General features: G+C 32.9%; 6 protein-coding genes across 9 annotated transcripts; 3 read left to right on the top strand and 3 right to left on the bottom strand.

Moving 5' to 3' along the window:
- Positions 1 to 3,927: 3,927 nt before the first annotated feature.
- LOC133185389 (protein downstream neighbor of son homolog) lies at positions 3,928 to 24,126 on the bottom strand. The gene is made up of 10 exons (XM_061320560.1): positions 23,790 to 24,126; positions 13,474 to 13,623; positions 13,110 to 13,295; positions 12,207 to 12,319; positions 9,986 to 10,042; positions 9,520 to 9,698; positions 9,153 to 9,231; positions 6,915 to 7,055; positions 4,859 to 5,054; positions 3,928 to 4,456 (listed from the first exon to the last, which is right to left on the bottom strand). The coding sequence occupies exons 1-10, from the start codon at positions 24,084 to 24,086 to the stop codon at positions 4,115 to 4,117; spliced, it is 1,740 nt and encodes a 579-aa protein (XP_061176544.1). The 5' UTR covers positions 24,087 to 24,126; the 3' UTR covers positions 3,928 to 4,114.
- On the top strand, positions 21,499 to 27,082 carry LOC133185390 (glutathione S-transferase 3, mitochondrial-like). 2 transcript variants are annotated; one of them, XM_061320563.1, is made up of 6 exons: positions 21,499 to 21,515; positions 24,275 to 24,507; positions 24,869 to 24,930; positions 25,016 to 25,073; positions 25,187 to 25,259; positions 26,706 to 27,082. In XM_061320563.1, the coding sequence occupies exons 2-6, from the start codon at positions 24,376 to 24,378 to the stop codon at positions 26,810 to 26,812; spliced, it is 432 nt and encodes a 143-aa protein (XP_061176547.1). In that variant the 5' UTR covers positions 21,499 to 21,515; positions 24,275 to 24,375; the 3' UTR covers positions 26,813 to 27,082. The 2 variants fall into 2 exon arrangements, with proteins under 2 accessions (XP_061176547.1, XP_061176546.1); XM_061320562.1 differs by lacking the exon at positions 21,499 to 21,515 and having other exon boundaries at positions 24,179 to 24,507.
- A 3,928-nt stretch (positions 27,083 to 31,010) lies between these two features.
- Positions 31,011 to 36,139, top strand: LOC133185391 (glutathione S-transferase 3, mitochondrial-like). Its single transcript, XM_061320564.1, has 5 exons — positions 31,011 to 31,260; positions 31,523 to 31,584; positions 31,923 to 31,980; positions 33,421 to 33,493; positions 35,967 to 36,139. Exons 1-5 carry the CDS (start codon positions 31,135 to 31,137, stop codon positions 36,071 to 36,073), a joined length of 426 nt encoding a protein of 141 aa, XP_061176548.1. The 5' UTR covers positions 31,011 to 31,134; the 3' UTR covers positions 36,074 to 36,139.
- A 3,291-nt stretch (positions 36,140 to 39,430) lies between these two features.
- On the top strand, positions 39,431 to 66,881 carry LOC133185388 (glycoprotein 3-alpha-L-fucosyltransferase A-like). Of its 3 annotated transcripts, none has more exons than XM_061320558.1 (2): positions 39,431 to 39,600; positions 65,441 to 66,881. In XM_061320558.1, the coding sequence occupies exon 2, from the start codon at positions 65,478 to 65,480 to the stop codon at positions 66,654 to 66,656; it is 1,179 nt and encodes a 392-aa protein (XP_061176542.1). In that variant the 5' UTR covers positions 39,431 to 39,600; positions 65,441 to 65,477; the 3' UTR covers positions 66,657 to 66,881. The 3 variants fall into 3 exon arrangements, with proteins under 3 accessions (XP_061176542.1, XP_061176543.1, XP_061176541.1); XM_061320559.1 differs by lacking the exons at positions 39,431 to 39,600; positions 65,441 to 66,881 and adding exons at positions 49,685 to 50,040; positions 58,328 to 59,828; XM_061320557.1 differs by lacking the exon at positions 39,431 to 39,600 and adding an exon at positions 49,698 to 50,040.
- A 7,569-nt stretch (positions 66,882 to 74,450) lies between these two features.
- Positions 74,451 to 81,014, bottom strand: LOC133185970 (pre-mRNA-splicing factor SYF2-like). The gene is made up of 7 exons (XM_061321255.1): positions 80,988 to 81,014; positions 80,472 to 80,552; positions 78,485 to 78,610; positions 77,374 to 77,491; positions 77,046 to 77,136; positions 75,781 to 75,879; positions 74,451 to 75,521 (listed from the first exon to the last, which is right to left on the bottom strand). The coding sequence occupies exons 1-7, from the start codon at positions 80,997 to 80,999 to the stop codon at positions 75,356 to 75,358; spliced, it is 693 nt and encodes a 230-aa protein (XP_061177239.1). The 5' UTR covers positions 81,000 to 81,014; the 3' UTR covers positions 74,451 to 75,355.
- A 17,788-nt stretch (positions 81,015 to 98,802) lies between these two features.
- LOC133185969 (uncharacterized) lies at positions 98,803 to 100,256 on the bottom strand. Its single transcript, XM_061321254.1, has one exon. The coding sequence runs from the start codon at positions 100,233 to 100,235 to the stop codon at positions 99,123 to 99,125; it is 1,113 nt and encodes a 370-aa protein (XP_061177238.1). The 5' UTR covers positions 100,236 to 100,256; the 3' UTR covers positions 98,803 to 99,122.
- Positions 100,257 to 123,506: the final 23,250 nt, after the last annotated feature.

The raw sequence follows: 123,506 nt of genomic DNA, 5'->3' as shown, positions 1-123,506 counted from the left end.
TATTAAGTTGCTTAAATAACCGGTACTCAAGACTTTATTTCCCACTAGCCCCAACTCTAATTCATGTTGCTACATGGATTACATGTATTCAGAAAACAGGGAGTGACTAAGGAAGAAAAGATGGAGGATCTTTCATTGTGTCCTCCTGAATCAGAAGAGGAAGATCAATAATTTCAGAGAAGCCGTTTGATTCTCAAAGGGAAATATCTTAGCTCAAGAGAAAAAATCTACAACAAATTGATATACACAGAAGATCGTATAAAAATTACAAGAGGCTCCAAAGTACTATAGAATCACTCTTCTGATAAATTGTACAACCCTGTCCTTCTATTCTAAGCCTCTTAGTATCTTAAATATTTAGATAAAAGTATTGAAATTCCAAAAGTAGGTCACAGTGACCTACTTTTTGATTGACACACTTTGAGAACCCAAAATGCATCAACTGAAAAATTTTGATGATTCTAAGCCTCTTATTACTATAGTATCTGAAATATTTAGATATACCCATGAAAATTTCAAAGTAGGTGATCATGACCTACTTTTTTGGTTGTACTCTGTTGATCAAGGAGTCAACAAAGTTTGATTATTCTAGGCCTCTTAGTACCGGTATCCTAAATATCGAGATACAAGTATGAAACTCCAAAAGTAATATCCTGTGACATAGTTATCAGTTGACACACTCTCTTCACCCAAAACGCATCGACTGACCAAAGAAGATGGGCGAACGATGCGAGCAAAATGCCTATGGTTCAACAAACGAGAAAGTAAAAATAATAAATATCAATTATAACAAGATTTTCTTCGATATTTTATTTAACTTTAACATTATTCTTTTTGTAAAATCTCTAAAATTTGCAACAATCTCACAAAGATTGAAATTATTCGTCTATGAAATAGCTTACACACACGTAAGAGGGCGAAAATTGATCATTTCCTCATAATACATTTATAACACAATTTTTCCATGTTAGTGGATCTTCGTTCCATTTTTTTTTCTTTTGAAAGTTTATCCTCAATGTATGCGTTAAACATGCATTTTTTCGGTTAACAAAAAACGTGGTATAAATCCCACATTTCAAAAATACACTTTTATGACACAATATTTGTACATGTATCTTTCCGAGAAATATTTAAGTCCATCTAGTCAAGTAGTGGCAAGCATGTTAGTCTCGAAGGAAAAATTGATACTCTGGATTTTTATTGCTTGGTTTCGAACAGCAAATCACATTAAAAATATCAAAGACTATATTATTCATAATAAAGGTGGAGATAATTAAGCTTTTCCCACTTTTTTCGCAAAACGCACGACATTAATGAACTACTTAGCATCCATTTTGATAAAAGTTACGTTGTTGAATGAAGTCGACCAGCCCCTTTTCTAACCCTTCCTGCGCTAATGCGTAACACATTAATATCGACAGCTCTACGCCCTATTGATAAATCATGATACCCTTTTTTCAGCTTGCAACCTTCCTACAAAATTGAAGTCAAGTAGTTCAGATTTGTTATAGCTTTAGCACATTTGATCGGGCGAGGACCCCCCCCCCCCCCCCCGGGAGAAAAAATAGTAAAATTTTATTTAAACAGTTTCAATGGATGAGCGATGTCAATCATATTTTATTCATAACATTTTCAGGAGTGAAATACTGTGATTTATTTAATGAAAAAAGTGCTATTCTCTCACAGTGTTGAAGGATATCAAAGTAAGTAAAAAATAATTCCTGGCCTGTAATAAGATATAGTAACTAAATCATCTTGATAGAGACTGAAACTGCCAATTTCTTCCCAAATATGTTGCTAGAATCCATGTTACAATGTTTTCAATCTCGCAACTGCTGAGCTATGATGTCTCAGCTGCTCAACTATGACGTCGACGTCACAGCCTACGACACTGTGTTGAGAAAAGACAGAGGCAATGGGAAAATCAAAGAAAATGTAATAAACAGAAAATTCAATGTTTTGTAGTTGGATATGGAATTTATTTCACTCCCGAGGCAGGAATTTTTTTTTATAATTTAATTTCGTTTGTATTCTAGCCTCTGATTGGTTAATATCCAAAAACGAACACAAATTATTTCTGTATAACCTGGTTTGGTATGGGGACACCCCCCCCCCCCCCTGACAACCAGCTGAATCATCTGTATCCATACAATCCTCTCATTTCCAGTCCTTGGGATTCATGGAAAATTCCAGATTTAATAAATGTACCTTTAACTTCAAACAATAATTCGATCTTACCACATGTAAACAAACAACAAGGCTGCTAGGCCTATGTATCAGTTTTTACCTCCCCTCGCTTCCCATCACTTCCGTTACTATGGTTGTATTACTGAGCGGCAAATTTGAACTAATAAAAAGCAACGAAATTTTACACCCATAGTTATTTAATGATTTGAAAATTAAATTATAAGGAATGACTCTAATTCTTGGCCAAATTATTCAAGTATAACCTGGTTTGGGTCAGTTTACGCTGTTTTATAATCCGCTTCGCGGATTATAAAGCGTAAACTGACCCAAACCAGGTTATACTCGAATAATTTGGCCAAGAATTAGAGTCATTCCTAAAATATTTTCACTAGTGCTTTGCACTTTTTCACTATATGTGAAAGAAAATCAAATTGATATTTTGTAACACTATGAAATGAAAGAATATCAGAAGTGCAACAAAACTTGAGATTCCTTTCTTTCACACAGAGTTTTGTAAAAATACTCCCTGGCTTGCTACAATGATGTGCATTGAAGTGGTAAATTTTTCCGTTTGAATGGTGCGTTTTGAGCTTTCATTAGAACTTTGATTGTCATATAATGACCCGCCTATTTCTTTAGAAAGGAAAAAAGCGGTCCAATGCTTCATTCGAATACATGTAGAACAGACATTTCATAAATACTACAGCCAATCAAATTGACAGTCTACATACACACCGAGTAAACACGTGTTCGACCGACACATTCATGTGGTTACTCCAATAAACATGATAGATTTAAAATTATATACATATTCGTTGCAATACGTGTTTTACAAAAGGGGGGAGTCTCTAACTCTCTCTCCTAACTTTATAAAATCTCCATTCCAGTGTAACTAATGTTGCTAGTCGCAGAGAGTGGGAACTTTCCATTCAAACGAAAAATTTTACCACTTCAAAGGGCTTCATTGTATAACACAGAGTAAATGGAGAGAATAAATAAAGCATCCTGACAGAGACTAAAATTTCCAAAGTTTCTCCAAATATGTTGTTGATATCTATGTTTACTACGTTTTCAATCTCACAATCATTAAGCTGTGACATCTCAACCACTCAACTATGGTGTCTGAGCCAATGACACTGTGTTACAAAAAGACAGAGGCAAAGGCAAAGTTAAAGAAAAGGGTCTATGAATTTCAGAAGAGGCACCCTTACTCAGTATAACTACCAGTATAAATGTACACTTAATTTGTTTAACTTAATACCCAGGAACAAAGAAGACTTTCAAATAATTAATGCCTTTTCCTATATAATTAATAAAGCCTTGCCCTAACATCAGAACCCCTGACCCTGGGACCATGAATTTCACAATTTCCGAAAAGGCACCTTTGCTTATAATAACCTTGCACTTACTTCATCTGCTAAATACCTCGGGGAAGATAAAGATTTTCAAAGAAATGATGCATATTCACTATACCCACCCTAACACTGAAACCCTGACCTACATGTAGGGCCCTGGGCTATAAATTTCACAATTTTGCAAGAAGCACCCTTGCTCATCCTAACCATGCAAATAAGTTGTCTGCTAAATACCCAGGAGCAGACTCTTTGAAGAATTAATGCACTTTCCCATTATAATCAATAGATCCCTGCCCTTACACCAGCACTCTCCTGGATTTTACATTTGTCAAGTGATAAAAAATAAATTTTCACGTTAATAATAAAAAAAGCTTATAAGAGCTAGTCATGTTTTCAACATATTTTCATTTTATCCACAACAGGTAAAATTGTTTATAAAATCAATAAAATGATTTGACAATAAATATAGACAAAACATCGCCTTGCATGATGCAAATTTTTGATATACATGCAAATTTAAAAATCTAATTTTAAACATAAAAATAAAAATCAAATTTCCCTACATCATAAAATCATGTTGCCCAGTTGTACTCATAATCTTTACAATACAGTTCTCGTATACAAGTTAATCTGTCATCAATTTCACAGACATCAAAAAAGGAGTCAAATTTATCTCCCCTCATTTTCATTCTCTCCCTTTCTGGATTACAGTCAGTAACAGAGAGCTTAGCATTAAATGGAACTGTTGGTTCATGAGTATTAAAAGTGAGAGTGAACTCCCCTTTCTGGGTCCGCTCCAGGACCTTTCTGATGTGATGTACATGGTGAGGTAGGACAGCCCCTGAGATTTCTAAAATATGGACATGGTTTATACTTCCATCTGTCTCTGTCTGTTTTACCAGTGAATGTTTCACCTGTAATTTAAAGCAAGAAATTAAAGTGAAAGTAAGAAGACATAAGAAAACAGTGGTGCTTGTTTTTTTTTTTTTTTTACTCTTTTTTGAATGCAAAAATTTACTATTAGAACACTGAATGGCAAGTCAACTTCTATAGTTTGCATACAAGATAAAGTAAGATTTTATCATTTTATTTTCCAAATGACACGGACCACAATAAGTGATGCTCCAAGATAAATCACATCAAACTGCAATAATTCAACACTCTATCACTATCGATAAATTCCACAGTCTATTATGTTATTATATCATCTCCAAATTGAATTTTATAGAAATTATTACTGGTACATTTCAAAATGTTTTTCATTGTGTTAGCATAAAAACACCATATACAATGGTCAATAATCCAAAAGTTAATACCTTTTGGGTCTGCACTGAAGCTCCCCTGAATGGTGAGGGGGACAGAATTGTTGGTGCAACCCCCACTTGGGGCCCACTGGAGGCCACACAACTGCGGCAATTTAACAGGAAATTAAACAGTGCCTGGACATCTGCACCTTGTACATATATTAAAGACTCTGGTCTATTGTCAATCACCCGGAAACCCTCCCTCTGTCTAGTAATGTTAAAGAAATATAGTCAGCACTGCAGAATTCAATTTGTATTAAGTTTTACACATACTATATGTTTTTGTATTTCAGCATACTCAAAATTTAATGCAAGTACAAGTCAAAGGCTACTATATATTTAGTGCAATCATGAATTAGTAAAATCTGACAGTATTTATTTCATCTATGTATGAGAAGCGATCAAAAAGTTTGCAAACTAGTTGAATAACTTTTAATACATATAAGAATTCATATTGCGTTTCAGTGTTTATCATTTTTTAAATTAGGTCCCTCCAGATTTGACACACATCTGCCACTGTTCTGCTCATCCAAGAAACACATGCTCCAAGCTGTCATGTGACATACATCAGCCCAGATTTACTTGGGTCTCATTGTTCTTTCCAAGGAGGCTCTCTTTCAAAACTTCAAATAGCCAAAGTCACAAATTGTCAAATTTGGACTAGAGAATGGGTGTACTTAGATTTCTATACCAAGTGTTAGCATGGTGTCCAGTTTTGAAACTAACAGCAAAATAAGCTAGACATGCAGGGCTGACTGCTAATAAAAGTTGTCAGCCCTGCCAAAGATCTGATAGCCCAAGAACATGATTTTTATTTTCAAAAAAATCATTTGTAGCAATTACGTGACTAGGACCCAGTTACCATAACTTCAACCTGATTAAAAAAAATTGATGAATTCTTTCCCTAGGTATATTACAAATTGCTACTAGGGTTTGACACTAAGGCACTTCCGACCGACCCAGTCTAGTAAGAGTGGTCCAGTCGTGTTAAATGTTCGTGAACTAGGCCGACTGGTCGTGTGGATGAAATAAATGTTAACCCTCATTGCAGTCTTCCAAATAAATGTTCTAAAAACTTTTTAAAGAAATTTTCTTAATTTTATGATTGTAAACACAGCAATCGCTCTGAAAAAGAAAACTTAATGGCATGACACAATCGCTGTTTTTAGCCCGGCTGTAATAGACAACTCGCGATCGAAACTAGCCAAGTTATCGAATAATATATTCTCTAATTTATTTATACATGTATTTACGGTAATATTTTTTAAAATTTCTTTGAATGTTCTTTAAAGCCTATAATATTTGCATGTTCCGCATAACCCAACTCAATGGGCTGCGACCTATGGAAAGTGTAAACACGTGCTAGAGATAGTATGGTTTCAAACTTTTTTCATTGAAATACCAGGTTATAAAAAGAAAATTTTCAAGTTTAGTCGGGGCTAGTGATTTTATGGTCAGGGCTAGTAAAAACTATGGGAAGTAGCCTGACTGGTCTAGTACTCATAAAATTTAATGTCAAACCCTGGCTACCAGTATGAAATCTTAGTCGTTTTTGGACAGATTTAACAATTTTAATTTTAATTAGTGGAAACTTTAACCTGTCCAACAGGACATCCATACAAATAAATTTGTTTGCCCACTGCAAAATTTCTGCATCTCAGGCATAACGGGAGGTAAGCTATTGTATAACACATGCCATTTTCAGCACATACGTTTACCTACATGTTTGCAAAAATTCATTCTTCTCTCAACCATGGTTATGTAGATACAGAGACTGTTTGTAAACTCTTTGATCACCACTTGTATATACATGTAACATCATATTTTTGGAGTAATCTTAAAATAGTGTACAAAGGATTGCACCCAAAACATGAATCCTGCTGAAAAAAGTATTTATAAAGTACTTCATAATATATTCAATCATTAATTTTCAATGTATCTTCAAGATAATCCAGTTCTTCAAGTTTACACGAAAAATGAAACAAATGTTTAATCTGATGAATCACAATGAAAGAAAAACACATTATTCCACCTTGTCATACATTGAAATGTTTGACTAGAAGGATACATTTTAACTTTGTTAGGGTCGAGTGATGGGAATTGTTTTTTGTCCAGTCCGATACTCTCCAGCCAGACGGAAGCTCCCTCGTCAGTGTCCAGAAACTCGTCTTCTTCATCCTCATCCTCCGCTGGATGGGTTGATTGGTTTCTGGAATTACTCAAAAATGTTAAAAAGGTACTTCTAATACAGAATTGAACACACACATTTATTACTGTACCAATTCCATTTAAAGTTCTTTCCATCAAATTAAAAGTTAATGAGGCCCATGGGCCACAATGCTCACCGACGTTACCTTGCTGTTCTTCATTGGAAGATTTTTTCCCTCTTTATCTTAATTTCATGAATTTTTTTTTAGTTTGACTCTATATTGTGGTCCGAGCCTAGGTGACATGACAAGCAAACTAGAATACACACAACATTTGCTCCAATTTCACAATTTTGGTAACCTGGCCTAGATTTTCTGAAGAAGACTTATTTTCCTGTTTACAAGTGTTACATGTAAAATTTGATTGCAAATTACCAAAGAGTCCATAATCTGAAGTAAAAGAAATTGAATCCATAGAACAATTTCTCATTTCTGTAGAAATGAATTTAGCAGTGTTACATTCTACTTGTTTTGGTTAAAACTTCAAATTTGGTTCTTATTGATTTACGGTTTTTATTTTACTTCATAAAAGCCAATTTGATCAGAATGTGTCTATAAATACATGTATTTTATATAGTACTGGGTACGAATTCAACAAAATCTGAATGAGTGTTTTAAATTCCGAATCATAGATCATTGAATTTCAGCATGTAGGACAATCAGTAAAATGGATGGATTACAAAGGTTGGGAGGTTTGTCTAAACAAATCATGAAAAAAGAACCTTCATATATAGTTGATTTTTTTTTTTTGGGGGGGGGGGGTTAAACGTACCATCTTTTTAAAACATAGTTATGTATCATTTACATGCCGAGTCATTCTTATCAAGACTGTCACTTATAATGAAACAAATGTCCCAAGATTTTCACATTAAGTTTCCATATTTACTCTAAACTACATTTAAAAGAAACACTTCTCCCCTTTTTTCCCACGTTACAATTATTTCTCACCTTTCACATGACCTAAATATAAGGGATGTCAATAATTCATATTCGAATATTCAATGAAAGTATTTGACTATTCGATAAAATAAATAAATCTGTTTTATTTTAAATATGCATCATCCTACTCTCATGAAAGGTTTAGCGTAGGTATACTTATATTGGAAGTAAAATTGTATGAAGACATTTGTAGGTGTACAATAAGAAATTCCATTTGATATTTGTCAATGTTTGAAATAAAAATTTGATTTAGATGTAGAAAAGTATAATTGTAACAAATGAAACGTGTATTTATAGTAGCTTCAACTGAGGAACCAGTCGTCTTACAAAAGGCAAGATAGTCGTTACAGTATACTGTTCAGATTTCAACACGTCTAATAAATTACAATTATCTGCCTAATAAGAGATATGATTATAATCTTTGATACAATGTAAACAAATATTTCCATAGACAATTTTCCTAGGTAATTAACTAATTTCCCGATAATGAATATAAAATTCAGGATTATGTACAACCCGAGATAATCAAGTAATTTACACATTTATTTTGAAATTAAGCCCTTTACAATATTAATTACAGATTAATTCTATCGGACATTCATTCAATGATCAATTAATTTTATTTTGATAAGTATACTCTTTACGCCTTTTAGACATTCTTAGATTTCATTTTTGTCCTCGATTCTAGATCCGAACGTATCTAACTAATAAAAACTATGAAAGTACATTTTGTATTATACATAAAGCATTTTTGTACAATTCTTTATATTTTGTATTTAAACATATTTTATTGAAACATAATCAATAGGATTGGACACATGCTTTACCAACTTAGAATTGTCCTCTCCAAAATTCTTTAACACCTTACTCAAAACAAAATACATGTAATTTAGTAAATCTATAAGATAAGAAAGTAGTGAAAGAAATCAGGCGATCGAAATTGATCGCTAGTAAACTAAACAGGGATAATCCCAGCACTGTTCTAAATAAAATTTATTAACCATAGTATTTCTTTTTATGAAATCTGAAAAACACGGAATATTCGAATCTTAAATTCATATTCGAATATCAACTCATCGAATGAATATTCAAATGTTCGAGTATTCGTTGCCATCCCTACTAAATATACTTCAAGTTTTGGACATACATAGACTACTTACTCGGAATCTTTGCTTTGTGATTTTTCTGCACTAGATGACTCTCTTTTTCTCTCTAACACTGGCATACTAAACTCAATACCTGTTAGAGTATTTAATCAAGTATCAGTAAGTACACTTTTGATCTATAATTCATGTAATTCTGTTATAGAAAGCAAAAGAGACACTGTTTGCCATATATCTTATCATGGACATTTGCTATGTTTGTACATCATTGATTTTTTTGGTAGTTTGGCAGTAATCAGAGATATTTTATACCCTTATGATAAATTGAACATAAAAACACTTTATTCATGCACAATGTAGACAAATTATTTTAAAATAAACAGGATTTTATATTTTTGAATTTTCTACTTTAATGAGCTCAAACCTTCATTTTTGAGTGCCTCCCTGAGTCCCCGTGTGGTGGGGGTAAGGAATGCGTTCTGACTTGACTGACCAGCTACCCCAGCAGCCCTGAAGAGAACTGTGAACTGATGTGTACAGAAATAGAAATACGGACAATGCTGGGACCGAAGCTGATGGAATGCTGATGTAAAGCTCTCTGTCCTGTAATTGACAAATGAAATCCATTGTTCTATAATTATATTGATTTACTGTGAAATTATTAATTTTGCTGGGGATTTAATTTTCATTGTTTTTGGAAGAGATCCATGAAATCATGTTCCCATGAAATTTAAAATTATAAATATATAACAACTCAGGACTTTCTCAACCACAAAATCAAATCCCCACAAACCAATATTTTTCCTTAAACCATAAAAATAAGACCCCACAAATATATGTGCTTTTAAAGTATTCCTGAATGCATGAAAAGCTTAGTGTATGGCCTTTACCAGTCCTCCAGTAGCGATTTTTGAATGTCTTCACCGAGTAAGCCATTGGAAGAAGATCTGCAAAAACAAAACTGATGTTGAACAACAGATTTCAATATGACAACTACGACTTAATTTTTATCAATAGGGGATGAAGCGTGGAACAATGCATGATTGTACTACTGTATAGCAGGAAGTTTTAGTGGGGTGCTAACTTTGGCTTATTTTAGTGCTTTTGAAATACGCTGCTCAAATTTTAATTGCTAAATTTGCACCCTTGTGTTAAAGTACTGAAGAGAAGAAAGATAACTTTGATCAGTCTGTTGTTAAACAATTTACCTTTTATCTGGTATTGGTTTTTACTCAAAATTTTGTCTAAATCTGTATTCAACCGTATATTAAACATAGAGAAAACTCATGTAGAAGATGAATTTCCTCTCTTTTTCAACTTCATAGTACTCTGTGTCCGCCAAAAAAAGTTCTGCCAAAATTATTGGCATACCTTTGAGCAAGCAAAAGGCCAAATTTTACACTCACTAAAGAAACTCGCTATATGGTATTAATGTTATATGGTACTAATTTAAGACTTTTAACAGAAAAAAAAAATTAACTTTCAGTAGTTAATAGTTAATAAATTCTGGACGTCTTACTCATTCATCATTTTCAAGATAAAGTAAATGTACTTGTCTTCAAGACATAAATGACTTTTCACATCAGTAATACTGTATGTCAAAAATTGAGGTGCTATGCTCCACCCATAACCAACTAGAACTGTCCAAAAGGGACAAATACCCCCTGCTAGGTTTTTCAGAGAAGGTAACAAATCACTAATGTTTTCTAGATGTGAGAGGTATTCACAATTTGCTTAATCATTTAGAGTGAAAATTTAATTACTCATTATATTTTTTAATGAATGAAACTAAGGTGCAGCCTAATAAAACATCAATACTAATAATTACAGTGTTTTTTATTACATTGAAAAAATAGTTTGCAACTATCTGTCATCTTTGTGAGACATGGCACTCTGCAAATTGATTGCTGAAAAAAAAATTATCATAATGAATTATACAAAATCAAATTGATCTTAATATCTTTATATCAAACTCATCTTGAAATATAAAAGGCTGGTTCCAGTAACTATGTATTTTGACAGACATAAATTACAATTAAGAGACTTAGACAAGAGATCTTTATTTCTTTCTGTCCAATTCCCAGGAGATATAGAAAAGACCTGCTTGATCAGAGATGCCCTAACAGCTTCCCACACTGAACTCATTAATTAATCTTTAACTGGATACATGTCCACTCATTACTCCCAAGGGACAAATGGATTTACGTGTAATGTAAAAACTGTTTTTAATACGTTGTGATTTTTTTTTTTGGTTCTAATGAGTTGTTTTAAGGACATACGCAACGTACCTTACCTACTGATAATTTTTCTAGATATTCTTAATTTAAGATTATAGTGTCATCAGATGTTCGTAGACAAAAAACCAGCATGCATTACCAGGGGTTTTGAAAAGATATCAATTGATGAAAATTCTTGTATAATTCATAAAAAATATATTAAAATTACTAAACATATATTCTACATGTTTTGTTTATCCAAACTTGTTTTAGAAGAAGTGTACAACAGCATATATAGACATTAAAATGTAGCAATCACAGTTCCTTTAAGTATTGGAACTCTTCAACTCCATTGGAAAAGACAATAAAGTTCAAACTATGTTGTGTATGTCCTTAAGTTGTAGTTCACATTTTGGTACATATGTTCTAGATTCTATGTCTCAAACCTTAGACATGAACCCGAAATGACTAAGTCAATAAAAATGAAAAAAAAAAACCCACTGTAAAATGCAGAAAAATTATCAAATAATGTTGAAAATACCAGGTGCACATCTTCATATGGTAAATAATCAGAGTACAAATTTTCATACAAATCTATACAATAGTCTCTGGGAACAGATCCGGACAAAACCACATAATAAAAATGAAAAAACACCTGTAAAATGCAAAAAAAAAACTATCCAATCATGATGAAAATATCAGGTGCACACCTTCATATGGCGAATAATAAGTGTACAAATTTTCAGACAAATCCTTGCAACAGTTTCTAGAAATGGTCCGGACAAAATCTCGTCTACAGACAGACGGACAAGCTGATTCCAATATACTCTCCCTAAACTTCGTTTGCAGGGGGTATAAAAAGAGCCATGATGATGATGAGGTATGTCAAATATACCTTATTTTGCTGTCTGGAACTATTCTAGGAAATAATCGTAGCCATGGCAGATTGGGATAAATCCAATACAAACAACAGCTATAAAAGTCTGACTTGTCTTCCACTGCATCAACCTGTGATGTCAAGCAATACATAATGAGATTTACAGTGAGACCAAATTTCACGGATTCATTAAATTTAAGATCATGACAATACAGCAATAAATCGGTTAATGCATTAAAACAATTCATTCAGAATTAAATACCATTTTCAAGTATAATACTGAAGCAATTTATGGCTGTAAAACATTATTTGTTGGATCTACCATATTTTTAAATTGTATGGACCATACATTTGCACATATATATACATGTACATGTATGTATGTGGCTTCAAGCTATATTTTCTCTGACACTGAGAAACTTAGCTCTAAGCATAATGGAAAAATACAAAAAGAAGAAATAGGAAAATGTCAAGTACTACATGTTGATGTCTGCAAAGATTGTTTATGTTTAAATGTACCTGGTATGTGTTGAGGTCTGTCATCCTTTTGTTCACTTACATATAAAATTTTACTTTAACACTAATGATGAATGAAGAAAACTAATTTATACAGAACTTACACAACTTCAGCCATACCTTGTGGGACAAAATTTGACAGGAATGGCCTTATAATTTAACAATTTTATAGAGGAATAATAGTCATACATGTCAGTGAAAGTTATCTCTCTAATCAGAAGTTCAATGAGCCTTAACTTTCAATTCATACGATACAGGGGGTTGGGGGAGGGGGAGTAGAATAAATTCATCCAGCTTGCTTTCTATACATGCCTGACTTCAACTGTTCTCTTTTTATACAGTGTAACTACCCTAACTAGTACCTGACTGCTCTGTCTTTATCAATGTAACTACCCTAACTATTACCTGACTGCACCCCGAGACAAAGTCCGTCACTCCCTTAGCCTCCTCTGCAGTTTTGATTTGTGTGCACCAGAGTAATGACGACTTTGAAACAACCCTTAACTTGACCTTCAATGACCAGTCCACAGGCACAGGTTTACAGGAAGTGGGCTGGGCTTTCTCTGTTTTTAGAGGTTTTGGAGACTTATCCTACAAATAATGTTAATATCCATCAGATATTACAATGCAATGTCTTTCTGCACCACAAACAGCATATTTTCTGAAATCATATTGCACAATTTTTCTAAACACTAAATAGAAAGACAAATACCACTACTGAAAAATTTACATTCAAAACTTTTAGAGCTTACTTGAAATTGTAAAATACCTTGAGTTTTTGTGTTTGTGCTGCTTTGAAAAACTTTTCAATGAAATCAAACTGGGACTTTTCCTCGTCATCATCCACCAGGAATTCCCTTGTTATAGGTCCATTCTCTGTAGCTTTCTCCACCTTAATACTAGGACTATCCCCTTCTTTCTGTGCAATGAACAAATAATTCATATCAAACAGTTCTAGTAATGAAAGATAAATTAATCAAATTAGCTCTTATACTCATTTATACTGAAAAAAGAGAAACATTAATTCTGGTACTAAAGTTAGCAATTACTACTGGGTACTTTATAGTACTATAAATAAAAATGAATACAAACATAAGTAATTACAAAGGTTCGACACATCCACAAGAAATAGGATCTGAAGGAAGAATAAAGTACAAAGATCTCTAGATAAAAGTGTAACATTATCTATCCAAGATTGGTTCAGGTATATTTATTATAGCTTATAAATTAATTGGGAATGGAAATGCTACTCTACTTAATGCCTGTTCACTCATCCAGAAAATATAGATCAAATGCAGCATACAAAGCAGGATTGGTCAGAAATCTTCCCTGGATGCATAAATAGAGCTTTATATTTAAAAAAAACAACAAAAGACATAAATCAAAAAGACAAAAACAAAAACACAACACAATACTGTATGTACCAAGCACACTTTTTAGCATCTATCTAATTCTGGCATTACTAGGCTAAAAAATGTGTTTTCAGTTACCAGACCAACCCTAATTTAAATGTTAATCAGGATATTTTTCATAACAGTTACTGAAATGGGAATTTTGATAATTTTTTTACCATAGGGGAAAGGTAATGTTTAGCAGTAGTTAAAACAGCATTAATAAATTTCTGAACTGCCTGGCCAATACATATTGGAATAGGCCTTAAAGGATTTAAAAAATTGCAATTTAAAAAAAACAAGAGGCCCAAGGGCCTTAACGGTCACCTGAGTATAATACAACAATTTAGAAGTTAAATACACTGATAGATGAAGCATTGTTGCCCTAGCCCCCCCCCCCCCCCCCTCCTCAAGAACCCCAAAAACTGAGGCCATATATTTAAAAATTTTGGAAGAGGCATCCTTGTCTATCATAATCATGCACTTAGTTTGTTTAAATAATCTCCAGTAGCAGAGAAGAAGTTTTTCAAAGAATCAATGCATTTTCACTATATAATCAGCAGAGCCCCCCCCTAACACCAGAACCCCTGACCCTGGGGCCATGAAATTCACAATTTTTGAAAAGGCATCCCTATGTGTTTAAATAGTCTCCAGTTGCAGAGAAGAAGATTTTCAAAGAATCAATGCATTTTCACTATATAATCAATACAGCCCCACCCTAACACCAGAACCCCTGACCCTGGGGCCATGAAATTCACAATTTTTGAAAAGGCATCCTTATGCATCATAACCATGCACTAAGTTTGTTTAAATAATACCCAGGAGCAGAGAAGAAGATTTTCACTATATAATCAATAGAGTCCCGCCCTAACACCAGAACCCCTGACCCAGGGCCATGGCTTTCACAATTCTGGAAGAGGCCCACCTCCTCATCATAACTACGTACTTAGTTACTTTATTAAATACCCAGGAGCAAAGAAGAAGATTTTCAAAGAATTAATGCACTTTCACTATATAATTTATAGAGCCCCGCCCTAACACCAGAACCCCTGACCCTGGGGCCATGAATTTCACAATTTTGGAAGAGGCACTCTTGCTCATCATAACTATGTACTTAGTTCCTTTATTTAATACCCAGGAGCAGAGAAAAAGATTTTCAAAGAATTAATGCATTTTCACTATATAATCAATACAGCCCCGCCCTAACACCAGAACCCCTGACCCTGGGGCCATGAATTTCACAATTTTGGAAGAGGCACTTTTGCTCATCATAACTATGTACTTGGTAACTTTATTTAATACCCAGGAGCAGAGAAGAAGATTTTCAAAGAATTAATGCACTTTCACTATATGATCTATATAGCCCCACCCTGGGGCCAGAACCCCTGACCCTGGGGCCATGAATTTCACAATTTTGGAAGAGGCACTCTTGCTCATCATAACTATATACTTAGTTACTTTATTTAATACCCAGAAGCAGAGAAGAAGATTTTCAAAGAATTTATGCACTTTCACTATATGATCTATATAGCCCCACCCTGGGGCCAGAACCCCTGACCCTGGGGCCATGAATTTCACAATTTTGGAAGAGGCACTCTTGCTCATCATAACTATGTACTTAGTTCCTTTATTTAATACCCAGGAGCAGAGAAGAAGATTTTCAAAGAATTAATGCATTTTCACTATATAATCAATACAGCCCCGCCCTAACACCAGAACCCCTGACCCTGGGGCCATGAATTTCACAATTTTGGAAGAGACAGTCTTGCTCATCATAACTATGTACTTAGTAACTTTATTTAATACCCAGGAGCAGAGAAGAGGATTTTCAAAGAATTTATGCACTTTCACTATATGATCTATATAGCCCCACCCTGGGGCCAGAACCCCTGACCCTGGGGCCATGAATTTCACAATTTTGGTAGAGGGCTCAATGCTTATTACAATGATGCCAACAGTTTGACTGCTTCATGTCCGGGAGTAAAGAAGAAGATTTTTAAAGATTGCATTATTTTTGGTGGTTTTAGCCCCACCCCTCAGGCCCCGGGGGGCAGGGACCATGAAATTCACAATTTTTGTTCCCCTTCACCCATAGATGCTATATACCAAATTTGGTTGAAATTGGTTGAGCGGTTCTAGAGAAGAAGTAAAAAATGTTAAAAAGTTAACGCAGGACGGACGACGCACGACGACAGACAAAAACAGATAGCAATAGGTCACCTGAGTGACTCAGGTGACCTAAAAATCTTATCTACAAACTTGTTTATTAAAATACTTAAGACAATAAAAATTGTTGTAAGTATATTTTAAGCAAAATTTAGATTTGAAATTCAAATACGGCGATATGCATATTTCAATTGGATTTTGGCGCCATACTGCTGTGAGGACATATGCGACAAATCAGTGATAGAGAGATGAAAAACTGCATAATCAATGACAAATGGAAATAATCAGGAAAATCCTGAAAAGAATTCTTACATGCTTTTCAATTACAATAGAATTTTGAACTTGTTCTAATTTAAGTATAAACATTTATTAAACAAGAGGCCCAAGGGCCTTAACGGTCACCTGAGTATAATACAACAATTTAGAAGTTAAATACACTGATAGATGAAGCATTGTTGCCCTAGCCCCTCCCCCCCCCGCTCCCCTCCTCAAGAACCCCCAAAACTGAGGCCATATATTTAAAAATTTTGGAAGAGGCATCCTTGTCTATCATAATCATGCACTTAGTTTGTTTAAATAATCTCCAGTAGCAGAGAAGAAGTTTTTCAAAGAATCAATGCATTTTCACTATATAATCAATAGAGCCCCGCCCTAACACCAGAACCCCTGACCCTGGGGCCATGAAATTCACAATTTTTGAAAAGGCATCCCTATGCATTTAAATAGTCTCCAGTAGCAGAGAAGAAGATTTTCAAAGAATCAATGCATTTTCACTATATAATCAATACAGCCCCACCCTAACACCAGAACCCCTGACCCTGGGGCCATGAAATTCACAATTTTTGAAAAGGCACCCTTATGCATCATAACCTTGCACTTAGTTTGTTTAAATAATACCCAGGAGCAGAGAAGAAGATTTTCAAAAAATTAAAGCATTTTCACTATATAATCAATAGAGCCCCGCCCTAACACCAGAACCCCTGACCCAGGGGCCATGGCTTTCACAATTCTGGAAGAGGCCCACCTCCTCATCATAACTACGTACTTAGTTACTTTATTAAATACCCAGGAGCAAAGAAGAAGATTTTCAAAGAATTAATGCTTTTTCACTATATAATTTATAGAGCCCCGCCCTAACACCAGAACCCCTGACCCTGGGGCCATGAATTTCACAATTTTGGAAGAGGCACTCTTGCTCATCATAACTATGTACTTAGTTCCTTTATTTAATACCCAGGAGCAGAGAAGAAGATTTTCAAAGAATTATTGCATTTTCACTATATAATTAATACAGCCCCGCCCTAACACCAGAACCCCTGACCCTGGGGCCATGAATTTCACAATTTTGGAAGAGGCACTCTTGCTCATCATAACTATGTACTTAGTAACTTTATTTAATACCCAGGAGCAGAGAAGAAGATTTTCAAAGAATTTATGCACTTTCACTATATGATCTATATAGCCCCACCCTGGGGCCAGAACCCCTGACCCTGGGGCCATGAATTTCACAATTTTGGAAGAGGCACTCTTGCTCATCATAACTGTGTACTTAGTTCCTTTATTTAATACCCAGGAGCAGAGAAGAAGATTTTCAAAGAATTAATGCATTTTCACTATATAATCAATACAGCCCCGCCCTAACACAAGAACCCCTGACCCTGGGACCATGAATTTCACAATTTTGGAAGAGGCACTCTTGCTCATCATAACTATGTACTTAGTAACTTTATTTAATACCCAGGAGCAGAGAAGAAGATTTTCAAAGAATTTATGCACTTTCACTATATGATCTATATAGCCCCACCCTGGGGCCAGAACCCCTGACCCTGGGGCCATGAATTTCACAATTTTGGTAGAGGGCTCAATGCTTATTACAATGATGCCAACAGTTTGACTGCTTCATGTCCGGGAGTAAAGAAGAAGATTTTTAAAGATTGCATTATTTTTGGTGGTTTTAGCCCCACCCCTCAGGCCCCGGGGGGGCAGGAACCATGAAATTCACAATTTTTGTTCCCCTTCACCCATAGATGCTATATACCAAATTTGGTTGAAATTGGTTGAGCGGTTCTAGAGAAGAAGTTAAAAATGTTCAAAAGTTAACGCACGACGGACGACGCACGACGACGGACAAAAACAGATAGCAATAGGTCACCTGAGTGCCTCAGGTGACCTAAAAATGTAGTTATTAATACATGTATTTAATTATTGGACTATGGTGTGGGTGTACATGTTGTAATCATGTTAGTATATGGCCTAAAAATAAAATAGAAATTGTAATGCACTAAGAAACTTGCTGATTTATAGTGGAGCATGTCAATTTTAATCACAATTTATGATTATAGTAGAAAAAGTAATTAATAAAGATCCCATCCCCTTTTCAAACTACAGGTTACTGGTATTATTCTTATTACCCCGACCCAGTCGTCTTCCGATTTCAAAGATGAATCAGTCACTCATTTACATTATGAATTGATTTAAGATTATTAAATTTAATAAAATAATGAAGAAAGTTCTGCAATTTTAAACTTAGGAATAAAATAGGTCAATACATGTGATAAAATGACAAATGAAATAATTATCATTGATTTTTCTACATTTTTTAAAAGGGGTCTGGGCCTCTACAATTGGGAAAAATCATCGACATTTGTGCCAACTTGGGAATTATTGCTTACAAAATACCAAATTCGACACAGTTCTACATTGAATTTTATAACTTTCTTATTTTTATAATCTTTAAAAGTTGTCAATGATTGTCTTTATATTTTTCATCATGGTTTTATTTTGGGAAAAAAGCAACTTAAATTGGGAAAAACTTGGTAATTTTTGACAGGGGAAAGGGCCGATATTCGGACCTAATTTGGTGTAGAAAAATCACTGTTATATAATGAGGGCGAGTTTCGTCTTCACAGTCTCCCTTGCTATCATAACTGTTTATAACAGGTTAATTTACCACGTTCTCAGATTTTTTTCTCGCTGACAGTTCAAACACTTAAGGTTGAATATTCAACCTCATACAGACAAATTCAGTAATTTGGTCATCCATAATGTAGAAACATAGGTAATCAAAGATTACGAAGCTCGCCTCAACAAATGTTATCTTTAAGTAAGGCAAATTTCACATCATATTCTTTTTTTTTAGTTAGTGTACATCCCAAAATCAATATCCATGCAAGTTTGGTTTAAATACGACTTATAGTAGGGCTGTCACAGTTACCCGAAATAACCGAGAACCGCAGTCCAAGTTGTTCGGTTCGGTTCCATTTTTCCGGATTTCGGTTCGGGTCTGGTTTATATATTAGAGTCTATTCAATACAAAAAATGGCGTCAAAATCAAAGGAATGATGACGATAACAGTGATAAATAAACAACACAACTGAAATCTACTTCATTCCATGACAAAACACTTGTCACGGAAGTACATGTATTGGATAATTATCAAAACGAGCAGGAATTGTCAGGTTGTGTCTAATACTAGGCCAAGTAGTTCTACACACCGATGTCTAGACGTTCGCATGGTTAAGACTTGTTTTCAATGTAAATTTAATGTAACAAATAAAGATTTTTCAAGTTAAATTCATGAAATTAAGGTTTAAAATAGATGTATATAATCGAACCCAAAAACCCGAAACTGAACCGAAAATTTACAGAACCCACCCGACCCGAAAATTTTTGGAACCGTGACAGCCCTAACTTATAGTTACTTGGAAATAGACCTGTTCAAAAAACGTTTATCCTGCTTACTAATCAAGAAAATTTTGGTCAGTTCCAACATCCAAAGTAAGTCTGGAAGTTTTCATCCTTAGATGCACCATCTATGCAAGTTTAATCACAACAGGCAATAATGTTATATAGCTACTCCAAAAAAAATTATCCTTGTTACTCATCTGGAAAATGTAGGTCAGATTCAGAATCCAAAGCAAGTCTGGAAGTGACCATCCCTAGCTACATCATCCATACTAATTTGGTTAAAATATGGCTAAAATTCACTCATGTGGAAAATCTAGGTTGAATCCAGCATCCGAATCAGGTTGGTTAGGGTACATCCCAAGATACATCATCCATGCAAGTTTGGTCAAGGTAGGGCTTATAGTTACTTGGGAATGAACCTGCTCCAAAAACTTTAACCTGGTCATTCATCTGGAATATCTAGCTCTAAAACTTAGACTTGGTGATTGGTGTTTGTGTCCATTTTGTCAGAAAGATAATAAAATCATAATATTTAAAAACGGAACAAGAGGAATTAATAAAATACAAGGGGATAGGAAATTACGTGTACAGAAAAATAAACTCTGAAGATCTTGATAATCAGGTGATTGACTCTCAATATTGTCACGCTTCACGATATACAGATACATGTATATTCACCGATCAACGTCCGTGTTTGTTTAGCACAATCTGCTTTCTCTCGAGGTATATGCCAGTCGAAGTATAAACACAATTAACTACTCAGGTCATAAAAAATTAAGTGTCAATACTGAAATGCAATAATAATTTAATCATGGCAGTCACCGATTTTAACCATGGTGCAGCTCTTTTAACCATGGCGGGCCACCATGGTAAAACCCCTTGTGGAGAACCCTGCTGTCTGTAGGTGCAGCTTTACTTTGCTAGTGGACCAAACACCATTATCGAGCCTGCATACCTTCACATAAATATAAACCAAGCCCCAAGTACCTGTGGGTGCTTCCTACGAATGTCAGACACCTCGGCCCATTGACATCTCGGCCCAATGACACCTTGGCCTTGACTGGTTGGCCCAAAATTTAAGACACCTCGGTCCATACATAAGACATCTCAGCCCAAGCAAACTTTTATTAGAAAGTATTAGATATTTCCAATCTGCGATGTCAATAAAATTTTGACCGAAAAAAGTAAACAATCAAGATTATTTTTAGTACTGAAAAGACCTTCCACAAGCTACATGATTGACATTGCTTATATGATTTATTTGTATTGCAGATTTTTATTCCAAACTTGTTTCTCAGTATGTATATTATATGATTAAAATTGGCGTGAAGAATAACAAATTATTTTTTTTCGATCTCAATGTATTCTTTTATAGATAATTTTCTGAATTTGCATAGTGAATATTTTTTTCTGATGAGAAAAAGGAACTAAAACTACTTAGGGTGAATACAATTTTGGAGAATGGAAAACTGGAGATCATCATCCGTTGCCTAAGAACCTGAATTTTAATACACACAACCAGAAGAGCTAGACTGTTTAACTTGGTTAGAATATCATATGAAATTTAGTGAGTGATACCCCGGCAGCTCAGGACTGTCTAGTTACAAGAATATTTAATGAATTAGTCCTTTACAGGCCAAAACTGGAAAATTTCTTCATTTGGTTACAGACCTGTTTACCCAAATTGTTGTCTCTCAGTATTTTTCATTAGATTTGTCAGTGAGATTTGGCATTTGCCCGTAAGATTTCACTTTTCATCGACTGTACATATATTAATAGAAAACAACCACATTTCTGATTACCAGAACATGGTTTAACAACAAAGCAAAACGTCATACACTGCTCTCTTTTGAGTGATTTCTGTCATCTTTTAAACCACCGCGTTTTGGCAACTTAAATGTTTCAAAATTTTCTCTTCTTTAGCGATTAAAAAGCGTCAAACTGAGACAGATAACGAAAACTAATTGCTAAAATCCATATGAACGGATTTCCGTATTTTCGTTATAGCAAAACGTAAGACGTATTTTGGACTGAAAATCCGTACAAAATACGGTGAAATCGTAAGAGTAAACAGGTCTGTGGTTAAAACTCTGAATATTAATGAAAGTAAACTTGTAACATTTACAACTGGATTTATTAGTGTAATACATATATATCCCATACCCAGACAACAAATAACATTTTTAGTCTTTTTGCATTATATTTATTTATGAATTTGTTTGTTTTGTTTTTAAAAAAGAATGTAAAGTATGACCTGGCCCTTTTTAAATAATGTTTCAAAATTTTACTCCTAAAAAATATTTCATTTCATTAAGCGATAATGTATGGTTTTTTCCCTATTTCAAGGACCCCCCCCCTCTTTCCCGCCACCAATTTTATTGGATTTTAGTTAACATGCAGGTTTTATTATCTGTTGCATGGAATAAACATGTTAAAGCGTATAAGTGTTTAGGTTGAACGTGTCAATAAATAAAACATGAAATGTTTAAAAACTAAAACACGCAGTGTTTATTAAGTAAACTCTTTGTGTTTATTCAGTGTTTAATCTTTAAACATTTTGTGTTTTTGAAGTGTTTAGTATTTAAACAGAAAGAGAAAGAAGTATTTAAATATTAAACCTAGGGGTGAAACGATACACCTCCTTCACGGTTCGATACGTATTGTATAATTTTGTCTTGGTTCGGTTATTTTCGATACGATACATTTTGATAAAAGGAAACAAATTCAACATTGTTTTATGCTTTCTTTTTCTAAATCTAGTCACATATTTTACGAATTTTATTTGCAAATTGACTAGAAGAAATTAATTAAAATTATTTAACTGTCAAAAATTATTTTACAAGCTATCAGTCATCAAAAATTTACGTTTTCTATACTTATTTATACAGAGTATCGTGTTTTACCTTATGCCAAACCCGACTGAATAACGATCCCGACGGAAAACCGAAAATTAAAGATTTTGCACCGTGTATCAAACCGAGAAAAAATACCGCGGTGAATCTATACCGCGGTGAACCGTTTCACTCCTAATTAAACCTCATGTGTTTAGAATTTAAACATTCTAATGTGTTTATTTCTTAAACACTTCACGAGGTGTTTAAATTTTAAACGTGTTGAAGTGTTTTTTATCTGTGGCAATTTGGTGTCTATTTTTAAAACACTTATTTTTTCAGTGTACTTAAACTATTATTTTATACGATTATTTATACTGACATAAGTATAAACAATAAAATGTCCTTCCTTTTTTTTTTTTTTTTTTAATGCAAGATTAACGACCGCAACCATATAGCAGAAATTCTCGCATTTACAAAAAAGTTACCGTTTAAATGAAGTCCATATATATCTTTTCACGAATTATCAACCCATCTCAGATGTTTCAGATCGTCAGAGAAGTAATGCAAAATGAAACGATAAAATTCCGGCAATTCTTATAGAAAGTCAAGATCACAAGAATGTTGATATATATATCATAGTTTCAATAAGTGTATATATTGGGGATTTTCCACAAGAGATAGATCTACGTTAGTTAACGTGCTGATCTGATTTGCTTAGGGAAGTGAACCAATTTTCTTTTATAGATCCCCCCCCCCCCTTGACTTTTATTTTAAAAAATCATTTAACTGTCAAAAAGAATAATTACATCGATAATAATAACAATTCAGACAATGGATTAATTTTTTCCATCATAAAATTTCGCTTGGGCCGAGGTGTCTTTTATATGGGCCGACGTGTCAATAATCTTGGGCCGACCTGTCAGGGCCGAGGTGTCAGACGTCTCGGGCCGAGGTGTCGTTGGGCCGAGATGTCTGTCTAACCTTCCTACGCCCCAACTGTTCATTACCTTGTTAGCCTTTTCTAAAATAGCAAAAAAAGCCTGGGTATTTTCATTAAAACTCGGAATTTTTTCGTTCCCATCAGATTTTTTACGTTTGTATGGTGCATCAGGATTATCGTTACTGGAAAATGGATTCTTTCTCTTCGAGCTGCTGTTAAGAAAAACATTCGTACTGTCGTGTAAGATTCCAGATGTATTTGACTTTTCCTCAGAGAAAGAACGGCTCTGTGAAAGTCTTTTCCGTTTTCTATGAATTTTCATTACATCTGAAGGTCTTTTCCATTTTGGCGAACTCTCAGACATTATAAACAATCCACTGTCAGTAATCAAACGATGAAATTCGCGCGTAATTTGCACAGGAAGTAAATAACTGACGACTAAAATCAAAACCAACGCGGTGTATTTTATTAGTGTGTTAGGAGTACACAGATCTTTGCACTTTGTTGTCATAAAATTTGAACTTTGGATGTTGCAATATATTTTGTACTTAGGTGAGATAAAACTGACGTGTCAGCCGTAGGAAGTGCCAGGCATTATACAGGTACATTAGTCTGCAAAAACCACCTGAAAAAGTTGTCTTCTGACAGAGTACATGATGGACGCTTCTACTTTCGTTTTAAGTGGAGATTTCGGATATGTCATACTTGTTATGATATTCTCTATTTTCATGATATTTTGGATGGGATTCCAAGTTGGAGCAGCAAGAAAGAAGTATGAAGTCCCTGTAAGTCAATACTAATCTCAGCGAGATTCGTAGGGACTAAAAATTTTGGTCGGGAAACCAGACCAAAATTTTTAGTCCCTACGAATCTCGCTGAGATTAAGTCAATGCCATTTCCATTTACAACTGGATCATAGTTGCAAATAATAATGCCATTTCCATGCTTCGTTTTAATATGATTTTTTTTTGTTTCTTAAATAATTTTGTGCATTGAAAATACAACAAAATTTTATATAAAAAGTATTTTTCAGATGATTATATATTTATTAACTTGTAAAGTAGTTGTAGGTCACGTATTTATTGCAATGATGCATGGTAATTTTAAAACAAAAGATTATATTATCCACATTTAATTTCTTTTTAGTACCCAACAATGTATAGCAATGATGACCGATTTAACTGTGTCCAAAGAGCTCACCAAAACACGTAAGTATTGTGTTTAGTGTATGAATTGAGTTCGTATGTAAAAACAGCTTTTTTTACAACCCATTTCTGTGTTGCCTTCTTGCAGGCTTGAGGGATACCCAATGTATTTACTGTTGCAAGTTCTGAGTGGCCTTTATTGTCCAGTAAGTATTATAAATACCCAGGCATGAGAATACACCAAAATATTGTGAGTACAAACATTTGCTTGATTTGTGAATACAATTTTACAGATGATATTTGCATCCTTGATTTTCAGAAACTTGCAGCATTGTCTGGCGTTATTTGGTGTGTTGGTAGAATTTTTTATGCAAAGGGATATTACACTGGAGGTAGGAATCCACTGTACGAGTGGTGATCAAAAAGTTCGTGAACTATCTCTATATTTACAAAACCGCAATTCAGATCAGAATGAAACTTGGCAAACATTTAGTCATAAACATGTTTTATAAATAGCAGATGTTAATTAATGTTTTGCTCCTTTTTTATGACGTCACAATGAGAAAATGACGTCGATATATAGATGACTTGTGACAAAAAATGGTTGACTCAGTTGTACTAGAGCAAAGAACAGCTGTAAAGTTTAACGTATATCTTGGAAATACCTTTGCAGTAGCATATAATAATTTGTATAATGTTAATGAAGACAATGGACTTGCTAGAAGATCAATCATTAATTGGATTGATTGTTTTAGTGGAGGAAGGGAGATGGTTAAAAATGACGTTCGTTCTGGTGCTCAGTGAAATAAGCTGGGAAAGAGTAGTGTCCTTAGTTGAGCAATTTGTTATGAAAGATCGCCAAGTTACAGTAAGAAAAATGGTTGATATATCCTAACAAAAAAATAATTATAGAATCCCTAAAATACCATTTACCTGGTACTTTAGACTTTAAACATAAATGATAAGAAGAAGGCACCCATACTTTATCCACATTGGATAAACTATGCATCCAAGACAGAGGAGTTCGGTTGTGATGGTCACCATGCTCATTCTGGGAAAGGATTTCCTTATCCACACATCTTTTTACCAAGCTTTGGCCATTTGTGACAAAATTGGCTATTCTTGTTATAAAAAATATTGTGACATTGAAAGAAATGTAAGACTCGGAAAAATCTGTTAGCTTCTGTGAACAGTAGGCTATGGAGCATGTCATGTGACCGCCTGGATCACGTGATTCGTGCATGGGCAGAATGGTTGCAGATGTACATTAAAACCGGAAAGGACCATTTTAAACAATAATTAACACTGAAGCCTAATTTAATTTCCTTTATGGAAGTTTTTCAATTAGCTCGCGAACTTTTCGATCACCCCTCGTATAACTATAATTAAAACTAAAAAAAATGAAACCCATTGATTTAAGGAGAATTGAAGAAAATTATTCTATACACCAAGATCGTGAATGCTATAAACTAAAGTTTGATTATTTATTTATGCATGACCAACATTGAAATTATAATATTTAATTCAATGATTTATGTAAATGTTATTAATGGGTCATCCATATCATGGCATTGCTCCATGTTTGATATCATGATCCAGTTGTAAACATTCTATGTGCAGTTCTAAATACAATGTATCCTATAAAATACTGAGCACACTATTTTGCAGAAATTTGTTAGTAATACATGTACATACATTCAATCAATAATTTCTAGTGTAAAGACCAGCAATACATGTACATACCTTCAATCACTAATTTTTAGTGTAAAGATCAAACTCAACATTTGCATACATATGATGTGTCCACTTTCAACTCCTGGTTTGATGTTTTATTTCAGACCCCAACAAAAGACTGCATGGTTCCTTTGCCTATGTCGGATTACTCATCATGTTGGTGCTTTCTATCATTTTTGCTCTTAATCTCTTGAAGATAACCAATTTGTAATTCCAGGATAGGATTTAATCAGGCATAGACTCTTAGTACAATCAGTCATCATTATTTCTTACTGCATGTACCATCTATTCCTCATGTAATATTTGTGTATACATGTGTACCAATCTGTAATACAATGTAGTGAATGTACATGTATATAACCTGTATATATGTTAAATTATGCTAATTTTTGTTCATTAAAAATAACCAGATGTTTAGAGTATTGATTTTGAACAATTGTTTTACCTTGTATTTCTTAAATTTGAATAAATTTGGTCTTAATATCTTCATCAAATGATATCTGATAATTCCTGAGAAATGTTTCTAGATTGCATCAAACTTTGTACTTGGATTATGGTTGTTGAAAACTAGAGGTGTAACAATACAGCGATACATCGATCGTATTGATAGCAAGGTCTCGCAATACGCATATCGTATCGCCATGTATGTATCGTGATACAGTTCAAGTTAATTTTTATTGTCTTATTTGAAAACTCAAGATGCAAACTAACAATTTTAATATAATTACAAAATGATTGAAAACAATGTAGCAATGAAAAAATGCAATGCTAAGACTATAAGTCCACCTACAAATAACTTTGGTTATTGGTATCAAGATATTCCTTTCATATTTTTTTTTATAATTGTGGAGGTTATCAAACAAGAATATGTAAAGATATCAGTTAATTTAATTGTTGACAGCTGTATCATGATACATGTTGTATCGCATGACTGTATCGTGATATGTATCGTATCGTGAGGTAGCTTGCGATACACAGTCCTATTGAAAACAGGGTATTAATTTTGTCAGAAAGAAGATATTTACAGTTATAAAGACTGAAGATCAGTATCATATCAGGCACGTAGCATGGGGGGGATTTTTTCCTGTATAAACATAACTTTTTACTATTGAAAATGTTCGTTGAAAGGCAGTATAGTCAAATAAGGGTAATTTAGTAGTGTATGAATGAAATTGGTACTGAAAGAAGTTGGAAAACATACTGTCTGATTAGAATTAAACACGCGACAATCAAAATAAGGAGCTAGTGAACGTTTGGTTTTAATCAAACTGGAAAACCTAATGCACAATATTTTGTCCTGTTATATGTCAATCTTCACATATATTTAAGATAATGTAAAAGATGAAGATATAGTCCGAAATATCTGACGTTTTCCAGGCTTTTTTTTTCTTCACGATTTTGATAATTTACGTGCCAGGAAAACACGGACCCCTGAAAACATTTCCCTGATGGAATTGCAAGTATGTCATGTCCTTGTCTTAATATAGTTTTCCACGAGCTTTGGTTTGGGACAAAAATGACTTTGATCAGGTTTGCAGGTGCATCTGATTAGAGCAGGAGATGATGGCCTTTTTGTGATTATATAATTTGTATAGGTCATGGTATGATATTGAAGAAGGGAGACGATTGTAGAATGGAACCTTAGCTATTCCAGAGAAGTGTTTTGATTCAGATGACACGATCCTTAGCAATATATAATTTTGTGGAAGTATCCCAAAAATTGAGGTACATTACCAGGCATTTGTGCAAAATTCCAGAGGAGCACAAAATCCTATTGGAAATCACTTAAATTGCTGATATAATACACATCGGTTCATACATTTTGGACATTTTGAAAACAGTTTAGAAATCAGAAGATTATAATCAATAGTTTTGATACATTAAGAAGAGAGTCTCAGATTTAAAAAAAAAAAAAGAAGAAGAAAAAAAGAACTTAACTTCAGACCTTAAATGCCTTATTATTAATTCACAGGAAGAGGGTGGGTGGGTGAGGGGTTCAAAAGCAGTTTATTTTACTATTTAAAATAATTTATTATAGACACAGAAGTTTATAGGAGTTTCTCATCTAGCTTCTCTCATTCCTCCAAGCTTGATCCGCTCTTTTGCTATCAGATTTTGTCTGTTGTGTAAACTTTGGAACTTTAACATTTTTTTTCTATCGTTGTACCAATATCGAGAAAAGCTTAGCATCTATTGTCCACAGGTAAAGAGCAACATGTTATTTAATTTCTCCTACCCTCTCGGGAGGCTGGAGGGGCATGGGATGATGTCAAACCTCTAAAATACCTCTTTTTTAAAAAAGAAATCCAGCAGACAATTTATAGAACATGTTGAAGGAGATAGGAACCCCCCACAAAAATAGGGAAATTTGTGTTCCCAAGCTTGAGTCCATGTCCCAGTGTGGGAGTGATCGTGTATGAAAATTGCCGTTTATATTTTAGAAGAAAAAGATTTTACTTCCAGACATTGAGCAGGCGTTTGTATTTTCATCTAAAAGTAGCTATTTACCATTTCACACCTTCAACTATGGGTCATCATTTTAGGACACCAAAGTTAAGACTTCATTTTAAAATTTTAGCTTTTCTCACATAAGTGTGTTAGCAAATCATTTTTTTTTCAAACTCATATCTGTCTCAAAATTGCAGGATTTTCTTAGAAATTTGGTTTATTTTTCAGCTCAGTTGAAAAAAAAATTATATTCACACGGTTTTAAGAAAATCTCATACCTGGGAGAAAACTAAAAATTAGTCTGGGTTTGAAAAATCTTTGAGAGTTGGTAAACATTTGTGTGAGGAAAACTCCCAACTGTCTGAGAACTGTATCAGGTATTAGAAAATAGATTGTTTATGGACTTAAAACGAAATTTATATAACGTGTGTAGTTTTAAAATGCATTTAATCAAAGTAAAAAAAAAATCTTCATATCTAAACGTGAACAAACTTTTTCCCCCTTTAATTATAAGATTCATAAAAAATTCTAGTAAAATTAATTTATATCCTTTGGGTTAAGGTTCAGGCCTCAGTAATATATATATGTGAATGTCCAGGGATAAAAGATACATGTATCCCTTTTCATGTGTCAGCGAATTTGAGGAATATTATATTTTCGTCCCTGGTTTTCTGCTGATCTGTATGTCTGTCAGTCATGCATGCAGTGAACATTTTGCAATGAGTAACCATCTCTGGTAAGGAATAAAGAAATTGTATTTTGAGGTATTTTAGCATTTATAAAGGTGTGAATGATAAAATTTGTTTTTGATTATTTTACCTTGAGGTCCACCAACTCGCTACAGGATACCATGTAATAACTAGATTTAAATATTTTTAAAAATAGGGCAAACGTAGCAATTATCCGTCTTTTCCATTTGTATATTAATATATTTTTTTATTTGTATTGTGTAATTTTCCATTTGTATTGTATGATTTTTATTTTTATTCTATATTTTTTCATTGTATTTTAGAAATTTCCATTTGAATTGTATGATTTTCCATTTGTATAATTTTTCATTTAAATTCTACAATTAAATTTCCATTTGTATTGTATTTTCAATAATAATGAATTAATATTTTCACAGACATTTAAAGAAATTTAGGATAAAAAAATTAAGGTCACTTGTGAAATGCAAATAGTATAAAATTTAATGCTAATTTTTATTTTTTAAAAAGGGGGTGGAGTTTGGGGGTTGGGATTCAGATTCTTTATTTCTAAATCAGGACCCTTATTTCAGGCATCACGAACAACAAGCATGATATATACAATTACAAACAGCACAGACAAATTATGTGTTTACTAAATAATCTACAGTACATGTCTTTGTATATATTGAAGTTGAGATAACAATGTATATGTAAGAATACTGGTAATTGAAATAGTACTACTGTGTACCCTAATGCAAAGTGAAGAGCTAGATTCTACAATCCTCGCATTGCAATAGATACCACGTGGAGATGCATAACTCATAAAGTGTTTTGTTTTTGTTTTTTTAACAATTACATACACATATTTACATGTACTTGATATTTAAAGAAATGTTGTAATATGACTTTCTCTCCCTAACATATGCATAATATTCTAAGTGGCTTGTCTAGCCAGTTCACATACAGCAGAAAGCACTTCAATATTTTCCCAGTTTATAGAACCCACGACAACTTTTCCTTGTGACAAAGGGTCAATTCAATTCACGTAAAATTATATATAGTTTCAATTTTTCTATGTAAGATATAAAATATTATATACTAGTAGATGGTAATTAGTGCAATTGTTCATCATCTAAATAGTTGCTGGAACTGAAAACGCCAGGTCACTGAAATATCAACAATAATTTTTTTGTTCTAAATAGTGAATCCTTCGAAATCCACAGCGTATATTTCATAATGCACACATGGCATTCTTTGAATGGGGGTAAAAAGTCGGTCATGTGGAACGGTTGTCGTCCTGAATTCCACATAAATAAGCCTTGTTTGTTTATATCTGTTACACATTATTGGAGAGCTTTTGCGAAATCAACTTATCACTATTCTCTGTGGGGAAAAAATGGATGCCACTACTATTCTGAGTAACGACTTTGGATATGTGGTGTTGGTGATCATCTTTTCTATATTCATGTCCTGGTGGGTAGGATACCAGGTCGTTAAAGCGCGAGAAAAATTTAACGTGCACGTAAGTAGGGACGAGTGTATTCACAGTAACTCAAACGATACAAAATCTATACCATTTTGCCCAGAAAAACTTTATACTTTTGATCTTTCAGTTTTTAACTGGATTAAGGAAATTTTTAAAATGCTTATTGTTATGCAATTGTTCTGAGTAGAATCTTTTTGGTCAGTTCACGGCTAATATCAGTGCTCAAACTAAAGTGTAGATAATAATAATAATAATTAATTAACTGTTTGATTAATAACAAAGTGTTTTTAATTTGAAGTACCCTAAAATGTACGGAGAAGATGATCGTTTTAATTGTTACCAGAGAGCCCATCAAAATACGTAAGTTAAATTATAATCCGACGAATCTTGTTCAAACCAACTTTCATATCTAAAAATTTACTGAAATGTTTGTATAAAATCAATATAAATTCGGTTGAGCATAGAAGAATAAAAAACTACAAATGAAAAAAAGTTAAATCTTTGCTTAAAAAAAAAATCTTTGATTTCATTTCCATAGCTTGAATAATTCTGTAACCATGAATTGATTGTAGCCTCTTTCTTTTATGTGTACAATTGCATCGAGTTTTAGTTAAAATCATTTAAATTAATTAAATTTAAATTAAAGCTGACATGTACTTAAGAACCATGCAATTACAGACCCCTCTTTCTTATTTCAGACTAGAGGTTTATCCAATATATCTGATTCTTCAAGTGATGAGTGGACTGTATGCTCCGGTAGGTAAATATATCATTAAGGGGGACTGACCCACTGATAAGAGATATAACTTTCCAAGTGGAAAATCCTTATATTACTCATAGTTTATTTTTCCATTTTTATAATAAAGACATTTAAGTAGTCAATTCGATCAAACCTGACAATAACTTCTATTTCCTTTTGCCTATACCCCCCCCCCCCCCCAAATAAAACCCTTACAAATTGAATAAATTCTATCTTTTTACAGACCATTTTAAACATGCTTAAATGTATTAAGTACATTTTGTAGATTTTTTATTAGTATTACATTTTTCCTATTGAAAAAATATTTGTAATAAAGATAACTCTTAGTATTGGACGTATTCTTTTCTTACAAGCACATATAACATTGTGATATTCTTAGGAAGCAACGCTTTAATATGTTTCTAGTAGGAATTTAATAGGTATATATGGCACGAAATATTATTATCATTTATCATCATATTTTAATTTTATGTTGTGATAAATTAATAGATTTAAATTATTACTCTTCCGATTCTCCGTTTTAAAAATTATTCATATGATGGTTTGACATATAAATCATTTCTGAAAAAAACAAAACAAAACAAAACAAGCAGTGCTTCAACCTCATACTATTTTTCATTTGAATCTAATGCTATAGCTCTTGATGAAAATCAATGTTGGGAAGTGTAAAAAGAATTGTGACGCAAAAATTTGATGCATGGATTGATATATATTTTTTTCACTGATTTTGAATGGAAATAACATAAATAACAAATCCCTAAAATATAAAGAAATCTTAAGTTTTCTTTGATGCTTAGATAGGCGACTTTGTATCATTCTCTGTGTAATTCTATACAAAATTTTGCACATGTTTTTGGCATTGTGACAAAATCTTACGAAATCCCCCCCCCCCAACTTTATCCAAAAAAATATCATTCAGGTTACTTATTTGAATATTAATCTATAAGAAATATTGCTGATTTCTGAAAAAAAGTTTGTTTTATTTATCCTTAAAGGCAGAGATTTTTTTAACAGAGACAGACAGACGTCCCTTAGTGTCGCTCTGCTCTGCATGCGACACAAAAATAGGGGGTTGCTTTCTCGATCCATCTTAGTGAATAAATGCGGGTTTTATCTTACATATACGTTTTTGCTTGAATTAAGTTAGCTTACCTGTTCCAAAATTACTAGTATTACTGAGATATATGTATTTGTATCCAAAATCTGACATCTATAGCGGCTAAGCCAGCTGCCCGTTCAATAGAGCTAGATAACTACCAGCTAGCTCCTAGGTAGCTTTTAAGATATCTTGAACGCAGCTCAGTTTGTTTATTATTGCACACAAAAGAATGCTATATATATATATATATATATATATATATATATATATATATATATATATATATATATATATATATATATATATATATATATATATATATATATAATTTTTTCAGAAATTGTCTGCTGTCTGTGGATTAATATTTGTCTTGGGTAGAATTGTTTATGCCCTAGGGTACCAGTCTGGAGGTAAGCAGTATTCAATGTTTAACGGATAAGATGGCGCAATGTGAATGTTGACTAGTTGGCATCTGAGCCAAGAGAGAAAAAGGCTTGCTAAATTAAAGTAAGATATGTTTTTGAAACACTGATGTCCCAGTATGGCAGCTCATGGCGAAGGTTAAAGTTTCTCAAATGCAGTCAAAATCCCAGATCAAGGTCAAGAGATAAAAAATATTGCTACCCAAAGAAAGGTATTTTCACAAGGAAATCACCTGTGAAAGAAGAAATCCCCTAGCACCAAACGTTCACAATTAATGGCCAAGTTTAATGTTTTTCAAAAATAGGTCGACCTCCAAGAGCAAGGTCAAAATTTATGGTGCCAAAGGATAGGTCTTGTCACAAGGAATACACTTATGGAATATGAAAGCCCTAACATCAACTGTTCGAAAGGTATGGCCAAGGTAAAAGTCTTTAAAAGAAGGTCAAACTCCACGGGCAAAGTAAAAAAATATTTATACCCAAGGAAAGGTCATCTCACAAGGAATATGCATATGAAGTATGAAAGCACTAGCACCACCCGCTCAAAAGTTATCTCTAAGGTTAAACTTTGAAAAAAATTGCAAAAGTGGATCAAACTGCAAGGCCAAGAGAGGTCAAATATGTTGGTACACAGGTACAGATCTTGTCAAAAGGAATACACCTGTGAAATCTGAAAGCCATAGCTCCAACCAATAAAAAGTTATGGGCAAAGGTTAAAGACAAACAGATAAACAGACCGACAGGCAGACGGACAGAGCAAAAACTATATGACCCCAAATCTTCGATTACGGGAGCATAAAAAAGTTTTAGTTCTGTGAAGTAGTAAAATACCAACAGCAAAACATTTAATTGATGAACGTTCCAGGAACATATAAATGTAGATTGCTCCATATAAACATATGGAATTTTTATACCCCCGTAATGGAAGATTCGGGGGCATATATAGGTTTTGCTTTGTCCGTCCGTTTGTCCGTCTGTCTGCAAAATCTTTAACCTTGCCCATAACTTTTGATTGGTTGGAGCTATGGCTTTCATAGTTCACACGTGTATTACCTGTGAAAGACCTTCCTTTGGGTGCCAACATATTTGACCTCTTGACCTTGACTGACCCACTTATTCAAAATTTTCCACACTTTAACCTCAGCCATAACTTTTGTACGTTTGGTGTTAGGGCTTCACAGTTGTATTCGTTATGACACGACCTTTCCTTGAGTATAAATACTTCACCTTTTAACCTTTACATTGGAGTTTGACCCATTTTAAAAAAACTTTAACCTTGACCATACATTTTGATAAGTTGGAGCTATTTAATATATATTTCATATTTAAGACGAATATTTCTTTTGACAAGACCTTTATTTTGGTATCAACAATTTTGAGTTTTTGACCCTTTGACCTTGATCTTGGAGTTTGACCCATCTCTTGGCCAACCTTGGCCATAACTTTTGAACGGTTGGAGCTTGAGCTTTCATATTTCACAGCTGTATTTCATGTAACAAGACCTTCCATACGGTACCAACAATTTTGACTTTTGACCTTGACCTTTGAGTTTGACCTACTTTAAAAAATTTTAACCATGGCCATATTTTTGAATAAGTATGCTAAGGCTTTCATATTTCATAGGTGTTTTCCCCGTGACAAGTATTTCCTTTGGATATCAACAATATTGGCCTTTGACCTTGACCTAGGAGTTTGACCTACTTTTGAAAAACTTAAACCTTGCTAATTTGTTTTGAACAGTTTTTGCTAAGGCTTTCGTATTTTACATGGGTTTTCCTTGTGACTATAACTTCTCTTGGGTACCAACAATTTTGATCCTTAGACCTTTACCTTGGATTTTGACCTACTTTTGAAAAACTTTAAATTTGGCCAAAAAGTTTGAATGGTTGGTGTTTGGGATTTTATTTTCACAGTTGTATTTCTTGTGACAAGAACTTTTTTTTGAGTACCAACATTTTTGATCTCTTGACCTTGGAGTTTGACTTGCATTTGAGAAACTTTCACCTTCAGCATTAGCTGCCTTACGGGTGCATTTTAGTGTTTCTCAAACATTTCTTGTTTCAGAATGTATATATTAATTCATATCGTCAGGTGTCAGGAAAGGTAGGGGTACGGGGTCTGGGAGAGACACTCCCTCCCCTAAACCAGAAAATGTTTATAAAGGGCATCTTTTTGGTCAGTTCTTGTGCATTCTGAAAGTCATTTTTTACGAAAATTAAGTAAACAAACCCAAGCAGTTTTTCTTTTCACATGTGAATTATAAACGTATTTTTTTCAAATACTCTAGAATTGTAGCGTTATGGTTAAATTATATTTTAGTCTTTGACCATAACACTGGGAATGGACCGGTTTCGTTTACCCAGTGTTTCATTAAATGCTTTTTTTTGAGAGCTTATCTTGTTTCTTATATTTAAATTTTCCTTTTGTTATATATAATTATATATATATATATTATATTTAGATCCAAAGAAGCGTCTTCGTGGATCATTTGCCTACTTTGGAATCCTGGGAATGCTGGTGTGTTCCATCATGTTTGGACTCAACCTCCTTCAAATCGTAAAATGGTGAACAAGCGTTTTTGCTGTTACTCAATCCATTAACATGAGACAATTTAGAACCTTCTTTTTTGATCATCTGAAAGATTTCCGAAGAAATGGGCTTTTCGAGATCCATCAATGTTGCAATCGTTATACCAGTATTTAACAATACAAAGCATGTTATTGTTAAAGTTTCAAGGTATAATATATCATGCAAAGAGCTGGGAATGTAAACTACAGATATGTTACCTGTAGTTAATGAAAATAAAAACTATATGTAATTTGATTTGATTTGACGAATTTGATGACATGAACCACACACACACACACACACCCTCCCTCACACACACACACACACCCTCACACACACACACACACACACACACATATATATCTATATATATATATATATATATATATATATATATATATATATATTAAAAAATGATACTTACTTTGTGGTTATTTTGGTTGACTTTCTGTTGCATCTGGGCAATACAAAATCAGCTAGCCTTTACAATCCGCTAGATCGTTTTCTGACTATTTGGAGCAAAATTAAAATAAGAATGATGCATGTCTGCCAGTACCATGCCATATACACATGTATGCGCGTTTAGGGCAATCAATGAGTGCGTTGATTCTTCAGGTCCTGAGTGCACCTGGGGGTATGGGGGGGGGGCGCCCCTTTTTCTGAGCATGGTCTTTTGTTGTAATTTTGATACACTGTATGTAAATTTGTTTTGGATGCTGCCCCCCTCCCCCACTTTTTGTTGCTATACTGTCAATCATAGGCAAATCCCAGCATGAAAATTAAAAAAAATGTACCGAAAGGTTAGAGAAAGGCCCTTACCAACCCCCACCCCACCCACCCATACACACACACACATACACTTACGAAATTAGGATTTTAGAGTTTGGACAATTTACGTTTTTTTTCCGTTTAGCTTGTCAACTTTTTTTCGAAGGTTGGCCCCACTTTGAAAAACGTTGTACGGGACTGCTCTCTCTCTCTCTCTCTCTCTCTTAAAAGAAAAGGATACGAATATATGTTAAATAAAAATTGCTGACAATTATCAGTTACTTAATCATACACAAGTAGCCTCTCTATTTCTTGATTGTCCAATCAAAAGCTTGTATTGCGTCTATGGAGCGCAAAATTAACATAAACTCATTTAAATGAAGATATCTTTAATTTTGTTTGAAGATATTATCAAGTTCATGTATTACAACATACATAACCTATTGACAATACTTTTCAAGTTATTCTTGATTAAAAATCATAGTATCACCAGATGTTCTTTAACAAAAAATCAGCATTCATTACCAGGTGTTTGAAGATAACAAATGAGAAAAACCCTCGTTATTCAACGGAAAATACTGTGTAAAAAATTACCAATCATTATTTTAGCTGGTATTAAAATTTGTTTCAGAAGAGGTGTACAGCATCATTAGGCATTATAAAAATCGCACACAGGTCCTTAGTTATATTTGACCTCTTCAATTATACAAGGGATGAAGTCCAATTCAAGTTTTAGTTTATCTTTGTGCATTCTAAATGTGGTGGTATAATTAGGATCCATGACATTACCTCTGGCCTGGGCTAGTGGGTTAACCCTTTAGCTCGATCGGTAGAGCACTAGACTGGCATGCAAGATCGAGGTCCAAAGTTCCGAATTCGGAGGCACAAACCTATTATTTCTACTACATTTGGCGCTAACGTTCTATTTGCGGGGGGGGGGGGGGGGCTGATTGCCAAAAGAAAATCACCTCAAAGGCGTTGGCACTCCAAATGAGATGAGGACATCGCTATCTCCAAAAGGGGGAAAATGTGGTATAGTGTAAGATACATAGCATCCTATTGGCCATGGTATCCTACTAGGTGGCAGCCTATTTGTTCGAATCCATTCGTAGGCAACGTTATCTCTGATACATATAGTTTAAGGTCTTTGATAGATTTTGAAGATATGAATTCCATTTCTGTTTTTATTGATCAGTAAAATTAATCTTATCGTAGTTTTTGATTTTGACCAATCAAGTACAAGTTTGACTTCGTCAAACATTAGAAAGTCCGAAATTCTCAAGAATATTTGAAACAATACTAATGTAAGCAATCTGTCGCGTTTTGATTCGTAGTGTTATATAATTTGAACATTAGAATCGTTAAATTTGTTTTCCCGAATTTTGTTTACACCAATAAGAAATGATACACGTTTGTATTTGTATGGGATGACAACCGAGTTCATCACTCAGTACGTCTGGAGTAGATTTTAAAGACGTACACGTATTTAAATTATTTTACAACGATTTTGTTAGATGAATTATAGCATCAATTCTTTTCAATGAGGTAACAATTCAATTACATATACATGTATGTTGTACTGGGAAAGTCTCGTAAGTAAGAACGTCTTTATATGTTTTATACATACTATATAATCATTAATATATTGACCTATTTAAAAATCGTCTTTATAATTACATTGTAAACCGCTCATCTAGAGAAGGGAGTATGCAGGAAACATATCTAAGCTATATTTTTTTAATTTTCTGAAATGTCTTGCAGGGTTGCTTTTTACACAGTGTTGCTGGAAAAGCGAAAGGGAAGTTACTCTCAAACGAAAGCGAAATAAGTCTCAAACGACACTCACTTGTTCGAAAAATATATTTGACAAAATAAAATCCTAGTCTTGAATAATTAATTAATTCAACTCAATTACTCAATAACTTCAATATTCTTGTAAATTTTGCCCAACCCTCACTCCAAACTGATTTCTACAGAGAAAAAATGAAAAATTTAAACTATATGTATATGTTAAGAAATAGCAGGCCCGTAGAACGCGGAGGGGGGGGGGGGCACTTTTTTCTGAGTATAGTATTTTGCTATAGTAAATTTTCTTTTAGATGCAGGTTGCCCCCCCCCCCCTTATTGATGTTGTAAGGTCGAGCACTGACAAATTCCAGGATTTTTTTTGTTGCCTGTCAGATAGTTTTGGGATGTTGCCCCTCCCCCACTTTTGAAACCGTTGCTACGGGCCTGACTAGTGAACCACATTATTCATCGCTTGTAAAGTTCAAGTTTTATTTTTGTTTAAGACCAAGAAGGACATTATTACATGTACATCTTTAAAAATATCGAGAACTTAAGAGCAGGAAGGACATTCCTATATGTGTGCAGTTGCCGGAAGTATATTTTGGGATACATGTACATATAACTTGTGTGCATGATAGAGATAAAGCATAGGACTTGCTATAGCAGTATCCTTTTGGTAACTATATACATGTTTATATTTAAAGATAAAAAAAATGGATTTAATTAGCGACATCTGAATGATTTTTATCGGGGTTTCTTAGTTGAGACACATTTTATGTGTAAAAACTTTATCGCATAACAAAAACTAGGAGTACTCATCTAGCACGCTAACAATGTGTCAAACGGATTTCAGGAAATAGCCCGTTATTTGGGCGCCATATTTACAGAAAGGGATGCAGATTATTAATCATTTAGAAATAAGACAAAGGGGGGTTTCAAATCAGAATAAAGGGAAAGAAAGCCAAGAAAAGGTATGTATCTTCTTAAAGCCGGTATGACACACCAAACTTTTATTTACTGGATATTTAAAATATCTCTGTTATGAAAAATAATTTCATGATTCATATTTTAAAGACCAATATAAGCTCTTAATTATTTTAATTTTTCAAGAGAGGAGAATGCAATAATTGTTTTTCATTTGTTTAAAAAAAAAAAAAACGTCCTCATCATGTTCAGAGCTTCAATTTTTCTGTTAATTAATGCATAATTTTAGGAACCCGTATAAACTAAAGGAAAGGAAAAGATTAATTGTTTTGGGGCACTGAGAAAATTTCAGTATCTAAAGGTGTAAATATTGAGCTTATCTATAACATTTTTATTTAAATTTATGTTATTCTGGATCAAAGGGCAGATTATTCCACCTGCATAAAAGTCCACAGAATCGGAACTCTTTAGTGTTCAGTGTAGAGGGTTCTTAATATCCAATAAACCATGTCGAGAAGAGTCAATGAAACATTTTACTTATTTCAATAAGAAAGTATTTATTGATATGAAAATCAGAATATGTTAATAGTTTTTAAATCTATGGATAAAATCTTTGAAAAACATTTTACATGTATATAAGAAATATACATCCAAATTTTTAAATGAAATTGAAACAGAAGTACAAATTGAATTTTTCAAAAGTCTTTCTCGATATCTCAATCTCAAATTGATCCCGACTGGAATTACATAAAGGGGATTTATTTAACATATATATATATATATATATATATATATATATATATATATATATATATATATATATATATATATATATATATATATTACATTTTCAACAGTGAAATACTGGGATTTATTTACTGAATAAAAGTGATATTCTGACACAGTGTGGAAGGATATCAAAATGGTATTCTCACAGTGTGAGAATATCAGAAGTGCGGCAAATCTTACGATTTTCCTTCCCTTCACGAAGAGTGTTTTAAAAAAAATCCCCGGCCTGTTATAAGATATAGAGTTAATAAGCCATCATGACAGACACTAATAGTTATACTGCAAAAGTTTTTTTTCAAATATGTCGTTAAAAAATCAATTTTTATGGATGACGTCTCAACTATGACGTCACAGCCTATGGCAAGTCGTGAGAAAGGATTTTTTGATATTTTCACTCGTGCTTCGCACTCGTGAAAATCTAAAAAAAATCCTGTCCCACTCGTGAAATAAATTCCATATTCATCTACATAACATTGAATATCATCTCTCTCTCTCTCTCTCTCTCTATATATATATATATATATATATGTGTGTGTGTATGTGTGTGTGTGTGTGCATTGCTTGGTTGTAACATGATTTACATATTAGTTGAACTTATTAAGCAGTTTGATTTCTCCATGGCAACTGCATCAAATTGACGTAATTTGTTGATTTTATTATCATTTTGAGTTTTATCGGGATTGGTTTTATTTCGATCGGGATTGATGCAAAATTTGAAAAAAAAAAGTTTTTTTAAGAGCTCTGAATGTCAAAAGGTTTTTGATAATTTGAAAAAATAGATCTAAGTTAGAAAGGGCACATTATGGACATATCTCAAAAATCTTGATAAAATTTAGAGACAGGGTTGATTTTAGAGTCAAACTTGCCCAGTTCTTTTGAATTTACTGGGTTGTGGGTATTTATAAACCTCTTCTTAATTAATTAAAAATTTACAACATAATAAATGTAATGTAATTGTACTGCACTGTGAAACCTTATTTCTAAGTCTGCTTTACAAGAAGTTTGCTTGATCTTTTTTTGTGCAGGAATGATAAAAAAATGTTCATTCACGAAAAGTCTAGTTGTCCATTTATATGTGTCCAAATGCAAACTGAGTAGGGAGTTTTTTTCTGTTTAATGCTGACTTGAGAAGAAAGTCCTTGTCGGGATGTCTAATTGCGGATTTTCGGAGTACTTAATACATGTACTTGTAGTTATCGGTTGTATGTATCTCTTCATCCGGTTTTCAGATCCGTACATAGAATGGAATGTATTCACATCAAGGGGTAAGTTAAGCATCACGCGCTAATTATCTAATTATCATTGCAACGTCTTTTTATTGATTTAGAACATCTGTTTTTAAAACGTAGGTCCCGTGGGACATCAGACGTTGGTACGAGAAAGACCCTACACGGCCCTGGTCGTAGGTCAAAATTAGTGGCTCTTCACCCTATGTTTGTCTAAAGCAGGTGGGTCTCTATCTTAGTAAAAATGTATCTCGAACGGGTACATTCAGCCTACTCGGTGTTACACAATAAACAATCAATCAAATTGGGTTAACAATAGTCAATCAATCAACAGTAAATATTAGTATAAGAGGATTTAAAGCAGGAAGTTCGTAAAGATACTCTGCTACTATAATACAATATAACTATACCCAGGTTTGCAAGTGTAAACTAAAAAAAGCATTTTTTGCGATTGGTCATTGTTGTCAGTGGTATTGCTGGGTTCTGTGTTTCATATGTAAAATAGTATTGATTTCATTGAAATCAAACATCCACTCGATGATTAATATGGTAATCAATTTATGAAGTTTTACCACGCTCGTTCAAGCGAAGTGACACGCTGTTAAAGGTGCTTGGACACAGATTTGAAGTTAATATTTTCTCAGATTTTCTGTATAATTTCATGACTTATATGTTGCTATAGCATTTCATACTAAAATATAATAAAAATCTTATTTCATGTCGAAGTTATTGAAACTTCAAATTTCTGGACGCGTTTGATTGACACATCCTTGCACTTTCACAATTTTTAATTTTATTCTTAGTACTTAAGAAAAGTGGCAGTTTTGTTGTGTATTAATGAAAAGTATTAACACTATAATCCAGAAAATTCAGAGTAGAAATGTTCGAAAGCAAAACCCACTCACAGTATTGTCAGTCTGTGCTCAGCGGTGTGTGCAGACTTTAACAATTGAACACACCCGGTGAATCGTAAACATTAACAATAACAGAGCTCGTGCCCTGTTTATAGAAACAGTTTACATTTCACGGGTGTATTCAATTTGTTAAACTCTGTACACAACACTGAGCACGGGCTGACGATATTAGTGAGGGGGTTTGCTTTAGCACATTTCTACTCTGAATTTTCTGGATTATAGATGTAATGTTTTTCATTAATACAAAACAAAATCGCTTCTTTTCTTAAATATTAAGGATAAAGATAAAATTTGTGAAAGTGCAAGGATGTGTTAATCAAACGCGTCCAGGAATTCGTAGTTCCAATAATTTCCAGATAAAATAAGTTTTTAATTATATTTTCGTGTGAAATGTTATTGCAATATATAAGTCGTGATATTACACAGAAATTTTGAGAAAATATTAACTTCAAATCTGTGTCTAAGCACCTTTAAAGGGAATGATAGTAATTTTACAAATTTACAACTGTCCTCTATAAGTAAATTATGCCAGTACGTGTACATATTAGTACATAAGAAAACAAAGCTCAACTTCTGATACCCCCTTTTAATTTTTCTAAGCTTGTCAAAAATTTCTGTTACCCCCCCCCCCCCCCGGCCAATCAGATGTTAGCAATACCAGATTTGTTGACGTTTCTTTGTTTTTTAGATACTAATATGTCCTTTAGAGAATTATACTGCTCAGTTGTAAATTGAAATAATAGCTTTTTTTATGCCCCGTAATCCGAGATTCGGAAGAATATACCGGTAGTTTTTGTTTGTCTGTCTTTCTGTTTCTCCGAAAAAAAACTTTAACCCTGAAATAACTTTTGAACAGTTTGTGCTATTGCTTTCATATTTCAAATATATTTTCTTTGTAAAAAGTCCTTTCTTGCGACAATGACAATTTTGACCGCCTGACCTTGACCTTGGAATTTGAATATTTTTGAAAAACTTTAACCTTGGCATAACCTCTGAACGACGGGTGTTAGGGCTGTCATTTCACGCGTTTTTTCCTTGTACCTTTCCTTTCATTGTGTATCAACATTTGAACTTAAATTCTCCCTCACTTCGTTCGTCCGAATATAATCAATGAAGTGCTAAATTAATAAAACACAACACATATTAAGTAGGAACGCTGCTCGCTAGTGCTTTTATTCCATTATATACTGCTAACACATAACCATAACACATTAACTAATACAACTGTATAGCCCAAATTCATTGCTCTCCATTGGATTTGCATCACTATCAGCCATATCTTTAAATCCTAGCGAGCGAGCTTAGAGTGCCGTGCTACCGCATGGCCTTACTATTTATACCCTATATAACCACGTGACTTTCAAAGAAACTTTTCGAACACGCTATACATAATACCATACCGCACATAATTTTAATAATTACCTTGACCATATGTAGGGAAAGGGCGTATTTTAATTTTCAAAACTTTTGTAAAATTGCAAAAATAAAAAAAAAGCAACCAATATGAGCAATATTCTTGTTACATTTAAAGTTGTCCTGCAATATTATTGTCTCCGTTACTGCTACTAAACACTGATGGCATGCGTTTTTCATGAGTATGACGGTCATTTTGGCTATTCATCCGTGTTAAATGGACCGTGGACATCGCCAAGGTAAGATATCGATTGTCGTGTATTACATAAATCTTTATCAAGCATTAACAATCAAATTTGTCCTTAAGCTTTTCTCTGTACCTCGTCGGTTACATCAAATATATACCTACCGGTACTCACTTTTTCGAAAGCTATTTTACAAATTATTGCTTAAATGTTTTTGCAATTTACATACTTGGCAATATATTTCATGATTTCTATAAATGAGGCAACAATATCGATTTTCTAATTTAGCGCATGTATTCCGTACAAAGTCACTTTTTCATTTGGAATGATGACATTTCTTGAATTAAAATCGTCTATACGTGTACGGAAGCATATTTGTGTCACGTAATCACTCACGTTATATATCTACTTTTAAAGTCGGTAATTCCAACTATAAAGTTGGCTTTTCCAACTTTAATCTTGGCTTTTTAAACTTTAATCTTGGCCTTTTCAACTTCAAAGTTGCCTTTTCCAATTTAATCTTGGCTTTTTAAACTTTAATCTTGAGAAGCCAAAATTACAGTTGAAAAAGCTAAATTTAAAGTTGGAAAAGCCAACATTAAAGTTGGAAAAGCCAAGATTTAAGTTGGAAAAGCCAACTTTAAAGTTGGAATTATCAACTTTGACGTTTCGTAAAGGACATGAATGCTTTGGTCTCTTCATATCACGAAAACAACGAGAATCAAGCCCACACGAAAAATTAACGATTTCACAGTACATCGTGGCATGATTTTGGTTTCTTTTTCAAAAGGGGCTAGTCTGATATCTGATGATAGTGTTAAGATTGATGAATGGACTGGAAACAAATATTACAATTACAGGTACTTTTGAATCTATGTACTAGTACTTAATGAGACTTTTTCCGTCTTTCTTCATCACCCCAAAATTCATGCTTCTTCACAGCATGATCCTCAATGATATATCAAAGTAACTGCGATGTATCAGCTGAAGAGGAAGGACTGTAGGCAACCTAAACATAGCATTTCAGTATAAACGAGGCTTAAGAATAATACCAAGTATCAAATTCAAATTTCATAATCGTATACCCATGTTTTTCCCCTTTTTACATATGTTGAAATCATGAATTGCAAGTACCCAACAGTTGTACAGTGATGTTCTTTGACCCTTTGAACTCAACTGCGTTCCCTGTGGGCACAATGTAACATTGAGAAACATGTCATACGACATATAACTGAAAGCAGCTCTGCAGTCTGCTATTTCAAGCAGTAGAGTACATGTATGTCACCAAGAACTGGTCCCCTATGCTGCAATAATTGGAGTTGGTGATTAAGATTTATGTGCACTTTCATCAAGATTTTATAAGCCGTCTGCGAGAACATCCCCGAACAAATTTATACGAGGAAGAAACACAAAATGACATCCCGACTTCGTTCGGGATGACATATAATAATAGAAATGCTGATTGACAATTGTTACAAACTGTTTAAAGTCAATCATAAGCACTTTATAAAATTGAATAACAAATAAAGCACACTTGCTATTTTTAAACATCTGTACATTTTTCCACTTAAAAGGAAACTCATTATATATATGTTAAACTAATTTACTAAAACCAAGAGAAAAAAAAGTGCATTGATTTTGTATAAATGTCTTTTATGAAAAGATGCTGAGAATTTTAAAGATCAATGTCTTATAAATCCTATGAAATAAACATCGAAAAAGGGCAAAAACACGAACACGTTCATTTTAATTGGTTACGATTATTAATAAATATTCATGAGGGAGTAGTCCCAGGGAGTAGCTCCGATTTTTCAGAAAGTAGTCCTCAGATGAGGGAAATAGTATCTTCTCAAGGAAATAGACAGTTTTATGGTATTAATTTTATACAGAGTAATAACAGTAGAGGTATAATACCATCTTATAACGCACCAAAAATAGACACTTATTCCCAATATAAACCGTTTTAGGGATGTTGAAAGGAGTGATTTGAGCAATGTCTGATTTTTGTTTTTTTTTAAAACAGTGTATGGATGTTTGTCTGAAATACAACTTTTAGCTTTATTTTTCAAAGCTGAAGCTTTCTGCCAAAGTTAAATTACCAGGGAGGGCACACATTTATACGCGATTTGCATCTTATTAAGGGAATTTAATAATGTAATAATAGAATCAACAATTAACCTTAAAGTATTGAATGAAGAATATACTTAATTAAGTTTAAAGCTGAGCCTATTTTTGTTTTGTTTTGTTTTATTGGCTATTGAATCTGCTAGTATTGAAAATAATTGAACCAAACCAAAGTCGTCATGAAGTGTTCCAATTCATTCACCGCATTGAAAGGAACCAATGTCTGATACAGGCACGTATTAACCGGTTTGAATGATGCGATATGTCTCCTAATTAAAAAAAATATAATACTGTATGGGGCATTCAGAAACAGAATTAATTTGATAAATTATAAATTATACACAAGTGTCCTACGGCCGTATTCAATTATAGATAATGGTGTAACATATAATGGTTATACAATAATGTAGCCCTCTCTGATATTTTTATCTGGTATTTTCAGGAGAGGGCTTAAATTCCATGCACAGGATATCCGTAATGCTGCAAATATATTTTTTGGATACTCCCTTACAAAAAAATACTATAGTAATCTATAGTTAACTATAGTTAACTATAGTGATAACTTTGACACCATGAAAAATATAGTTTAACAAATATAGCCCCCCCCCCCCCGCAAACTATTTTCCAAACATAAATTTCTGCTATTGAAAATGTTCATTGGAAGGGCAGTTGCCCCCCCCCCCCCCTGCCCACTTTTTGTTGCAGTTTAGACAAATAAAGGTAATGTAGTTGTGTTATGTGTATAAATAGAAACTCGTACTGAAAGAAGTTGGAACCTACCCCACCCCCACCCCCCGGCAATAGGATTTTCGAGTTTGGACAATTTTCCTCTTTTTTGGCTATTTTTTTTCAGGAAAGTTGATTTCTTTTCTCTGTCTGCCCCCCCCCCCCTTCTCAAAAACGATGCTACGTCCCTGTTTCACACAAACTTTTGACTTGAAGTTGTAAGAACCGAGGAATCATGAATCCTTCTCTGAAAACATTCTGTGTACGGCGACAGTGCTAGGCTACTTGTAGAACCATGGTAAGTTATATAGTATAATGTAAGAAAGCATGTTGAAAGTGGCCAGACTTTCCTGCATAGTCAAAGAAATCTTACAGCAACTACTTAATTGCTTAGTCTAACGGTTCCTATGAGAGAGATTTGATGAGGGGATGGGGGGGGGGGGTGTTAACATTCGTCACTGCCAAATTTGACATTTCATTGAGGTATAATGAGTCTTTTCATGTTTTAACGACAAATTTTGCTCATTAGCATTCATTTGATAACGCAGAACTTTCACAATAAAAGTTTCGATAAATCTACATCTTGAAGCGAGGAATTGTGTCAAAACCGAAAGTGCTATGGGTAAAGCATACCAGTGGATAAAGCATAGGTAAATCTTATGGGTAGTATTCGTGCGATCAATTTTTAAAATGAGGCAAGCTATTAACCAACAAGTTGATATAACAAGGATATAAACAATCTTGTTTGAAATCACATTTCGCAAGTTCTTTGGTCGATACAATGACCTTATCAGCAAATGATACAATCTATCATTAGGTCAAATATACCGACTGACGTTTTTCATACTAATTGTTGGGCCATTATTTACACACTGAAATTTCTACGGATTTTTTCCGTTTATACTCGATCATGACAAGGAGCACACGGCGGGTGTGACCGGTCGACAGGGGATGCTTACTCCTCCATGGCACCTGATCCCGCCTCTGATGTTTTTGGAGGTCCGTGTTTGCTCTTTAAAGTTGATCATTAAAGTTAATCATATTATATAGGAAAAATTAGTAAGTCTCAAATAAATGTTCAGGAAATACGAATAAAGCACCTACTATGCATTTTCTAATTGGAAATTGATCAACAAAAACATTTTAGGATAAAAAAAACTGTAGGTATCCAGGCATTTGAAAAAAAATGGCATGATTTTTATACTTATACAGTACTTTAGTTTCTTCTGTGTACTTCAATTATTTTCTAATGCATAGTTTAAAAAGTGTTTCCTATTATTGCAATACAACTTAAATCGTTTCTTATTTCATATCATGCTAATTAGTATTATTAGTATCAAAGGTAAATATTAAAGAAAAAGTCGATTTCTTTAAATCTGTATTTGTAACATACCTTTATAGGGTAAAAATATCAACGTTTTAAAAGACTGTTTTTTAAACTTCAAAGAACCTTGAATCGCATTAAATGAAAATTGTTACAAAGAAAAGATTTCATATTTAAGATTCATTTTGAAACTTTTTGAATTAAATAATAAATTAAAGATTTATCCTTCCTGGCTGAGAATCAGATATCCTTAAGTATCACTTAAAATTTTATCTCCCCTTAGAGTATAAGCGTCTTATATAGAGAAAAAGATATCTTGTATAGAATCTTTATGGAGTCATTCTACGGGGGTCCTTTATCTTTACGTATTATAATATGGTGTGCAAATTTTAAGGGTGTACTGTAGCCGCTTTTTTATAGACCCTGAGATTCATTTTTGTACGTAGAATAATAACCAGGGATCATTTTCAAAGTCGAAAAATGAGCCAATGTCATTAAAATACGGGGGTAATTATTCCTTTTCACACTTCTTTTAAAAATGCGTGGTACAGTGAATCCGATTACGGTTGTCGTTCGCACAGTGTTCCAGATCATCGACTTTACGATATCAAAACCCTCTAAACACGGCACACCAAAGAGTTCTGGTTCTGTGGTATTTTTAAGCAACTGTATTAATCTGACCTTTGATCTAAAAAAAAGATGAATTTAAATCTACAGTGTTTTCCTCGATTTTTAATCAATTTAAGCATTCTAAGCAGTTTATTAGGCAATTATAAATAGACTGCACACTGTATTTGTATTTTCCCCACTTGAGTAAACAGCAGAGATTTCAGTTCATCAGTACCTTGGTGTCTTTAAACATTTTTCCTAATGCGTAAATGCCAGGTACCCTACATGTATGTTGAAAATGAAAAAAAGCTCAATATTTACATCTTTAAACAGTTTAATTTTCCTCAATGTAAAAAAAAATCCTTTAGTGTATTGAGGGTTCTTAAACCATGATAATACACTTATTGGTGTCGTCGTTTACTGATTTTTATTTGAAAATAAAAATATATATATATATACTCTTAGTCGAGTACTTATTTTAGTTTTAAAATAAAAATCGGTAAACGACAGTATTTAATAGTATTTTAATAACTTTCTATACATCTACAACAAGCACTGAAAGCATATTTGAGTCTGCAAAACGAATAAATAACAGAGGATACCTCTCAACGCAGCAGATTGCAATTGGTGCACAGCACATGCCATATATATCTTTAAACATTTAGAAATTTGCTCGCAAATAATTAGTCAAATTATTATTTCTTAACAATGTGTCCACTATTAAGATACCCAAATGTGAAACGAACCAAAACAGCCCATGAACTTGTCACAGGTATTGCAGATGAACCGGAACGCTCAATCCTTCCAACAGCTGCACTTCACTGCGTGTATGCACATACTGAACCGTAAATGTCTTTACAGGGTTCTCTCTGTTAAGTGACACCCTATTCATTTAAATGCCAATTACAGAAATATTTCTGTTAAGTTTTAAACCATTGTCAATTCGTCGTCCAGATTCAATGAAAGAAACAGCCTCCAGCACGATCGGGTGGAAGTGAATAATTAATTACCCGAGTGATACGCAGACAAAATGGCCGACTTCGGATGGACGATGCAAACAATTTGTAAATATAAAAGAGTATGAGAATTTATGTGGAAATTAATTTGCCCGAGCGCACAGAAGTTGCTCAGTGAATTGAAAGAAGTTTGGAAATTTCAGGACAATAAACCACAAGAGGTTTGTGAATAGTTCTTAACATTGAATCAAAAGAAACCGGCTCTGTTTCCCCTAATATATTATTAATTTTGCATATACAAGTTAAGAATAACTGCAATGCCTTAAACAGCTTTGCAACAGCTTTTATGCCATCACAGGCCTTAGAACGCGTAGGGGGGGGGGAGTCCCCCCTACTTTTTTCTGAGTATAGTATTTTGCCATAGTAAATTTTCCTTTAGGTGCTGGTTGCCCCCCTCCCCTTTTCGATGTTGTAAGGTCGAGCACTGGCAAATTCCAGGATCTGGACAGAAAATTAGTTGGGTTTTTTTTTGTTTTGCTTGTCAGATAATTTTGGGAAGTTCCCCCCCCCCTCCCACTTTAAGTCAGCTTGTCAGATTTTTTTTTCGGAAGTTGGCCCCCAATTTTGAAACCGTGGCTACGGGCCTGCATGATTGCAATGTGCTATTCTATCTTTTTAATGTTTGTTTTGCTGGATTTTGTAATTTGTTTAGGGGGAAATAGACATGTTAAAATACCAATTCAAATCAAATACCCTGATCGCATTTACTACTTAATAAGAGCTATTAGGTTCACGCATGATTTATATTTATTTCACAAGAAACTGACCCATTTGCTATTATGAAAGGAATGGGCTGGTATTATTTTAAGAATATACATGTAGCTACAAGGCTAGAGTTAATTGCAAAATTTATATCTATTCTGTATTAGATTATTGAAATGAAAATTTCACTTCAGTTATTAGACTGGTGAAGATATAAGTAATTATACCGCACATAATAAAATCCCATTTAAATGTAAACATTTAAACAAGGAATCTGAATTAACATTTAATCAAGGAATATGGCTCCTTCGGTATTGGAAAACAGTGTTATATTCAAACGCAGTGGGAAAAATGTAATTGAATCGAACCGATCCATGTATAAAAATCATTATTTAACGAAAGTGTCTTCTCTTTTTATCTTTTCTTTTTACTAGTAATCGCACAGGCGAAAAAGCATGTTTTTCTTCGCAGAAATATGTTATATTAATCTATATATATATATATATATATATATATATATATATATATATATATATATATATATATATATATATATATATATATATATATATATATAGCCTTGAACAGTGTCATGAATATCATTAAAATCGCCCCCCCCCCCCCCCCCCCGGGGAATTCTATCCTCAATTAACTCTTTCATTGTTGAAAGAAGCATTTATATATTAACAGTGTTCAAATGGCGTGATATTAATTATTTAAGAAATGAAGCTTATTTTAACCTATGTTATATGATATAACATAACTTGGGGCAGTTTACGCTTTATAAACTGCTTCAAATTGAGCATATTTTGAAAGTAACGTCAAGCGGAATAATACGTTTTTTACGTAACTCATTGTGACGTAGGCAACTTATTTTATACGATATGAACGAAATCTTTTATCCAATCAAACGACGTGTTACAACTAAAATTAAATTATATAAATATATAATTTTTGGATGAAAAGTCATCCACTCATGTTAATGACTTTTATTTGATTGTTACGTAATAATCCAGCTGATGATTGTGTTTTTGTTTAATTTTCCAATTATCGATCCTTGCTTTTAGCCTTCTTATTCTCTCTCTCTCTCACGGATTGAGGTGTGTTTTCTTGAATTAAGTAAAACTTAGAATCAGTTGACATCTTTCATATTTACTATGTATATGATGGATATAAATTAATTTATAGTACATGTACATTGTGGGGGATGCTGATGTGGGGGAGGTCAAGTATATTCTTTAATCTTTAAAGTTCTTATATATGTACGATGTAACTTAATTCATTAATCATAGACAATGATAATGAGAAAATTTAAAGATACATGAAAAATATCTCGCAATGAATTCAAAGGAAAAATTAAAAAAAAACAAAAACCTGTTATTTTAAGATTTGACCATATCGGGGTCTTAATTTAATAATGCTAAAAGTGCTTTGTAATGATACTTCCAACAAAATTAGGTCTTCATTTAAAGATCTTATTTAAAATTATTTCTTTCTTGTTAAGCTAATAGCTAAACAAAGAATTTTTCACACATTATTTTCATTAAGCGTTCACTTGAACAAACTTGCATCCCTTTACCCTATAGTTTTGGTTAAGTATGGTTAATTATGCCCATGATTTAAAAAGACTATGAAAACAAAACATTCCGTAATTGTTCACTAGAAACATAGTGTGTATGGTATTGATTATTCAGTTGTAACGATACAGCTATGATCAATAATCTACCTGTACATTTGCTGTATATACATATTACATTAATTCTCCATTCAATAACTAGACAGCACTGCTGTGGATATTTTCTGTGTTCGATGTCACTTACCTCACACTGTCCAGTTTCATCTCTCTATGTTTTTAAAAAAAAAGAAAAAAAGAAAAAAAGAAAAAAAAAAAACTATAAAAAACTATACTGTGTTTTCATTTTTAAAGTTCTGGTCTTAAAATAATATTAAAAAAGATTTTGATGAAATTGTCATCGAGTATATAAAAATGATGTCATTATTTCGATGCAATGTGTTTTTATTTTGGAGTATTTTACTTCTATACGATTTCAGAGTAATACAAAGGTTTTGAACTTTTAAACCTAGTGTAGTGCACAGGATTATGATTTACTTACTACATGCTAGACATCGTCGACACTATGCAGAAGTATTTGGTCAGGTTTCAAAGTTTGGTCATGGAACATTTACCTTGCTAGCTATATATAGGATCAAGTCTGTGTAATTATAAGTATGACAAACCTGTACTGTCAGTGGGAATTCAAAGCAGATGGACGTAAGAAGATGGGCGTACTTGGCGTGCGATCTGCAGGAATCATGTGTCCGAAACATTTATGGTTTAAATGTCCACGATTTGGTCGGCTGACCAGAAGAGGACAGACTTTACAAAGTTACGCACATAGGATTGAAATATTTTAGTCCACTTATCTTAATAGTTACGATAATAATGTAATACTTCATATGAATAATAAACACATAACAAGATAATAGGGTATGATATATGAAATGAAGTTTCAGTAGGTTTGAAAAATTGCTTTCCCTCCCCGTGCAACTGAGCCAAAATTTATCTCTTTTTCAAACTTGTAAATAAAGTAAATAAAATTCAACTGATAAACGACTTGATTGTTTGTAAAAAGGTAAAAAAAAATTTTTATTGGTGACAATCCTCCATGCAAAGATCGAACCAAAAACTTCTCGACTCCTAAGTGCGCTGCTATCATCGCTACACAAGCACTTCGGAATTTAAAGTAACAAAGAAGCAACGCATTAACACATTGGTTTTTCTTTTGGAAAAAGTTTATTTTTTTTATAGTCTCTAGGTCTTCTCTCCATTTTTTTTTTTTTTTTTTTTTTTTTTTACAAATGTTTGTTCGTTTCTTTGAATACAAATGCACACAAATGTCTTTTTAAAATTGTGGAGAGATGACCCAGAGATAGCAAATTTTTAGAAAAACTTGTTTTAACGTGTGTACCAAATGACTGCATCTAGCCATGTTTCAGGTTATTTTTAAGGAAATCAAACCACACTATTGGGAAAATGTTTTCCTTTCCTATTTCATAGGAACATGATACATCAAAAGAATTTAATTTTACAGTTCATTAAAGTTTTCACTTTTCAAGTGCGCCCCGATTCCTGCCGAATGTCAATCAAAAGTGGACTCGTTCTTTAGTGTGCTCTGCAGGAATCATGTGTACGAAACATTTGCAGTTTAAATGTCCAGTCAAGCAGACGATTTGGTCGCTTTCGCTCTCGGTGCAACTAAACCAAAAATTCATCTACTAGTATTTTAAAATTTTAGTAAATCAGTAATAAAATTAAACTGACAAACAACTTGAATGCTTGTATATATTAAAAAAAAAAATAACACCCATGCGAGGATAGAACAAAAAACTTCTCGATTTTTTAGTGTTCTAGACTAGTAACGCTCACTAACGAGCTGTTATGGCTACCAAACCACATGAATTTTAAAATGACAATGAAGAAATGCATTTAACAATGGATTTTTTTAAAAAGTTCAATTTTTATTATCTCTGGGTATTCCCTCAATTTTTTAAAAATGTTTGCTCGTTTCTTTGAATTAAAATGCACACAAATAACATTTCAAAATGCTGGAGAAATGAGCCGGAGATAGCAAATTTATAGAAAAAAACGTTTTTTAAAAATGTAACCAAATGACTCATCTAGCCATATTTCAAGTTATTTTTTAACAAAGCAAAACATAATATCCCGGAAACATTTCTCATTCTTATTTCACAGGAACCCGAAACATAAAAAAAAAGCTAAAATACACTGTAGACATGAACAAAATAAAATAATCAAATAATTAAGAAGTTGACCAAATTGATAGAACTTATACTTTATTTATAACTAGTATTTATCGTTAAAACTAACAAACAGCTGCAAACTGGATCACAAGGTCACAAGGTCTATTATAATTTTTAGTTTTTATCCGGGAAGGTTCTGTACGGTTGCACATTGTAAAATGTGGAAATATGCATTAATGAATGCATTTGACATATTTTACTGTCCTTGCATTATACTAGTATTTAGTCTAGTGTATAAAAAGATCTCGTAAGATTCTCTTTCTCCTATTGACATCAGTCTCTCTCCCGACTTATTTAATTAAGAAATGTATTTCAGTGTTAAAAGTTCAAGAAGACATGACTCCAAAGAAGATGGGTGAACAAGGCGGGCGAAGTGCCTATATATAGTGCGACAAACATGAAGTGGAAAATAAAATCTCAATTATATTTGCCTACGAAATAGCATACACACACTAAAGAGGACAAAAAAGATCATTTTCTCACACTTAAACAAAATATTTCGATATGAGTGGGTCTTCGCTCCATTTTTTTTAAAGTTAATCCTAAAAGTCTGCATAAAAATTTACATTTTTTTGCTTACAAAAACATGGAGCAAAGACCCACTATATTTTAAAAGTACACTTTTATGACAAAGCATTGGCATCTTTCCCAGAAATACTTGAAGTTCATTAAGTCAAGGATCACATCACAAACATGATTTAAATGTCACAAGTCAGCATGACTTGTGTAGTCTAGTGGTTAGCGTATTAGTCTCAAAGCAATTTATTATGATACTCCGGAATACCATTTTATTTTATTTTTTTCTTTATAAAAGAATAATTTTTTCGAGATCTTTTTTTTTTCTCAGAAAAGTTTTGTTGATCACAATATCATAAATTTCAATAATGAGAAGCTTACTTTAAATACTTAATTCACAAATTGAATATGATTTTTTCAATATCTGAAGCTTTAGGCATTCTGCACGCCTTGTTCACCCATCTTATTTTTCACTCAGGCATATTTCATAAAGCGGTTAGCCTTAGAAAAGTATAGTTACATTCTAAATATTCATTATATATTGTATTTCAAACACACGGAAGTAGACAAACTTGATTTATTTCCTCATTTTTGCTTACGTAGTGCCGCATGACTGCACTGTCACTCAGAGCTGAGAATATTGACTGCAGTTTATTGGGATGTGAACTTAGAATTCTTAGACATGAATATTAAAGGTAATCAGAACTTAATATGTAAATATATTTTGGATGCATATGAATTTCTAGAAAATTGTCGTCCATTCATAAAAAAGAAGCTAAAGAAATTTTGGTGTTTTGTAGTGTTTTGTAGAATATTGACAAGAAAAAAGTGAAAAAACACATGTATTAATGTGATATGAATAAATATAACATTCCTTGGACCTATTTCTATCACTATTTACAACAGTATAAATACACCCCTTTTTGAATTTGTATATCTCTCAGCAACCTATATAAAAATCCTCATATCAATTACATCATTTTAATAGAATTTCAAGGTTCAAATAAATTATATTCATAGTTTTATGCTGACGACTAACTTAACCTTTCAATATTTTATGTATATTTGTGTTTTGTTTACATTTTTTTAAATGTAGTATTTTAATTGACTGTGTAGACCCTTACAGCGTCCCCTGCTTATTTTCCCTGTTGAGAACCTCAGTGCCATTGTGACAACCTGATTGGTCGAAAGTAAGTCGAACTTTGTATAGTTCGTGGAGAGATGTAATTAAGCAGAGACTGACAATTTTTAAAAAAAAAACCCTTCTAACTCCCTTTTTACAACGAATGTTTTAGAGCCTTTGGAGCTCACCTTCTGCCACGTACAATTATTTTACTATTCATGTTTGCATACAAATATAAAAGTATGGGATATTGTAATTTTGATGAATTACACTATGTGATAAATAAGTCGAGGTCATAAATTTTGGCGCATTTAGTAAATCTCATTTTACTTCCACGTTCCAGGTTTAAAGCTTTAATGCAAAAATTTTCAAGTTATGGCCTGACTTTTTCAAAAGTTGACTTTGATCAAAGAAATGCATGGGTCAATGTCAAAATTTTTAGTACAGAGAATTATGGCCTGGATGTGTTTTTTAATTGACCTTTATGTAGGAAATAGGCCAAGGGAAAAATGATTCAGAACATCTCATCTTAGTCTCATTATTCTATGTTTCAAGTTTGAAGTCATGTCAAAGGAACCTCAAGTTATGTCTCTGAATATATTTTTTAATAAAATAGGTCAAGGTAAAAAATTGTAATGCAGTGCACATCTCATCTTAATTTTATCGATCAATGTTCAAAGTTTTAAAGTTTAATGTCAAAGTTTTTTTTTAGTTATGACCCACACCTTTGTTTTATTTGAACTCGATTGAGGAAATGGGTCAAGGTGAAAAATTTTGGAGCAGTGCATCTTGACTTACTCTCAAATTTGAAGGCAAAATGTCAAAGGGTTCTCAATTTATGGACCCGGCAAAATTTGGTTAAATAAAAAGAAGAAGAAAACTGACAAAAAGTGTCTCCCCTTTGAAGGTGAGACATCAAACATTCTAACAAATGTTCGAATAGTAGCACTTTGCATGCAAAACACGTTGAGTTTTGTCACTTTGTGTTCCAATGATCTTTAATTACTAAGTATCTGTCCAATTCGTCATTTCTATTTATGATTTACGATCGCAGTCATTTTCATCAGTATTTATGTCATTTGATAAGTGATCGTATATGGGTAATGAAAATATGAGCTGAATTATACAAGTTTTAACGATTAAAAAAAAACCGGTTTCCTTAATTTTCCTCCTTGACGAGGAAAATTTCTATTGACAGTACATGTATAATATATCGATGTACAAACTTCAGAGCAGTGTGCAATAGAACGAATATGAAATGGCGATTAGAATAAGATATAGTTCTGGACCTTTCACGTGTTTAACATATGCATGTAATAATTAATAACCTTTAACCATAGGTTTTTGCTATAAAATGCTTTAAGATGTTGGGGCTTTGTGTCGCATTGATTCAGATATACTAATGAGCAAAGCTGTTTTTAAATTCTTGTTAGTTAACAATTAAAAGTTAACAAATAAATTCACAGGTACTTGTGGACAGGACCACCCCCCCCCCCCCAACGGAAGTACATAGAGAATATATTACCTTTTATGATAACACCCGAGAGAGATTATTACGTCATGCCAAAACTCTCTCGGACGTTATCGTAATAAGTGATACATTCTTGGTGTACTTCCGTTGCGTTTACCTAAGGATTTTTTAACGCACTGACTGCAATGCTGTTTAAGGAGAAATTGTGGGATTCTTACGAGAGGCAGAGTCAATCTGTTAACTTGAACTGAGACAGAAATATATGTAGAGACAGTGTGAACCGACATTTTAGGTTAAAATAAAATAAATACATGTTTTTAAACCCAGAAAGACCAGTGGGGGTACAACGTAAACAACCGGAGTGGCATACCTTTCTCTCTTATAATGTATATAGTGGGGTATTTTTGTGTGGAACGATTATTTTGGGGTTTTCACGATATTTTCCTAAGGTACACATGATGAATAAGTGTAATAAATATAATTTGTGAAAAAAAATGTCCAACAAGCCCAGGGGTTGAATATTGGGGGGGGGGGGGGGTCCTGTCCACAAGTACCTGTGAATAAATTATATCAGATAGAATTTAAGGCAATTTGACGGTTGATAGATAAATACTCTGTCACTTGTCCGCAAAAATCGAGAATCTTTATATCTGCCTGATCTTTAAAAGGTATTAAAGTGGCGTTTCAATAATTATTATTTTAATGAATTTTTGATGAATTTTCAGCGTCTTTATTTCCAAACGTGTAGAAAATGATAACTAGAGATTTCTTTTGCTAAGGGATTTACTAGTATGATGTCTTCTCTTCTTGACAGTTTATGCAGCTACAATTGCGAATGAAAAGCAGAGATGAGAAAAAAACAATGTAAAGTGGTAATACTAGTGTTGGCTCTGTGCTTCCTTCTTCACTATGCATTTTACAAAATTTTGTATAACCCAGAAGTAACTTTCAGTATTCAAGAAAGAAAAGCAATTAAAATGGTAAAAGAAGTGTGGACCAATTTAAACAGTGCCGTTAAAACAACAGATGACGACAAATCTAGGTACAGCATTATGTTTTATAACATGCCTTCTTGGATGACAATGGAATATAATAATCTGAATTTCGCTACTTGTCCACAGTTAAAACACGAATGTTTTGTCTACACTAAAAACAAGTACTTTGACTCCTCAAAGAGCATTATTTTCTTTGGAGAAGATCTACCTGCACAAGTTCCGAAAAAGAAAGAAGGGCAAATTTGGTCATTCTTTTCAATCGAGTCTCCATTTCTATTTTCGGTACCTCAACAATGGAAGGATAAATTTACATGGACAATGACATATAGAAGAGATTCGGATATCACTGTTTTTTATGGAAAAGTAAATAAAAGAGAGATTCCCCTGATACGGAATTACTCAGAAATATTCCGAAAAAAGAAAAAGACCGTTGCCTGGGCAGTTAGTAATTGTAAAACGTCTTCAAAACGGGAAGACTACATCCAAAAGCTTCAGAAATATATTGATGTTGATATATACGGCAAATGTGGAAAACTTAAATGTGGTAGAAAATCAGCCGCAGTAACTGAGTGTCACAAAAAATTCGCGGAAGAATACAAGTTCTTCCTTGCTGTTGAGAACTCAATATGCAAAGATTACACAACAGAGAAATTATTCAACTTTTTCTTTCATAATCTTACCATGATACCTATCATCAATGGACCACAAAACGTTCACGAATATATCCCCAGAGGAACATTTATAAACATACTGGATTATTCTTCGCCGTCAGAACTAGCAAAGGACCTACATCGGATTGGGTCAAACGAAACGCTTTATTCTGAATATCTACAACAGAAGGACAAGTATCGTGGTGTCAGATTTAACTGGGGGGTAGCTTTATGTCCAATGTGTGCTAGATTACATGATAGAAAACAGGATGAACATATTCCTGATATTCATTCTTGGATCTGGAATAATACCTGCATCAAACCATAATGATATCCCACTATACGTACGTCTAATAGACATGCTTTATATACTTGCATTGTCTAAAAGGATGCAAACTATTGACAAACAAGTTGATAAAACAAGGATATCAACAGTCTCGTTTGAAGTCATCGTCTCGCAAGTTTTACGGTCGAGACAAGGACCTTGTCAGCACATACAACCTATCAATAAGTCAAATGGTGACTGGTGATTTTCATACTAATGTTAGGCCATTACTTATACACTAAATTATCTACGGATTTTTCCGTTTTTTTAATTTTTCGATCATGACAAGGAGCACACGGCGGGTGTGACCGGTCGGCAGGGGATGCTCACTCCTCCATGGCACCTGATCCCACCTCTAAATTTTGAGGTCCGTGTTTGCTCTGCTCCAAATATTCATTAATATATATATATATATATATATATATATATATATATATATATATATATATATATATATATATATATATATATATGAAACCTTTAAATCATAATTGCTCAATTTTCATTTGTTTTTTTAAGTGAAGGTTAGGTTTCCCAATGAAATGTTAAGATGACGAACGAAAATCGTGCTCAAAGTACAATTAAACATTACAGAGCAAAGCAAGCAGGACTGAAAACAACAGAGAAGGGATCAGGTGCTACAGAGGAGTAAGCATCCCCTGTCGACCTGTTACACTCAGCATGAGCCCTTTGTCTTCATCCGGTGAACGGTGTAATCCGTACACAAATCATTATGAAAGTATTTTTGTAACAATTTGTATTAAAATCGTCAGTCAACGTTTCAACCTAACGACAAGTTGTGTTTGCAAACAAGGGCATTGTATCATTCGTTAATTGTGTTTGAGTGTAAATTATTTTCAAAAGACTGGTAGTCGGGGGTAGATGCTCTCTGTGTTTTCCAAATCATACTATTATTACTATTTTTCTACATTGTCATCTGCTTTGAATATAGTCAGTCCAGTGCATATATAATTCAAAGGATTTTCTGCATCAATTTTCTTTTCTTTAAGCTGTGTAGGATTTATTACCATAGATTATTTCTAAAATAATAAACATTTTCTTTGTTTCAAATATTCAAAATGTTGGCCTGTTTAGAAAAAAAAAAACTATTCAAACATGAATTGACATCAATGTATGTGTGTTTCTTTGCGGGAATTCTTAAATCTCTTATCAGAAATGATTGTTATCAGAAAAATAGGTATTTTAAAGTCATTTCATTGTTTAAGCTAAGATGACTAATTTTGAAGGTTTATATTTACACGTTTCCTCATCTTTATTTTATTTTTTTGGTTGGTTGCCGCTGTTTTCATAAAAGAAAAAATCATTGTACTCAAATACTGAAAATAACATATGAATAGAAATAGGAGGAAATAAAACTGTAATTTAAAAAAAGGACCGTATACTTATTTTGGTCAGACTAAACGAAAATAACGAACAACATTGTAAAATTATAAGGTCTGTTTTTCGTTTTTACATTTTTAAGGACAGGTCAGAACAACTGGACTTTAGAGCACATGCACCCTTAAATAAGTTATACTTTATTTCATCAAAATTATACCATTTATTCAAGTACTAGTATACCAGTCTTTAAATAAGTGGCTTTTTTCTTCAAAGAATAGAAAGTAAAATCGAATTGAACCTATGTTTACTGCATCAACTTAGAACAACTACATTCTGTAAACGTTCTTGGAAAGAGGTGCATATACTTGAGGAAATATTCATTTTGCAGTCATTCCATATTTAAAACATGTGTATAGGCAATTTTATTATGTTATTTCTATATTGTTAAGTACACTGTAGTTTCTTTTATACTAATCATGCCCTTTTAATAATTTGATGAACAACACTGTTTGTATTCAATAAATATAATATACAGATACCTTCCAATTTTCATGATGTATAAAAGTTTAAAAGATCGCAGTAAAGTTAAGCATAACGATATGCCAGCAAAAATGTAGAAAAACCACGCATGCGGCCATTAGAATAAGTTAGATGCCTTTCAGGGTTTTGTTAGATGTATCTGCCTCATGCATAATCTTAAGGAAGATAGATGGTAAATCACTGGTGTATGTATGTGTCTATCTCTGTTTTCAAATATCATAATAGTGTACCTGCCATTCATGCTGTGATATTGTAAATCCCACAGCAAGTGTGTGGTTTCATAATGCTGTGATACAAACTTCAATGCATTTGTAATTTCCTCTAGGCAGGTGTTTTTGATCTACTCCATTACTTAAGTGGGACAGAAAAAAGTACTCGGCTTGCGATTTTATGCATTGGCGTGTTAAAAAATGATTTTCTGTTGTCTGCTCTAGCTTCTAAACAAACTTTCTATAGTTGGAGAAGCTACAGGGTTGAAGAAAGAAAATGTTTTACACAAAGGAGATGGGCAAACAAACCGAGAAAAATGCCTGGTTCGACAAAGAAGAAAATAAAATAATATTGAATCTTAATTATAACACAATTTTTTTCCTCATATTTCATTTAACATTAATGTATATACTTTGCGTAAAATCTCCACAATTTGCAATAATCCTACGAGTGTTGAATAACTATTCTATGAAATAGCATACACAGACCAAGAGGGTACAAATAATCATTTCTTCATTCCATAACACAATTTTTTCGATGTAAGTGGGTCTTTGCTCAAATCTTTTTTTTTTTTTTTTTAAAGTATATCTTCAAAGTATGTTTCAAAATATACATTTTTGCTTAACAAAAACATGGAACAAGAAACCACTCTACCTTAAAAATACACTTTTATGACACAAAATTCGTATCCCTCTGAGAAATATTTGAAGTCTAGTTATTCAAGGGTCATATGAAAAACGAGATTTAAATGTCATTACCTGTTAGGATGTATTTGGTGTAGTGGTTAGCATGTCAGTCTTAATGAATAAACTGAAACTCAGCTAGGAATTTATTGCTTGAATTGAGTTCAAATCCCAAGATATCCTTATTTTTTTTTAAATCGTAGAATAATTTATAACGAAAGAATTTTTCCGCAAAAAAGTTTTGTTTGTCATAATGTCAGACTTTTCAATAATTAAACCTTCGCTTTAAATATTTGATTCACAAATTGAATTTGATTTTTATACAATTAAAGCAATGAGCATTCTGCACGCCCTTTTCGCCCATCTTCTTACAAAACAAAAAATATATAAATTTTAATATACATGTAAGTGAAAGAATATTGTATTGCGCCGGTCTTTATGGTGTTAACGAAGTTTACATAAAACAATATGACGTATCAACCCTGATAATGGAACCTTTGTTGGTTTGATTAAGAATATATAGTAAAAACTGGAGTGTTAAAGGGCTCTAAAGTTTTAATCTGCATGGACGAGTTTCAAATTATAAAAGTTATCTTTGATTTATTGTTGAATGTTATGGATTTTGTTATGAGTTTATTGGAGGACTGTCGTCGATGGCCTATGTTCCTAACGGAACGACAGGCCTAAGAAAAGAAGATATGAATTTTGATTGCAGTGCATCTCATCTAGATGTTGAACACGACGTGTAAATAGCAATACTTCATATTAGTTTGGATATCTCCGTTACCAGCAACAAACCCGTAGAACACGGGGGGGGGGGGGGGGGGTCCCCACTTTTTCTGAGTATAGTATTTTGCTATTAATAGTAAATTTCCTTTTAGATGCTGGTTGCCCCTCTCCTTTTGATGTTGTAAGGTCGAGCACGGTCAAATTCCAGGATTTTCACAGGAAATTAGTTTTTATTTGTTTGTCAGATAATTTTGGGAAGTTGACCCCCCCCCCCCCCCCCACTTTGGTCAGTTTTAGTTTTTTTTTTTTTTTTTTTCACTTGTCAGATTTTTTGGAAAGTTCCCCCTTTTGAAACCATTGCTAAGGGCCTGAGCAGTGGGGTATACTCATCGCATTCGTTACGCTTGCAATTGATTGCTTTCTGACCTCTGCTATCTGGAATGGACGACATGTAATCTCCCTCGGGAGATGACACATTAAGAATGAAGTTCTATCGTAAGACGCCATTTATTGACTGGTGGTCCTGGAAAACTACTCCAGTTGTATCTTTTACCATTATTTTTAAAAGAAGAATGACATATTTGGCGTGTAATCTGCAGGAATCATGTTTACGAAGCATTCTTAGTTTAAATGCCCAAGTCAAACAGGCGAATTGGTCGGCTGATCACTACTCGGCAGACGGAGAAAAGCATTAAACTTCAGTGGGTCGGAAGAATTTCTGATTTTGGTGCAATTAACAGATCTTTAACTTTAATTTAAAGCTACAAAAATCAGTATATAAAATCAAATTGACCAATATCAGAGTTGTCTGCGCTTTTCTAACTTTAAAACTGAAAAAAAAACCCTGAATTTCTTAGCATTTGCAGCAAACTCAATTCAAAGTACGCTTTGAAAATTACATCACCACTCCCCTGTCTTTGAAGCCATTTACTTCAAAATCTGACATACATGTATTAGGGAGATTTACTTGGTATATATTTGTATTTGTTGTACATTTTTTAGAGAAGAAAATTAATGTTATCGCAATGATTACAGTAACATATGTAATTTTCCGGGGATTTTTAGCGTGCATTGACAGACCAGGGGTCTGTTTATATATATATATATATATATATTTTATAAATATAGCGCCTATCTTTAATGTTGCTTGCATAACTTGCATAACTACCTAATTGGTAATTATTTTTTACTGTGAAATTACGTTAGAATTGAGTGGAACTTCGTTCGGGTCACATAATAATAACGATAAGAAGAAGAAAACTGACAAAAAACAATACCCCCTTCTGGCCCTTGGAAGGGTAGGCCTCCTTTTTACTGATTTCCTCAAGTTTTGATCCATGCAATATTTGGTAGAAGGAGAAAAGGAATAAAACTTAATAAAACAATGTTTTCCCTTTGAATGAGACACATAATTTTGATATTCAAATATTAATATCAATGAATTGATACATGTAATAAAACATAAAGGTTTCATCAGTTTGCCCCAATCCTCTTTTTAAATATCTTTCCATTTAACCATTTTTCTTTTTGCATTTGTTATTTACGAACACAGTAAATTTCATCAGTTTGAAATTTATTTAATTTAAATAAATTGCCATAAATTATCATAGATACGGAATATAAACAGGATTCTGAAACAAAATCTAGCAATTTACACTAATTAGTTTCCTTAAGTTTTGGTATCGTTGACTAGGAAAAATCCTTTTAAAAGAATACATGTTTGACATCGATGTACAAACTCCAGGTCAGTGTTAAGGAAGGTGACTATGACCGAACTAATCCTGGAATTGCTATTTAGGGTCATTGTCCCTCTGATAAGAGATTTTATTTTAAAAGAAATTGTCAATTTAAAAAGTGATTTTTGTCCAACTTTGACCCGAAGGGTATGTTAAAACTAATTGCATTTCAATTATGATTCTTTGCGAAAATCATTACCTTTAAGGCAAAACTTTATATGACAGATAGAAAGGGATGATAAACCCTGAGTAAAAGCAATATGATATGTATTTTGGTAAAAAATTTTCCGCTGTAAAAATATGTTATGATAATGCTGCATAATAATAATAATTCTGGAATAATAACTTTGAACCATTAGCTTTTGTTAGCTGATGTTGGGGCTTTGTGTCACATTGATTCAAATATACTAATAAGCAAAGCATATTTCAGTTATTGATAGGTTTAAAATAATGGGCCATGTTAACACTAACTCGTCAGATAGAATTTAGGCAATTTGACCGTTGCTATTTAAAACTCCTTCCCAATTATTCTCAAATATGGAGAATTTTTAAATCTTTGAATTATCAAACTGGTTTTTTTTTTTTTTAATATTTATTAATTTGATTTTTATTTCGGGTAATATTTCAGTGCCTTCAATTTTCGAAGGTTTAAAATTGAAATAAATGTACTTCTTATGGATTGAAATTGACTAAAAAGTTGAATTTTCTTTTTTGACAGTTATTGCAACTACAGTTACTGTGTATGAAAAGCAGAGATGAGAAAAGATCAATGTAAAGTCGTGATACCAGTGTTGGTCTTGTGTTTCCTACTTCAGTATGCATTTTACAACATCTGGTATAATCCAAGCCAAACATACGATTCTACAACCAGCAGCCCTGGAGTAACGCTTAGTGTTCGAGAAAGAGATACTAATACAATCACAGTGGTAAAGCAAGTAATAAGCAATACGAACAGTGCTGTTAAAGCAACAGAAGACGACAGATCTAGGTACAACATCGTATTTTATAACATGCCTTCTTGGATGTCAATGGAATATAATACTTTGGATTCCTCTAGATGTCCACATCATGCATTGAAACACAAATGTTTTGTCTACACTAAGAATAACTTATATGACTCTTCGAAGAGTGTTATCTTCTTTGGAGAAAATCTACCTGCACGAGTTCCTAAGAAAAACGAGGGGCAAATTTGGACATTCTTTTCAATCGAGTCTCCTTTTTTATATTCGATACCTCAACAATGGAAGGATAAATTTTCTTGGACAATGACATATCGAAGGGATTCAGATTTCTCTTACTTTTATGGAAAAGTAAATAAAAGAGAGATTCCCCTGATACGGAATTATTCAGAGATATTCCGAAAAAAGAAAAAGACTGTTGCCTGGGCAGTTAGTAATTGTAAAACGTCTTCAAAACGGGAAGACTACATCCAAAAGCTTCAGAAATATATTGATGTTGATATATACGGACGATGCGGGAAACTAAAATGTGGTAGACGTTCTGCCGGAGTGACCGATTGTCACAAAAAATTCGCGGAAGAATACAAGTTCTTCCTTGCTGTTGAGAACTCAATATGCAAAGATTACACAACAGAGAAATTATTTAATTTTTTCTTTTATAATCTCACTATGATACCTATCGTTTATGGACCTCAAAACGTTCACGAATATATCCCAAAAGGAACATTTATAAACATACTGGATTATTCTTCCCCGTCAGAATTAGCGAAGGACCTACATCGGATTGGGTCAAACGAAACGCTTTATTCTGAGTATCTACGGGAGAAGGACAAGTACCGCGGTGACAGATTTCACTGGGAGGTAGCTTTATGTCCAATGTGTGCTAGGTTACATGATAGGAAACAGGATGGTAAAGTATCTATTCCTGATATTCAATCCTGGATCTGGAATAATACCTGCATCAAACCATCATGACAGATTCATTTGCCAATATAGACATCTAATATCTTCTTAAATATGTGGATTGTTTTCTAAACAACCCTTAAATTAAACGTTTATATTATAAAGACAATAAACCACTTTCAAGTGTTAATTAAGCAATCTCTAAGTTTGGAATACGTTTGTTTGGCCAATATCTTTGTAGATTGGAATATGACTCAAGTTTTGCAATAAAAAAATTAAATATATTACAAATCCATACATATTAATTTTATAGTTTCAATGACAAGTTATTAATTAAAGGAGAGCAGTTATTTTGCACCGACCACTGCTTTGGAAGGAACGACAAACCGTAAGATTTTCAAGATTTGGTTAGTTAGGCCATCTTTAAAAAATTGTTTGGTTGCCCTCTCCCGACCGACTGACTAAAAATGCTCCGACTCAAAACTTTTTTAACCTCTAAAAATCATTTTTTTTTATTCATTTCTGAATTTTTTGATCCCATTAATAACTATTTTAACATCATATTCGCAAGTGTTTTTGAATAAAAAAACATTCCCCCTACCTACCGACTCCATATTTTTATCCTGAGCCGGGAGAGAGCAAGCAAACATATTTTTAAAGATGGCCTTAATTAAACATTAATCATTATGTACACCAATTTTTGCAAAGGCAATTATTAAAAAAATGTTTGTTTGCACTCACCCAAGTCAGGATAAAAAGTAGGGAAGGTAGGTATTTAAAAAAAAAAGGGTTTGTATAGATTAGCGTTATAGAATGTTCAGCTTCCCTTATTTACCTAGCAATATACCATTATCACCTGCATATGGAGTTAATATCTCCAGACTGATTCGATTCGCAAGAGCATGTTCTGCTTACGATCTGCATGCTATTGACAAATCACTTGATGATACAAGGATATCAACAGTCTCGTTTAAAGTCAACATTTCGCAAATTCTTTGGTCGATAATATGACCTTGTTAGCATTGCAATCTATATCGTTTACTGACGTTTTTCAAACAAATTGTCAGACCAGTATAATCACATTGACCGGTCGACAGGGGACGCTTACTCATCCATGGCACCTAATCCCACCTCTGATGTTTTTAGAGGTCCGTGTTTGATCTCCTCCTAATCTGTATTGTTCCAATGGATTTTTTAAAAGTATGATCACTATTCGAATTTTCATATTTCTTCATACGTCAACAAGTACTTACGAATATATAATATAAAATTAAAATAGTTGTGTACGGGTGAGAAAATTCAGAAATGATTTAAAAAATATTCTTTTCCTGGACCTTTTAATTTTTTTGTTTGAGTCGGGCCATTTTTAAATATTTGGTCAGGAGAGGGTAACAGACAATTTATAAAACATATGTTTTTCATCCTTATTTGGAGTGTTTTTAACATATAGGCGATATTGACATGTTGAAGCTCTAATTCAGTACTGTTGTTTGTATTCGTCTGTGATTCAATTAAGACAATTTGATCTAAACACCAAACACACTTCTCAGTGCATTGTATTAAAAAAGTGTCAGGGCTTAAAAATATCACGTAGACGAGATCAAATACAATGAAAAATGTATCATTTAGCGTGGTTGAGTAGTCCTTCAGAGAGTTAAAAAAATTCATTAATCGAAAACACAAATTATATTTTAAAAAAGAAGGGGTCCATTCTTTATTATCTATTCTTAAAATTAGAAAGAACTTAGTATATTATCAATTTCGATATATAGAAACGAATTTTTTTTAAAGAAAGATGTCAGGAAATCTATCGTCGAATGTTGACTAACGTTTTTCATACAAATTGTTAGGCCCTTATTTTGACACTGAATTTTACGGATTTTTTTCCGTTTACACGATCATGACAAGGAACACACGGCGATTGTTACCGTTTCACTCCGCCATGGCATCTGATCCCACCTCTGATGTTTTAAGAGATTTTCTCTGCTCCCAGTATGTACCATTTCAATGGACATTCGAGCTTGATAACTATTCCTTACCTTCATATTTCATTTATGAAATTTCACCGTTTAGGGTTAAAAAAATTTGAGGATATGCAAGAACTTTTCCGGCCATATGACTTGAAAAATGTTAACCTCGACTTAACTGTATGTCATGTGTCACGTACCCTATTGTATCACAAAAGATATTCACACTGTAGTAAAACTTACATTTGAAAAGGAATAGAAAGGAAATAAAACTGGGAATTCAAAAAGAAACATAATATTGTATTTGTTTAACATCACAAACATAACTTTCAGCAATATCAAGACTGTATATAACACTGTTGTCAGTTTTTTCTTTTTTTTTGTTTTTGTTTTTTTTTTTGTTTTTTGTTTGTTTTGGTTATACTTTTTTTTACATGGCTAATTCAATTGGACCTTCGTTCAAATGCAGCTTGAAATAAATTATACTTTCCAATTTTTATGGGGTTAACAGTTTAAGAGATTGCAGTAAGTTTAGCAAGATGATAAACCAGCAAATATGCAGAAAAACCACAACCTTGGCCGTCTGAATACTTTAGTAATTGGTTTTCAGCTTTATAAAAAGATCTCGTCAAGGATTTGGTTAAATGTCATTTAAAAATTAGCTGTTTACGTGTCTATCTCTAAATTCAGATGTATTAAAAGTGTACCTGCCATCCATACTGTGCCAATGTAAATCTCACAGCAAGACCATATGCTTAAAAAAATAATCGCCTGTTATCTTGGTTGTGATATTGACATCAATGCATTTGTAATCTTTCCTAGCCAACTGTTTCTGATCCGCTGGGCTTGTGAATACATGTATACGTATATGAAATTTTGTTTTAAGAAATGGTTGTCTGTAATTTTTTTTCAGTCTTTCCTAACTTTAAAACAAATCAATATCTTTTGTTATGTGTAATCTTCATACATTTCTTAGGCGATGGAGCTAGAAGGTTGAAGAAGGAAAAAGGAGATTGGAAATTAAGGCTTGCAAAATGCCTGTAACTTCAAATTATACAAATCATATTTAATTTTGAATTAAGTATTAAAAGTAAATTTCTTATGAATTGAAAGGCATTAATTGTGACAATTTTTTCTGCGGAAAATTCCTTTGGCAAATATCATTCAATGATTTGAAAAAATATGGTATAGTTGGGGTTTGAAACCAAGCAGTAAAAAATCCCGTTTATCATTTTCTTTCTCTGAGCCTAAGACGCTAACCACTACGCTACACAACACATGACAATGTCGGCATTTAAATCAAGTTTGTGATATGACCATTAACTAAATGGACTTCAAACATTTCTCGGAAAGATATGAATATTGCGTCATAAAAGTGTTTTTTTAAGGTATAGTGGGGCGTTATACCATGTTTTTGTTAAGCGAAAAAGATATATTTTTACTCACACCTTGAGGATAAACTTTCCAAAAAAAAATGAAGCAAAGACCACTCATATGGAAAAAATGTGTTTCTAGTCTGAAGATACAGCTGTATGATAATTTTTTGCCCTCTTTAGTGTGTATGCTATTTCATTGACGAATAATTTCAATATTTGTGAGATTGTTGCAAGTTGTGGAGATTTTACATAACGTATTCGTTAATGTAAGAGGAAATATCAAACAAAATTTTGTAATAATTGATATTTAATGTTTCACTTTCTTATTCGTAGCACCATAGGCATTTTGCTCGCCTTGTTTGCCCATTTTCTTTGTGTAAAATGCAGAAATCTAGATATTTATTCATACAAGTTTGCAGAAGATGTGATTTTGTTTTGGAAAAAAAATGTAAAATGTTGTATCCTAAAAAAGATTTTTATCAACATGGGTTAATTGAAGTATGCTATTTGTTACCTTCTTTATATTTTGATTGAATACTCCATACATCGCTCTTACAAAAGAAGGCACTAAGATAAAAAAAAAAAAGCAAGCACAGGGTAATCTTTTACACTTACATAGACATTTTTGATTTACAATTCAGTTTTAAAATTTTGCAGAATTATCTCCACTTAATTCAAAGAGAACACAGAAAACGCAATTTTCAATCAACCTTCATTTACTTTCCAAACCTCAAAATTTAAGATATGTTCGGGATATGTAAATAAGAAAGGGGAAAAAGGATAAACGATAATGAGTTGTTTCAAACATATACATTTTGTATTATGTATTCATGCGTGTGTCAATTTAACAAGTACTAAGTACTTTATAATGATTGTTTATATTCTGTAATTTCAGGCCCGTAGGAAGCAATTTCAGTTTGGGGGGGGGGGGGGGCACAACCATACATTTTTCAGTTGACAGTTGAGGGGGCACTGCCAAAAATTCACTGACAAGCAAAAAAAAACCTCCTCAAAAAAAAAAAAAAAAAAAAAAGGTCATCAGACGTTTTTATTGAGGGGGCCCAAGCATATAGTATCTATGTTTACTATAGTAATCTATATATCGGCAAAATTATTGGGAGGGGGGGCACGCCCCCCCCCCGTGCCCCCCCGGTTCCTACGGCCATGAATTTATTATACTTTCTTACATTTCTAGCATAACAGGAACATTCAAAATATTTGTGAATATTTATCTGACATATTCTATTTCACAGAATTTAGCGTCTGTTTACATATCTGTAACACCCTCAGAATTTATATTGTAATATATCCTATTTCAACTATTTTCCGTTTATTCATTGTAAATCATAAGATACATACATATACGTACACTGTACTTTGGTCATTTAACTTTGTTTTTAACAATTTAAATCCGGAAATGATGACCAGCTCGAGAAAGGGAATTTCCCTTCACTATGTGTTCTAATCCAGACTTGATCGTTTTTCCTCATATCCATTATAGCTGAGGAAGATCAGGAACCCTGGTTTGAGGCGCCATGCATATTATTATAATCATGGAGTTATTTTACCATTGAGAACAAATTATGTGTGAAAATATTTCCTCAGTTTTGTAAGAGCTGTCCACGTGAATGAGTAGATACCATCATTAGGCGCTGTAAAACCAGTGTAAGCGTCACAGGCATTTCCAGCGTTTAGAATTACTTTTAAATACAACAATGGCATTCTTTCCGACTTTTTTTTGTTTTGGATCAGTTGATAAAATTTAAGTGTGTGAAAAGCAATGATTTCTGTTCAAAACAAATGACAAATACATGTACTAAGTTTTATTACATTTTCAACAGTGAAATACTGTAATTTATGTACTGAATAAAAGTGATATTCTGACACAGTGTGAAAGGATATCAAAATGGTATTCTAATAGTTTGAGAATATCAGAAGTGCGACAGTGTTTTTTTTTAAAAATCCCCGGCCTTATATAAGATACAGTTAATTAATGAGCCATCCTGACAGAGACTTATAGTTATAGGGAAAATCTAAGAAAATGTAACAAACAGAAAATTCAATGTTTTATAGATGAATATGGAATTTATTTCACTCGTGAGACAGGATTTTTTTTATATTTTCACTCGTGCTTCGCACTCGTGAAAATATCAAAAAATCCGGTCCCACTCGTGAAATAAATTCCATATTCATCTACAAAACATTGAATATCCTCTATGTATAATCCACACTGACAAATAACTGATTTTTATGGAAATGTCAAACGGATTTCATATTATATGACGTAATAAAAAGACTTCATTATGACAACATTCCATAAAATTTGAATGATAAATTTACAGAAGGAGCCGTCACGGTAGCTCAGTCGGTGGAGCGCTCGCTTCGTGATCGGAAGGCCCTGTGTTCGAATCACGGCCGCCACTGACTTAAATCGATAAAAAAAAAATAGCAAATGTTCCTTCGCCAAGCGCTCGGCACTTTGAAGTGAATGTTGCGGGTCCTTCGGATGAGACCTTAAAATCAGAGGCCCCGTGTCACGGTAGTCGTTGGCACGATAAAGATACCTCACTGCTCAATGGCCCTAAGTGCCGAGTAAAGGTCTAAATTTGAAGCCCTTCACCGGTATATGGTGACGTTTCTATATGAGTGAAAAATTCTCGAACGGGACGTAAAACAACACACAGTCAATCACTAAGGATTATTCTAGATGATCATAGGCTAGGCACTCTAGGTTTATCTATAATTGTAAAGTTTGGATGTAACACTTGGGAAAGGCTCTAGATGAAATTCAACCTAAAATATGATAGAATTCAAAAATGAACCTTTTAATGATTAAAAATGTTAATGTTGCTTACAACATCTTTATTGTTGTTGGCAAATTTAAGCGTAATGAACTGACAGGCTAAATCAAAATTATACTTGCATCTTCCGTATCATGTGGCGTTTAAACATTTGAATATGAAGTTATTTTCAAAGCACATGTACTCCCATATAATTGAAATAAAATTATTTCGGGGAGCAAGTTGATGCTTACTTTTCTGTACTGAGTCCGTTTCACCAATAAGAGTTTTGATCCTAGTAAAATGATCTCGACACACTACAAAAATATTTCTTGGAATGTTCTCAATATTTTCTTGTCACACAAGAATTTAAAAACAAAATTTATAAAAAGGACATTCCTTTGTGTGATATAACTTAGAAAATGAAGGTTCAGTAAAATATATGAATAGTAAACAGGGCAAAACCATGGATCCTGGAAACCCCAGAGGCGGGATCGGGTGCTTAGGAGGAGTTAGAATCCTGTACCAACCGGTCAGACCAGCTGAGAGTCTCCTGATTGATCAGAAAAACGGAGTAATTAGTATTCAAATGGAAAATAACAATGGCATAATAATTGGTGGGAAATATATCAATTAAAATACGACCCAACGATGAAAGTATTTGCCAAAGGTTATTATAATCACCATAGAAATAGTAAAATACTGACTTTAAACGAGATACATAGAATTGAAACCCCTGTATCATCAACTTATTTGTCAATATCCTGTTAAAAAAAAGATCATTCTCAAAACATGCTTCTTGGGTGTAGCATTACATGGGAGATATGAAGAACATATGCAGGTGATTACTATAATTAGGAAACGTTGACGATGGAAAAGATGGGAGTCATTCCATTTGTGATATAGTTTAGTTGTTAGTGGCCATTAATTGATACAAAGACGTCAATATATTGAAATGTTGAATTGAAAGCCACGACAAAGGGCTTTTTTCTTGTCATGTGGAAGTCTTTGAATAAATTCTGCTTCATAAATATTTAAAAACATGTCGGTTAATAAAGGGTCACAATTAGTACTCATCAGAATTCCAAAAGATTGTTGGAAAACATGGTCTCAAAAACTACATAGATATTGTCAATGTAGGCACTTCAGCATCTGTTATTTATCAACTTCAGAGTACTTGTGTAGAGTCAGAATGATTTTTAACAAAGTAATTGCAGCGTAGAATAAAAGTTATTCCATTTATAGAGATTACGTATTGTATTTTTAAAACAAAATATATAACTTTCATTTTTTATTGAACAGTCTGAAATCATTGTTTTAAACAATCATGATACAAAATACAATGCAAGTAATATATATATATATATATATCTTAAATCATGAAGTGTATTACACTAAATTGTTTTATCAGGCACAAGACTACATAAAAAAAAAATTATTTTAAAAGTTGTACCATACACATTTGTATAAAACATGACACAGGTAATTTTTGATAATAATAATAATGAAAAATAAGAGAGCTTTGTTATCATTTAAAAATATAACTTATATACAGGGTAATTACGTTTGAAAATGGTTGAATGGAATGAAATGAAAAGGAAAGCTAGGATTTGAGATGCAATACAGTATAATACAAAATTTGGATTTAAAAAGTCTGTGTTACCACAGGAGTTGGCATACCTATCAATTTTCCCGAAATTTTCAGTAAATAAAAAAAGTGTTATACTATAATAATAATAACGTGTTATTATTATAGTATTTTGTATTTTTTTTTTTTAGGTTTACTGAAAATTTCGGTAAAATTGATAGGTATGCCAACTCCTGTGGTGTTACAAGTAATGTCCTTATTTTTATAACAGAACTTCTTAAAGATACCTCTATTAAGCTTTCTATAAGTAACTCTTGTTAACTTTTACCCCATTTAAATTTTGTAGGATGTCTGTATCAAGGATAAGGAATTTCTTCAGTTTTCCTGATGTGAAATATAGATCTAGCTATATTATGGTATTTCTTAACAAGTGATTTAATTATTATCTTTCATCCTATTTCATTTAATTTTATCAAATGTATTTAAAAATCAGAACTTGTTTAAAACAAAGTCCATATGTGAAAGAGCAAATCCTATGAAAATGTTCTTTTAATATGCAGCAAGTCATTCATCTAACCGTCATTTACCGAAATATGAAAATCAGTTAATGCACTGTACTTCTAATTACTTGAAAAAATTAGACAGATAGAATGTGATCTTAAAAAAAAAGACCCTTTTACATAGATGCATTTTATATATGTTCCTCTTAGAATGAAACTTGATACATTGAAATTTAAAAAAAGAAATAAATCTGATTTTTTTTTTAATGTCAGAAAATCATGGATGAAAAACATTATTTACACGCAAAAAAAAAGGGGGGGGGGAAGAAATACAATGCATTATGGCAATGACCTTTCCTCAGAAAAAATATGACATAATGGGTTAACTCAGTATGAAAAGAACAGTGATTTTCTAATTGTAAGATACCAGCCTAACATAAAGTCAGAGAGAATCAGCTAAAATACATATAAATACAAAATATACCGAATCATGATAACCATTGAAACCCAGCAAGGGAAGAAACTCATCATCATCTTTATATATAAAATTTGATATTTGGCTACACAGCTGTTCCTCTCTCTAAGTTCTGTTTAATTTCTGCTGTGTATGTTCCATAGAAACGTTCCAATTTCTTGTTGAATTTCATATTACGTTCATTAATATAGTCAATGTCAGCATCTTCATCAAATGTTCTGCGACGACTGTATTTTTCTCTCTTTTTTATCCTGAAATATATTTACTCTCTAATAATAGTTGACCTTATGGGAAATGACATACATGTATTCCATTTGTTGTACCAATCTGAATAAAATCAGGTGTTCTGACACTAGGTACTAACATACAACTGTCATTTACATTTTCAGAATTACAAAACACATATTTTTACCCAAATATTGCATTGTTTCAATGATAGGTGGTATGTGACTTTCCCTCAGTGTATAATGTCTTACAAACTCTGAGAGATTGAAATATTTGGTAACTTACTGTTTTTCTAGATCCTCTACCATTCTATCAACATTCTCAGGTTTGTCCTTCCATTGATTTAGTCCCAGTGTATTACGTGTGGCATAAAAATCTTCACCTCTGTAAAAATGAGTCATAAAATTTATAAATTTGATTTGTTGACTGACATTTAGCATTTTGAATTTAACTATCAACTAAAAACAGTCCATTTTATGTTTTTCATTGATTTTCAAAACAATATTTAGTGTTACAATGAATTCTTTTTTTAAATGAGAAATATTTATTTACAAAATGTAAATTCTTTGGAGATTTCTTTATCCTGAATCAAGTGTCTTTAATTAACAAGGCTTTTCCTTATTTATCACAATGAGGATAAAATCACTGAAATGAAGCATATACAAAATGTCACTGAGGTTATTATACATTTAATTTTGTTATAACGACATGATTCTCCTAATCACTAACATTATCTTGTACAATAAACAGCACTTGCTAATATTCAAATTAACTATATTCAGCAAAGAATCATGATCTTCTGTCACATGTATCAAGCTGAACCCAGTTCATGTCTTGGTAATTTATGCGTTTTGTTTTGATAACTTATGCCTTTTGTTTTGATAATTTATGCGTTTTGTTTTGATAACTTATGCCTTTTGTTTTGATAACTTACACTTTTTGATTTGATAACTTACGCCTTTTGTTTTGATAACTTACGCCTTTTGTTTTGATAACTTACGCTTTTTGTTTTGAAAACTTACACTTTTCGTTTTGATAACTTACGCCTTTTGTTTTGATAACTTACGCTTTTTGTTTTGATAACTTATGCCTTTTGTTTTGATAACTTACGCTTTTTGTTTTGATAACTTACGCTTTTTGTTTTGATAACTTACACTTTTTGTTTTGATAACTTACGCCTTTTGTTTTGATAACTTACGCTTTTTGTTTTGATAACTTACGCTTTTTGTTTTGATAACTTACGCCTTTTGTTTTGATAACTTACGCTTTTTGTTTTGATAACTTACACTTTTTGTTTTGATAACTTACGCCTTTTGTTTTGATAACTTACGCTTTTTGTTTTGATAACTTATGCCTTTTGTTTTGATAACTTACGCTTTTTGTTTTGATAACTTACGCTTTTTGATTTGATAACTTACACTTTTTGATTTGATAATTTACGCCTTTTGTTTTGATAACTTACACTTTTTGTTTTGATAACTTACGCTTTTTGATTTGATAACTTACACTTTTTGATTTGATAATTTACGCCTTTTGTTTTGATAACTTACGCTTTTTCTCTCTGCTCCTTGTATTGATTCATGTCTGGTTTCATTTCCTTTGTTAATCTCTGATATTGACGAAATGTGGCAGATTCATAGTCTGAAATAACATAAAATATGATATAACACTTGGTAAAATTACAAAACATTTTACTGAAATGCAAAATATGACATATCCCCACTCCCCTCAATAAAAAAAAAATCCATATTACTAAACTTAAAGGTAACCCAGAAAAAAATACTGTTGTCAATACAAAGTTCTAAATAAAACTTTATCTGATATACTTATAATTGGTAAACAAAAATCTAATTTCCTTAGATGAGAGAGAAAGAATACCTGAGAATCCCTGATCAGGATTTTTCTTTTTCTTCTTTCGTTCCCACCTCTCTGCTTCATCAGCTCCGACCTCCAGTAACTTCACCCTGTCATATTCCTCGCCCGCCTCTTCAGCTTCCTGTCAAAAAATATATACCTATACACACATGTACAACATTGCTAACATGTATTTCTGATTTACTTATATCCCAAGCAAATGAAGACCACCTCAAGATGTTCATTGCATGAGTATGATAGGTTTAATTTTTAACCTGATATGAATATTCGATGAATTTACATAATCACCGACTCTTGTTCTGTAAGTTATCAACTATTATAAAGAAATATAAATATAAAAAAAATCAATTCATGAATCTACAAGCACAGCAAAAAAAAAAAACAACAAAAAAACAACAAAAAAGTGAAAATTAGAATTTTTCAAAATGTGAGGGCATTAACTTTCCCATGAAAATAGGCCAAATGATATGGAACTAGAACTTGATCTGTAAATCATCGATATATTGACTTTAATGAGCTCATTATCTGCAAGAACAGCATAACAGTCTGGAAAACATCAACAATCAGAATTTTTTAAAGTCTTAAAGGCAATAACTTTCAAGAAAATAAACCAATCAAAGTGACATCAGAGCTTGACTTTGAGTTATTCATATAAACATACCAAAAATCAGCTCATTATCTGCAAGCACAGCAAGAAGTCCAGAAAACTGTGGTGGAGTGACAGAATGATGAATGGAAAGGGTAACACTTTATTAAGTGATTATTTCATGACTGGGGCATTTAAAAAAGAGCAAGGTACATACTGATCTTTCGATAAACAACAAAATATCTAGTGATATATGCTTTCGTTGTGTATCAAAAGTTTAGTATATACATATATCTTGATCTTTTTAAAATCATATGTAAAGTAACTTATTTTTACATTTAAGTACAGTCAACTCTTGTTATCTTGAACCCAAAGGGACCAAGAAAATATTTCGAGATATCAAGCATTCAAGATTTCCAGTGTAAAATACTTAAGGGATAAGTAGTTGGGACTTCAAAATGACTTCCATGGTATTCCAGATATCCGTGTTCGAGATACCGAAGTTGATCCGTATTGCTTTTTTTTTACCTTTCTCTTTTTCTCTTGTTCCTCCTCCCACTCCACTCTTTTTCGTTTCTGTTCAAAGTTGGCCGGCAGTTTGTTCCTCTTGTCTTCCTCCACCACTTCCTGGTGATTTAACTTCCTCGCTTCATTCTGAAATCCATAATGAAAAGTAAATTATCATGGACATGTCTGTTTTCCTTTCAAAGTTAATTTTTATCTTCACTTTCATTTATTTTAAGTCAACAGTTAATATAATTTTCATGACTTGATACAATTGCTGTCAGTATAATACATTTAAGGAAAGTAGGCCATCTGTCCCTTCAAATATAAAGCTACATTTGTAAAGATTATTTATAAAATCGCATATAAAAAGAAATTGTTAATGATATAGTTGTATTAAGGAATGCCTATGGTTATTATTTCAAAGCATAAAATGTTTGCATTGTGTTGGTTTATTGAGATATGTAGCACATAGTTTGATGTATCAGTAAATTGGAGCATTTCCTAAATCAAATTTGTATCAGTCTATTTAAACATATACTATGTTTGCATAATTTTTGCAAACATTACATACTCAGATACTCTGATCATCTTTTTATAACTACAAGGACATGGATAGATATTAACTTTAGTTTTGGATCAACTTGCAAGGCCAGGCAAGTCAATTCACACTTTGACTTGTCCAAATGTAAAACTTCCGAAAAAGTTGCCCAAAATTAAGAGGAAAAAATTAACCTAGATTATTATTTTTACAGTAATCAGTACATGTATTTCAAAGATTGGAAATCTGAAATGTGATTAACACTTTCTATGATTAAAGAAATGTATGGTTCTAGCAATGTCATTTATCATTTTCAGTTCACTTCTTGTATGCAAAAGAACTTCAGTTATTTTTTTTACCCCTACAAGATTTACAATGCTAGAATGCTATGTAAAATAATTAATGGTAAAACTGTATATACTGTAAACGTGGTTATTTTGACGAGTTGAAAAATTGACGATTTTTTGTTTACGGAAATTGACGAGTGTTAATTTTGACGAAATATTGAATCAAGAGTTATGTATATCTTTGGTTTCACGAGATTAAAACAAAAATAAATACAAAGAACTTCTAAAAAAAAACGAGTTTCAAAACTAGTACTCAGAGTAAGTTCGCCAGAAGCTAGAGGACCAAAAACTTGATGGAAACATTGGCTTAGTTGACTTGATAACATCTCTGATTAAGCCGCTCTGTGCGAGTTCACGATAGTATAAGAAAGGACTGCGACTTCCTCGGGAACTCATTTAGAAGCGTTCTCATCAATAAAAATTAATTTTGCTTGTAAAAACCATCTACAGTGTATAAGATTTGATTGAATTAACTGCTCTTTTGTATTTTGTTTTCATCATACGAGGCCGATTGCCTGAGGTGACAAAGTAGGTTAAACGCGGCGTGGTGATAATTACACAAATTAGAATTTTGTGACCATGGGTAATAATAGTACATGATATAGTCAATGGTTTTTAAAACTGTGATTATATGCTTTCATAACTATTTACTAAAAATTAAACAGTAACTTTGATCTCGTTTTAATGGGGGAAGCCGAGAAAATTATGAGGTAAAGTTGTACAACGGTCAATGTTTGTTGTGACGCTATATATATGATATGAAGTTTGACGAGTGGAAATTTTGACGAGAAAAGAAAAATCGTCATTATAGTCAAAATTAGCACGTCGTCAAAATTTCCACGTTTACAGTAGTGAACAGCTTTACTACTTGCAAGATAAATATACTATACCCAGGGATCCAGGGTTTTCAAAAAAATTTTGAAACAGGTGGTCTTGTACAAAAATAGGAGGTACCTGGCAGAAGCAATTTAATTAAATGTTATCAAATTTTTTCTCCACTGAATATTTATAGCTGGTACAATTCTGATTTCATCTGGGTAAAAGTAACAGATACTGGAAGATTTTGAAAGCCCTGTATACCTATATCACCCTTGAAACAATTGACTAAAATCAAAGAACTTACCATCTTTAATTCCAAGTCCCTAAACCGCTGGAGACGACTGAATTTACTCTTGCTTGTTGATGGTCCAGGTTCATCCTCTTTCTGTAAGCAAAAAGAAAACCACCCGTTCATGTTTAACGTCACGTACATTTATCAGAATTTGCTAATTTTAGATTGATTTTTTTACTGAACTTCTACAATTAAAAATATTATTCACAACTACTAAAAATCTCGCAGTATAACCCCATACAAAATGCCTGACGCCCTTATTTACTTGTCAAAGCACCAAGTAAGGTAATTGTAAAAAAAATAATTTAATAAATTTAGTTATGATTGTATTAAACAGAAAAATTATTGAAGAAAGACAAACAACATCTGATCAAATGACACAGAACAAACGTTTACATGGTAAAGCGTCATCAATGATATTGAGTCAGAGTTATTATCGATATTGAAAAAAGTGTATTCCTTGTACACGAATAAATAAACGATTGATCTTGAATGTTTTTAATTCTATTCCTAAACAAGAAATCTCACCTTTTCCGACATGTTTATCTTCAATATTTCTTTCTGAAAAATTTCTCCGGAAAAGCCACTTGTACCATAAAATTAAAACCAAAACGATACAGTTTGCAGTTCCGGAAACAAGTTCAAAGTTTTAAATATAGAAAGAATATTCAATATTTTGTAGTTGGCTATGGAAGTTATACAACAGGATTTTTTTGGGATTCTCACGAGTGTGAAGCACGAGTGAAAAGATTTTCCTTTTGATTCACAGTTTCACAAGCTGTGACGTCGTAGTTGAGCGGTTGCACGAAACGTCATAGCTTAGCGATTGTGAACAACATAATTTTATACATGGAAAACTTTAGTCTCTGTCAGGACGGTTTATTTATTCTCTCTATCTTATTACAGATCAGGGAGTATTTCTTACAACTCTTTGTGATATGGGGAGGAAAATTAAGAGTTCTGATATTCTGTCACATTGGGACAAAATATCAATTCGATATTCTGCATGTCACACTTTGACAAAATATCACTTTTATTCAATAAATAAATAAAAGCATTGCACTGCTGAAAATGTGATCAATTCCATTACACTATAGCATACATGTATATTCACTACGTTCATTTTTCATTTTTCTCTGTACAGTAGCGGATCTATGACGCCTCATAAGTTAGTAAAAAAGAGTCATTCATATAAATTTTCATCATTTGGACAATTTTCTGGTCAGAATTTCTGAGTCAGATTTTTTTTTTTGAGTGGGTATCCCTCCTTTTTTCATGAAAAATTTCTGGATCCGCCTTTGCAACATGTAGGTATGATACTGTGGTTTTTTTAAATTCGATAAATCCGTCATCAGCAACAACCTCCGCCATATGAATTGGGACGTCATACATAATGTAACTAGGCCATTAAAGAATTTCCTTATTTTCTTGTTATTGTTTCATCTTTCTTAAAAAAAAATACTCGTTCCACTGATAGTACTTGTGTACCTGAACTTTGTAGAAAAAGAAAGAAAGCAATATAGTAATTGAAGTTTTAAATACATTTTTACTGCTGTAACAAAGTGGCATAGATAATTCCAGTAAGCATGCAAATTATCAAATATTCAAGATGCATTTACTGAAGCTGGTGAGTTGATGATTGTAAATATTACTTATGAATGAATATAAATCGGAAGAGGAAAACAGAGCTGAGGAAGAGACTTAGTTTAAAATCCTTCTTAAAATAACTTCATATCTAGCTATCTAATACAAAAGTCCAACGCTATTCAAGAATGAGGAATATTGTATGTTTAATTTTTTTTTACTCCTACCCTTCAGTAGACTTATTCCCTTTGACGCTGTTGTGACAAGTGAACACGGAGACAACAGACATTGAAACCAGAGGGATCTGGGCCGCAATCTCTTAGGTCCAGCGAATGAATTTATATGAAGAACTTGAATTCCTTGTGTACATAGTAAAAGCCAAATGTTTCAACAACTTAATTCTATAGTATATTGTACGGAAGCCGGTAGGTGCCAGGTAGAAAAATATTTTATCTGGCGGCCGCCAGAAACTTATCTGGCGGCCGCCATATAATTTTCTGGCGGCCGCCAGAAAGTTATTTGGCGGCCGCCAGAAATTATCTGGCGGCCGCCAGATAACTTTCTGGCGGCCGTCAGATAACTTATCTGGCGGCCGCCAGAAAGTTATCTGGCGGCCGCCACATAATTTCTGGCGGCCGCCAGATAATTTCTGGCGGCCGCCAAATAACTTTATGGCGGCCACCAGATAAGTTATCTGGCGGCCGCCAGATCTTTTTATCTGGCGGCCGCCAGATAAGTTTCTGGCGGCCGCCAGTTATTTATGTGGCGGCCGCCAGATAATTATTTGGCGGCCGCCAGAAAGTTATCTGGCGGCCGCCAGATAAAATATTTTTTCTACCTGGCACCAACCGGCTTCCGTAATATTGTCGTTTTATACGAAGTACACAGATTATATAAACTTATCGTTGCATATTTGTAAGAAGTCTTAAAATTCAAATAACATTTTTAAACCCGAATCGTGGCGCAACCCTCTCTCCAGTGATTTTGACGTTCACAAACTATCATTTACATTGAAAATTGACATGTTATTAAGAGAAAAAATCCGAAGTCTTTTTACTCCCAAGAAACATTATGATATTTTAAGAACCTATCCTATTTTCCTTGCAGAACATTTAACCTTAGCTTTGGTCGGTTTCTAAACTCCAGCTTTAATTGAGACAACACAAAAATACTATCTGTATCCCGGTATCATGTAGAATATATTCGCACTTATAAACACAGCTAAAAGACTCAATTAGGACAATTACAAAGACTACATGAACAATATGTAAAAGTTCAGCAGACAAGGCTTGTAACAATATCGTCTTTGTTTGTAAGGTTCATTTTTAGAAGAACTCGGTTTTAACTCTGCGTCTGGAAATTCAGTCTGAATAAAATCAGTTCTTTGTTACGCAGGTCCTTTGGATGAGACCTTAAGAATCAAGGCCCCGTGTCACGCAGGCGTTGGCAGGATAAAGATCCCTCACTGCCCAATGGCCCTGAGTGCCGAGTAAAGGTTAAAATTTGAATTCCTTCACCGGAATATGGTGACGTCTCTATATGGGCGAAAAATTCTCGAGCGGGACGTAAAACAATATACAATCAATCAATCAATCTTTGCTAAGCCCCGAAATCCTAACAGTCGCTGTACAAAGTGTCAGAATTTCGGAGCCTACCAAAGATCTGATTTTAATCAGATTGTCTGAAAATCCAACTTATACTCACAGTTCACTTTCTAAGGATGAAATTCTTCAAATCACATTGCAGTGTTTAATACTTTCAACATTCCAGTCAACTAAAGGATTTAGACCCTACCTATACTGGATTCCTAAAATTCATAAATAAAATCCTTACAAACAAAGATACATTGCCAGGTAAGCAAATGTTCTACCAAGCCCCTATCTTTATTCCTTACAAAGATATGAAATGCTGTTAAGGAAAAACTTCAGACATACTGTACTATACAGCTTATTCTAGAAGTGTTGTAAATCAGATATGGATTCTCAAAAACTACAAAGAACTTTTACAAAATTTAAAATCAACAATTTTTTCTTAAGTCAATAACATTCAAACGTACGACTTTTCTGCACTTTTTACAACCATTCCTCACAATAGATTAAAAACTAGTCTTTTTGATATCATAAACAATCGCTTTTTCAATGAAAATGGAACTCGGAATTTTTCGTATCTTGTGATTGGTCAGAAACAAAATTCTTTGTTAAAACAACTCTGATTCTACACAAAAGTACTCTGAAGGTGATATTAAACGGATGCTGGAGTTCCCCATCGACAACATTTATGTAGTCTTCAGAGACGAGGTCTTCCAACAAACTGTTGGAATTTCAATGGGCAGTAATTGTGCTAATTTATTAGCCGACCTGCTTTTATACTCCTAGAAGCAGAATGTATTCAAAAACTCCTGCATAAGAAGAAGGAAACACTTATTGGGCCTTCAACTCAGACGTTCAAATACATCGACAATGTTTTATCATTTAACAATAGTTACTTCCATTCATGTGTCGACTCGATATATCCCAGTGAGCTTTAAATAAAAGTCACCACAATGTCTGCCACATATGATTCATATTTGGATGTTTTACTGACTACAGACGACAAGGGCCAACTAACAACTAAATTGTATGACTTCAGCTTTTCCATCGCCCACTTTCCTTATTTATGTACTAGTAATATTCTTACGCCTCACAACTTATTCGATATTCAAGAGCATGCTTCGAGTACGATCATTTTTTAAACCGAGGCAGGCTACTGACAGATAAGTTGATGTTACAGGAATTTCAACAACCTCGTTTAAGTCAGCATTTCGTATTTTTTATGATCGTTATTATGACCTTGTCAACAAATATAATCATTCTGTCGTATTTTGGCTGGCTTATTTCATATTGTTAGGCCTTCGTTTTTATTCAAAAGGAGATGGGTGAACAAGGACAGCAGAATGCCTTCAGCTTCAAATATATAAAAATCATAATCAATTTGTGAAATTAGCTTTTAGGGTAGAGTTTTCATTATTGAAATTTATGAAATTATGATAAACAAAACAAAACTGTTTGTGATATGACCCTTGACTAAATGGACTTCAAGTATTTCTCGAAAACATGCAAATGTTGTGACATAGAAGTGTATTTTTAAGGTATATTGGGTCTTTGCTCCATGTTTATGTTAACCAAAAAATGTATATTTTTAAACAAACTTTGAGGATAAACTTTCAAAAATTTAGAGCGAAGACCCACTCATACCGTGTTATAATATGAGAAAATGATCCTTTTTGGCCTCTTTAGTGTTTGTATGCGATTTCATAGGCAAATAATTTCAATCTTTGTGAGATTTTTGCAAATTGTGGAGATTTTACATGAAGTATACTTTAATCTTAGATGAAATATCAAAGAAAACTTTGTTAAAAATGAGATTTAATTTTTCACCTTCATGTTTGTGGCACTATAGGCATTGTGCTCGCCTTGTTCGCCCATCTTCTTTGACTAAGGAATGTTCTGTCTACCTGATTAATACATACATGTAGTGCTCACAACGGGTGTGACCGGTCAACAGGGGATGCTTGTACGCTCCTCCTAGGCACCTGATCCCACCTCTGGAATTTCCGGGGGTTCGTGTTTATTATGATAACGCCTTTCCATTTCACGTTAGAATACATTTTGAAAAGGCGTAGTTATAATGCCTTTTTGAAAGACGTAATAACGTAAAATGGAAAGGCGTATTAATGCCTTTACACTTCTTCATGTTAGCACGCTTTTTTACTTTGCATTATAACGCCTTTTGTAAAGGCGTAATAACGCCTTTTTTGCATTATTACGTTTTTCTTGCGTTATTGCGCCTTTCACTTTGCGTTATTATGCCTTGTTAAAAGGTGTAATAACGCCTTGTTTAAAGGCACATAGACACAGATTTGAAGTTAATAATTTCTCAAATTTTCTGTCTAATATCATGACTTATATGTCATGTGTCAATCAAACGCATCCCGAAATTCGTAGTTTCAATAATTTCCAGGTAAAATAAGTTTTTTATTATATTTCCTTGTTTCGCATTAGTACGTCTTCTGGTAAGGCATAATAACTCCTTTTTGCGTTATTACCTTTTTCGGGTTATTAACGCGATTAACACAATTAATTTTTAACTCTTTCCCCATAGAGTGACCCTAAAAGGCTTTCGAAATGTACCAATATTTTGGTATGAGTGAATAAATTGAACTTAAGAAAAAAAATAGTGTAGCTAGGCTACCAAATGATACACTTGTGGGTTGCTTGGGGAATCTATTTCTGAACTCAGAGAAGACACAAGTCGTTAAGTTCAAGAAATGGGTACCTCTGCCAAATGAAAACACAATCATAATTGAATTTATCTACTTCATTTACCTTCGTACCAGACTCAGGTGACATCATTTACACGCCTATAGAAGCTGGACAAAGTGATCCCGGAGGTTCAACTGTTTTGCAAACGATAAAAAGGCTTCGTAAAATTTAAGCAATTAACAACAATTTAAATGTATCTTAGGCTTATTCCATAGACAATGTTCGTGTTAACAAGAAACTAGGTTTGATTAGCTGTTTCGTGATCATTTTCCTTGTCGTTCAATTTAACAGTGAAAACTCAAGGAGCTATGTCCGTCTGTGGGATCAGCAGGAATTGATCTCCGTGATTTATTTTCACTCTGCCATTTATACAACTGATTACTCTCGCCCTCTGCGAGCATGAAGCACATAGGGAAAACGAGAATAGGATATTACCAGCCGAAGAAAAAGAAAAGCTCTCATTAAAATAGGTTCTCCATGTGAAAATAATGTAATTGGGGGGTTTTATGCCACAGTCATCGTAACACTCAATCAAGTTTTATCGACAGAACTCTAGAAAAACTGGACTTTGATTATGTCAGAGTCATAAATCTTATGACATTACACTTTCAGAAATCATGGTTATATATAATATATATATCAAGTATACTAAAAATAAAAAATATTCAAAATTATATATATATATATATATATATATATATATATATATATATATATATATATATATATATATATATATATATATATACTTAAATTAATAAAAAATAGAATGCTACATTCTAAATTGAATAAAATCATTAATTTTACTTTAGAGGTTTTATTTAATCTGTTTATCTATTTAAGTATTTTTTGCTGTACCAAGAATTTAACTTATGAACATATTCTGGGAATCAAGTGCTTATTTTGTTTCAACTTTTTCAGATAATTATTTCGTAGAAATATTAGATATTAACATCATATAACCGATTCCTTTAAAAGCTTCAGTCCTAAATGAACCTAAAAGACTGCATAAAATTCATTGTAACCTGTAAAATAACAAAAAAGTATTATATCAACACTTTTCAATCTGTAGCCAGCCGGCTTTTTTTCTTAGATGGATGATTTACAAGAATATTTTTGAAGTATTTAGAGATAGATGTAAATATTAGGGTTTAATTGATCAGATTGCATGAAGGTTATTATCAACACGAACTAGATATAGGTGTACATAAATTTTTTTATTTGGGTTTTAAAACGAGACATATTTATCACATACCTTTTAAAAAATGCTATCTCACATTTTCAGCTATTTTGACGTGCCATGGTGATAAGCTCTTGAGATATGTATTGGTGGTAAGCTCTTGAGATATGTTTTAATGGTACACTCCCAGAAACACTTTAAATATGTTTTGGTTGAAAGCTCCTGAGACCTGTTTTGGTTTAAGCTCTTGAGATATGTTTTAGTGGTAAGCTCTTGCGATATGTATTTGGTATTTAGCTCTTGAGAAATGTTTTGGTGCTAAGCTATTAACTGAGAATGCATTGGTGATAAGCTCTTGAAATATGCTTTGGTGGTAAGAAATTGTGATGTGCTTTATTTGTAACATTTCATATATGTTTTGTCGGTAAGTAATTGAGATATGCTTTGATGGTAAGATTTCAGATATGTTTTGTTGGTAAGCAGTTGAGACATGCTTTGGTGGTAAAATTTCAGATTTTGCTGGTAACCACTTTAGATATGATTTGGTGTTAAAAGAAAAGATGAAGGCTGAAAACAAAGTAAAGCAGGTTTGAAGTTTTATGTCTCCCTCGGGGGACCTCATCCTTCATATGCAAGATATACATTTGTGTGCAACATGTGATATGTTATTCTGCACACGAGAATGTCCTGCTTAAATTTCTTAAGCTCAAATTTGTGTAGGCAGGTTATGAGGTATATTAGCAATGTGACATAATTCATGTAAGGCTTAGAAAATACTATTCTCCAGGGTTTTCAGTATGTCACCTTCATATTCACAGACCTATGTCTGTTTCATTTTCACTTCTGGATAAGTACAATGTCTTTTGGACAGCCAAATTGCTCTAGATCCGCTGAACTTGAAAGGAAAGAAAACGCATAACTCTAGGCACAAAGTAATTCAACATGCATTGAGACATATCATCGTCTTCAGACCCGTGCATTTTAATGGAAAATGGAAATTCCATACTACCTCCAGGGGAACTTTTAGCAAAATGTTGTTCGTAATAAATGATATAGCCTGGTATATGTGAATTTATGTCATTTTGTGATAAACTGCATATATCTTTTTTTTTTCGGATGAGCCATTTAGCACCATCAATTGATTTAGACAAGGAAAAGGAAAAATTCATATTAAAGAAAGTAGATAAAATAGTGTTAAAATTAAACAAATCTAATTTTTATACTCTCATTCTTTAAAAAAAAAATTGAATTTTTTTTTTTTTTTTTTTTTTTAGAATTTTATGTATTCTATAATATAATTTATTTTTTCTTTCCATGCTCCTCTCTCTCTCTCTCTCTCTCTCTCTCTCTCTCTCTCTCTCTCATTTTTAATTCTATAATTATCTGTATTACTCTGATTTATTTTCTTGTTATATATAAGTCCTTACTGTCGGTAAATTTTTAATATCTGTCAGTTTTTCTTCAGTTGAATTATTACTGTTATTGATTAAAAAAAAACCCACCGATTTTTTTGTCCTTGGAAACATTACATTCTTACATACAAGCTGAAAGACATGTAGACTTATACATATTGTATAATTATTCTTAGTTAGCAACATAAATTTGATGAACTGATTTTGGAGAGAACTGACATAGTGTTTTTTCCCTTGATGATTGAAAAATATCTCATTGAATGCTTCATTTACCACCGATATTATCTTGGAGAATAATTGCAATTTACAAGGAGCAGAACTTTTTTATTCAATAGATATTAAATAAACATAGGTTAAAGTTACTTAAGTCATAAAAAAGTTTGACATAATAAAATATTTGATTTAAAATAACCCAAATATGATATTTTATTAGTGCAAAAAGGTCACTCGATAATTTGATTATTTGCTAGATTTTTTTTTATAAATATTATTCAAACTATTTTTAATTTGCAAGATTTTTTTTTCAGGAAGAATATATTAATTTTCATGATTGCATCTGATAAAAATATGATGAACGTAAAAGTGATTACCAAAAGTTACCATGAAATGTATGGAGATAACGAACAGTATTCAAGCTCAAAAGTCCATCAAACAAAAAAAAATAGGAGCAGAGCAAACACGGACCTCCAAACATCAGAGGTAGGATCAGGTGCCATGGAGGAGTGAGCATCCCCTGCCGACCGTGTGCTCCTTTTCATGATCGGGAAATAACGGAAAAATCCGTCGACAATTCAGTGTGTAAATAATGCCCTAACAATTGGTATGAAAAACGTCTGTCAGCATTTTACTCAATGATAAATTGTATTTGCTGACAAGGTCAATGTATCGACCATAGAACTTACGAAATGATGACTTTAAACGAGGCAGCTGATATTCTTGTTTCATCAACTTGTTTGTCAATAATTTACCTCGTTTTAGAAATTGTACATACGTAGAGCATGCTCTTGCGTATCGAATCCACTGAGAGATATATACCCCGTATGCAGGTGATGAAAGTATATTGCTGCATAATTAAGGGAAGTTGACGATTGAAAAGTTAAAGTCATCACGTTTATCATAAAGCTTGGTTGTTAGAGTACCATTAACGTCTTTTTCAAGTAAAATATCCAAATAAGAAACAGTTGTGTCAGACTCTGTGGTATCTTTTATCTCAAGCTCACCGGGATATATCGTATCAACATAAGAATTGAAATAGCCATTGTTAATTGACAATACGTCGTCGACATATCTAAAAGTCGAGTTGAAGGCCACAGCAATTGTTTTCTTCTTTTCACGTACAGGATTTTGGACAAATTCTGCTTCATATGAATACAGAAAAGGTCTGCTAATAACGGGGTGCAATTGGTACCCATGGGAATTCCAATAGATTGTTGGAAGACCTGGTCTCCAAAAACCACATAGATATTGTCAATCAGAAATTCAAGCATCTTTTTAATGTCAACTTCAGAGTACTTGTGTATACAATCAGAATGTTTTTTAACAAAATAATTTCGCAAATGACCAATGACAAGGTAAGTAAATTTACGAGTTCCATTTTTATTGAAAAAAGCAGCTGTCAATGATATAAAAAAGCCTGGACTTTAATTTATCGTGGGGAATGTATGTGTATAAAGTTGAAAAGTCGTAAGGTTTTAAGCTGTTGATTTTGGTAAAATCTTGTGATTTCAACTTTTCCAAATTTCCAAAAGTTCCTTGGAATTTTTAAGTATCCACATCTGATTTACACCACTTCTCGAACATATTGTTACACAGTACTCTTGAAGTTTCTCCTTCACTACTGTTAATATCTTAGTGAGGAGTAAAGAAAGAGGCTTGGTTGAACATTTACTGGAACCCGCTATGTATCTTTGTAAGGATTTTTATGAAGTTTCGGAATCCAATATAAATATGGTAATTCAAATTCATTTTGGTTGTTTGGAATATTAAAAATATTCAAAACTGACATATGATTTTCAAGAAGGTCTTCCTTAGAAAGGAAACTATGAGTATAAGTTGGATTACCACTTGTAAAATTAAATCCAAGTTCCTCTAAAATACATTTAATATAATGAGCCTTACAAAAAAAGACAATGTTGTTACCTGCTTTGTCAGCAGGGACCAGTACGTACTGATCATGTAATCTATCTAATTCTTTTTTCGACTCTGGATTTCTGAATACAGAAGGATAGATGGTTCTCATATTGCCCCTCAATCTTTTGATGCGCGATTTTAACATACGTCTGATACATTTAATCCATTCTGACAAAGTGTCAAGGTCTTCTTTTTCATGTCTGGCCCATCGCCTGGCGTAATCCTCTACAGAATATATAATATGTATGAAATTCCGACGCCAGTTGAAGGATCGGGGTCCCCTATATTTAGGACCTTTTAAAGTGCAAAAAGGACAAATTAATTGTACTGTTGCTCACTAAGACGCACAGTGACCCCCAATTTTCTTTGCAATTTTTAGTCCTCTTACACGAGTAGTTATTAAAACTACTGTAGATTCCTTATTTTCCGCGAGTACTTATTATCGCGAAATGGCTTTTTCACATCAAATCGCGAGAACAATAATTCGCGAGTGGACGGTTGATCAAGGGATTTTACATAGATTTCAGCACCATAAAAATAAAATGCGAGTAATTTTATTTCGCAAGTGGTTCTTCTCGCGTAATTACGCGATAATTAATTCCTCGCGTATATTTAGGAATCTACAGTATAATTCTCAAAATTTCCTTGAAATAACTTTTCCCTAACAAAAAATTACTAAAGTTAATTATAGTTCACTATAGTTTACTATAGTTTACTATAGTAAATACTTTGAAACTTTGATTTACTATGAAACTTTACTCTTTAATTTTTTTTTTAATTTTAAAGATTAAAATCTCTTAAATTCAATATCAATGACTAAAAAATTGTGAATTATATGTTAATTTACAAGAAATACTTCCATTCAATATAAAAAAAACATTTACATGTATGGATTTTAGAACATAAAATAGAACAATCTGAAATCCATATAAAAAATACTGTGATTCACTATAGTGAAAACTTTTACTTACTATAGTGAGAACTTTGATATTAGAGTAAACTAAAAATAACTAGAAGTACGAGGGTTGTTCGGAAAGTTCGTGGACTACCGTCATAACTTTTTACTTAACGTCATATTATATCCAAATTTGGAACAAAATATTTCAACAGTAAATTTAAATGATGCGTATTAAAATTTTTAAAAATATTATGGTTTATTTCAAACTTATTTAGACTTAAAAAATGCGAAAACTGGATCACGCAGCAGGTCAAAATTTCGTAATTTACAATCAAGACACTAAATAATGTCTGAGGTCATATCTTCTGTAAAATGAAACTAAAAATCGGGTAATTTCTACACGTTCAAATTAAAAATTGTTTCATCTCTTCTAATTCCAAATTATGACTTAATATTTTGCTTCTTTGAAAAGAAATCAGTTTCAGAAGATAGGTAGTCCTCATTGAAAAGGTCAAAAAAGATGACGTCGTAGAACGTCACGGAGCAGCAGTTAACCATACAATTTTGTGTTGTACTCTGGAAAACTCCATTAAAAACTCTGAAAATGCCAGAGGAAAAAGAAAATATGTCAAAAGCGAGCCATGCATGTGTGTGTACATGGTACAAGCGGTATTTGAATGATAGACTACTCTGCTTATAGACGATGGTAATCTGTGAGAAAACGGATTATCTGTAACAATCTTCTCAAAAACATTGAAAAGTTTGTAACGTCATGCTCTGAGTTTGGCGCTTCACAGATGCTGATCTTGTGAAAGCACACTTATGCAGTGAAAAATATATAACATTGACAAACAAAATAATGCTACTGGGACAATTGTTAGGAAAATAAACTTCAAGTGATAGAGAAACGTTTTTAATGAGTGCACTGGTATTGGGCAATACTGTGTGAAATGTATAGGGATAGTATTTTTGAGAACCTAATGTCGGTATGTTTTTGTTGACGTTAGAGTGTTGTTGAGTTTTCTCCGTGGTTACAATACGTGTTGATTTTAAAATTAAATAACATGAATTCTATTAAATCACATGGAATGAAACTTCACACTTAAACAAAATCAATATTTTTACATATGATAATGTGCTCATTTTAAATTTCTTGAAGATAGTATAACGAACATTGGCATAGTCCACGAACTTTCCAAACAACCCTCGTACTATGGTCAACAGTTTATTTTTATTAGGGATGTCGTGAGTGACCTTAAAAAACAGTCAAACCATTGGGCATGGACGTTGTACTTTTTTTCTTTTAAATACTTCCCTGAAAGTCAATTACTACCAATTAGTCTACATTGGGTAAAAATTGCCATGCTGAATCTTATGTATTAAGCAGATATTGTCTGTCTGAAATTGAGGATGGCTAGATATTCTTTGTAGATCGAATTCTTGTGGATGACAAAATATATTTTAGAAGAGAAGCAATTTCTCTTCTTGGTAAATAATGAAACAAAAGAAATGAATTGTAGAATTGCGTTTTCGCCAAATCCAGAACCCACTGAAGGAAAAAATAAGATTTATTTCTTTTTTAAATTGAAACCGTCACAAAGGGTGAGAATTGCAGACCGAATTCCCTGAAGGGGCCACTCAGCGGGTTGCTGATTTTTTTTTTTAATTATGAGGATGTCGCCCCAAACCTTTTGTTGTATGAAATCCTGTTAATATACTTAATCTGAATAATAAAAAAAAATTGTAGACCTCTTCCGAATAAAAATGAGACAGGAAGTTATGTGTGTGTGTGTGTGTGTGTGAGTGAGAGAGAGAGAGAGAGAGAGTACTTTTCACCTGAGGTTTGCAGACCAGGTTAATTATTATGAATTGTAATGCAATAAATTACAATGGAATTTAATTTCCCATTACAATTACCATTTATTTAGAGAGGTAATAATTAAATTACAATAACTTTGATAAATGAAATATGGAGAAAACAAACAGTATTCAAGCTCAAAGTCCATTTAAACAATACAAATCGGGAGCAGAGCAAACACCATCGCCGCAAACCACGGCCAAATGCACGATCCTCTCCCATTCAGAGAGCTATGAGCGGACTCCGGACCGTGGCTTGAGACGATGAGCAAACACGGACCTTCAGAAACATCAGATGTGGGATCAGGTGCCATGAAGGAGCGGGCATCCCCTGTCGACTGGTCACACCTGCCATGTGCTCCTTGTCATGATCGCGAGAAACAGAAAAATCCGTAGACAATTCAGTTTGTAAATAATGGCCTAACAATTAGTATGAAAAAAGTCAGTCAGCATTTGACCTAATGGAAGGCTGCATTTGCGCTGACAAGGTCATTGTATCAACCATTTAAGTTGCGAAATGATTACTTCAAATGAGACTGTTGATACCCTTGTCTCGTCAACTTGTTTGTCAATAGCTTGCCTCGTTTTAGAAATTTTTATACGCAGAGCATGCTCTTGCGAATCGAATCAACTGGGAGACAAAAACCCCATAAGCAGGTGATAAGGGTATACTGCTACATAAGTAAGGGAAGTTGACGACTGAAAAATTAAAGTCATCATGTTTATCATAAAACTTGGTTATTAGGTTACCATTAAAGTCTTTTTCTAGTAAAATATCCAAATATAAAACAGATGTGCCAGACTTTGTGGTATCTTTTATTTCAAGCTTACTGGAGTATGTCGATATATCAATATATCGATAGAAGTAACTATTGTTAATTGATAATACGTCGTCGATATATCTAAATGTCGAGTTGAAGGCCACAGCAATTGTTTTCTTCTTCTTATGTAGAAGTTTTTGAATAAATTCTGCTTCATATGAATACAAAAATAGGTCTGCTAATTAAATTTGGGGCGCAATTTGCACCCATGGAATTCCAACAGATTGTTGGAGGACCTGATCTCCAAACACTACATAGAAATTGTCAATCAGAAACTCAAGCATCTTTATAATATCAACTTCAGAGTACTTGTGTATACAATTAGAATGTTTTTTTAACAAAATAATTCTACAAATGACAAATGACAAGGTAAGTATATTTACGAGTTCCATTTTTATTGAAAAAACAGCTTTCTATGAATGACATTACCCATCACATTTTAAATAAAAATAATAATCACGGAATTTTATAAAATTTCTTCGTAAATAGAATTTAAGTCAGATTGTACTATAAGATAATTTGGATCTATTTTCTTGACAAAATTCCTGAAGTGTTTGAGCAGCTTGAAACTTTGTTTCTATGGAATATATTTTCACTCTGCACTCAGAAACTTGTCTGTGCTCTCCTGTCTTGAGAAAGTTGGCATATTTCTGCCCCCTACATGCAACATAAATCATGATAACATGCAAGATAATTATATCTACATGAAAAAAAATGAAGTTGACATGCAACTTACCAATCATTTTTTAAAGTCTGATTTTTATGTTGGTAAGTTAAATTCTGACATCATAGATGCAGGATGCAACATAATTATCTTGACATTCCACTAAGTTACGTCAACATGCCAGATCATTATGCAGACATGCGACTTATTTATTTCAACATGGGAAATAATTATGTAGAGATGCATTTTTTAAAAGCCAAAATGAGAGATAAATATGTAGACATTCACTTTGTTTATGTCAGCATGCTAGTTAATTTAAAAGACATGCGACTTATTTATGTCAACATGGGGGTTAATTAAGTCACTTTAAACATACTTATGTTGACATGCGATTTGTTTATGTCAACATGCGAGTATGTTAAACATGACAAGTAAGTAAATAAACCAACATTAAAATACGATTTTCAACAAAAAACATGGTAACTTGCATGTCAACATAATTATTGCACATATAGACATAATTATCTTGCATGTTGACATACTCTTCTCGCATGTTGACATACTTTTCTCGCATGTTAACATACTTTTCTCGCATGTTAACATAATTTATCCATACTTAAGACATGTTGTTGATTGACAAGATATATGTTGTACCTCCTTTCTTAAAATCGCAACTAAAATCACAACTATTAGATTCAAGTCCACTTTGAAAATCTTCGTGTCAAGAAGTTTTGCATTAAAAAAATCAAATTTTTTTTTTAATTAAACACCATGGTGGCATATTTCTGCCCCCTACATGAAAAATAAATTTTCATGCAAGAAAGGTATGTCAAAATGCAAGAAAAATATGTCAACATGCAAGATAATTATGCCGACATGCAAGTTACCAATCTTTTAAGAAAATCTGATTTAAATATGGGTAAATTTACTTACTAAAGCCAGTATCTCGCATCTTAGATGCAAGACACAAAATAGTTATATAATATAATAATTATTTAGACATGTGACATACTTATATCGACGTGCAACTGATTTATGTCAATATGCAGTTTATTTTTTTTTTAACTTGCAAGATATTTATGTCAATATGCGATTGATATGCTAACATGCACGACATTTTGAATAAAAAGAAAATCACCTCTCAGTGAGTTAAATTTGTGGCAAATTCGTCTAAAAATAAATATTAGTTGGTAAAATACAACAAAATGTATTGAAAAATAATTGCTATTATTCACATTTCTTTGAAAATTATGCAATAAATTACATGTACTTGTAATTGAAAAAAGGTCGATTACAAATTACATCCCATTACTTTGAAAAAAATGTAAAGATTCAATGCATTACCGTTACACATTACCATCACCCCAGGCCTGGGTTTGTGAGACACATCATAATTGCGGGTTGAGTTCCGTAAAAGAATTAGATATTTTATGGAATTTTAAATGAATTACGTTTTAGTTGTGACCCAAACTTTGTAAAAGATCTCTCCGTCATGAAATAAACTAAACAAAGTAACCTTTTACATCTCTTTTGTTACATAATGACCTCGCGAGTTTTATTGGTATGGTGTTTGTTTTCAGCTGTACACAGATTTTGAAAAAAAAACACGACATACTAAGTCGTATGTACGACATACTTCATATGTCTTATGTGAGATATTATATGTCGTACATTCGAGCTTAATAATTCTGAAATATTAAGTCGTAAGAACAACATAATAACTCATATGTACGACTTAACAAGTCGTCCTCCGCTTGGCGCAGTGGTTAGAGCTCTAGAGTCGCAGTGTCAGGAGTTGATCCTTAAGTTGCGGGTTCGAATCCCACTGCGTGACATGGAGACCGGTCCTTCTGATGAGCCCATATAAAGCGAGGTCCCGTGTCGCAGTAAGGTGCTTGCACGTAAAAGATCCCTCACTGTGCAATTGCCTTGAGTGCCGAGTATAGGTCTAAATTCGCAGCCCTCCACTGGCAAGTGGTGGCGTCTCCATATGAGTGAAAAATTCTCGAGAGGGACGTTATACAACAAACGTACAAATTTAACAATTTTAAAGAGCCATTCTCTGTAATGACTTGAACTTTTATATAGGAGCTATGGCACGCATAGTCTCAGAATTTCTCTAAACTCTTTATGATAAAAGTCTTTGATTACGTAAACTCAAATCAGGCATAAACTGGTTGCTAAACTGGTTGCTACGTGTCATGGTTACCATAGCAACATGTCCTAAAGTTTGAAAAATGGCATTTTTCAACATGTTCAGAGTCTCACAGTTAACGTTTGTAGCAAAGCAAACAAGTGACAATGACTGTTTCTGAAAGTTAAAGGCCTGATTTCTTAAATGCATGATAAACATGTTTGGTAAATCAACTATTACACAGGTTACTATGGAAACAAGTATTCAAAAGTAATAATTTTGTTCATTTAATTTTAAAAAGTCATAGACGTAAGAATAAAAACCATTATAGGTTGAAATGCACGCAAATAATAGACAAAAGATCCTTGTAACATATACCAAGGACGAAATATGATATTTCTTATAGGTTGGCAATGGTTGCCATGGTTTTAATACTAGGAAGAGATTTTAAATTTACTCTCTTAGTATTTTAATCTTATCCTATATTTTTAAAAAGCATATTTCTATATAACTGATGATCAATTTTTAAAGGCGTTGGTGTGACCCTAATTTTCACATTTCAAAAAATTCAAATTCAATTCTTTAAATAGAGCGTTGCTATGGAAATTAGCCGAAAAAATAGGCATGAAAAACTGAAAAATATTCTATTGTATTTTTCAACAAACTTTATCAATATATGATATTCAACTTTAGATATACCAGATAAGTACTATTCAAGGTGAGTCAAATAATATGTTTCTCATGGCAACCATGTAAGTTATTTTTAGGATAACATTGCCATACCTAATTACTTAAGGTCAAATATTTTAATTGTTTTTCTTAGGTTGTTGATTGAGTTTGATCATGTAACACCTATCATTAGTGAATATTGAGCGTTTTTCAGCATCTAAACTGTATTCCAAATGTACCCATGGTTACCACTTACTTAGAGATAAATTCTAAATAGTTTCTTTATGGCATAAGAGGCAACAAGGTGTCATGTTTTTGTGAGAATGGTTTGTTTGTTTCTCTAAGTCTTTATTAAGGCTAAATAAAGATTCAAATTAGCTGAAAAGCTCAATTTTTCCAACTTTTCTGGCTGTTGCCATGGCAACCAAGACACATAGCAATGAAATTTTATTTGATGTATGTTTCTGGTGTCAAGTTGTAAAAATGGGCAAAGTTTTATCAAAATCGGTGACCATGCGTGGCAGAAGTTGAAGTGGTAACAGAGAATCGCTATTACGTCGTACGTACCAGATAATACATTTGTATGTCGTAGTAGGAAATACCATGTCGTTATGTACTAGATACTCTTCGTACAAACCAGATACTAAGGTAACTATAGAATTTAACTTTGAATATGATTTTATTCACCTCAAATGCAAAATATATATAATTCGACACTCTGTCAAACCTTTGTTTAGCAATATATCAAGAAAAATCGTTAAAAGGTGTGTTAATAGGTGGCTTAATCTTTATTCGAGGATAATTTTACATTTATACCTATTTCATGATCATGCTAGATGATGACTAATGTGCTAAATAATGACTAAAAGAAATACATGTAAAGTTGCTAGTTGAGTCATATATGTATTTAATTGCTTAGTTCACATAAATACCAACGTTCAGGGAAATAATAGGTGACCTTTGAGAATATCTTGCTATATAGTCTATGTCGCTAATCCAGATTTGATTGTATTTCACATGAGTTGAAATTTAAGAGAAAGTTTTGTATTACTGCATGGTGAAATTATCTTTTTCAACAAAATCCAAATAGTTTGCCGAAACTCCTTAATGGCAATAAAATACAGAAAGGCTTTATAGGTGTAATTAAAGGCCGAAAAGACACTGAGGAATTCTAACCATTTCTGGTCTAAATAGTCAGGCTGTACCTCAAAGGTCAGTCGCGTCCTCAGTGAGTCAAAAGGCACACATAAGATGAGGAAAATGGCTGACAAAATACAACAAGTGACTGTCAATCTCTCACTTCTCATGAACACTTTAGGATAAAACTTTTTAAGGTAAATCATCCTTCTGTCTTCAGGGTCTAAATTGCTCGGTCGTCGACTACAGTTAGATCGTCGACTACTATGACATGGTGACGGGCGTCTGTCTCCATTTCTTCGATTGTCACAGAGCTTGATAATGCATGTCGTCAACAGAACATACAGACACAGGGAGGGAACGATAAATGAAAAGAAAACATCAATTTTTCTCAGCAAAAATATATTCTTCAGGTTTTCTGGAATGATTATGCAGTTATCGACATTTCGAATTTTTATCACGGCACTCGTCCACGTTAAATACAAATGAGACACAACGGAAAAGACGCACATAGAAATAATGATACACTTTGTGCGAAATGGACTGCATAACACCTTTGCTTTTTTACGGTTCAAAAGTACCAAAGACCTTTCTATCATCATCAATACCATCAGCCACCACTCCATAAAGGTACTCAGATAATGGAAGTAGTAGGTCAGCTGACAAATTCCCGCCACAGCGTATATGTTATAGACTCTACTTGAGGCCCAGGGGACCATCATTTGCAGCAGATAGGTGATATCAACAAATGCTAGAGCTACAAAGTACAGGCAAGGTGACACTCTGCTTAACTCTGTGGACAGAAAGCTGATGATTATTATTATGTTCAAACACACTCCCACCGAGAAAAGCACGGGGATGCTGTACTCATTCAGAACGTAGGCTGCATATCGTAATTGTTCCGGAAGGTCCGGTGGTTCGAATAAGTCCATGTTGTCTCTAAAACTAGCAGTTCCATTGCTAACGTTCAAATGTTGACTATAATTCATTGCTGAAATCAAGCTAGCGTTCCATCACAATGTATCTGTATCTAGAAGGGAAAAAAAGTTCTTTAAATAACAACGATCACATCAAATATACGTCAGAGTATGCTTGGCTATGTAATACAATCAACAGCCTCAGTATTTTAACTATGAAAACAATTGTTGTGAAATAAATACCAGGTACTCGTATTTAAAACAGTTCCTGTGATGATATGATATTTTCCCCTCATACACAAACACACACTATATAAAGCAACGTAATCATTCACCTGGCATCAGTTTATACCACTGATACATGTGATTCATTGAATCACTCTAAAAGTTCATTCACACTGTTGTTTCGGTTTACATGTAACTCTTACTTAACTATAACACCAAGTAAGGAAATCAATAATCAATATTCATGATCTTTAAGAATTACTTGAGGAGTGATTTCAATTAAATCTTGTGGTGATAAATAGTTATTTCAAAAGCTGCACTAATTCAATGTTCATTTCAAAAGAAGTTAACTGAATTTTTTTATCCCCGATGTTTCCTATGTTAAATCTGTCTTGTTTTAAGTTCAATACCTTTGTCTTGATAAGTTAGGTATACAGTGCACAATATATCAAAATCCGCTGTCACACTATTTTCTCCATTATTTCTAATGAAAACTATATTGCTGTCTATTTGAAGTAATATATACAATTTACTTCTAAACTAGTAAGATCCTTTTTTTTTTTTTTTTTTTTTTTTAAAGCCATATCTAATCCCGAATAGGTCAACTGTTCTACGCCTCTTTTGAACGAACGCATCGATAATAGAATATCTTAAGTACTTCATTTTAAATGAATCTAAAAACAATTGTAAATACAAGACGTGTATGTGAAATACTGATCCCCCCGAATGGCAGCTCAAGATCAAGATTAAAGATTTTTTCAAATGTAGGTCAAACTCGAAGGCCAAGGCCAAGTGTTCAGAAATATTGATACCTAAAGAAAGGTCTTGTAACAGGAAATACACATGCGAAAAATAAATACGTAGTACCAACCATTCAGGAAATATGGCTAAGGTTAAAGTTTGTCAAAAAGTAGGTCATGCTCCAAGATAAATGTCACGGTGATTAAAAATAATGGCACCAAAGGAAAGATCTTGTCACAAAGAATACACATGTGATATATGAAAGACTTAGCTCCCACTGTTCAAAAGTAATGGCCAAAGAAAAGTTTTTCAAAGTAGGTAAATCTCAAAGGTCAAGGTCGAAAGGTAAAAGATGTTGATGATTAAAGAAAGGTCACGACACATGAAATATACATATGAAATATGAAAGCCCTTTAAAACCATTTAAAAGTTAGGGCAAGGTTAAAATATTTGCAACCAAACAGATTAACAGACAAACAGACGGACAATCCAAAAACTATATATCCCCGAATCTTGGATTAAGGAAAAATAATAAACATGAAATGTCTCCCATTCTATTATAAGGGGTTTGACGGTTGCAGTCATCGTACAAATAAATTTCCATAACCCGCTTAGCATATATGTTTTTGCAATATGAACAAGCATTCTGAGAGTATTGCATTAGCAATACTAGTCCCCTACCGGCAAATGTAATTTGGTTCCCGATAAAAAATAATAATGCCATAAATCCATCAAAAACCAGTGAAGCGGAACGAAATGCAAACTTGATTTATAACTTATCAAGGATAAGTCATATACCAAAAATCAGCTCATTATCTGCAAGCGTTTAGAAAAAAATTGCGGAAAACCCTGAAAAATTGAAAAGGTCGTAATTCCGTTAAAAATCATTGAAGCGGAACGAAATGCAAACTTGATCTGTAACTCATCAAGATACACTCACATACCAGAGGGACAGACAGACAGACAGACAGACGGACGGACAGACTCAGAAGAAACCTATAGTCCCCTCCGGTTTCACCGGTAGGGGACTAAAAAGAACATTTTTATTGTTTCCTAGTATTGCATAATCATGTAACGCTTTCCCTCAAACGCTTCAAACTTCACATAATTTTTTGCAAGCCTAGTTAGTCCCCTACCGGTGAAACCGGAGGGGTCTATAGGTTTCCTCTGAGTCTGTCCGTCCGTCTGTCTGTTCTGTCCCTCTGTCTATCTGTCAGTCTGTCCCACTTGGTTTTCCGCACTGTTTTCCTAAACGCTTGCAGATATTGAGCTGATTTTTGGTATGTGAGTATATCTTGATGAGTTACAGACCAAGTTTGCATTTCCTTTCGCTTCATTGATTTTTAACGGAATTATGACCTTTTCAATTTTTAAGGGTTTTCCGCGATTTTTTTCTGAACGCTTGTAGATATTGAGCTGATTTTTGGTTGGTATGTGACTTAACCTTAATTACTTATAGATTAAGTTTGCATTTCGTTCTGCTTCAATGATTTTTAACGGAATTATAGCATTTTCAAATTTTAACGAGAACCAGATTACACTTGCCGGTAGGGGACTAGTATTGCTAATGCAATACTTTCAGAATGCTTATTAATATGCTTTTATAGCATCGTGTAGACATAAATATTATAAAGTCATTGTATTTATCCTTTGGCTTTGGTGTGTATTTGTCTTTTGTTAAAAAGCCCATGTACTATGTTGTCAATAGACTGAACATGAATGCAAACAACACCAAACGGAGACCAGATTGACGGATCAATATACATGATAACCACAGCATCATTTAAAATCAGTTTTTTTTTAAAATAAAGTTACTTTAAAGATGACTATTGAACTAATTTTGTAACTTTGTAACGAATTACAATTTTCGTGAAGGTTCAATGAAAATGGTATTGGTATCTAATAGTGATAGATTACATAAATCCCTTTATAAATACAAATTGTGAAGAGGACAAAAACACGGCCCCCTTTATTTGCAAAACATTTTTGATGTTTTCAAGATAATTGCATTCACACTTGAAGAGGGGGGAGGGGTCTTCAAATATGTAGCTACTGAATTTATATTTGAAAGCATTGAATGATTTTTTCGCGTTTCAATTTTTACAATGAAGATTCAACATCGAATTCGGTAACAGCATAATCCATGATTAAGTCTATAATAGTGTGTATTTGCAAAAACAACAAAGTAAATTAATTCGGAATGAATGTAATAATTTATATTTGCTCTTTTAATACCCCCCATTTACAACACTTTTTCGCAAGTTTTCATTGTAACCTAATCACCATGATTTTGATTGTAAGTAAAGGTCTTTGTTTCAAGAAATGACACAAAACCGTATGCGAAAATCTTAGTCCCATGTGTAAAATATCTAAGATATCAATTTCTTTGTTTCGTCAGCACTCGGCGTGGGCTCACGGTCCCTTATGACTCAAAGTCATCGCAAAATTACTTGAAACAGCTTTAGAAAGATCTATCATTGGGTTCTACAAGATTCTGAACATTGATCTTAACTTTTGGGGTGCATAATTCTGATTTATTTCGCTAATTTTAACTTGAATTAAAAAAAATCTTTGATTTTCTGTCACTTAGAGACTTAAAATGTCATAAGATCTGAAGCCAGTATAATGAAATTTTTCTCTTTTTATTAAGTCAGAAAAATCAAGAGAATTTCTATTTTAATCTAATATTAATCTAAGAAAAAAATCAATTGACTAAAACTGTCTGTTGAAAATTAATTACCCCGGTATTCAGTTCTATAAAACATTTAAATATAATAAAAATTAAAATAGGTATTACTACATTACAGCAATATTGCACGACATATATGTATGATGTATGATTCAGCCCAATTTTTAACAAAGTCTCGGTGCTACATGAATAACAAGTTTTATATATATATATATATATATATATATAGACCCTGGAATATACACTTTCAGTAAGTTTAAAGTGAACTCTTCCAGACGGTCCTCTAAATAGAAAATTGAATATTTTCACCATTTTTAGAGAACTCTTTTCACATGTGCCCATAATAACGTTTTAGCTATTAACTTTAAAACTTGTCAATGATAGATTTATCATGATCAATAGCAACAAAGAAAAAATGTCTCTGAAAATGATATCAGAAATATGTAATTGTGTAATCACTTCAATGATTTTCATTTAACAATATCCAATTTGATTAAAATTTAATATGGAGAGAGAGAGAGAGAGAGAGAGAGAGAGAGAGAGAGAGAGAGAGAGAGATATTAAAATATCCAGAATTGTCAGTCAGGGGAAAAAGACACATTATGTAACGATGTTTGCCGTAACTTTGTTTTCAATATAGGACTATAACGTGACATGATAACAATCAGGAACTACTGTTCCTCTTTTTTGACCAATTGAAAATCTTATGTCTTAAAACTCCGTAATGGTCAACTACGCATTCCATTTGTAGTGCAAATCTAAATTAAGATGATAATTAGTATATAAGAAGAGAGTTGTAATTTAATTTACCAACATTAAAATCAGACTTTTTAAAATAATTGGTAATTTGCATATTAACTTAATTTTTTTGCATGTAGATATCATTTTCTTGTATGTTGTCATAATTTATGCTGCATGAAATATGTGGAGATAACGAACAGTCTTCGAGCTCAAATTTCCATTAATCATTACAAAATAGGAGCAGAGCAAACACGAACCTCTGAGACATCATGGGATCATGTAGGGGGCAGAATTAGGATCATGTAGGGGGCAGAATTAGGATCATGTAGGGGGCAGAATTAGGATCATATAGGGGGCAGAATTAGGATCATGTAGGGGCAGAATTAGGATCATGTAGGGGCAGAATTAGGATCATGTAGGGGGCAGAATTAGGATCGTGTAGGGGGCAGAATTAGGATCATGTAGGGGGCAGAATTAGGATCATGTAGGGGGCAGAATTAGGATCATGCAGGGGGCTGAATTAGGATCATATGGGGGGCAGAATTAGGATCATGTAGGGGGCAGAATTAGGATCATGTAGGGGGCAGAATTAGGATCATATAGGGGGCAGAATTAGGATCATATAGGGGCAGAATTAGGATCATGCAGGGGGCAGAATTAGGATCATGCAGGGGGGCTGAATTATGCCAACATTCTCAAAATAGATTATTATTTTTATGATGTCTTTCTTGTTTGGTACATGAGAAAGTATCACATTTTTTCATTCCTACATCTTCTCTCTTTATATATTGTATCATTAACGCCTGAGGTTTCTTAAATCAAATCCAATTTATTACTTGTTTCTGAAAATTAATTTCACAATTATGTTTCAATTCATAGCAATATTCTCACAAAATTGAAGTAAAAGATAAATTTTGGATGCGTAATTTTGTAAGCAAGATTTTTTTTTAAAATATCATTTAATAATATTGTCAAATTAGTGCGTAATTTATACAATGGAATTTAAAACATCAACGAATGATAAAATGCGGGTTCATATTAAGTCTTTGCTTAAGATATTTTGTCTATACGAATCTGTGTTTTCAGCAATCAACTAAAACTAAAACTGGTCATCATTGAGAAAACTGATTGCAAGGTAATGGACTACAGCATGTTTTATTTCTTTAAAAAGAGGAATTCAAGAGAGATCAAATTATGAGAAAATTTCTCTTAAAATCATTTCAACAATAATACATACAGTATAACACACATCGGCTTATAAAGGATACCACAAACCCACAACCAGTAAGTTTACTTTTTCCTCACTTAACCCATACTGACAATGTTATATAAGTTTACTATTTCATATTAATTATTTTATTGCTTCTTTGTATGCTTTGGAAATAATCGTCTCATGCCTTGAGCATTATCCCACTTATTTGGTTTCATCTTATAAGACTGCCAATCCTCTTCATAGTCAGCTATGTAAGAGATATTGAGGTCATTATCTAAAAGATTCAGGGAAGTGAAATACTTGATCTTTCATCTTATTTTTCAAGTCATTTTGATTCTTTTAATGTAATGAAAAGGTTCTCCTTTTATTTGACACGTATTTTACTTTTCAATGTATGATTTCAATGCCCAGTTCATTTATATAATAGTTAATTATAAACAGTTTCTTGGGTGTTTTTTTCTCTTGTTAAGTTTCAATTTCCATTCATTTTTTATCTCTTGTTAAGTTTCAATTTCCTCATTGACTTGCCAATAATGCAACACTTAAAGTTAAAATTATTCTATGTAATTAATCATAAATTTCTTGACATTTCAGAATCTGGAATCATTTGTAAAACACATTGATTTGGAAAAGAGTGTCCATTATTTGTATACAGAGGTGCTAAAAAAGGGGAGAGGGGTAATAAGAAATGCCAGATGAGAAGATGGGTTTTCTGGATATTGAAGATAAATGAAGCTGAAGAGCATTAGTTTATCGGATATTAACATAGAAAGCTTGCATTCTTATCCATCACGTCCGCTCGTCAATCTCAACAGAGAAACTGAGAGCGTCCATCTCTAATTGCTACTGAAATTCACTCAGAATATAATAAGAATGCGTTGTGTCTCTGTAAACACCTATCACTGTTTTACAGCGATTATAGATATATGTCGATTTGTCAAATAGTGGCACTTTGAAATTGGTATAATTTACCAATTCCTTATCTTCTTACAATCTCCTTGGTTCTGAAGCATATAAGTGTTCAGAAACATTATTGATCTTTTTCTTTTTTAAATTCTGCAGTGTTGAGTGAAAATGATTCATCCTCACTTTTACTCTAAATTATTGAAAAAAAATACATGGATAGTGTGCAGTATGGATATTCGAAATGGAATAACACTAACAAGATAGTTATCCCATGAATTTATCAGATTACGAATAAAAACTTATCCTGAGACCACAACAGCCCCTGGTCACCAAACAAATGTAACTTTTCTCCTCAATAGTATTAGATGAACTTTCAGTATTTTAGGTAAAATTATGAGGGAAAACTTCCCAAAAATAACAGAGCAGTGATAAGTTACTAATTTGCTAGTGTTCTATTATTGAGTAGATTCATATCTGTCCAAATCTTGGCACAGAGAGTAAAAGGTATCCTAATTTTTACATGAGAATAGACAGAAAATTAAAAATAAATATATTTTCAATAGTAGCAGGGCCACGTAAACCATACTTGTATGCAACCAATCAAAGTTCTTTAGTTAAAATCGGGGATCAAATTTCACATATATATGTACACAAGGAAAGTATTCTTTAAAAGTCTTCTCCAGAACAGCAAGGCTATTTTCTCATAATATTAAAGTATCCAAAGAGCAAGAGCCACTTAGGGCCTTTTTTGGCCCTGAGAATTTCTGAAAAATCAAAACTGCTCAGTTTTGGTTTAAAATGCAGTATTTATCACTTTGATCCTTGGTGAACGTGTATCTATTGAACATGACGTAATTTTCTCTCTAGTCAATGCATTATGACGTCATAGAATGCGTCATTTTCCCCATATCCTGTAAATTCCTTTAAAAATGGCCCAAAATTGAATTATTTTTTCGATATTTCATATAGAGCACAACCTCTGATCCAAAATATGCAATTACATACAGATAGATCTGTTTCTGAAGATTATAAAACATGTTTTAATTTTTGGATCGTGGGCTGTGCTCATATTTTAGTTCTTTGCTAAAGATAGTCAAATACACATGTTTTCTGTGAAATTCAAGAACATTGCACTTTCTCAAAGCCTGTTATCCAATACCTGGATCCCCAAAAAGATATTTTGTTATAGGAAATGAAAGAACAAAGTCTCTATTTTATTTTGATATATGATATGGGACAGAGGGTGATGGTCAATTAATTGATCTAAGGACAGGGCCATTTTATGCATAAAGTGAACCTAGCTCTTTGTGTGAATTCAGGTTATGTTATTTAATGACTCTTTGGGTTTAGTATAAGATCAGAAGATGGGGACAAAATTTTTTCATGGGAATAAAAAGGAGAAATAATCTTTGAAAACTTTTTAAGAATAGCAAGACCAAGGTGACTCTGGTGACTCACTTGAGTGTTTGTGCATGGACGTCTTGCTTTTTATCAAAGCACATTTTGTCTCTTAACATAAATTGCTAGCACTTTGAGCTTCCTTATTTTTTCAGTTTTTCACTGGATTGAATATTGACGAGGAATATTTGTCATCGATCTTAACTATAGTGAAAAAGTTGAAGGTAACAAAGAGTGGTGGATGTAAAAAAAATAAACTACAGACAATAAAAATGTAAACAGGGCAAAAAATACGCATCCACCCGGAAATCAGGTGCCTTAGAGGATTAAGAATCCCTTGTCTATTAGTCACACCTGCTGTCAGCCCTATGTATTGATTAGGTAGACGCAATATTCCGTCGTCAAATTTGGAATAAAAACAAAGGCTTAACAATTGGTATGGAATATGTCAGTCAAAATATAACCAAATGATAAGTTATATTTGTTGACAAGGTCATTATAAAGACGGAAGAATTTACAGAATGTTGACTTTAAACGAGGTTGTTGAAATCCCTGTAGCATTTACTCGTCTGTCAGTAGCCTCTGTTTAAAACTCAGAGCATATTCTTGAGTATCGAATAAGGTGGGAGACGAGCACCGTATGCAGGTGATATGTATTATTTAGAGAACGAGACGGGTATTGTATCGTAGATACAAGTTTGGGGGTGGACGAATGCGTAGCACGAGTCTCCACCCCCAAATTTGTATCTACGATACAGAACCTGTCGAGTTCTCTAAATGATTTGTGACACGATCAATCAGAAAAAAAGCACTGCCCACTTCATAGCTGTGCAGCATCCAAACTTCCGCCAGAGATGAGGCCTCGACGGGGAGTATACATCCGCAGTATGTATATTTCCACGGACAACGTAAAATTTAGTCAGATTAGTTTTGACAACGGGGTAGACGTAACAGACTTGAAAACAGTCTTAATTGATAAGGTGGACGATTTAACCTTTTTGTAGATGGAGACTGATCCTAATTTATTTCAGGGGTCTTAAAATCTCTGTTAAAGTAGATACACATACAGGCGATACCGACAGTTTTTCGATGGACTTTGATGTTACGGATTTTTATTTTCTTATTGAAATGCAACATAAAAAACGAAGTGAAAGAGATGTGCGGCAGTCGTCAGCGATAAGGATTAAAGATGAAATTTGGGGGGAAAAAAAACCCCTGAAAAATGGACTTGATTGAGTTTGCACGAGAAGAGTGGAAAATTGGGGGAGGGGGAGTGTAAATTCCACCTAATGTATGCTGCATCCGCGAACCCATTGGCTCTACTATTTTGAAGGGGGCACAAAAAGCAGGGAAAGCAAACAGGTTTTCAGGAATATATCCAACATAGGATGTTTTCCATAATTGCGAATTTTCCTTTTCGTTTTGATCGAAATAACGTGTAGATTCTGTGTGGAAAGTTTTTTTAAAGTGATTGAGAAATTTTGACATTTTTCATTCCTAAGGAAATATTTCTTCAAAATTTATAATAGGAAAAAAATCAGCATTTACTATTTGTACGTTCTTTTGATAAATTGAATCAGATTTATTTTTAGACCGTGCTGTATTTTAGATACAGAACAGTTGGCTAATACAACACAGTATACAGGGCTAATACAGAACGGAAAGTAGCTCCGCCCATTGTAGTCTCGTTCTGTATTGCTAATACAGAACAGCAAACTTCAAAGAAAAACACCGCAATCGTGTCACAAGGGAATATTACTACATAAATATGGGAAGTCGACGTTGGAAAAGCCGAGGTCATCTTGATTGTCATACAATTTTATTAGTAGGCCCTACTTCACTATAGTCAGTAAAACATCCAAATATGAAACATACAGCAAGTATTTTGTCTTCTCATGTAGAGGGTTTTGAATTCTATTTCATAGGAATACAAAAAACGGGTCGGCTAATAAAGGGGCACAATTAAAGCCCATTGAAATTCATTTCTTGATAGACCTGGTCTTCAAAGACTTCATAGATGTTGTCAACGAAGTACCCCAGCTTCCTTTTAATATGGACTGTGGAGTACTTGTGTGTAGAATCAGAGTGATTTTAACAAAGTGATTTTGTTGATGATCAATCACAAGATATGAAAATTTCCGAGGTCCATTTCTATTGAAGCAGTCGTCTATGATATCAAAAGCCTTGTTTTTAATAGCAATTCTCTGTAACCACTTAAACTTCTTTGCCACGCATGGTCACCGATTTTGATGAAACTTTGCCCATTATTACAACTTGACACCAGAAACATATATCAAATAAAATTTCGTTGCTATGTGTCTTGGTTGCCATGGTAACAGCCAGAAAAGTTGAAAAAATTGAGATTTTCAGCCACTTTAAATCTTTATTAAGCCTTAATAAAGACTAAAAAAAACAAACAAACCATTCTCCCAAAAACATGACACCTTGTTGCCACTTATGCTATAAAGAAACTATTTAGAATTTATCTCTAAGTAAGTGGTAACCATGGGTACAATTGGAATACATTTTAGATGCTGAAAAATGCTGAAAAACGCTCTATAGCCACAAATGATAGATGTTACATGATCAAACTCAATCAACAACGTAAGAAAAACAATGAAAAATATTTGACCTCCTGTAATTAGGTATTGGCAATATTATTCTAAAAATAACTTTCATGGTTGCTATGGTAACACAGAGTCACCATGCAAAATCTGTTGCTATGATTGGGTTAATGCTTCTATCGTGAGGGAAAACAATAAAATTCATGACTGGCACATATGCATCCTTAGAGCCTTGCAACACTGACAACATAAGAAAAATTGAGATTAATTGTTACTTTGCTGTGTAACCATGGAAACAACGTACTAGTTGTTTAAAGTGATATTTTTTTGCTGCTTTAGGAATTTACCAACCTTTTAATCAAGAAAAATATCATTTGAATCACCTTGAATAGTACTTATCTCGTAGAACTAAAGTTGAATATCATATATTGATAAAGGTTGTTGAAAAATACAACACTGTTGCTATGGTAACCAAGAAGAGAAAATGTTCGATTTTGTTAATTTTTTGTCAATATTAGACCCTATGTGCCAGCTTTTTGCATCCAGTTAGAGATTGGGTGATAGTCAAAATTGAATGTCAGGTTAGTTGTTCACATATATCAATCATTAAAGTTTTGGGAATCTACATACAACGGTACGTATCCAAGGAAACAGAGTATTTTGCAGATTTTTATGCATGTTTTTTCGCCTTATTTCCATAGCAACGCACTATTTAAAGAATTGAAATTGAATTTTTTGAAATGTGAAAATTAGGGTCACACCAACGCCTTTAAAAATTGATCATCAGTTATATAGAAATATGCTTTTTAAAAAGATAGGATAAGATTAAAATACTAAGAGAGTAAATTTAAAATCCTTTCGTGGTATTAAAACCATGGCAACCATTGCCAACCTATAAGAAATATCATATTTTGTCCTTGGTATATGTTACAAGGATCTCTTCTCTATTATTTGCTTGCATTTCAACCTATAATTGTTTTTATTCTTAAGTGTATGACTTTATAAAATTAAATGAACAAAATTATTACTTTTGAATACTTTGTTTCCATAATAACGTAAGTTATAGATGATTTACCAAACATGTTTATCATGCATTTAAGACACCAGGCCTTCAACTTTCAGAAACAGTCATTGCAACTTGTTTGCTTTGCTGCATACGTTAACTGTGGGACTCTGAAGATGTTGAAAAATGCCATTTTTCAAACTTTAGGACATGTTGCTATGGTAACCATGACACGTAGCAACCAATTTTTGCCTCATTTGAGTTAACGGTATCAAAGACTTTTATCATAGAGAGTTTGGAGAAATTCTGAGACTATGCGTGCCACAGCTCCTATATAAAAGTTCAAGTCATTACAGAGAATGGCTCTTAATTTTCGTAGTGAGTGGCTGTATAAAGTGTAGAAAAGTCATAAGTTTTGATGTTACCAACTTTTGAAAAGTTTGTTGATTTGAAATTTTTTAAAAGTTCTTTGGAGTTTTTGAGAATCAACATAGATTAACACTTTTTTAATATGCTGTAGCACAGTGCGTATGACGTTTCTGGTATACAGTTGAAATGTAATTCATTTTGTTATCTTAAAATATTACATGTATACGTATGTATCTTTTTCTCTAAATTTGGTTAAAGCCCACACTGGCTTCTAGTTAATTTATGATTTAAAGACGAATTTGACGCAGTTCTATTATATTGTTAGCACAATTGGCAATAAACTCGTTATCACTTAAAGGTCACTTATGAACAAAACATGCATTACTTTGAGAATATTTGCTAAATAGAAGTAATCTTGTACATGTGGTAACTACCTTGAAGAAATTTAAAATCTCTAGAATTTTAATACCCCAAAGAATGTAGTCTCATTTTATAATTTACAGTTTTAAAGATATGTGTCTGTGTAGAGATGCACACAATTGTGTTGTCTAACAACTTGCAATTTAGTGAGTAAACAAAATGTGCTTGTATTGATATAATAATATTAACGTCATAACACACCTTGATTTTGTTTTAGAAACGGCGATTTTTATTATGATCATAATGGCGTTTTTTTTAAATCTAGGATGGCAGTTGCTTAGATCTATTTACGTAAATTCTTGGCAAACATGTAAAAATAATTGTGGACAAATTTCAATTTCCACGTGTTTTAAACACAAATCTGGCTTTTAAAGAATCTCAAATATGCAGCCAGTCTGGGTCGGTATCTCCATGGTTTCTGCTGTTTGTACCACGGGATCAAAGCTCTTTATTTTAATACCCTATGTTTGTTATCCAAGACTTTTTTCAGAAATATTGGAAAGGGCGTTATTACATAGACAGTATTTTGTAGGTTATTTCATAAGTTTTTCCAAAAGTTCTAGCAAAAAAGGAAAATAAATTTGAAAAAAGAAGAAAAAAAAGAAAGAAAAAATGACGTAAAACCAATCAGCTTTGTTACTGTAACGTTTACAGTGTGATACATATACAAGCATTCATTTCTAGAAATAGAAAACAACAAAGTAAAAAAGTGACAAAGAGGACGCCTTCAAATGCATCTTTTTCGATTCGTTTTCTCATACCCATTTTTACATTATATAATTTTTTTTTCTCAGTCATATTGTCTGACTTATACATTTTGACAATCCAAATCACAGCGAATTAATCCACTTATCAATTTCCTTCTATTTTATGAACCATGAGTTTTGTTAATGTATAAGAAACACCGAGAAAATTACTATCATGAGTTCTGTCAGACATGCATTATTCATAAATGCAGAACTTTGTTTTAAGTTTTCCTTGATCTCCTTAAGTAATACCTCCATTTATATTGATTCGACATTCGACTTTTAAAAGCATATCTTCGGTACATCACAATGATTTTGCTGAGGTAGTTAGATAAGTTTTATCAGGTAATGTTATTGTGCTATGATTTTCAGCTTAACATAATGTTTTGTTCAATAAGAATAAGAATCAAGGGAATCATAGTGTTCACCATGTTTAATAAATAACATTACCATAATGTGCTACCTTTAAAGATTTTAAATAGATTAAAATATATTATGCTTTATTACCTGTAAACCGTAACATTAGAGTTTTTCTTAGTTAGATATTGACTTGATTTATACTTAAGGACCTAAAAACCTGAACAAGAAGGTTTGGTTTCACATATGATTTGTTTTTTTATATGAATATCCCTATAAAAAATTTAGATGCCAAGAATTTCTGTACACCTTCCTGACCTAGATAAACAAAATTACTCAGCCATGACTCCTAACCGCTGATCCGTGCTCACTTTGCATTTTGTGTGTTTCGTGAATTTTTAGCTTTCAAAACCGAAAAGTAACAGTTTGAAGTTGTAGCCAGTAAAAAAAAACTGTTTTGCAAATGAAATCAGATTGAGGGTGTTTTTGTCATGCTGCGGCTGTTGGAACATCAGAGGAATATCACTCTTGGTCTCATTGAAGAAGGCTTTAGACAGGAAGCCTTTGCGCATCTCTTCCACGTCAACTTGTCTACAATTACAAGATAGGTACAAAAGTTCATTGTAACAGGCCTAGGCAGTGTTAAGGACCGCCCTCGCATTGATAAACGCGTAACGACGAGACATCAGCATACGTTTATCAGTCAACATCATTAACGTGACAAATCCCAACCGCTGATTCGACGTCGAGACATTTTAGGGCATCATAGAATACCATTGTATCCAACCATGATAAGACGTCGCATTACAGAGGAATATGAAGATAACGAACAATATTCAATCTCGAAAGTCCAATGAAACGATACAAATTTGGAGCAGAGCAAACACGGACCTCAAAATTTAGAGGTGGTATCAGGTGCCATGGAGGGGTGAGTATCCTCTGCCGACCGGTCACACCCGCCGTGTGCTCCTTGTCAACGGAAAAATCCGTCGACAGTTTAGTGTATAAATAATTGCCTAACAATAAGTATGAAAAACGTCAGTCAGCATTTGACTCAATGATAGGTTGTGTGTGCTGACAAAGTTATTGTATCGACCCTAAAACCTCCGAAATGAAGACTTCAAACGATTCTGTTGATATCCTTGTTTCATCAACTTGTTTGTCAATAGTTTGCCTTGTTTTAGAAATCGTTCATACATAGAGCATGCTCTTGCGTATCGAATCAACTGAGAGACATGCTCACTCCTCCATGGCACCTGATCCCACCTCTAAATTTTGAGGTTCGTCTTTGCTCTGCTCCAAATTTGTATAGTTTCATTGGACTTTCGAGATTGAATACTGTTCGTTATCTTCATATTTCATTGAGATTAGTTCAAGTACCTCGTTATTTACCAATGAAATGGCAGTATCTCGATCACTTTGAGGTAACTTTTGTTTTCATCTTAGGGAGAAGGACATTTTATATGTAAACACAGAGATTGATGAGTTCTTTATTTGAAATTTGACCCCCCCCCCCACCATCCCTATTGAACTTATCTTACTCTGCTATTGTTGTTGACTATTTTGTAAATGTCACCTTGTGATCTCCATATTTTCAGTTGTTCATCAACATGATTAAATACAGGAATCCTGAGAACAGTAATCCACTCAATCTATTGACGAGTTGGGGCATTTTGTGACGAATTGAATATCCTTGTTATAAAAAATAAACTGTGTGGTAAGAAATGTAACACCCGGGAAAATCTTTGGGCTACTGTTAACAGTATGCTACGGAGCATGTCACGTGATCGCCTAGACCACGTGTTTCGTGGGCGGGCAGAATGATGGCATATGAGTCTTAAAACAGGAGAAAAAAATAAACCCTAAATCCCAATTTGATATCTTTTATGGAGATTATTCAATTAGTTCGCAAACTTTCTGATCACCCCTTGTATATGTTCTCATGTAATCTTGTCTCTCTTAAATTTAAGAAACATCTCTATGTCTGTCTTATTTCTTGCACAATAAGTCTTATTTTGTTTGTTTGGGATCTCCTTTTTATAATGTATAATTTATATTTCCTCGTTATCTTCACTTTTTCTTTGTACTATATCTTATTTGCATCAGTAATAAACGACAATATTTATCACAGCTGATGTAGTTGTTTTTGAGGAAGTAAAAATTAACAAAGTCGCAGATCAAAGATCAAACTGGAAATAACTTGTATTTTATTGTACATGCATTATGGGCTAGGCAAAGGATAAATGGATGGTATAAATATAATTATATATAAAGGGGAGCTACTCAGTCGCTTAATTACACAGCTAAATAATGACAAAGTCTCTCTTATTAACCAGATAGAACGTTCCTTTTGTGCCCCCCCTGTATAAGCAATAGTGTTATCTCATGACGTTACATTACATGTAACTATATTAGATAAAATCAATATTTTCTAATAAAGTCTGCAACAGAATAACCCCCTTTTGTATACACAGAGACGAACATCATGAAAAAGTTATAGATGAGAATATAATTGGTTTTCATGATAACTAAAACTGCCCATTTTCACCCATTGTTAATTTAATTGGATTCTGTTCCACCTCTGAACAGGGTTTGTTAAATTTCGTTGAGCAATTATTTTAGGAGTTATGAACTTTAAAAAAAATCCATACTTCTTACCCCAATTGCAATCATATTGTACAGCCAACGTATATTTTTGATTGGTAATACAGGATTCAATATAAAGAATGACACGTCTATTCTTACGAGCTCGAACATCTTTTTTTTTCATGAAAATAAATAAAAATAACCCGCTTTCTTTACTGAAATTAATTGATTTGTTTGAAATTCTAAAGTACCAGGAATCTTTTTGGGAAGTTGTTAAAATAGGAGTATCCAAGTATTATAAGTTTTATCAGACATTCAAAATTTATCTCACTTATGCATATAAACATGAAATATGAAATGGAAACTACATGTATTAAAACACTTAAAGAAAATTTAACCAAAAAAAAAAAAAATTAAAATAAAAAATTCCATTCAATTTAGAATCTGCCTTTTTGCTTCTTGATATAAGGATTTCTAAATTTGTTAAATAATAATAATAATAATAATAATAATAATAATAATAATAATAATAATAATAATATTATTATTATTATTATTATTATTATTATTTTTATTACTGATTGCTACAAATATCCTTAATATCCTAAACATAACAATTCTTTTTACTAGTATAGATATCCAAAGCCAACACTCAAAATATTGAAACGTTTTAGAGTTTTATATTGCATATAACATAAATATGATAAATGCATACTACTCACTTCTGAACGTCTTCAATTTGCTGTTCAATTCGGCATTGGTTAATATATTTAGATAAAGCTGAAAAATTTGTACAAAAAAGGAAAGAATTTAGAGAAAAAAGAAACTAATTGGGAAAAATATGTTTGTTTGTAAAGCATAATTCAGCATATTATAATATTTTTTTTTAAATGGACAATATGCAAATGGATTTTCTTTTGTTATGTTAACTCTCCATGAAATATAAAGGGCACACAATGTGTATAAAATAAATCCTTTTATCTGACAACCAACATTTAAACGAATAACAAATGGAAACTCTTACGAAAACATGTTTCTGTTTAAAATGCAGGGTGTTTATGCTCTGACTTTCAATTCTAAAATCATTAATCAGAAATCTATTCTTGGTTTCTTAAAGACAGCATTTTCTTAACATTGCTTTCAGCTATTGATTAAGGGCATTTAATCTCTGAGTATTTCAGAGATGTGGTAATTCCAATTTTCTATTTCTGTGCTTTATACGTCCATTAAAATGAATCAGAACAAAATTATTCAGAACGGTGGCATTTTGTTGTTCATAAAATTGCACAGGAAATACATACAACCTTGAATAAACTGTTTCTATGAATGGGTCGTATCTGAGTGTTATTAACACCTATAAAACACAAGCACTTTAATTTGAATAATCTCTGTATATAAAACATTTTAGAATTGCAGCTTTGTGTAATTAATTACAATTTTCTTATAGTAAAATGACGATAATATGCAAATATAAAAAAGTATAAAATACTTGCTACCAAATTTCTAAACATTTAGACCGGAAGCACCAGGAACGGATAGGATTAAGCTCGAATCCTTAGAAAACCAAGGCACATAAATTAAATTAATTTAATTAAAAATTATTTAAGATAATAAAAAAGAACCTAAAATGATGGCATTATTGCAGATTATCAACCAAATAAACGTAAGCCATAAGAAGAGAACAATTTTAACAATTTCACGAATATCCTCACCTTTAATGAATTTTGTCAAATTGTTTTTGAAAACTTTGTCGAGTTTATAAACAAGTTGAGGATAGTCAGTAATGGATGATAATTAAAGTTCAACAGATAGTCTTTGTTGTGCTCTGATTTCTCTTCAGAACATATGCCAAAAATGATGTAAATTCAATAAAAATTAGGAAATATGCATATTTAATAAGTTTATGGTCTTCCTGTGACCAATTTTATGCCATCTTATAACATACATTCTTCGTTTGAAGCAAGCATACAATGTAGTTTCAGGTGTTTGATTATGACGTAACGTATTGTTCTGATGTCCAAAAAGGGGGAACATGTTCCTTATCACACTATGTTTTTTAAGGAATATATTAATTCTTTTCCCATTATATTCTTCGGAATATGTTAGTCCCTATTCCACCATCTTCTAGGGAATATTCAATTGTGTTTTATAGATCATTTAATTCTAAGATGTCTAGTATTTTGTAATATTGAGTTTTAAATATCAATTTATCGACTACATTTATTGCAAAAATACACTCTCGACAGGTTCAAACGTTTTTGAATCAAGAATCAATGCCATTCAAAAAATATGTGGTTTTATTATTTGTTGAAGTTTCAAATCAAAAGAGTAGGAATAGAAAATTCGTAATGATTTATCCTACGATCACACACGTAATTTATTCATTGTAGAAATGAAGCAAGTGAAAAGGGGAGCAATTACTGTATTCTGTAAGATTACTAATTTTGAGGGCGATATAATATTTCTGGCTTGGTCCATATCGGTCTCCGAACACTAATCTCTGGAGATTATTCTAAATGGATGAATGATTCTGACTTTGCAAGCAGTCGTCATTTTCGTTAAGCCAGACGGGAAGCCCAGATCTTATCATCAAATCAGGGACATTTACCTAAACAACTAAGGAATCGGTCACTAAAGAGGACAACAATGTGAAATGTATATGACATGAATATGGTTAAATAAAACAATTTAAGATTTAAGTTGAAGTTTTATGGAGAATATAAAATGTTCCCTTGAACAGCTGATTGACATAGGGTCTTTTTTACAGTCTCTGTCCCCAGACAGCATATCTTTCTTTCTTAATTGAGGCAGAATATGCCATCTTTTAAGAGATCCATTAAACTAAAAGCCCTGGCAACAACAAATGAAGCATTTCTATCCTTTAACTGAGTACGTGACACCAATAATTTCGCTGGTAAATGTTGTTGTAAAAATATATTCAAGTTGGTGAAAAAAGTTACCATTGTTTTTTGGTTACTTGGGAAAGCATTACTAGTATATCAACTTTGAGGGTGTTTTTCCATTTAAAGAGACATATGTAAAAATGCTACAAGTAATTAAAAAAATTCAGAATTTTATTGCTCATACAGTAAAACTCGGTGAGGTACGAACTCGAATATAGCGAATTCACGGATAAAGATTTTTGGGATCCCTAGCAAAAGTTGAAATAATTCTTTACAAAATTTCACGATATAAATGAACTCTGATATAATAAATTAACGGATATACAGCTAACTGATTGTGTCACGTAGAGGTTTAAAAAATTACATTCTTTTATAAAGAGCTTTTAAATATCTCAAAATTTAAAATATTGATCTGATTTTTATTTTTCTTTAAGTATTTATATATGGATTCTTATATTGCTTTGAAGTGACACTTCAATCGAATTTAATGAAAAATCTGTTTATTGCGAGCCGAATTTGAAACGTTCTTTTCAAAAGACCAATATTATGCGACGGGAAGCAACAAAAAAAGCTGATATTTTCGAAGACAATTTAGCCATATGTATGTGTATCACAGAATTTTTTCCTTTAGTCCAAAGCATATATCTTTTTAAGTTTTGACAGTCAGGAATATAAAAATTCCGCTCTGAATTGAACGTATAGTACTATCCATGAACAAAGGTAATTAGTTAAACATTCCTGAAATTTAATATTAAGGAGATATCATAAAAGTATTTAATAAAAAAGAGAGTAAAGTGAAGTTTTATTTTCACATTACTTTACCTAAGCAATCAGGGTATATTCCAGATTGCATTGAACAAGTTCAATTCGAAGGCAGAATGTAACCAAAATTAATTTCAATGTAGCATTTTCATAATTTCAAATTTTTTTTTACGGTAAACTTCATGCCCAAGTGGGAATAAAATTACATGAAAAAAATAGAAATGAAGCAAAACGAATTTCAAAGCAATATTCTTTGAAGTTCACATGCAAATAATTTCAAAATTAAGCTTAATAATGAATTATTACTGTATTAGCTTAATATTTCTTTGCGTACTTACTTTAATTCTTTAAAACATTCCAACTAAAAACATCACAATTGTTCTATCCCCAGATCACTGGAGGACCGTCAGTCCTGATAGTGGCGGTGTAGGTTCTAGTGGGTTTTATGTACATGTTGTAAATCGATTTCAAGCTAATATTGCTGCGATACGTTCTAAGCATGTGCGAATCTGTCACAAATGTTAGACTAATAAACACTTGTTAGAAACAAGCGACAAAAATGTTGCCTTTTTGTCACGAATTATATCTTGAATGCCTCTTAGAGTGCGAGCAAAGAGACAGGTCAAACATGGTACGAATGAACGTTAAACACCAATATTAAACTTTTACTTACGTTTAATCACATGTCAGATTACTTTTGAAGTGTTCACTTAAGGACAGACGATACGTTCCTCAATAGTATATAATATTTTCTAAGATTTTGTCATTGAAGTATTGCTACTTCAACAAGTTTACTCGCAAAAAGTTGAGGTGCCTTACCAGGCATTTGTGCAAGATACAAGAGGGTGTTTTTCCTATAAAATCCTTTTGGAAAAAACTTGATTAGCCAATAACACATTTTTTAGTGTTTCAATTTTTTAAAGACAATTCGAAACCAGTTTAGAAATCAGAAGGTAATTAAAATTTTGAATATTTTCCACACAATATCAAGATATACAAAACAGATATTTGAGGAACGTATCGACTGACCTTAATCTGAGGGATCATTAAGGCTGCGATACAGCTATTTTTAATTTTTTTATTTGTATTATTGAAAACTCTAAATTCATATACCATACCAATAATCATAAAAAACAAATGTTTGCACAACAAGGGTAAAAACAGATGGTTTCCGATATAAGGTCTGTTGGGTATCTTTTGGAAAAGTTGAATGATTGGATGTCACTAATTGCGCGCTGACATTAAATATGATACTTAACAACAGCTTCTGTAATCATATCTGAAACAGGAATCCCTATAACGCTAACTTATATACATTATCGAATTTCGAATTAATTTAGAGTCCCTCCTAATTACTGTTGGGAGTGTTTTGTGAAATAGTCCACCCTAGCATATATCGAGTGATGGAATATGATACGTATGAAGACAATGAAGTTTCAATTCCCTTATTCAAATAATAACTTTGTCGTAAAAAAACAAACGTATATTTTTCCTGGTTGAAAGCAATGTTTCCTCAACGAAAAATTGCAAAGAACAAAAAAAAAAAAAAAAAAAAAAAAAAAAAAAAAAAAAGTCATGTTTGTACTTTAAACGTATTTCGATGAATATCAGTTTTCAAAGAAGAATCTCAATGTAAAATGGAAAGAAACAGATCCTTGTTTCTTTAAAACATCTTTTAAGAATGCAGAAAGTAATTTTGAAACAAGTCAAATTAACCAATAGCCTAAAATCCAGAAATTCTTATTAGCCGAAGGGTTTTCGTAATGTTTATTCTTTGCGTGAAAATGAGATTAGTGATTACAACGATCAGTGATCGATCTTAAACCTTAAAAAAAAAATCTGTGAACGTGCATAAAGCACGGACCTCTGGAAATTCCAGAAGTAGGATCAAGTGTCTAGTGGGAGTAAACAGCCACTGCTTACCGGTCATATCCACCTTGAGCCTTATATAATTATCAGGTAGACGGAATAATCTGTCGTCAAATTTAGTATAAAACAAAGGCTTAACAATTGATATGAAATGTGTCAGTACAACCCAATGATAGGTTGTGTTTCTTAACAAGGCCCTTATAACGACCATAGAATTTTGAAAATTGATCGTATTCGGAGCATGTTCCTGAGTATTGCATCAGTTGGGATATATAAACTCTATATGCAGGTGATAGTGGAATATTACTACATAAATAAGGAAATTTGACGATGGAAAATGAAAAAGTTAAAGTTATCCCATTTTCTATAATCAGTAAAACGTCCAAATTTGAAACAGATGTGGCACACTCTGTGGCCACACATGAATGGAAGTAACTATTGTTAAATGAGAAAACGTCGTCGATATACATGTATATCAAGGTCGAGATGAAGGTCACAGCAAGTGGTTTTTTATGTAGAATTTAAAAAAAAATAAATTCAGTTTCATTGGAACATAAAAACCGAGAAAAAAGCCCGGAATTAATTCATGTGTTTTAAGCTTCTCTAGCCATAATCTAGATTTTGAAATGTCAATTTGAAGGTAAAATGAATGGTTTTATCAATATGTGCTATGATTTAAAATTGGTATGAATCATATTTTAAGCAATGGAATGTAACAGAAGTCCAAAAAATGAAAATGCGTTGTTTTTGGCGAAGATATTTATTATAAAACGTTGCGAAATTGTTTCTATGCATATGAATAAGAAAAGAAATTTTAAATATTTGCAACATTTTAATTGTATTCTTCCTTTTATGAATGTATGAAGATTTCAGTAGACTAGAAGTGATAAAAGAATCAGAAAGACTTCATGTTCTGGTTCCAGCTGACAAGGCTGTTTTTCCAACGTAGTCTTTGTTCGTAAAGTCTATTAATACAACTCCACTTTAGAATTTGGCTTTAACTCCTTTTCTGGAATCCAAATCTCTGTTCCCTTTAAAAGGATGACATACTCCTCCTATGCACCTGATCCCACCTCTGAAATTTCCAGGGGTCCGTGTTTTATGCCCTCTTCACATATTTGTTTTGTTTATTTTTTGAGATCGATCACTGTTCGTTATCTTTACCGTTTACATTCGAATCAAGTTTCATCTTTAAATGCTTTTGTTTGATTTACAGTACCTATACCAAATTCCAAACATCTCTAAGAAAAAGATGTAAATGTTCTATCAAGCCTCTGTAATTGCTCTCAAGAATAATACTAACTGCTGTGAAGGAAACTTACGCGTGCTACAAGATATTCAAAAAATGATGTAAATCAATGAGATTCTAAAATTTAGAGAATTTGAAAACAGAATTCTTTTTCTCTTAAGTCATTAGCAAAAATAATATGACTTTTCAACACTTTATACAAGAATTCTCTCTTTAAAAAAATAAAAGATCCAGCTTTTTTACATCATAGACAAAAGCTTTTTTTGAAATATAAAAAATCTCGGATATTGCCATATCTTGTGATAGATCATCTCATCTACATAATTCCTTTGCTAAGAATTATTCTTATTCTACTTAGAAGTACTTTAAAAGACACTAACTGGAGATTCTTGTTGACAGTGTCTTTAATCAGATCTTCCAGCAAATTGAAAGAAATCAGATAGGTACTAGTTGTGCCCCCTTGTCTCCGACCAATTTTTATTAGGTCACCTGAGTCACTCAGGTGACCTATTGCTATCCGTTCTCGTCCGTCGGCGTGGATCGTGCGTCGTGTGTTAACATTTGAACATTTTTAGCTTCTTCTCTGAAACAGCTTAACCAAT

The sequence above is a fragment of the Saccostrea echinata genome, unplaced genomic scaffold (assembly GCF_033153115.1).
Source record: "Saccostrea echinata isolate AGI-Se365-2 ecotype Australia unplaced genomic scaffold, CSIRO_AGI_Sech_v1 ptg000012l, whole genome shotgun sequence".
In the NCBI taxonomy this organism is placed as follows: Eukaryota; Metazoa; Mollusca; class Bivalvia; order Ostreida; family Ostreidae; genus Saccostrea; species Saccostrea echinata.
This window is presented reverse-complemented; position numbering and strand designations above follow the sequence as displayed.

What these genes read in the sequence shown, in the direction of transcription:
- LOC133185970 (XM_061321255.1), bottom strand. An exon ending in AACAAGAGAAAAAGAGAAAG is followed by an intron (nt 77,492 to 78,484) that starts GTAAAAAAAAAG and finishes ATTTTTTGACAG; the next exon opens with GAAGCTGAAGAGGCGGGCGA. An exon ending in TCCTGATCAGGGATTCTCAG is followed by an intron (nt 77,137 to 77,373) that starts GTATTCTTTCTC and finishes ATGTTATTTCAG; the next exon opens with ACTATGAATCTGCCACATTT.
- LOC133185389 (XM_061320560.1), bottom strand. Translation starts at nt 24,086, where the DNA reads ATGTCTGAGAGTTCGCCAAAATGGAAAAGACCTTCAGATGTAATGAAA. An exon ending in TTTTAGAAAAGGCTAACAAG is followed by an intron (nt 13,624 to 23,789) that starts GTAATGAACAGT and finishes TTCATTGCACAG; the next exon opens with AAAGAAGGGGATAGTCCTAG. An exon ending in AAATCGCTACTGGAGGACTG is followed by an intron (nt 9,699 to 9,985) that starts GTAAAGGCCATA and finishes TGTCAATTACAG; the next exon opens with GACAGAGAGCTTTACATCAG.
- LOC133185969 (XM_061321254.1), bottom strand. Translation starts at nt 100,235, where the DNA reads ATGAATTATAGTCAACATTTGAACGTTAGCAATGGAACTGCTAGTTTT.
- LOC133185391 (XM_061320564.1), top strand. Translation starts at nt 31,135, where the DNA reads ATGGATGCCACTACTATTCTGAGTAACGACTTTGGATATGTGGTGTTG. An exon ending in CAGAGAGCCCATCAAAATAC is followed by an intron (nt 31,585 to 31,922) that starts GTAAGTTAAATT and finishes TTCTTATTTCAG; the next exon opens with ACTAGAGGTTTATCCAATAT. An exon ending in TGAGTGGACTGTATGCTCCG is followed by an intron (nt 31,981 to 33,420) that starts GTAGGTAAATAT and finishes TAATTTTTTCAG; the next exon opens with AAATTGTCTGCTGTCTGTGG.
- LOC133185390 (XM_061320563.1), top strand. Translation starts at nt 24,376, where the DNA reads ATGATGGACGCTTCTACTTTCGTTTTAAGTGGAGATTTCGGATATGTC. An exon ending in CAAAGAGCTCACCAAAACAC is followed by an intron (nt 24,931 to 25,015) that starts GTAAGTATTGTG and finishes GCCTTCTTGCAG; the next exon opens with GCTTGAGGGATACCCAATGT. An exon ending in AAAGGGATATTACACTGGAG is followed by an intron (nt 25,260 to 26,705) that starts GTAGGAATCCAC and finishes GTTTTATTTCAG; the next exon opens with ACCCCAACAAAAGACTGCAT.
- LOC133185388 (XM_061320558.1), top strand. Translation starts at nt 65,478, where the DNA reads ATGAGAAAAGATCAATGTAAAGTCGTGATACCAGTGTTGGTCTTGTGT.